The 103,088-nt window shown below is 47.4% G+C and overlaps 2 protein-coding genes, 12 non-coding genes and 2 pseudogenes across 18 annotated transcripts; 12 read left to right on the forward strand and 4 right to left on the reverse strand.

Annotated features, from left to right (window-relative positions):
- The first annotated feature begins 5,924 nt into the window (after positions 1-5,924).
- On the forward strand, positions 5,925-24,759 carry LOC101961186 (butyrophilin subfamily 1 member A1-like; annotated as a pseudogene). Its single transcript, XR_013425505.1, has 3 exons — positions 5,925-6,175; positions 7,286-7,567; positions 18,915-24,759. The product of XR_013425505.1 is annotated as a butyrophilin subfamily 1 member A1-like (transcript).
- Positions 18,961-40,705, forward strand: Btn1a1 (butyrophilin subfamily 1 member A1). Of its 4 annotated transcripts, none has more exons than XM_078020657.1 (9): positions 18,961-19,046; positions 32,166-32,277; positions 32,636-32,727; positions 34,415-35,108; positions 36,851-37,132; positions 37,847-37,996; positions 38,503-38,523; positions 38,606-38,632; positions 39,022-40,705. In XM_078020657.1, the coding sequence occupies exons 4-9, from the start codon at positions 34,628-34,630 to the stop codon at positions 39,693-39,695; spliced, it is 1,635 nt and encodes a 544-aa protein (XP_077876783.1). In that variant the 5' UTR covers positions 18,961-19,046; positions 32,166-32,277; positions 32,636-32,727; positions 34,415-34,627; the 3' UTR covers positions 39,696-40,705. The 4 variants fall into 4 exon arrangements, with proteins under 4 accessions (XP_077876783.1, XP_040139577.1, XP_005337130.2 ...); XM_040283643.2 differs by lacking the exon at positions 18,961-19,046 and having other exon boundaries at positions 29,412-32,277; positions 34,415-34,541; positions 34,749-35,108; XM_005337073.5 differs by lacking the exons at positions 18,961-19,046; positions 32,636-32,727 and having other exon boundaries at positions 29,412-32,277; positions 34,415-34,541; positions 34,749-35,108.
- A 7,280-nt stretch (positions 40,706-47,985) lies between these two features.
- Positions 47,986-48,068, forward strand: Trnal-cag (transfer RNA leucine (anticodon CAG)). The gene has a single exon. It is a non-coding gene; the product is annotated as a tRNA-Leu (tRNA).
- An 872-nt stretch (positions 48,069-48,940) lies between these two features.
- On the reverse strand, positions 48,941-51,616 carry LOC106145252 (lymphoid-specific helicase pseudogene; annotated as a pseudogene).
- Positions 50,970-51,043, reverse strand: Trnat-agu (transfer RNA threonine (anticodon AGU)). Its single transcript has one exon. It is a non-coding gene; the product is annotated as a tRNA-Thr (tRNA).
- A 2,908-nt stretch (positions 51,617-54,524) lies between the features above and the next one.
- On the forward strand, positions 54,525-54,597 carry Trnar-acg (transfer RNA arginine (anticodon ACG)). The gene has a single exon. It is a non-coding gene; the product is annotated as a tRNA-Arg (tRNA).
- A 461-nt stretch (positions 54,598-55,058) lies between these two features.
- Trnav-cac (transfer RNA valine (anticodon CAC)) lies at positions 55,059-55,131 on the forward strand. The gene has a single exon. It is a non-coding gene; the product is annotated as a tRNA-Val (tRNA).
- Positions 55,132-65,934: 10,803 nt separating this feature from the next.
- Positions 65,935-66,006, forward strand: Trnaa-cgc (transfer RNA alanine (anticodon CGC)). The gene has a single exon. It is a non-coding gene; the product is annotated as a tRNA-Ala (tRNA).
- Positions 66,007-66,443: 437 nt separating this feature from the next.
- Trnai-aau (transfer RNA isoleucine (anticodon AAU)) lies at positions 66,444-66,517 on the forward strand. Its single transcript has one exon. It is a non-coding gene; the product is annotated as a tRNA-Ile (tRNA).
- A 967-nt stretch (positions 66,518-67,484) lies between these two features.
- Positions 67,485-67,556, forward strand: Trnap-agg (transfer RNA proline (anticodon AGG)). Its single transcript has one exon. It is a non-coding gene; the product is annotated as a tRNA-Pro (tRNA).
- A 1,277-nt stretch (positions 67,557-68,833) lies between these two features.
- On the reverse strand, positions 68,834-68,906 carry Trnak-cuu (transfer RNA lysine (anticodon CUU)). The gene has a single exon. It is a non-coding gene; the product is annotated as a tRNA-Lys (tRNA).
- A 4,203-nt stretch (positions 68,907-73,109) lies between these two features.
- Positions 73,110-73,198, forward strand: Trnay-gua (transfer RNA tyrosine (anticodon GUA)). Its single transcript is given in 2 exon segments — positions 73,110-73,146; positions 73,163-73,198. It is a non-coding gene; the product is annotated as a tRNA-Tyr (tRNA).
- A 4,954-nt stretch (positions 73,199-78,152) lies between these two features.
- Trnay-gua (transfer RNA tyrosine (anticodon GUA)) lies at positions 78,153-78,242 on the forward strand. Its single transcript is given in 2 exon segments — positions 78,153-78,189; positions 78,207-78,242. It is a non-coding gene; the product is annotated as a tRNA-Tyr (tRNA).
- Positions 78,243-79,930: 1,688 nt separating this feature from the next.
- Trnay-gua (transfer RNA tyrosine (anticodon GUA)) lies at positions 79,931-80,019 on the forward strand. Its single transcript is given in 2 exon segments — positions 79,931-79,967; positions 79,984-80,019. It is a non-coding gene; the product is annotated as a tRNA-Tyr (tRNA).
- Positions 80,020-80,821: 802 nt separating this feature from the next.
- On the forward strand, positions 80,822-83,399 carry Abt1 (activator of basal transcription 1). The gene is made up of 3 exons (XM_005337072.5): positions 80,822-81,106; positions 81,392-81,591; positions 81,684-83,399. The coding sequence occupies exons 1-3, from the start codon at positions 80,872-80,874 to the stop codon at positions 82,062-82,064; spliced, it is 816 nt and encodes a 271-aa protein (XP_005337129.1). The 5' UTR covers positions 80,822-80,871; the 3' UTR covers positions 82,065-83,399.
- Positions 83,400-87,943: 4,544 nt separating this feature from the next.
- Positions 87,944-88,017, reverse strand: Trnan-guu (transfer RNA asparagine (anticodon GUU)). The gene has a single exon. It is a non-coding gene; the product is annotated as a tRNA-Asn (tRNA).
- Positions 88,018-103,088: the final 15,071 nt, after the last annotated feature.

Below are 103,088 nucleotides of genomic sequence, written 5' to 3' on the forward strand. Positions count from 1 at the left end.
GCTAGAGTTTGAAGAAATAGGTTAAATAGAAGTGGTGAAAGAGGGTATACCTGTCTTGTTCCAGTTTTTAGAGGGAATGCTTTCGATTTTTCTCCACTTAGAATGATGTTGGCCTGGGGCTTAGCATAGATAGCCTTTATAATGTTGAGGTATGTTCCTGATATCCCTAGTTTTTCTAGCATTTTTGAACATGAAGAGATCCTGTATTTTATCAAATGCTTTCTCTGCATACATTAAGATAATCATATGATTTTTATCTTTGAGTCTATTGATGTGATTAATTACATTTATTGATTTCTGTATGTTGAACCAAGCTTGCATCCCTGAGATGAACCCTACTTGATCAGGGTGCACTATCTTTTTGATATGTTTTTGTATTCGATTTGCCAGAATCTTATTGCGTCTACATTCATTAGAGATATTGGTCTGAGGTAGTTCTTTGATGTGTCTTTGCCTGGATTCAGAAACCCAGTGATATTGGCCTCACAGAATGTATTGGAAGTGCTCCCTCTTTTTCTGTTTCATGAAATAGTTTGAGAAGTATTGGTGTTAGTTCTTCTTTAAAGCTGATGAATACACATCACCTGTGTATCCATCTGGTCCTGGGCTTTTCTTGGTTGGTAGGCTTCTGATGTCATCCTTATTTTCTTGCTTGAAATTGATCTGTTTAAGTTGTATATGTCATCCTGATTCAAGTTGGGCAAATTCAATTTGGGCCTCTAGAAATTTGTCGATGCCTTCGATATTTTCTATTTTTATTAGAATACAAAGTATCTTTCTCTTTTTTTTTTTAAGAAAGAGAGAATTTTTTGATATTTATTTATTTATTTTTTACTTTTCGGCGGACACAACATCTTTGTTTGTATGTGGTGCTGAGGATCAAACCCAGGCTGCACGCATGCCAGGTGAGCATGCTACCGCTTGAGCCACATCCACAGCCCCTAGAGTACAAAGTTTCAAAATAATTTCTAATTATCTTCTGTATTTGTGTAGTGTCCGTCATAATATTTCCTTTTTCAATCATGGATGTTAGGAATTTGAATTTTCTCTTTCCTTCTCTTTGTTAGCGTGGCTAATGGTCTATCAATTTTATTTATTTTTTCAAAGTACCAATTTTGTTTTATTAATTATTTTCATTTGTTTCTTTTGTCAATTTCATTGATTTCAACTCTGATTTTAATTATTTCCTGCCTTCTACTGTTTTTGGTGTTGATTCATTTTTCTTTTTCTTTTTATTTGAGATGTAATGTTAGGTCATTTATTTGTTGACTTTTTCTTCTTTGAAGGAATGAACTCCATTGTGGGAGACCAATCTCATGCTAAATGATGTGGCGTCAGCCACCCATGCTGCTAGACTGTCCCGTTCTTCTAGGGTTTGAGTGACTGTGTCTTGCTACAGCCCCATGGGTGAAGCTATGCTCACCTGTTCCTATGTAATATAACCCCTTGCCCTGTTTAGGGGAGAATGTTCCATGGAAGTGCCTTGTGTGTGTCCCCTCTTCTTACTGTGCCCTTGGGTGTGGCCTACCCAGGTGTCAGTCAACAGAAAGTGTATTCTGTCATTGATGGATAATATACTCTATGTATGTCAGTTAAGTCTAAGTTACTGACTATATTATTGAGTTCTTTAGTTTCTTTGTTCAGCTTTTGTTTTGAAGATCTGTCCAGTGGTGAAAGAGGAGTGTTAAAGTCACCCAGAATTATTGTGTTGTGGTCTATTTGACTATTGAACTTGAGAAGAGTTTTGTTTTTTTTTTTTTGATGGACTTAGATGCTCCATTATCTGGGGCATATATATTTATAACTGTTATATCTTGTTGATGGTTGGTTCCCTTGAGCACTATAAAATGTGCATCTTTATCCCTTTTGATTAACTTTGGGTTGAAGGCTACTTTATTTGATAGGAGGATGGAAACACCTGCTTGCTTACGTAGGCCATGTGAATGGTAGTGCTGCGCCCCTCCCCTGACTCAGGCAAAAGCAAGGCCCTACTGAGGTGGATGGTGCAAGGTGTCCATCCTCTGGAGGAGCGCAGCATGTTTCTGGGAATGGGATGGTTTGTTTCTGCACTTCTGTTCATAAGTATAATTGTAACTTCTCATAGACCATTAAGCATGAAGGAAAAAACATGATTTTCCCAATTGATGCAACTACTTCTAAGAATAAATCTGTTTGCTCTAAATGCAATGATTCAGCTGTGAAACGTAAATTGTTAATGTTTAATTTAAAAAAAACCTGTAGGAAAAACAGTCAAGGAAGTTTTTGAGAAATTAAATTAAAATCTAGAGAAGAAAAATTAATTAAGAAGACAGATTAGTGTTTGGTACTGGGCAACTTGTTCTTGTTCCTGTGCACAATGGTTTGATGCTCTTACGCTTATTTTATTAAAATTAGTAGCCTTTCTTTTCAAGTTAACCACTTGCCATAACCGAGGCGCCGGTTCTAGTCAGTAAGTCAAGAAAGAATAGTCAAGGTATAGGCCAATAGTCTGGGACATTTCTAACTATTATTAAAAGTTAACTAAGTGGAAACAGCTCAAAGCAAAACACGAACTGAAAGTAAAAATGCTTGCTTATACATAAGCCAAGATACATTTTTTAATCTAATTGTAAATATGTAAAATTTTGTTTCCTTGAGTAATGTTTCCTATTTTGTAACCACAAAATACCGTGAGCCTGCCAAAATGAAAAGTATATATGTTTAACTTCACAAGTAAAGAATCAGATTCAGCACCTTCACTTTTGTGCCTGTGTTATTTTTCCGCTGCCTTTTGCCGACCCCTCACCATTCTTTGGTCTCCTGAGACCTCCTGCTGGAGCTGGACTCCAACAGGTATGTTTTATCCCAACCTTTCACCTTTGGTCTGTGGGTGTCTCTTCCTATGAGATGCGTTTCTTGAAGGCAGCATATTGTTGGATCTTTTTTAATCCAATCTACCAGTCTATATGTCTTTTGGTTTTTTATTTTATTTTTTACATGTACTTTGTTATCTTTTCTTTTCTTTGCATTACAATTCTTATTACACATATATACCGCAGTTTTTCATATCTCTGTTTGTGTATAAAATATGTTGACACCCAGTTCGGTTTTCATACATGTACTTTGGATAATGATGTCCATCACATTCCTCCGTCCCTGCTAGTCCCCTGCCCCCTCCCTTTTCCTCCCACCCCTCTGCCCTATCTAGAATTCATCTATTCCTCCCATGCTCCCCCTCCCTACCCCACTATGAGTCAGCCTCCTTATATCAGAGAAAACATTCAGCATTTTTTCGGGGGGGGGGGGGATTGGCTAACTTCACTTAGCATTGTCTTCTCCAACACCATCCATTTACCTGCAAATGCCATGATTTTATTCTCTTCAGTCTGTCTTTTGATTGATGAGTTTAGGCCATTAACATTCAGGGTTATTGTTGAGACATGATATGTATTACCAGTCATTTTTGTTTATTTCTGGTAATTAGCTTGACTTGGTTTCTCATTTGATTGGCTTTTCTTTTACTCTAGTTCTTCCCTTTGCAGATTTTCATTGTTGTTTTTCATTTCCTATTGTGGCGTATTTTGCCAAGAATGTTCTGTAGTGCAGGCTTTATTGCTGCAAATTATTTTAGCTTTTGTTTATCATGGAAGGTTTTTATTTTATATTCTTGGTTGGTATCCATTGTCTTTTAGAGCTTGATATATGTTGTTCCAGGATCCCCTGGCTTTGAGAGTCTGGGTTAAAAAATCTGCTGAGATCTGAATTGGTCTTCCCTTATAGGTAAACTATTTTTTTTCTCTTGCAGCCTTTAAAATTCTGTCCTTGGGCTGTATACTGGGCATTTTGATTATAACATGTCTTGGTGTAGATCTGTTGTAATTGTGTACATTTGGTGTCCTCTAGGCCTCTTGTATTTGATTTCCTAATTCATTCTTCACGATTAGGAAATTTTCTTATATTATTTCTTTTTTTAATATTTCTTTTTTAGTTTTCGGTGGATACAACATCTTTATTTTACTTTTTTTTTTTATGTGGTGCTGAGGATCAAACCCAGTGCCCCGCGCATGCCAGGCGAGCGTGCTACCCCACTACCACTTGAGCCACATCCCCACCCTTCTTATATTATTTCATTGACGAGATTGTGCAGTCCTTTGGTTTGAATCTATCCTAATAAATCTTAAATTTGTTTCAAGATTGTATATTTTGTCTTCATTGTGTGAGGTCCTATCTTCCAAGTGATCTAATCTGTTGGTGATGCTATCTATTAAATTTTTTAATTGGTTTATTGTTTCTTTCATTTTGAGGATTCCTGTTTGGCTTTTTTTCAGAATCTTTCTCTCCTTCTTGAAGTAATCTCTTGCAACCTGTATTTGCTCTCTTGTCTCTTTGTTGGAGTGATCTATTTTTGTCTGTATCTGCCCACATAGGTCATTCTTTAATTCCCAAATCTGAACTCCTTGTCTGACATTTCACCTACTGTGCTATCTATGGATTCTATTGTTGAGGTGTCTTGTTTGTTGGGGGCACTTTCCTCCCTTGTTTTTTCATGATGTCTTTGAGTCTTTGTCTCTTGCAGTGTAGATCTGAGGTATTATAGCTTCTGCCCTATTGTCTTCTAGTGTGCCTACAGGTTACCAATTCCTCACTTTTAAGGGAGAGATCAATATTACAGTTGCATGCCCAACATGCAACCATATATCAGTTAGCTTCTGTTTTTACATTTACAGTTTTGTTACCATAATCAGAAATGATGAGTTTGTTATCTTCTACCATGTAGTCAATAGGTTTGTGAAATGCTTTACAGTTTCTGATGGCAGAAGGGGTGTGGAGGGTTGACTGAGATGTTTATGAGGTAGGATGTGGAATATGGAGGTATTAGATTATATGACTAGTGAGAGGGTCATCATAGGAAGTTGGCTGTTAGGAGGAGAAATGAGAGAGGCAACCCCATGCAAGACTCCCTGTTACCTCAGCAACAGGATAGCTGTTAGTACCCCTGGTAGAGAAACCTCTGGTGCGGCCATGCCCACGGGGACCTTGGTGACGTCTTACTGGGTCCTTATTATTGTCCCTTGATAGAAGCAGCGATATCCTAGTTTCGTGGTGGTGGTAGCCTCAAGCCTATATGTACCCTGATATTGGGCTGTGGAGCCACACTTTGGTGAATAAGGAACCCTAGTGTGAGGTGGCTCTCTTCCCGGGCAGGGTGGGAGGGTGGGGGGGGGGCTCTCCAGATCTCCAGGCCACGATGTCTGGAAGGTTTTTTTGTTTGTTTGTTTGTTTTTTTAAGTATACTGATTCCAAGTTTGGTTCATTTATATGCAACCCACCAAGGTGTATGATGCCTACCTTCTATGTTTTATGGTTTGGGGATCCAATTTTTTGTTTTGTCCATTCATGATCAAACTTAGGGTACATCTGGGCAGGTGCTGAGGTGGTGTGCATTGAAAATCCCCATTGAGAGGAGGCACAAGAGCTTCGCATGCAAATGACCAGCACATCTGGATTGGAAGGACTGTGACTGTGGAGGACAGAGTGTCAGTGGAGCCCATATTTTCTCCTGACCATTCATCTCTAAGCCGTCCTGCTATTCCAGAAAGGACACAGATGGCAGTGCTCCCAAACTCCCTCCCCAGGTGTCTGCTCACCATCGTGCTCCTGCTGCTGACCTGCTGACTCAGGTAGGTCTTCCTTCCATACCTGCTCTCCCTTGCACCTCTGGCCTGCTGGGTTGAAATGTTTGTACAGATGTCAACGATCCCAGAGGTTCTTCCCAGTTACCCCCCACTGGGACGCAGCCAGAGGAATGGTAAGAGGGAGTCGGTCCTTTCAGTCTGTGATTTCCACCTCTCATATCCCGCAGGTCCTGCTCATTCTCTAGCAGGTCACTTTGAAGTGCTTGGACCTCAGGAGCCCATCCTGGTTTTCGTAGGTGAGGACTCTGAGCTTCGTTGTCACCTGACCTCTGGCTGAATGCCGAGCACATGGAGCTGTGGTGGTTCCGGAACACCTTCTCACTTGCCATGTTGGTGCTCCAGGATGGGCGGGAGCAGGAGGGAGAGCAGAGGTCCGAGTACCGTGGGACACATGGCCCTGCAGATACACCGCATCAGGACCTCTGATGAAGGGGTGTATGAGTGCTCCTTCAGAGACAAGCAAGCCCAGGGAGAAGCCTTCATGAATCTGAAAGTAGCTGGTGAGTAGACAGGCTCTGAGTGCTTCGGTGACGCCACTCTGTAAATAATTTAAACTATCTTAATGAGATCTGGGTCTCATTGTCCATGCTAGCAACAGTGTGTGTCGCCCATGTGCTTAATGTGTAGTGAAGAAGGATCATCTTGACAACTGCTTCTAAAACCTACAGGATGAAACTGTTCTTTTTTAAGTCACAGGCCTAATTTTATCTTTTTGTTGTTGCCAGGGATTGAGCCCAGGAGCACTTAACCATTGAGCCACACCCCCAGCCCTTTTCATTTTTATTTTGAGACAAGGCCTCCTAAATTGTTGAGGCTGGCTTTGAACTTGCTATCCTCCTGCCTTAGTTTCCCAGGTTGCTGGTGTTGACTCTCTTGACAGAGAAATACACATTCTTACATATACTTTACATTTGAGTAAGTGCCTCTTGAATGGCTTTGCTGTTAACTCTGTAGTGTTTTCTCTGCCCTCTAGAGAATCAGAGAAGCCCTGGAACATCACAGCAAAGGGAGTCTCCTGCCCGGTTCCCAGTTCTTCTCCCACAGACATCCAGAGAAGAGCTCAGGAAGCGGTTTTCCCTTCCCCACCAGGCCGCCCTCGGGAGCAGCCCTGTTCTGCCTCCTCTCAGCTTTCTCTTCCAGCAGCAAAACTCCCTTCTCTCCGCCAGAACTGCCCGATTAGGCCACTTGCCCACCTTGGGCTGTTCTTGCTGCTCCCTCTGCCTGGAAGAGCTGTTCTGGTGTTTTTCCGTCCAGCTGTCCACGTTTCAGCAGCTGCCTCAAATGACCATCATCCCCAGGGGCAGACTTGTGTCTGATTCCAAGGTGGCCTCTTTCTTAAGAGGTTTGTGAAATGATCTTTGTTTGTTTTTCAGCACTGGGGATCAAACCAGCTGTGTGCCTTTGAGGCAAGTGCTTTGCCACTGAGCTACTTTCCAAGCCCTGAAGTGCCATTTTATATTGATACCTCAGGCCCTTTGAAATGATGAGTTGTGCTGTACCCACTTCTGGATTTCTCGGGTAACTGTTTCTCCTTATAAACACTGGAGTCCTGGGATTGTGAGTTTGCAGCAGGTACCACTGAGAGATTAAGCCCACTTCTCCCTCCTCAGCTCTGAACTCCAAGCCTCACATCACCATGGAAGTTCAGGAGAGTGGAGAGGTCCAGCTGGAGTGCACCTCCGTGGGGTGGTACCCAGAGCCCCAGGTGCAGTGGAGATCTACCAAGGGAGAGGAGTTCCTGGCCACGTCAGAGTCCAGGAGTCCTGACGAGGAAGGCCTGTTCACTGTGGCAGCCTCAGTGACCGTCAGGGACAACTCCATGGCCAGTGTGTCCTGCTGCATCCGGAACCTCCTTCTTGGCCAGGAGAAGGAAGTAGGGATTTCCATTCCAGGTGAGTGGAACCAGTGCTGACTCCTGTGTGGACACAGCCTCAGGGCTCCCTGACCTGGAACCTGCCAGGTGCAATTTTATGGCAGATGTGTCCACTTTCCCACCCTGGGTTGTTCAAAGTCTGCTGCCCAAATATGTGAGGACTTAAGGTATAAATTATATAGATCTGAAGAGATTCCAGCTTTTTACACATAGAAATAGAGTTGGCCCACTATCCGCGGTCTCTGCATCTATGAATTCAATAGATAAGGATAGAAAATGTACAGGAAAATACCTCTGTGTGATCACATACAAACTTTTTCTGTTTTCATCATACAATATAGTACAACATGCTATTTACACAGCATTTACATTCTATTTGGTATTGTAAGTAATCTAGAGATAAAGCATACAGGAGGGTGTGCGTGATCATGTACAAATATTATGCACTTTTCTATAAGGGACTTGAGCTGAGCACCTATGGACCTTGGACTCCACAAGGGATCCTGAAACCAGTCCCTCAAGGACACTGAGGGAGGACATCTTAATTATTTTTAAGCCTTGCAAATGGATGTTGTTCAGTTTTGATGCATAGACCTTTCTTTGGGTAGTCAGAAATCTCACATTATTTTTCTGGTTTTCCAAATGATCCTTGACTCTCACTCTGTTGGGCTTCTGTCAGGGTCCTCAGGGAGGGCAGCCTCATTTATCCCTTAGATACCGTCTCCCGCATAGGCCACGGCTTCTCTTATCTAGGTCACCAGTGCATTCAGTATCTCTCTCTCCGTTTCCCCATTGGTCTTATTTATTTATTTAGGTACTGAGGATTTGACCAGGAGCACTTTACCACTGAGCTACACTTCCTAGCCCTTTTAATTTTTTATTTTGAGACAGAATCTTGAAGTTGCTAAGGCTGGCCTTAAATTTGTTTTTTGTTTTGTTTTGTTTTGTTTAAGAGAGAGAGAGAGAATTTATTTTTTAGTTTTTCGGCAGACACAACATCTTTTGTTTGTATGTGGTTTTGAGGATCAAATCTGGGCTGCATGCATGCCAGGCAAGCGCGCTACTGCTTGAGCCACATCCCCAGCCCTGGCCTTAAATTTGTGACCCTCCTGCCTTGGGCTCCCAAGTCACTGGGATTACAGGTGTGTGCCACCACATCTGAGTTCCTTTGGTTTTTAGCTTGTCTTATTCCTTCATTTCTCCTCCATCCTAGGAATTGGTATTCATCTTCAAAAAGGCTTTATTTATTTTGTGTGTGCATGTGTATGCGCACATGCATATGCACTCCTGGGGAATCCTACCCAGGGCCTCACACAACTGCAAGACACGTGTTCTTCCACCCAGCACACCCCAGCCCAAGAGTGTTTTTTGTATGCTACTTATGCCTTGGCTTGGGGTTCCTAGAGAGCTTCAGGGTGGATTGCTGGTCAAGTTTCGACTTTCAGCCCCACCTCCCACCTCCTGGGAGAGGAGAGGAGCTGAAAGATAAGTTGAGCAGAAGACAAACCTAAAGTTATATAAAGTAGATCCTTGAATAATCTGCATGTAAGGGTAGAGAACAATCAATTATAAAAGCTACAGGAAAATGTGTTCAGGAAAGTGGAATGTTTTAGATGGTATATTTGGAGACATTTCCAGGAGGAGAGGATACTTATCAGGGTCAGAATCACCAAGATTAGTAGTCATCAAGAAAGATGAGAGACAAGGTGCCACTGAACTGAATTAGGAAGGTTATGGAAGAGACAATCCAGGGCAGTTTCAGAGGAAGGGTGGGGAGTCGGCGAGCGCTTGTCATTCATCGGTACTAGGGGCATCTGTCAGTGGTAGGGGCATTTGATCCCCAGCATGCCAAAAGCAAAAGCCAGCACTCTTCCACTCCCAGGATCCCAAGGTTTTATGTCAGGAAACAGACACGGGGCCCGAGGGGGCATTTCACAGTCTCACCCTCTGGCCCCCTTACCTTGGAGAGCCGTCCTGAAGACGTAAATGACTCCTATATGAAGGTGGGTCTTAAAACTGTGCCTGGTTCAGTCTCTGCTGAGGCCCAGTACCATGTCCAGCTTCCTGTTGGCCATCTCACCCCATATCTCCCAGCGTAGCTTGTTTGGTTTGGTTTGGTTTTGGATTGAACTCAGGGTGCTTGTACCCCTGAGCTATGTCTCCATCTATTTTTATTTTGAGATAGGGTTTCGCTAAGTTGCTGAGGCTGTCCTGAAATTTGCCGTCCTCCTGTCTCGGATTCCCTAGCGATTGGGATGACAGGTGTGTGCCAACACCTACTTTTAACTAGTTTTGTTCCACATCTAATTCAGATATACTCCTCCCCTCCTCCCCCTCCCCCTTTTTTAAACATATAAAACTATATGAAAGGAATAGCATTACTCTTAGGTATACAACTTGATGAGTTTTTACATATCACATCTGGTTTTCACTAACTGGAGTTGAACTTTGGCCATTCTCTCATGATTGGAAAGCGTGCCTAATAGTACGTATGTTTTGTTTTGTCTTGTTTTGTTTTGGTCCTGGGGATTGAACTCAGGGGCACTGGACCACTGAGCCACATTCCCAGCCCTATTTTGTATTTTATTTTGAGACAGGGTTTCTCTGAGTTGCTTAGCACCTCACCATTGCTGAGGCTGGTTTGGAACTTGTGATCATCCTGCTGGGATTACAGGCATGTGCTACCCGGCTCTTATGTATGTATGTTTGTTTGTTTTTTAGTTGTAGATGGCACAATTCTTTTATTTTGTTTATTTATTTATTTTTATTGTGGTGCTGAGGATTGAACCCGGGGCCTCACACGTGCCAGACAAGACTTTACCACTGAGCCACCACCCCAGCCCCTATGTATTTTTTTTAAATAAATGTTTTATTGTGAGATCACTTTAGATTCACATTTACATGTAAGAAATAAGACAGACATTTCGTGTACTCTTCACTTAGTTTCTTCCAATAATAACATCTTGTAAAGCTACATACAGTTATCACAGCCAGGATACAGCCATAGGGTGGGTGTTGACAGCACTCCAGGGACCCTGGGTTGTCCTTTGAGAGCCACACCCGCCTCCCTCCCCCAGCACTCCCTTGTGGTCCCCAGCAGCCCCTGACCTCCATTTTCATAACTTGGTCGATTACAAGTGCTGTCTAAGTGGAATCGCTGTGTGTCACCTTTTGAGATTGGCTCTTGCCCTGAGTCTGGTTCCCTGGAGGCCTGGCCAGGTTGCTCCCTGGGTAGTTTGTACCTGTCCATTGGTGGTTTCAGTGTGCCACCATTTGTTCATCAATCTGTCTGTCAAAGCATACCTTGGTTGTTTCTTGCTTTTGGCTAATATTACATACAGCTATAAACATTTGTGTGCAAGGTTTTGAACCCAAGTCTTAATTTCTTTGGGATAAATGCCAAGGTGTGTAATTGCTGGGTTGTTAATTAGTTGGTGTTTAGGTTTTTTTTTTAATAAGAAATGACTGTCATTTCTAGTGTTTTGCCTTTCTGTCAGCAATGTGTCCGTGATCTGTCTCTGCATCTTCACTGATATTTGGAGTTTCCTGTTGTTGTTGTTGTTGTTATTTGTTTGTTTGTTTTTAATATTCTTTAGTTGTTGAGAGACCTTTATGCTGCAGTCTGGCTAGGCACAAATCATGAGCCACTCAAGCAGGAACAAACTTTATTTCTGAACTCCACCAGCACACTCCACACACGCTCCCAGGAACTCTCCCTAATGCCACCCACGTGGCTCTTCCAGGGACACTACACACCCCAACCGGAACTCCCTCCCCGGGCTGCTAGCGCACTAACTCTGGGAACCCCTCGAGAACTCAACGGGAACTCCAAAGTAGCGGGCGCCAGCCCAATGCAGCAAGAGCCATCCTACTACCGGACAGTAAAGGTCTAATATACAATTGAATCAATCCAGCATCATCTTAATGGCTCGCCTCTCAACCATTACTTCTGGCAAAATTCCAGGAGCCATTCCAACTGGGCTGTGGCTCTCAACACCTTTATTTATACACAGTGCCAAGAACCGAACCCATTGCCTCACACATGCCAGGCAAGTGCCTGCGCTACTCTTGAGCCCCAGCCCCGCCCCTCCATGTTTTTTATGTTAGTCATTCTGATACGTGTGTAGTGAAAGCTTGTTGTGCTTTTTAATTTTCATTTTCCTGACTAATGATGCTGAACATCTTTATGTACTTATTTGCCTTATGAATTATCATTTTAGTAATATTTGTTCACATGTTTTCTAATTGGATTGTTCCCTCGCTTGGTTTTTCTGTTAAATTCTGTTATATATTCAACGTGAGCAATTTATCAGATGTGGCTTGCAAATATTTTTTTTAGTCTGTACTTTGCCTTTTCCTTCTTTTACTTTTTTATTTATTCCATCCCTAGTTTTTGAGGAACCTCTAAACTGCTTTGCAGAGTGGCTGCACTAGTCTGCAGTCCCACCAAGAGTGTACAGGAGGACCTTCTTCTGCACCACGGTGCCAGCACTTATTGTAGTTGTGTTCTCGATCATTGCCGTTCTGCCTGGAGTGAGGTGAAATCTTAGTGTAATTTTGATTTGATTTCCCTGATGGCTAGAAGTGTTGAACACCTTTGCATGTATTTGTTGGCCATTTGTGTTTCTTCTTTTGAAAGAAGATTTTCTCTTTAGTTCTTTTGCCCATTTGTGCATTGGGAAATTTGAGAGCGGTTTTGGTGTTAAGTTTTTGAGATCTTTATATATTCTGGATACTAATCCCCTGTGGGAGGAGTAGCTAGCAAAGATTTTTCCCCATCTGTAGACTCTCTATGCTCTTAATGGTTTCTTTAGCTGCGCAGAAGCTTTTTAGTTCAATGGCATCCCACTTATTGATGCTTGGTTTGATTTCTTGTGCTTTCGGGGTCTTTTCTTTCTTCTTGACAAGATATTTCAAAGAATGTAAGTTTTTAGTTTTGAAGTCCAATGTGTATGTATCAATTCATCTTTATATGGATTGTACATCTGGTGTCAAGCTTGTGGATATTCAAGTGCTTGTGTACTTTTGTTATACGTGGTTCTTTCCACCACCAAATTGCTTTTGCATATTTTTCAAAATCAGTTGGGTATAGTTTTGGGGATGCATTCCAAGTTTTTTTCTCTTCCATTGGTCGTGTGTCTGTCCCTCCATGGTTCTGATCACTGTAGCTTTGTGTTAAGGCTTGAGATCAGGTAGCCTGATTACTCCTGCTTTATTCTTATTTTTCAAAACTGTTTAGCTATGATAGTACTTTTACCCTTCCATATAATCTTAAAATAATCTACAAATTTTTTTTTTTTAGGGGATTGGGGGTACCAGGGATTGAACCCAGGGGCACTGAACCACTGAGCAACATCCTCAGCCCTTTTTTTTATTTTGAGATAGGATCTTGCTGAGTTGCTGAGACTGGCTTTGAACTTTCAGTCCTCCTGCCTCATCCTCCTGAGTCACTATTAGGAGCATGGGCCACTGTGCCTGATTTCTACAAAACTCAATATTTATTTACTTATGTATCTTTAGTTTTAGGTGGATACATTAGTTTGTTTTTATGTGGTGCTGAGGATCGAACCAGTGCCTCATGCATGCTAGGCGAGCGCTCTACCACTGAGCCACCACCCGAGCCCCTGTACAAAACTTTGGATGACACTTTGTTCAGAATTGAACTAAGTCTGTATATCAACTTAAGGAGGACTGACACCTTTACCTGGTGGATCTTCCAACCCATGAATGGGCTGTTGAGTCAGCTATTTATTGAGCTCTTCTTTGATTTTTTCATCAGCATTATATAGTTTTATGCTTACAAATCCTAGATGTGTTTGGCCAGCTTGACATTTGAGCTTTTCATTATTTTTTGAACAATTATAAATGAACAAAAAAAAATATGATTTTAATGTCAGTGTCCACATGTGTATTGCAAGTATATAGAAATCAAATTAATTTTTAAATGTTTATTTTGTATTCTGTAACCTTATTGAATTAATTTATTAATTATAGGATGTTTCTTGTCAGTTCCTTGGGAATGTCCATGTAGCTAATTATGTCATCTACAACTAGGGACAGATTGGTGTGTTGTTTTATGTTGCTGGGGATCAAACCCCGGCCTCACCCATGTTGGGCAAGTGCTGCTTCACTGAACTGCACCCCCAGCCCCTGAGACAGTTTTAGTTCTTCCTCTCTCCACTCTGTTGGCCTTTATGTCCACAGGTGATTGGTAACACCTGACCCTTTATCATTACACAGTGAATTTCTCTAGAGACTTATTAATTTTATACGTTTTTTTCCATTCTTTTATTTTTAAATTACCTATATTGTGAGATTTAAAGTTTCTTTATAGTGTATAATTATTTTTTTAATGTGCTCTACCAATTTCTGTATTAATTAATGTATTTAGACTGTTTGCATTTAATGTGATCATTATGTTAGGGTTAAGCCTGCCGTTTCGTATTTTCCTTCTATACATGTTCTCTAGTTTTCATGTTGTCTTTTAGCCCGTGGGTTACATGAACATTTTTTAGAATTCCATTTTGATTTATCTTTGGTGTTTTGGGGTGTATCTCTTTTTTGTTTAGAGAATTTCTTGTAGGTATTCTTTCAGGGTAGTTCTCCTGTATTTTGCCAAGTTTGAGAAGTTTTCATCGTCATTTCTTGTAGTATTTCTCCAGGTCTCCTGTTTCTTTTCCTGTAAAAACAGTCCTTGGATGTATAAGTGTTCAGCACTCAGTTCAGCTCGGAGAGGTCCCAGCGCCCTGCTCTGTCCCCTCAGTGTCTTCTCTCTCTTGCTGGGTGATTTCTGTTGCTCTCTGTTCCAGGCCACCTGTCTTTAGTTCCATTCTATTGTTGCCTCTATTGATTATTTAGCTTAAGTTATTGTGTTTTTCAGGTGTAACATTTCCATTCGGCTCTTCTTTACCTCTTCAGTTTCTCTGTGGAGATTTTCTATATCTTTGTTGACATATTCAGATTTTTCGCTTGTTTCAAACATATTTATGTTTGCTCTTTAATCATCTTTTTGACGGAGGCTTAAAATATTTGCCTGACCTCTAGTATCTTAATATTGGCATTTACCTCTTGTTTTTCCTTCCATATCTTATTAGTTCCTAGTGTGGTGAATGAATTTTAGTTAAAAGATAGAGATCGTGTTACAAGGCTCTGGATCTTACTTCAGCATCCTCCTCTTTAGAGCGCAGCAGAGATAGGAGACCCAATCCCCACCCCCAGGCTCCAGGAGGCCTCCTGGCTGAGCAGGGCTGGTGACAGCAGTGACTCTCCATAAGCCCACCCTAGTGGGGAGGGAGAGGGCCGGTGCCTGTGGAAGCCTGGACTCCCTGCATTGTCTCCACTGCCTCCTGGGTTGGGGTCCTCGCCAGTCCATTGGGATGAAACCCAGATTCCCTACTCTGCATTCTCTGATGTAACAAGGTAAGGGTGGAAGTCTGGTCCTCTCTGAGCCTTTTCTTCCTGTGTGTGGGTGCACATGGCTCTCGTTCTGTGCTGTTTGGCTGGAGGAGAGGACGCGGTCTACCAAACAGGCAGCTCTTTTGATGGTTTCCTGGCTAAAAGACAGCTTTGTTCAGACTTCCTTTGTTCTTGTTGGTATTTCCAGGTTTCCACGATCTTTGACTCAGATTTTTGGTTAATAGGACAAAAAGAAAGCCCAGGAACCTCGTCACTGTGCCACCCTTGGGTCCTGGTGTTCCCAGCCAGTCCCTCTTCAGAGTGTCCGTGTGTGTGTGTGTGTGTGTGTGTGTGTGTGTGTGTGTGTGTGTGTGTGTGTGTAACGTCTAGGATTCTCAGTGCGCCTAACAGGAGCAAAAGGAAAAGTGCATCTCACAGGGGAGAATGTTCCCCTGAATTCACAGCATTTCATTACGCTTTGGCTCACCAGATTATGTGGCTTCTTCCCACATCAAGCAATTTTTCATTCCTCTGCAGATACCAGAGTTTAGTTCTGACCGTTTACCTGGAGTGAGCATGAGGTCCACAGGTAAAGGGCTCTATTCCATGAGATGCCCCACTTGCAGTGACAGTCGCAGTTCCCCCTTGTCACCTGTGCTTCTCCCTGACCCACCTTATTCAGGAATTTCCACAATCCTCTCCTTGGGCTCAGTAATTGCTAAAGTGACTCAAACAAAAAAATCAGTTTGGAACTGGGGTTGTGGCTCAGCTGTAGAGCACTTGCCCAGCATGTCTGAGGCCCCGGGTTCCATCCTCAGCACCACATAAAAATAAATAAATAAAATAAAGGTACTGTGCCCAACTACAACTAAAAAATAAATATTAAAAAGAAAGTTTATTTATCAGATTGCTGGTTTGTTTAAAAAGGATACAAACAAAAAAGATACAAATCAGGAACAACTAAATGGAAGAGAAACAGGGCAAACTATGAAGGAAGGGGCGCAGAGCATCAGCACCCTCTCAGATGCCACACCCTCAGGCCTTCAAGTGGCTGCCTCTGGCCTCCAGGGGTCTTACGGAGTCTTGGCCTTGGTGACCGCTCCACCTCAGTCCCTCTCCCTTCACAGGAGGAGGGCTGAAGGTTCCAACCCTCTAAGCAAGAGGTTGGCTCCCCTGGCTCCAGCCCCCACACTGAGCTCTGCAGGAGCCCCCACCACCACCACCACCAAACAGGTCCTTGGCGTGCAAAGGACTCTCCACCTCTGATCCTAAGGGACTTATGGAAGCCAGATTATGTTACATGCATCTACTCCACTTTCCTGGAAACCATCATTCTATTTTAAATTTGCATTTCCATAAAAACAAATGTTCCACACCTTTCAGATATTTTTTGAATATTTTATTTCTGTTAAATGCCTATTTGAATTTTTGACAATTTTTTAAAATTGAATTGTGTTTTTTTGTTTTGTTTAGTTGTTTTTTTCTTCATTTAATGATTTGTAATTTTTCATATAGTCTGGGCACATTCTTTATTATGTACTAGTAGTTTTCTCTCAGCAACTTCCCTTTTCAGTCGACCTTTTGATGAATACAAGGTCATAATTTTAATGAATTCCAATTTTCCTATATAAACTATTTTCAGCAAATAAAAGTTTGACTTTTTTTTTCTCTTCAATCTTTTTTCTTTTTTTGTTGTTTATTTATACAAAAGCTGAGATGTTTCATACAAGGTTAAATGTGAATGATAGTTAAAATCTTTACCTCTTCCTTCCTTCAAAGGGGAATTGTTTAAAATTTCACCATTAAAACAACAATAACTATAGAATTATTATGAATACTCATCAAAATAAGGAAGGTCCTGGCCGTGCATGGTGGTGCACACCTATAATCATAGCTACTGGCAAGGCTGAAGCAGGAGAATCACAACTTCAAGGCCAGCCGCAGCAACTCAGCAAGCCCTTTTTCAGAATTTAAAAATGAAAAAGAGTGCTGGGGTGTAGCTCAGAGGTAGACTGTCCCTGTTTTCAGTCCCCAGTACCAAAGTCAAAGAATGAATGAATATTTTCCTTCTACTCCTATTTTGATGAATATGTCACATTTGTCACTTGGGACTTTATTTCAAAGAAGAGAAGGAGGGTCTAAGTTAGCTAATGTAACCAGAAGCAGTATTTACCCTGGCGTTTCCAAGTTCCTACTTTCAACTCAGTTTTCTGGCTGCAGATTCGACAGCCCTTGCTTCCCCCTAATGTGGTTAATGCCTCTGTTCCATTTCATGATGCTCTCCACATAATATTCCACCTTGCACCTCAGAACAGAGCTGGAATCCTGGACACATCTGGCCTTTAACCAGTAGCAACTTAAGTTTTCAACTTCACTTAATATTCCCTGTCATCAAAATTTCTCTTTCACACATAGATTCTTTTGGGGTGGGGAAGTACTGGGGATTGAACCCAAGAGCACCTAGCCCTTTTGACTTTTTCTATTGAGACAAGGTCTCACTAATTTTCTTAGGGCCATGCTAAGTTGCTGAGGCTGCCTTTGAACTTGGAATCCTCCTGCCTCAGCCTCTAGAGTCACTGGTATTACAGGTGTGCATCACTGCACCCAGCTCACATATAACTTCTTAAAAAAAAAAAAAGTCAAAAGAAGGGATAGGGATATAACTCAGTTAGTATTCTGAGTGCTTGCCTTGCTTGTACAAGGCCCTGGGTTTGATCCCCAGCACCAAATTTTTCTTTTCTTTTCTTTTTTTTTTAAACATACACAAAACCTCATTCCAAGATCTGACATGCCCAGGTATGACCATCTAGTTCTGTCGATTGCCAGTCAAGTGACTCAGAGGACCTGAAGTTACTTTATTAAGCCTCATTTTCTAGGGCATAAAATATAAAATAAAAATTTGATATCCCAAAACTGTATCGAGGGTTAGGTAGGATGATTTGTGGGAGAATGTCTAACTCAGTGTTGGCAAATCACACTAATCTTCCCTGATATTCTGATTGTTCTCCTGGACAAACCAGCTATGATGGTTAGGGTAGGGAGCTACAAAAAGACACAGCAACTCAGTAACATAGAACGAATTTTACACAAATAACAAATGATTTCATGTCCTGCGTATGTATTTGCAGAGCTCTCTCCCAGCCCTCAGAGGAAATGGGTGAAAAGTCACCTGTGTGGGGAGTGAGGGAGGGTGTGGGTGCCAGGAAAGCCGGAGCTGTTGTAATGGACATTTACTGCCTTGTTCTGGGGCTCCACAGCGCCGGCCACACAGTGCGAGTTGAAGCAAGAAACCACCAAATGTCAAGGTGACCCCACGACTCAGAGTTCTTCTGGGCTGACAGGTAGAGAGTAGCCCAAAAGATCGGGCCCTGTCAGCCAAAGATCCTTGGCTGTGTTTCCATAACCCCTGCATGAACATTTTGGCCCCTATTTTAGTCCAACACAAAAAGTTTTCCCCGGCCTGCTCCGGTCCTTGTCTGAGGGAAGCTCTCTCTGGCCCTCTGTCCAGGAAACAGTGTCTCTGTAGCTCTCAGGAACGGAGGAGAGTGTTTTCAAACAGCACCAGTTCCAAAAAATCATCCCCGTAAAAGACAAAGCCAACCTTGCAGTTGAGGTCACCAAGCAGTGTGGGCACTGGGGTGTTGTGGGGGACCCCTGGGAGGCAGGCGTCTTTCCCTAGTCAAGGTCGTCTCTTGAGCCATTCTGGGGCCTGCACAGGTGCTCTGTCCCTCCACACCCACCTGGACTCGGGCACTGAACACAGTGAGGATTCCTCTAGGATCACACAGGTCCTAACCTGAATGACTTCTCTTTTCCTGCTTCCTCCCACCTGGAGTGGAACCATTTCTGAAAGTGCTGAGGTCGGAGCACAGCCACTGTCCCCAACCCAGGCAGGTTTGGTGGGCGTGGGGACTGCACTCAGGAGCGGGGCTGAGGGCCCTCTCAGCAAACCTGTTATGGGGTTGTTTCAGCTCCCTCCTGGCCATTTTGGAAAACCTTCCTGTGTCCTGCAGTGCTCCTGGGACTTGTCATCGCTGCAACAGTTTTTGCTTGGAAACTATAAGAAAGAAGGAGAAAGAGAAATGACAAAACTGGCTCCATAGGTAAGTCACAGAACATCAGATTATTATGGACATTTGTCAAATGAGGAATCTGTTTTCGACAGGTGGTTGGATAGGATGTCTTGTAAGAAGAATTGTTGTCCCTGGAACCTGTCATTTCAGAATTTTCAAAGCTGAAATCATAAACACACAAACCAGGAGTTTGAAGAAGAAGGAGGGTTTTCATCAGAGCTGGAACCCAGCTCCTTAATTAAATCATGAGAACAAGTAATGTCCTCACAGGGCCACAGACCAGGAGGTGTGAGGCGGACGGTGGGTTAACTGCCCTCCTGAACCCAGCTGGCCTGCAGTGGGTGCTGGGCTGGCTGCGTTGCCTTCGCTCGCCCTCTAGGTGGAGCTGTGGTCTTAATAGCTGAAGGCCGATCCCGAACCACCAAGAACTTGGGTTACTTCTGCAAGAGCAAAAAACACTTCCTGCTCTTGACTGAGGATCCCAGGTGGACCAGGCCTCCACACTGTGTCCCCCACACCCATTTTCCTCCTTACCTCTCAGGCCTCAGGAAGCATTTGAGGTACTTCTTATCTTACAGAGAAACTCATAAAAATTTGACTTTTTTTTTCCTTTCCTTGTTATGAAATACAGAAAATATTCTCCCTCTAACCTGGCACTGACTCACACTTCTGCTTTTTCAGAATGGGAACTGGCTCGTTCACATGCAGGTAGATGCACTCCGGGCTTTGAGATATAACCTCCCAGGAACTCAAAGACCTAGAATAGGAGAGGCTGATACACTATGGTCACAAGCACTGGAAATTCTAAGTTGTGGGGAAATCCTGAGGACACAGAGGGCTTTTGGGCCCAGAGACAAGTCCCCTGTGAAGGGCCACGTTAGGCACTGTGTGCCCTGGGCGGTCAGTTCCTGCATCACAGGAGACCCAAACTGCACAGCAGCCAGGCAGCTCCCACTGAGACCACCAAGTCAGCCCACTGCTGTTTCTTTGGAGAAGGGAGGACAGGTCCTGTGACTGACTGCCACTGACGGTCACACTCTCTGTTTCCAGTTGATGTGACCTGGATCCAGACACAACCCACCCTTACCTTTTTCTGTATGAGGACACAAAATCTGTTTGACTGGAGGATTCACGCCAGAAGCCTGAAAATCCAGAGAGATTTTTTTTTATCGGTTATTCAAAACATTACAAAACTCTTGACATATCATTTTTCATACATTCGATTCAAGTGGGTTATGAACTCCCATTTTTACCCCAAATACAGATTGCAGAATCCCATCATCCAGAGAGATTTGACTGGTGGCCTTGTGTGCTGGGCTGAGAGGCCTTCACCGAGGGGCAGCATTACTGGGAGGTGGAGGTGGGGGACAGGACCGACTGGCTGGTTGGGGTGTGTTGGGAGAATGTGAAGAAGAAGGGGTTCATCCTCATGTCTCCCAAGGCTGGCTTCTGGGTCCTGGAATTATCTGGAAAGGGTACTGGGTGCTCACTCCACTCTGGACCCTTCTCCAGTTGGCAAGAACCCCTCGCAGGGTTGGGATTTCCCTGAACTATGAGTCAGGAACTGTCTCCTTTACAATGTGAACGACAGGTCCCACACCTACACCTTCTCCAAGCCCTCTTTCCCTGGCCCCGATGGTCCTTTATTCTGCCTGTGGTCTTGTGATAAGAAGCCCCTGACTATGTATCCAGTGGTCAGGCCTCAGTTCACCATGCGGCCAGCGCAATGGTTTCATTAATGAAGTTCTTGGCATAAAAGTTAGCTAGCAGAGATCGAAATAAAACACACTGACTCAGTTACCTTATTTCTATTGCCAGGTCCGAGACGGCTCCCCTCTCTGGTTCCCATCTCTAATCGCCCAGCAGGGCAGCAAGGACTACTCAGGGCTAGCAGGAGAGAGAGTGAACAGCCAGGGAGTAGCCTTTTATTGGGGAACAAGAGATTCAGGGGAGAATTCCATCCAATGAAGGTTGAGGGGGGACCGCACTCCAAGGTCAGGGTCAGTGATTGGGCCCCCGGTGTCAGTGGTCAGTCACACTCTTACACGGACTGGTTCTCTCATCAGGAGAGGGCCGGGAAAGTTCCGACACAGCCAGAACGCCTCAGACCCCAACCGGGAGTCGCCCAGTGAGAATGGCTCCCCACACCTCAGGAAGTCACCATCATTGCTGATTTTCTAGGCCCTTTATGGAGATTCTGTTGCATGGGAGCTGCCCTGAATGACCACGCCTTCCAGACCTGAAGCACGAGGCTCTAACCAATCACTTCCTGGTGACTTGGACATTGTCCCAGCGGGGGTAGCAAGGCAGGTCTCTTGTGCAGGCATCGCCCCCTGGGGTTGAGCTAACCCTACCCCTAGCCTCATTTGAATGGCTTCTTCCCAATAAAAGGGTTCAGTGCATGCTCCTGTCTCTCTCCATGGACCCCCAAGGTCAGAGGAGCCGTCACAGGATCTAAAGGGAAAGGTACTTCTCTGTCTCTGTGGTTATTTTGTGCAGCCCAGCTCACCTGGAGTGACCCTCAGTGTTTAGTCATGGTGGGATAGAGATCATCTTTCCAGACAAGTGACCGCACAGTCCAGACCCAGGCCCTTCGCAGCCACCTCTGATCAACCTGTGGTCATGGCTCTCCAACCCCTCTCCCCCGGATCTGTCCCCTTTCCTGAGGCTGAGCAGTACTGTCACCACACCTCAGTTACTTCTCTTGGGCAGGGATCAGGTCTAAGACGGTTGAGATGCAGCTGGGCTGGCAGATTACAGTCTGTTAGGTCAGGTGGGTTTCAGGTAGAGAGTCTGAGGGCACACGGACTATTGAGACGCCAGAGTGCCGCTGGAAACGCCCTGGTGTCCAGGTGGTGTGAAGGGACATGCTCTGCCTTGTGTGTATGGAAAAGAAAAAGGGAGGAGTGGAAGTTAAGGGAGGCAGATATGATCAGAGCATATTCTATTCATGTACAGAAATGCCACAGTGAAAGTGTTTTGTGTAATTAAAGTGTATTAAAAATGATTCAGTCTTAGAAAAGAAGAGGAGCAGAAAGATTGTGGGAAGAGAAGACCCCAAGCTGTAGCCACTGAGGTCTGCAGAGGGAAGGGAGAGGTCAGGTGGAGCCAGGCCAGTGTCAGGATCAGGCTTTGGGATTCTCAGGGTTTTGTCTCTGAATTTGACAGGGCAACAGAATCCAGCCCTTCTTCTGGGGCATGGTAGCAAGTGAGGGGTGGGGAGGACCTCTGATGTGGCAGTGCAGGGAGACTGCGCAGCCCTCAGAAATGACCTGCATGGTGAATCTGGCCCTGATGCTCCTTCCCCCTCCTCCCTGGCCTGCCTCCAGGCCTGACCTTGCTGCTCTTATGCTCGAATTCGGGACCCCCAGAGACCCAAGATCGATGTAAGCAGCAAAGAGGTGTTTATTGCGAGCTAGCTTGGTCCTCCGCACGCACACACAGCAACTGGTGATGTTGAGAGGCCCCAAGCCCAGGGTTTGCAGCATTTTTATACATTTTTTTTTGAGAAGGCAGGGACTTCACATACATCATAGCAAATCATCACACACCGCGGGAAAATCAAATAACAACTCTGAAACATGATTAACACATTCACTGGCGGGAACAAGTTGGGTAGGGGTGATTGGTCAGTACAAAAGGGGTATTCCTTTGAACTGATTGGTTTAAGCCAAGAGAGTGTAGGTGCTGAACTACATGGTTTCCCAATACGTTATCAACCACCATAAACTACTGGGGGGTCATCTGGCATCCCAGGTATTTCCCTGTCTCATGCTGATTGGTGGCTGCTAGGGGGTTGCTATGGGTCCCCACCTAGCCTGACTGAGTCAGGGACACCTGGGGCAGCAGATCTCTCCTGTTATTTGTAGATAAACAACTTAGCAGGGTGGGAATGTGCCTAGGAGTGCTCTGTGGGATTTTCCAAGGACAAAGGCCATGTCCCTTCCTTGGACAGCTTTGCTCTGAGATAGAGGCTGATTTTTCACTGCCTGGGTTTGGGAAGTCCTGTCAGTTCTCACCATGTGGTGTGCCTGCCATCACCCCTGGCCTTAGCTTCCAGTCCCCTGACCCACCACTATCCACAGATGCACTTCCACGTTGGTCTCCCAGCCACCCTTCCCAGATGACCTTCTGTGATGGGACCCAGCTCCCACGCTGTCTGGTAGCCCTGGAGCTCTGTCACCTTCCCTTTGACTCCGTTTCCCTGTCTCAGTGGGGTCTGCTGTGGAGGAAGAGGTCCTTGCGGGGCTGGGCTTGTGGCTCAGTTGCACATGTGTGAGCCACTGGGTTTGATCCTCAGCACCACATAAAAAAATAAAGGCAGTGGCCCATCCACAACTACAAAAGAATTGAAAAGGTCGTTGAGTGCATCACAGGCCACGAGTGGAGCTCGGCCACCTGCAGAGATGTGCACCAGTGCACCCAGCTCCTTTCCACCCCAGGCTTCCTTCTGGCTCAGTTTCACAGTCCAAAAGAAACCCCAGGGCAAGAAGCAAAGCCATAGCTTTGTACAGAGGTTGTGACTTCCCTGGCCAGCCGCGGCCCAGCCCTGTCCCCTGGTGTGCTGAGCTGGCTTGTGCGGCCTGGCAGATATTCTGCTTGGGATCTGGAGTGTATCCCAGGGGGCCTGTGTCTCGATGGTTTAGTCCCCAGCTAGTGGCACTAGTGGGAGGGAGCAGGTCACCAGGGGTGTGCCCTCCAGGGGGATATTGGAACCTTGGCCCCTTCCTCTCTTTGCTTCTTGGTCACCATGAGGTTCTGCCCCACCCCAGCCTCAGGAGCAGCAGGGCCAAGCAAACTTGGACTGAAACTGTGAGTCAGACTCAATCTTCCTGCTTTTTTTTAATTTTAGTTTAGTTTAGTTTTAGGTGGACACAATATTTTATTTTTTTTTTACATGGTGCTGAGCGTGGAACCCAGTGCCTCATGCATGCCAGGCGAGCGCGCTACCACTTGAGCCACATCCCCAGCCCCAGTCTTCCTGCTTTTAAGTTGTTCACCTCAATTAGTCCCCCACATTAGTCACAGTAGCTGACTAATGTGGGGGGCTAATTGCTACATTTTCAGGAATATGATCAGCCAAAATTATGCCTAGTGGGAGTAGCCAAACAATATAAAACAAGACTGACTCTTTTCCCTCATGATTCATCAACCTGCCACTGCTTCATTCCTGTAACTCAGCAAACACACTTTTTGTTATATTTCTATCAAGCTATATTCACCTACTTTAAAGGAAAGCCCACACTGACTGTAAATGTCTTTTACTTATTAGCAGGCTAAGTGTGCCAAAGTTATTACTATTATTGGTGGTTTTATTAGTGTCCTAGGGAGAAGCCACTACGGGTTTTTGTCTGAGCTTACCTGTTTTTTCATAAGCTCTGGTGTTTGGGGGCATGATTTTATTGTTTACAGGAAGTCTACCTGCAGCCATCCTAGAAGAATTTTACTCAGGAAAAACAGCTGGACCTCAATAATATCAGAAGGTTTTGTGTTGTTTTAACATCTCTTTCCACCACTGCACAGCTCTGCCGTAGCCCTGAGCCCAGCAGCCCACCACCGGCGATACCCCCAATTGCAGGGGGTTAAGGGATCAGCACACCTCCCTGGAGTGCCATCTGCCCTCTGAGTGGATCCATGGTATCCAGCGGCAACATTCAGACTGTGCCCAAACCTGCGTTATGCCATCCTGTAAAGCGGGGAGTTTGCCACAAGCTACTCCATTTTTTAAAATTTATATATGACAGCGGAATGCATTACAATTCTTATTACACATGTAGAGCAGTTTTTCACATCTCTAGTTGTATACAAAGTATACTCACCAATTCGTGTCTTCATACTCGAACTTTGGATAATGATGTCCATCTCATTCCACCATCATTTCTAACCCCGTGTCCCCACCCTTTCCTCCCACCCCTCTGCCCTTTCTAGAGTTCCTCTATTCCTCCCGTGTTCTCCCTCCCTGCCCTGAGCTACTCCATTTTGAGCACAAGTGCTGATGTGGAATGACTTCACACCGTTTATACCAGTAAACAACCACCACCTGCCCAGCACGTCCATAAAGCACACACTGTCGAGTTAATTGTGCTGTAAGAGTGACTGCCCATGAACTTGTTGAATTAATCAAAAGCAAAGAATACACGAGTATATCAGATTCGTTGGAAAAACCAGGCCTGAAAGCTTAGTGAGCACACCAGACCACCAAAAGAAGCAACCCCCTTACTTGAGACCCATAAAAGGAGGGCCATCCCAAAATTGGCCCTGTCACCTGGTTACCAGTCACTCATCACGAGTCTTGCCCCAGAAAAATGGCCACATTGAAGAACCTCTGGACCTCTGTCCTCGGGCTTCAGCAGAGGGTGGCTTCGCCCATGATAACCACACAAGTCCCACTCCAGGTGCTGTCTTGGAACCTCTTCCTGGAGTAGATTTCTGGGCTCTGACAGCTCTGCACCCTGAGCAAGCTCCGGCAGGTTTGTGATCTCACCTGACCACCTACAGGGCTCCTTCACATCCGCTTCTGCCTTTGCTCTCTGCAGCTTCCTGGACCCAGCTGCCTCAGCCCTTTCCTAGCCCTTCTGGAACCTGGAAGTCTAATTGTATGAAGTGTGGTGTGACTTGAGTGTTACAGGTACTAGGAACTGAGATCGGGATAAAAGACCAGTGATCGCCTAGCTTATGACGACCAAGTGACCACAGTACCCAGTGAACTGCACTGAGGAATGTGGGGTCTCCCGGGGCCTTTATTGGTGTTCTGTGAATTCTGACATTGTGCAAAGTCATGTTATTGACAGTGTTCACCCACCACAACCTTTCAAATCCCTTTGCTGAGCTGGGTGTAGCTCAGTGATAGGGTGCTTCCTAGAGCACACCTAAGGCCCTGGGTCCCCAGCACTGCCAAAAACCCTGACCCTAACTGTCACTGGGCCTGCCTGGTGGTTCTTTGTGTAGGGCAGGGGGATTTTTGCTTCCCTCTACCCCTCTAGGTTATTTGGCTGGGTTATGCGTTAAGATGACAGAGCAGATTAACAGTGGGAAAACCATATATATATATACACTAGGGAGTCCCACAAAATAAACGATTGGAGGAAGGGCCAGGTGATGGAAGCTGTCACCACCCCCCACAATACAGAAGGGGGGGACGGACCCTGGACAGTCGAGGAGGAGACGGCTGGCCTCATTCTGCCTATGGGGTCTCAGGTGGGAGATTGGTCTCAGCAGCTTTTCCTGGCCCAGATACCTTTACCAGGGAGAATTTCCCCTGGGATGTAAACTTCTCTTTACAAAAGGGGCATTTTGCTCTTTGGACAGTTGATGGGGAGGGGAAGATCCTGTCCTGTGTTGGATAGTTCTCAGTTTCTTTAACTCAAAGTAGGGCCAGCGTGGTGCATTTTGAAATAGGGTGTTCTGTCCTCCTGTGGTGGTTTTGGGGGGTGTATCCTGAGCCCCAACACCTGGAAGACCTGACAGCACTCAGCACCCCCACATCAACAGCCTTTTCTGTGGGAACACTTGAACATCACAGCTGCCTGAGCTGATGCCACCCGCCAGGCTGAGTGAGCCGAGGGAAGGGTGGGTGCTAGGAACCATGTACAGCGTAAGTGGTGCCCAGCTCTGGAAAGGCCTGAGGAGGCCCTGAGCCCTCACTGGCTGATCCTTGGCAGGATGGGGACCTAGCCACCACCAGGACCAGTTCCCCAGGCTCAGCCCCAGAGTAGTCATGGCCTCTCAGCCAACAGAGCACAAGCCCCCCACCCACCCCACCCCCGCCCGGTGAGCTCTTCCCTCTCCATGTGAAAGGCCCTCTCCCAGCTGTTTCCAGGACACCTGCCCAGGGCCCAGCCCACCACCCCTCCTGGAGCTCTTGCTTTAGTGGTACAGTGGTGTGTGTCCACAGGGCAGTGTCCAGTCTCAGGGAGGCCATTGCTGCCACAGGACTCCACCAAGGAGGCAAGTACGAGAAAGTGACGTGGAAAACTTACTGCTTTAACATCAGGTGATACTTCGGCTGACATTGGATGCCATGGACTTAGGGTGAAGAAAATAGGACATATTGGGTGTGAGAAAACCACAGCACCTCCTCAGGGAAGGAGAGACTACTAGTGGAGACCAGGGCTGGGCCAGGCGAGGCTGTGGTTAAGCCCCACCATGACAGCCACGGGGTGCCTGAGGCCGATGGCACATTTCTGCCCAATGCCAAAGATGTCCAGCCTACACAGTAAGGCCTTCAGGTCTTGCACTGAGAGGAGGAAGTACTGTACCCTAACCTCCCAGGAGGGCAGGCCATGACTAGCTGACATGTTCCTGTAGTATATAAGGCTCTACAGGCCCCGGGACATGGCTGGAGCCTAGGTCTGGAGAGTTGTAGGTTAGACCAGGCAGTGTGAGGTTCACATTCAGGGGCCAGAGGGGCTGGGAGGGGGCCAGGCATCTAAAACTTTGACCTAAAGAGTAATGTTTTAGATTTAAAGCGATTCAATCATTTTTTGTAATATGCTGGAAAAAATATTATAAAGCACATTCATTATTGTAGATCAAAACCCCTATCTTGGGAGACTGAGGCAAGAGGATTGAGTGTTAGACCTTAGTGTTAGACCAGGACGAAAAGAAAAGACCACTGACTCCAATTAAAGTCAAATTAAAGCAAGCTAATCATTTCGACTGGCCGGGCTGCCTCTCCCGACAAAAACCACGGGAACAAGACAGCACCGCAGCTTTCCTGCAGCCCAGCTTTATAGCCCAGAAAGTTACACAAAGGGGGGGTTACAGATAGCAAAACTCTGACGAGCACAACACAAAGGCTAGTTTATATTTTTGCTGGCCCTGACATCAGAATTTATGAAGGTCATTAGAGCCTCAAAGAGGGCTGCTGTCTGGTCAGGGAAAGCCAGGCATGGGTGAGTTCAAGGCACGGGCAGGCATTCCAAGCAAGTTCAGAATTCACAGTAATTTATAGTAAAGCAGAAATTAGCTTTTTATGTCTTTGCGGTGAGATGGCTCCAATTTTAAGAGGGAATCAGACTGGGTTTATCATTAGCAACCTAGTAAGACCCTGTCTCAAAATAAAAAGGGCTGGGGATTGTACGTAGCTCAGTGGTGGAGCACTCGTCTCTCACATGTGGGGCACTGGATTCGGATTCGCTCCTTAGTACCACATAAAAATAAGGGTAGTATGTCCATCTACAACCAAAGGAAATTACAATAATGAAGGGCTGGGATGTGGCTCAGTGTTTAAGAGCCCTGGGTTCAATCTCTGGTGCTAAAAATAAAATAAAATTGGCGATTTTCAAAGTCAACTAAATGCAAATGAAACAGGCTGAGTCTAGAGGGTTATTCAGGCTTTCCCCTGTTTCACCTTGTCCTCTTTCCTAGACCAGACAGCTTTCAGGGCAGTGCTTAAGTGTAAGAGGGAGGGTGGGTGGAGACAGGCAAGATCTCTCAAGGGGTCCCTGATCTGGCATTGTTCACCTCCACCCACCTGCCCTTCACCAGGGCAAACCGCTAGGCCAGGTGCAATGTGGCAGAGAGGGGAACTACCTCAGCCCTGGTGAAACCACATGGAGGCCCGGGTGCCGGGAGCTGTGGGGACTGAGGCCTGCAGTCCAACCTATCACATCATCTGTTGAGACCCACCTGTCCACCTTCCAAAAGCCTTCTAGTAACACTGCTGGCCAGGGCTCCTCCTCTAATCCATGTTGGCGCTCAGAAACAAGACCCCCACATATATGACTTCTGACCTCAAACCAACAGCGCCTGGGGGACAGAACATGCAAGGAAGGGCCATCTCCTGTGTCCCCGCCGACCTGAAACCCAGAGTCTTAAGGGAATCCCTTGTCCGTGGAGCTCTTCAACTGCAGGGACTGGTCAACTCCCGTTAAGCTGACCTCATGGACATTTAAACTTAAGGCAGTGTCACCAAAAGCTCGGTTCTTGTCCCCAAAACCATTCAAATAGTAAGGACACAGTTTGGAGAAAAAAGGAAAAAGACTATTTATTGCTTTGCCCCCAAGGCTATGATTCTGCCATCAGCAGGAATAGGGGGCTTTTATAGAGATGATTCAGAGAAAATCAAATTAAGGAGGAGAGATCAGGAAGGAGAAGAAGGTTGGAAAAAAGAAAACAAAACATGTAAGATTCAACGCCGCAAGGGATATAGTCAAAGCATCAAAACGAACCCTGTTACAGCAGGTGCTTGGATTATAATGATTTTATAATCCCTTCATGCTGGCTTCCAATAAAAAAATCATCTAAATCTAAAAACCTGTAGTCTAGAAGTGTAATTTTAGCTCTTTCAGAATTGAAAGGGACAATAAAGGGAATAAATAGGAGCTGGTGATGGAGCTGGCTGGTGGAGCACATGCTCACACATGTGAGGCCCCAGGTCAATCCCCAGCACCACACACGCACACGCACACGCCTGTGGGTCTGAAAGGCAGCTCAGGCTCTGCTGGAGAAGGGAAGGCAGCCCTGGCCAGTCACTCAGTGGAACTGGGGTTCCCCACTTTCCACCTACATGGCTTCATGGCTTCACACACCACCATGCACAAAGACTGTTCTGTGAGTGACGAAGGTGACAGACCACCTGTAACCCCTGCAGTGACCACCTGGACCCTCAGCCGTCCCCACAACCAGCCAGAGCAGCTGCGGCCCCTCCAGCTACGCCTTCTCTGCTGTTCCTCTGGCTTCCTCCTGTTTTTCCCCCTCCTCTTCCTTCTCCTACCCCCCCCCACATCTTTCTGTTAGTTATGGGGATTTCTTGCTTGTTTTTTTTTTCTTTTCTTGTATTATGGGTTGAAACCTGGGTGTTCTATCACTGAGCTACCCCATCCACACACACTTTTTGAGAAAGGCTCAAATAAAAACCTGTGGCCCAGGCAGACCTTGAACACAGGATCCTCCTGCCTCCACCTCCTGAGTAGCTGGATTACCAAGGGCAACGCTGTGCCCAGCTGCTCCTCCTGCTTCCTAATAAAAAGCACTGGGACACCGAGTCCTAGAATTTACCCCTAGTTCTTGACAGCATTCATGCAGAGCAAAGCCCTTGCTTCCTTAACTATCCCCTAAATCACCAGCTACAAGCCTTCCTCTTATAAGAAATTCTTCCCTGTTCTCTGAGTCAGACTCTTGCTTCCAGTTCTGAGGACCCCTCCACAGGGTATGGGATTCATGCAGCTCCCAGGACTCCCAGGAGCCCACCTGAAGGGGCAGCAGTCAGAACCCCACTGCCAGCCTGCGGGCACTCACGCTACCTGCCCCAAAGTTGGCCCTGGACTTCCATTTCCCAGGGCTTCCATTTCTGAAGCCAAAAGGAACTTCCTGCAGCATTCTAAGAAAAAGAAGAAAAAAAACTGAAACAAAAAGCATGTTCATGATTTTTTGATCATTTTTTGACAATCAGCTATTCACAGAAGGGAACAGTTGCTTCATTGTCTGTTTTATGAACACAGCCATCTTCCTTCCCACATCGTAACACAAACCATTATTAGTTCAGTTTCATTCATTGGAAGTTGGAGCTTTTCTCCCAATTATCATAAACAATAAGCATTTTAGGAAGCCTCTGCCGTTGTGTGAAGGCTACCTCTTCTTCACACTCCCACAGGTTCTGAGCCTCAGGACACGTGAAAGTGAGAAGCCTTTGACAGCTTTTCCAACCTTGAAGAGCACACAAAGAAAAGGCACCAGGCTAGTTGTTTCAACCTCTTCCTGGGAACCAGCAGTTCTCTTGGAAGAGACATTTCTGTTTCCTCAAGTGGCCTGAGGGCATATTGTGGCTGATAATTTGGAGGGAGGGAATGTGTTTGGGTGGACAGCAAGGGAACAGGCCTGGAGCTGGTATTTGAGACCAGTGAGAGTCCTTCTCACTCTTCTCACTCTCTCACATTGCTCAGCCTCCTCCCTCTCTGTCTCCTCTCTCTCCTTCCCTGCAGGCCATTCCCATGCACACTGATGGCTCCCTGCACCTCTAGAATGTCCCCAGTGAGTGGCGAGATTTCAGTTCTCTTCCCCCTCTATGACAATTCTGACTTGGGGGTTTACTAGTCCTACCCAGTCACTTAGGATCTGCAGCAAAACGGAGCCCATGATACTAGCCCAAGTGTGCCCACGCCCTTTACTGGCTCTTCCCTGACCCTGTAATGCCAGATTCGTGGGACCCCAATAGACTTCCAGGAGCCGAATCCGATGCAATCACAAAAGAGTCTATTTCAAGCTGGAGCCTGGACTCTCAACCGTTCCCCATGCATCAGTCCCAGGGAGTGAGTCCCCGGTCATTTGTCCAGTGAGATTTTATAGGTTTTGGGTGGATACTCTATGTGTCACAACATCACACAGCAAATCATTCCACTCTGTGGGAAAGTCAAACAACAACTCTTAACATTGATTAGCACATTCACTGGCGGGAACAAGTTGGGTAGGGGTGACTGGTTAGTACAAGAAGGGGTGCCTTTGAACTGATTGGTTTAGGCCACGAGAAGAGTACGTGCTGAACTACATGGTTTCCCAACATGTTATCAACCACCATAAACTACTGGGGGGTCATCTGGCATCCCAGGTATTTCCCTGTCTCATGCTGATTGGAGGTTACTAGGGGGTTGCTATGGGTCCTCACTTAGCCTGAGTCAGGGACACCTGCTGCAGCAGACCTCTCCTATTATTTGTAGATAAACAACTCAGCAGGTGGGTATGTGCCTAGGAGTGCTCCATGGGTTTTTCCAAGCCCTTTCCTTGGACAGGCTTTGCTCTGAGGTAGAGGCTGATTTCTCAAAAATGGAGTCACAACAGTTTCTCAACCCGTTTCTTCAGTTCCTCACAGTGTTCTGGGTGATCACCCCCCCACACAAGATTAACTGCACCAGAATCTTTGTCTCAGGGTCTACTTTTAGGGGAAGCCAAACAACGACAGACATGCCAAGGAAACGCAGTGGCAGCTGTGGTGCTGGGGACTGGGGCCTTGTGCATAAGGCACGCACTCTACAAAGAGCGATATCCTGAGCCCCCAAGCGACTGTGATTCTGGTGGTCAGGGGAAACAGAGAGTTTTATTGTTTTGTTTTGGATTTGGTCTTTTTTTGGGGGAGGGGTACCAGAATTGAACCCAGGTACACTTAACCACTGAGTCGCATCTCCAGACCTTTTTATTTTTATTTTGAGACAGGGTCTTCCTAAGTTGCTTACGCCCTTGCTAAGTTGCTGAGATTGGCATCAAACTTGTGATCCTCCTGCCTCAGCCTCCTGACTATAATCCCTCCAACTGTCTAGGATTACAGGTGAGCACCACCACACCCAGCATACAAATTATTCTTAAACATAAATTGACCAAAATTGACAATACATGCATGAATTCAGATTTAAAGACCCCAAATATTTTATGATGATATCCATTTCCCCTAAATGTGAATAAGAAGAGCACTTCCTTTCTGATTGACATTCATATGTGCCGGATTTTCAAGCAAAAAGTGACACAGATTTGTGTTTGGGACCCTCATTCTCCTAGAAGTGTGGTGGGTACACTGAAGAAATCACCTTTTGTCTGAATCATAACCCTAATAAAAGGCAAACAGTGAAACTGGGAAGGACTTCTATCATAAACAAAATACAGTGTTGTAAACTTTAATTTCTAAACAGATGACACAGATTGGTAAGAAACAGCACCAAGATCAGTCTTTAAAATCGTGGGCAACTGGCCTGAAAAGCTCATTTCTGGGAAATATTTAATGGTAAGTTAGCACATGAAAAATGACCAGCCTCACTACCATATGAAGGCATAGCATAATAAAAAAATGATCTGATAAAATTGCCCATCCCCATGCTGGGACTCTGGGATAACTGCCCTTGACGCTGGCCAGGATCAGGCGAGGACACTCTGTTGAAGTGTGATATGATGGCTCCACATTTTAGAAGGGTTTTGGCAACAGACCCACACTGTGTGACCCAGTGACTCTATTTCTGGAAATTTACCAGGTGGTTTATCAGGAAGTTAACAACATTGTGAGCAAAGGCTTATGTATAAAGTACACTATTTTAATGGGAGAAAAAGAACAATCTTGACAATCATGCAACTATTAATGATGTTTCAAATTGTGCAGAAAACCTTTTTGATTATTTTTACCATCTCTATAAGGACACAATAAATACTGGAAGGAAATACACCAACATAAAGCTATCTTTAGTTTGTGGATTAAGGGTGATTTTCACTTTATAAAAACATTTTTCTATATTTTTCAATGTTTCCATAACATTAACAGGTTTAGTCCAAAATAAGGGCTTGCTGGCAGGAGGCGACTTTGGGCTGGGGGCTGAGTGACCCCTCCCCAACTGGCACCTTTCTGCCTTCCGTCAAGGTTGGCTCCCAGGATTGTGCCACCAGCCCAGTGGGTTCAGTGGGCACCCAGGAAGGAGAGGGCTGCCAAGCACCTTGGCTTCTGCCCTTCACTTATCAACTCACAGAATAATAACAGGGGAGCAGTTTGCCTTGTGCTGAGCCGGGATAGTGTGCTAAGCCCTTGGCCTGCTTGATCTCAGGTGCTCTGAAGGCCTCCAGCAGCCAGGGGACACAATCCACTAGGCATAGGAGGAGGATTAGCTGGAGAAGGTTTCATGTCTCTTTTCATGTTTCCTTGGCCCTCTTCCTTTTGCTTCCACCCGCTTTATTGAGTCCAACTCAACATGTCTATCCCGCTCTCTAAGGGAAGGGTGGCAGATCCATGGCTCCCCTCTCTGGAAACCCTTTTTTTCCAAAGCAAATTCAGCAGGCCAGCTGGCAGCAGGCTTCCCGAGGGCCCGCCCCCTTCCTTCTGCCAGGGCTTTTAACTTTTGCACCCGGGGCCATGACCAGCTTCTTCAGTTGGCAGCAGTGGCTCCCTGTGCCTTGTCCTCCAGGACCATCGGGTTGGTAGGTGTCCCCTGGTGTGAGCTGGGAGGGCACAGTTCTCTCCCTCCTGCTCCTTCCTCTGTCCCTGGCCGTAGGCCTTCCGAACTTCCAGAATCACCCCTTTCTTGCTCCATCTCCTCCCATCTTTTTCTTTGTTCTCCATTCCATTTCCTTTGTCTCCATGGCTTTATGTGTGTCATCATTTCTAAAAGCAAATAGCAAATTGTTGTATTGTGAGGAAGACTTTTCCTTCTTAATGCAGTGGTTCCAAGATTTGTTCCTTTATAATCAACTTATTGAAGGGCTCTATGAATCACGAGTCCCTTCTTAATACTAGGTGAGTTGGGGACCAAGGACCCAGATTGTTGTCCCTGCAGTGCTTGACCAAGCTTAGGGAGGTGTGCAGGCAGGTGCTGATGGCGAGAGGGGGCACAGCGGGCTTCAGCTGCGACCACTCCAGCCTTGGTTTGGGGGGGGCTGAGGAGCACGCGGTCTGCCCACCCATAGTTTTTTTCCTGAACATTCTTCTCCAGGCCGAAGCTCCTGGATGAGCGCATCAGCACCCTGCAGTCGCAGAAAGGTCAGCGATGGTCCGGAAATCCTGCCTCCCCAGGTGTCTGCTCACCCTCGTGCTCCTGCAGCTGCCCAAGCTGGATTCAGGTAGGTCTCCCTGCCCCTCGCTCTGTGTCCTGCAGGGTTGAAACGTCCCAGTACATGTAAAAGACACCATTTGGTTCCCCCAAGCCATGTCCAGCGGGCTGGATGGACCTGCTCAGCTTGTCGAGGGCATGGAGGCCCTGCAGGGGCCTGTGATCCTGGGCTGCATCGCCCCCAGTCTCATCGCTCTGACTCCGCTCACTCTGACAGCTCACTTTGATGTGATGGGGCCCCCGGAGCCCATCCTGGCCATGGTGGGAGCAGACGCCGAGCTGCCCTGTCACCTCTCCCCAAACGTGAGCGCCGAGCACATGGAGCTGCGGTGGTTCCGACGGACGCCGTCGCCCGCCGTGTTCCTGTACCAGGCGCCGCAGGAGCAGGAGCGGGAGCCGGAGCGGGAGCTGCTGCCAGAGTACCGCGGCCGGGTGGCGCTGCGGCGCGACGACATCGCCGCGGGGCGCGCGGCCCTGCGGATCTGCGGCGTCCGCGCCTCGGACGAGGGCGAGTACCGCTGCTTGTTCAGGGACAACGCCAGCTACGACGAGGCCATAGTGCACCTCCGAGTGGCAGGTGAGAGGCAGCGGGGTGACGGCCCGGGACCCCCGTGGTGAGCGGGTTACTTCGGGAACCACGCGGTTCCTTCCAGGTGCGGGGTCGGCACGCCTGGGGGGCCGGGCGCCAGCTGTAGGGGACAGCAAGCGGAATGCCCTCCCCTGTATTCAGCCGCCTGCTGCCCCCTCCCTCAGCGACAGGATAAGCACCTAGGATGTAATGGCCGTAGCATTCTGTCATATGAGGCCACCGTCATTACTCGACCAGCTCCCAGAATCAGATTTTGAAGATGTGTCTATTTTTCATCATTATCTAAGGCTGCAGTGAGCATCCCATATACTTGAGGCTCCTTTGTGGATTAGTCTCCGAGGACTGGTTTCCTAAGATCCTCGACCATGGCCTTTTCCTAACACTTTTCACATACCTGCACAAGTTTCTTTTTTTTCTTCAAGCCTAAATTCTGGGTGAAATACCAAGGAGAGTGGTTAGCTTTCTGGAGGACAGTAAGCACTGAGGTCTGACTTTCCACTCACCAGTGGTGATTGCATCAAGGAAATCTTCCTGATCTACTGTAAAACCCAGGAAGCATTTATTCCACATGATTTTGCAAAAATGAAATAAAATTAGACAACACATGAAAAACTGCTTTGTCAACTATAAGGCAAAATTAGGATATCCTCGTAAGATATTATGACCATGTCTTGAACTAATCTAAATGCATAATACACAAATATATTCTCATATGTAACATGTATAACTCTTTTTTTTTTTTTTTTGTACTAGGGATTGAACCTGGGACACTAAGCCACTTAAACACATCCCCAGCCCTTTTCAAGTTTTTATTTGTTGAGACTGGCCTTCAACTTGCAATCCTCCTGCCTCAGGCTCCCCAGTCCATGGGATTACAGGCTCCAGCCACCACACCCAGCTCTCATTTCACTTTTAGGGAAGACTATCTTAAAGTTTAAGGATGGTGATAAAAGCCTACACATTTGATGCCATAAAACTGTTGTTATCTTTTATGAGGGTCAGATATCTGTGAGAATCTGATGCTAGTGGTAGTCCCTTTCAAGACAAAAATACACATTCTTACTAAACACACAAATTCAGAATATAGACAATCATGGACATGTATTTCAGGTTACTTCTTTGGAGCTCTGTTTTTTTTTTTTCTGTACCCTGTGGAATTTTTTTTTTTTAAGAATTAAGCTAGATAGGTAGGAAAAACAACTTTATATTGGTTTCTGTGAAGCATAATTGTGTGGGGAAAGGTGAGGTTGGAGCAATTTAAGAAAATTCCTGAATCAGCATCATGGGTAAAGAAGCTTAAGCTTTGATCCACAGTCAACTGCGAGCCTCCTTTCTCCTGCAGAACACCACTTCCATCCATCTTTAAATATTCCAGTGCTAGTTCTCCTCCTTCCCAGACCCTTCTTGTAATACTGCTAACCAAGGAGCTCTTTTGCAGATCTGGAGCTCCCAGTCCAGGCCAACTGTGAGGCAGTTCCTGCTGGCTGAAAAGCTCCCCCAGGTCTGCCCATTGAGCTCCTTCCTGCTCACACTTCAAAAACTAGGTGCTAATAAGATACCCTCCTCTGATAAGGTGAATGAAATTCCTTTCACTGACACCTCAGTCTCCTGGTGTAGTGAAATGTGGAGAGGAACTCCCAATCCACTTTGCCTCTCTCTCTTTCTCAAACTGGAATTGTGAGTCTGCAGCAGGCACCACTGAGAGATTAAGCCCGCTTCTCCCTCCTCAGCTCTGGGCTCCGAGCCTCACATCACCATGGAAGTTCAGGAGAGTGGAGAGGTCCGGCTGGAGTGCACCTCCGTGGGGTGGTACCCAGAGCCCCAGGTGCAGTGGAGATCTGCCAAGGAAGAGAAGTTCCTGTCCACAACAGAGTCCAGAAGTCCTGACGAGGAAGGCCTGTTCACTGTGGCAGCCTCAGTGACCCTCAGGGACAACTCCATGGACAGTATGTCCTGCTGCATCCGGAACCTCCTTCTTGGCCAGGAGAAGGAAGTAGGGATTTCCATTCCAGGTGAGTAGAACCAGTGCTGACTCCTGTGTGGACACAACCTCAGGGTTCCCTGACCTGGAACCTGCCCCAATGTGACTTCCTGGTGGAGCTGCCCTCTTTCCCATCTGAGCCCCACCAGCCTCTTCAGAAGAATAAAAATTCAGAAGTCACAAATTCTACCTCTCTTTCATGTAGTCTCAGGCTTTCCATTTTAGGAGATCTACTTGAGATGGAGAAGCTCTGGGCCTGTGGCCTTCCTGACCGAGGTCCTTCTTGCCTTGAGTAAATAAGGAGACTACTTTTCTGGTCTTACCCTTTCCACCCTTGCCCTCCCATCCAGGGCTCCTCAAGGCTCCCACTCGTCCCTGGATGCCAGCTCTGCCTCAGGCAATGAGTCTCGCTCTGTCACACACAGAAGTGACCCTTCTCCTTCCTTGTTGACCTCCCACATCCCCCTGAAGTAGGAATTCTGTAGGAACACAACTTGGTCCATACAATCCTTTAGTCCACGTGTCCTGACCCCAAATGACTCGGTTCTTCTTCTCCTTCTCTGCTCTTTCTTGCCCAAGATCAAAACTTCCTGAAAAGCTTAGAGAGGCATTGGAGGGATTGTTTGTGCCATGGCAGGGATGGAAGGGACCCACTCTGTCTCCTCTTCCGCCTCCATCTGGCATCAGGAGACGAGTGGGACCTGCTCTGCTTTCGGCCAATGTTCCTCTGGGGACTTTGTTTCAGCTCCCATCTCCCCCAGGCTGACTCCCTGGATGGTGTCTGTGGCGGTCATCCTTGTGGTCTTAGGGCTGCTCACCATTGGATCCATATTTTTCATCTGGAGACTGTACAAGGAGAGATCCAGAGAGAGGAGGAGCAAATTCAGCTCTACAGGCAAGTCCTAGATCCTAAATGGGCTGCTCACCAGGGGTGCTTCAGAGGAAGGTTGGGTCCATGCCCACCCATTAGGACGACTTCCAACAGGAAGACCCTCGATTCTAGAATTCCCAAAGTCAGAAGAAATGTTAAGGCTTCTGAAATCATAGATACTTACAATGAAGAGAAGTCTGGGCCACAGGCAGAGTCAAACCGTTCCAACTGGCATTTGAGACCTGAATTTACTTACCACCCTTTCTCAGCCCAACCCCACCTCTAACTCAATTTCCCAGTAAGGATCTTATCATGGAAGATCTGATCTCAAGCCAGTAGGAACTTCCTGATTACTTCTCAGAAAACAAGACAGAACAAAGCCCTGTTGTAGGTTGCTGGTGGTATTTCAGTAGTCAGGTAGTCAGTTGTAAGTTAAACAGCTCCTTCTTTATGGGTCCCCTGTACCAGTCCCATCCCCTCCCTCAAGTCCATTATAAAAAGCCACTGAGGTGATTTTGTTTGTTTTCCAGAGAAACTCCTGGAAGAGCTCAGTAAGTTCTGCCTCTTGTTATTTCATCCAGTTTTTTCACTCTTGTTCAAAACCAATTGCTGATAGTCTCTCTTTCTTTGCAGATTGGAAAAAGGTGGCATTGCATGCAGGTCAGTGACTCAGGACTTCTCCAGGTCCCACTCCAGGAATTCAGTGTCCTGTGAGACGTGGACTTGAGAACATTAACATTAACATTCACTTAGTGAGGAGGCTAGGAAGGGGACCTTGATGGCACATGGCCGTGACACTTTCCTTGAGCCCCTAGCAGAACCCTGGAAGATGGCTAGGATGCCAGTCCCTTCCTACAGTGTCTCTTTGGGGACAATCAGCTCTTAACCATACTGTGGCTGCTGATCAGAGGGAGCAGACACCTGGGAGGCCAGACAGGTCTCCAGACCTGCACAGGAGACCACCAAGTCAGCCCACTGCTGTTTCTTTGGAGAAGGGAGGACAGGTCCTGTGACTGACTGCCACTGACGGTCACACTCTCTGTCTCTAGTTGATGTGACTCTGGATCCAGACACAGCCCACCCTCACCTTTTTCTGTACGAAGACGCAAAATCTGTTCGACTGGAGGATTCACGCCAGAAGCTGCCTGAGAATCCAGAGAGATTTGACTCGTGGCCGTGTGTGCTGGGCCGAGAGGCCTTCACGGAGGGGCGGCATTACTGGGAGGTGGAGGTGGGGGACAGGACCGACTGGGCCATCGGCGTGTGCAGGGAGAATGTGATGAAGAAGGGGTTTGACCCCATGACCCCTGAAAACGGGTTCTGGGCTGTGGAGCTCTATGGGAATGGATACTGGGCCCTCACCCCTCTTCGGACCCCTCTCCCATTAGCAGGCCCCCCTCGCCGGGTTGGGATTTTCCTGGACTACGAATCGGGAGACATCTCCTTCTACAACATGACTGACGGGTCGCACATCTACACCTTCCCTGGCATCTCCTTCTCTGGCCCCCTCAGGCCCTTCTTTTGCCTGTGGTCCTGCGGGAAAAAGCCCCTGACCATCTGCCCAGTGTCTGAAGGGCCTGAGGGGGTTACAGTCATCCCTGAAGCCCAGAACCTTTCCCAGGACATCCCACTGTCCCGTGTGGGGCAGGACTCTGCCTCTGGGGACACACACACTCTCCGTTCTAAACTCATCTCTTCCCAGCCCAGCCGAGGGGCACCTTAGGAAATGACCGGCTCAGCCACCTTCCCGAGCCCCTCCCCCACCTGGCAGCCCTTTGGTGGGAGCAGGGAGCAGGGCCTTCCCAGTCTGCTTCGGCACCAGGACTGGGGGGTGAAGAGCTGACTCCTACGCGCTCCAGTGCTCTCCTGTCGCTGGAGACGGGAACCTGTGGGGAGGAGGACAGCTCAGGGAGGGACAGGTCCACACGGGGGTGTGGCAGAAACACTTGGCGTCCAGAATACAGGTTTGAAGCAAGCAGAAAGCTCAGGGGGTTCGGGAAAGAAAGATCTTAGGCTAACATCCATAAAGAAGGCTGGAGGGGACATGATGGTGGAAGGAAAGAGGCCCCTGGATTTGCAGGTATGTATCTCACCTTCCAAGCTCTGCCCCACAGGATAGAGGACCTACTTTTATGGGGGTGGAGCTGTGGGAAAGGAGGAAGGGGAGGAGCTTAGAGGAGCAGGGGTGAGGGGTTGGACAGAAGGTGCGACGGGAGAGAACGGTTGGACCAAACTCAGGCCTGTGCATAGCCTCGGGCCCTGCTCCTCTCTGGGCACCCTCCTGACTGGCCCTGGCCTGGGTCAGACCTGACTCTCCTTGTTGACTGCACACGTTTCCCGTGCTCTTCTTTTTGATGTAGACCCTTCTTCTGTGACATCGCCACATTATAGACACTTTTCAGCCTCGTGCCCCCTCAGTCCTCACCTGTGTCCAAGCCCCACACACGCCTTTGGTCAGCGCCAGTCACCACCCATTTCCAGCCGAGCCAGTTCCCACAGGCTGCCTGTCCTGGGGGTGCCCCGAAGGCTGCACCGTGGTGCTCGGTGCAGCTGGGATAACCATGCCTCTCCTGGTCTCCTGGTCCCCTGAGCAGGCTCCTGCGAGTGGCTTGTCTTGCCAAAGGCCTGCAATTGTGTCCAGGTGCCGCCTTCCATTTCCACTGTGTCTCTAGCTCCCAGCGAGAGCCTTGCCCAGGGTCCTTGCCTAATAAAGAAGTCTGTGTAATTGCTGAAGGCAGCCTCTTACCTTTCTTTATCACAATTACTGAGAGTGAAACCAAACAGGAAAGAAACCTGGGTGGGGATGCAGCAGGCCAGAGCAGAGCCATTGTATGGGATCCCAGGACAGCAGCGGGCGGGGGCTGCTCCCGAGGGTCCAACTGCCTACCAAAGCCACAGTGCCCAGTGCTGCCTCCTCTGGTTCCTGTTCGGGTGGTGGCTCCACTTCTACTACCATAAGAGTAAGGGCCCTGATGCTGGGGAGGGAAGCCACCTCTCCAAGTAAATCAGCATTTTCCAGAGAGGAAGAAAGCTTGGGGAATTTTTATGGCTTGTGCCTTGTTGTTATTATTATTTTAAAGCATGGTGATCTGTGGAAACTTGCCCCAGGGAGGCTCCAACCGTGAAGCCCTGGTGGTTCCAGGAGGTGCTCACCTTCCTCCCTGCCCCAGGGAGGACCAGGAACAGAGGCTCTGATCTGAATGTCACTCACCCGGCCAAAGGGGCAGATGTGAAGCTCTGAAGGTTCACCAAATGCGGGACATCATCTCATTCCATTTGCACCACATTCCATTTCTTTTTCTTTTTTTTTCACATTCCATTTCTCATGGTTAATCTAAAACCCAGCTTTTCTAAATTTTCAATACCTGTGAACCTCAACGAGGATCGTGCCCAAGAGCCAGTCATTGTCGCACAGGCAGAGATTCTGAAAACCAGACAGAATTTCACCACACTCACTGAACTTCAAGCTAAATGCAATCTGGTCTACCCCTTTACCCACCTTGTCACTTTCCTGGCCCCACTCCATTTGTTTTCCTCCTGGCTTTAACATTCTCCTGCTGATTTGGGAGTAAACACCCGAGGAACAATATATACATAATCACATTTCCACACAGGCATGACTCGATTATTTTTAAAAGAAACTACATGGGCTTATAAACCTGGAGACCACAGAAGTTTTGCTCTGGGAATTGTTCAAGAGGAAAATACAGTCGAAGTTTAGGATTGGAAGAGACTGTTTACTCCAATCCCTCCTTTGAAGAGGTGAGGACAGTAAGACAGAAGGAATGAAGCGTTTTGGTTAAATCACACAGTAGGTGCCAGCCAGGCCAGCATCCAAAGGCAGGTGTCCTTGCTATCGCTGTGCAAGACAAACTGCACTGAGGGTCCTGCAGGGCACAGAGGACAGAAAAGTTAATGCAGGCTCTGGGGCTCCAGGAACCTCCTTGGACACACAGCCAAGGCAGTACACATTGGCTCAGGAGACTCTTAGGCCCAGCGAGGGACCCGAGAAGCAGAGGAACCCATGCTTCCTTTGACCTACACCAGGGTCTGCACCTGGGGAACCAGAAAAAAATGGGCTCTGCTTGAGTCCATTTTCTTTTGGGGACTGGGGGTTAGGAATTGAACTCTGGGGCACGCAATCACCGAGCCACATCCCCAGCCTTTTTTTTTTTTTTTTTGTATTTTTAAAATTTAGAGACAGGGTCTCCCCAAGTTGCCTAACACTTTGCTGTTGCTGCTGCTGGCTTTGAACTCTCGATCCTCTTGCCAAGCTGCTGGGATTACAGGTGTGTGCCACCACGCCTGGCTTTGAGTCCATTTTCTGCTACTATAATGAACACCTGAAACCAAGCAACTTATAAAGAATAGCAGTTTACCTGGCTGTTGGTTCTGGAGCCTGGGAAGTCCCAGAGATGGCTCCAGTATCTGGTGAGGGCGACGTGCTGTATGAAATGAGGGTGAGGCAGAGCGCTTGATTTTTTAGCAAAATCACTCCCCATGAGGGCTGATCCATTAATCCCTGAATGCATTAATCCACTCATAAGGGCAGACTATTTATGTCCTGATCTCCTCTCGAATTCCATTAACACATGACTTTGGGACTAGGGAATGTGGCTTAGAGGCAGAGTGCTTGTCTAGCATGTATGAGGCCCTGGGCTCCATCCTCAGCACGGCCTCCCAGAAATACAGCTTTGTGGACCTTAAGGGTCACTAAGGGTCAAGTTCAAACCATGGCAGGCTCCTCCCTCCATCGATCCCAGCCCTGGAGCACCCAGAGTTTTCCTTTGTTGGTCCCATACTCAAACACTACTTCAGCCGCTTGCCCCACACGTTCTCCTCCCAGGAGAACATTCATCTCTGTTTTAAAAGCATTCATTCATGTTGAACTTGAACTTTTAAATTCAGAGAAAAACACAGTCCAAATGTCTTTTAAACACTTAGGAAACTCAAGCAATTGCACTGCTGGTTTAATAAGAATGAACATCCCAAAATGTATCTGTAAAATTTACCCGGAGTAGGAGCTCGGGTTGTGGCTCAGCGGTAGGGAACTTGCCTAGCATGTGTGAGGCCCTGGGTTTGATCCTCACACCACGTAAAATAAAGGTTCAACTACAACCAAATATATACATACACACACACACACACACACACTATATTTGTATATATATACTACATATACTAGATATAATATATATTCTGTAAATATATATTATATATATACTATACTATATATATTATACTAAATATATATACTATACTAAATATATATATATATATGTTTATTTTTTTATTTTTTTGTAAAAATATTTATTTATTTATTAGCGGACACAACATCTTTGTTTGTATGTGGTGCTGGAGGATCGAACCCAGGCCGCACGCATGCCAGTGCTACCGCTTGAGCCACATCCCCAGCCCTATATATATGTTTATATCTTACCCAGAATAGACCAGGCTGCCACAGGAACCCCCCTCTGAGATAAAAAAGAAAAGGATCTTGGATTTTAATCAATCTCTGACTCCTTTTCCTTCCCTTTCCCCTGGATGTTCAAGGAAAATGTCCCCAGGGCCCAGGACTGAGCTGGTGGTGGATTCTTAGGGGACACCATGTCCTTGGTCCCCGTGATGCACTCCCATCCTCTCTGTGTGCCTCCCCCTCAGGAAGAACTTATGTGATAAGCTGAGACCTGCCAGTCTTTCCTCTTCAGGGGCACATCTGTCAGAAATGCTGCTCTGGACAGGAACAGGAAGATGACCAGTCTCACAGCTGTGACCCTTCTGAAGCGGGGAATTGTCCTCACCAGTGTGGGCCTTAGTCACCTGAGGCTGCCAGTGATACTAGGATTCAGCAGTAGCCCGGAGCCCTCTTCCACCTCCACAGGTTACTGACCCAAGGATGACAAGACTTGATTTTCCTTTTAAAACAGAAACAGTTGTTCCATGGCACCACTGAAGATCAGGCTAAGGGTGAAATACACTAAAATGATAACTGACTTCATTTCACACGACCAGGTGCCAGCTCTGACCACATGTTGGGGCAGGTGTCTGCCTCCGTGTAACCGTCTCTGGGAGTGAACTGAGCCCAGACTTCAGTTCAAAAGAGAAGAGGACTTAGGACCTCCCTCTCCGGGCCAACAGCAGTTCCTCCTGGCTCCAGGCACAGCTCAGCTCAGTCTCTTCTGCTCCCATGCAGCACATTGGCTCCTTCCATTCGCCCTTGTGAGAGCACAGTTGCCAACCCCCTCCTGCTTCATTCACTCCTCCCCTCATTTTATCATCTAACAATGAAAATAATGTGTTTTCCTGAAAACACATGAAAATTTATCCCCAAATAATTTAATTTTATAAAATTAAAAATATCCCCAAATCTCATCACATGAATATGAACATTGCCAAGATTTGGATTTATCCTCCTTTAAAAAAAAAAAAATCTAAGCCAGGCACAGTGGTGCATACCTGTAATGCCAGGGATTCGGAAGACTAAAGCAGGAGGATAGCAGGTTTGAGGCCAGCCTCAGAAACTTAGCAAGGCCCTAAGCAATTTAGAGACCCTGTCTCATAATAAAAAATAAAAAGGGCTGGGGATGTGGCTCCACAATTAAGCACTCTTGAGTTAAATCCCAGGTACAAAAAAAAAAAAAAAAAAAACCTCTTCTATATTTCAACGGACTTTAATTGCCTATTGGGGAATGAATTTCACTGCAGTGTGAATGCTTCCTGGTGTAGATGTGGTAGCTATGCGAGACACAGAAGGAGACTTAAGAAGGCCATGTGAATTGGTGGAAGGTGAGTGACATGCACTCGGAAACTGAAAGACAGACTGGCCCAGTTTGATGCCTCCTTTTAAGATTGAGGGTCCTTATTTTTATGCCATGTGACATAGAGGTAGATGTCACTCAAGTCTGTTGTTGCCTTCTCCCCTCTGGCGAGGTCTCCCAGATTTTGGATGGAAGCATGGTCATTGGGAATACAGCCAACATGTCCCCACGACCCTAGCATCTAGGTATGCCCACAGACTGTGGGCTGGTGAGTGGAATGTGAAAGGCAAGAGAGCCAGGCTGCCTCAGGGTCATGCCTTCAAAGGCAGACACCTGGGCTCCCTTCTGTGCATTCTGGGCTGGCCCTGTGGACTCATCTTAGATATGGCCATGTGAGCAACTGGCCAACACTGAGATGGCCCCTGACAGTTTCACCAGCAGAGTCTTCTTGGTATTTCCAGAAGAGAAATATGTTTCTTTTTGCCTCACTCAAGCCACAGTTATTTTGAAACTTTCTTAAATGTATCTGGAGCCGTATTCTAACTAGTGCATCCCCAGTGATTCGGTGCCCAGGTGAGAGAAGGAGAATGGCCCGGCTGGCCCGTTTGGATGCATCTGTTTAAAACAGTGTTTCTTATTGACTGAAATACTTATGACCCTTTGCCAAGTTTTCCTGCTTCATGAGAGTAACTGAACTTGTCCCAAAAGCCTCCGAGGGAGTCAGATGTGGGAACTGAGCAACAATAATCTGTCCCAGAAGTCCGGCTGGCTGACGCAGACAACACTTTAGGGTATTGCTATTCATGTTGGCTCTGGGCCTGCCTGCTAGATTCTTGAGCCCCACCCCAGGTCTCCTGAGTCAGAAACCCTATTTAAACTATATCCCCCAGGTGATTCATGGGCATTTTGAAGTTTGAGGATAGAGAAGTGTGCTTCAAAATGTTTAGCATTTACTTGGGGTAGAAGATCTCAGCGAAAATAGTAACTATCATTAGGGTTTTCAAGCATAGGATTAAGGACTTGGCATATACTATCCCATATACCTAAAAAATAGCCTACATTTTTACAAATGCAGCACCTGGAGTTCAAAGAAATTAACTTGGTCAATGTCACATAGTAATTGGCAGAGGTTTACACATGGATCTGTCTGAAGTCAAATCCCTCCATATTTTAGCCATAATGCTTCTTCATTAAAAACTGTATATATACATATGTGTATGTAAATATATGTGTGAATGAATATATATTCATTCTCATGTATCTCAAATTCCCATTCTTTCTCTCTCATGCAAAACAACTTCGTGAATACAAAGGGGAAAGGCAGAGTACCTCCAGGTCAATGAATCTTTCCATGAAGCTGCCTGTATTAGTCAGGGTTCTCTAGAGGACAGAATCAGCAGGAAATGTAATTATGAAAGGGGGACTTATTAGGTTGGTTTATGTGGCCAGAAGCTGGATAGTCCACAATGGCCATCTGCAGGCTGGAGAGCTGGAAGAACCAGTAGCTGTGCTGTCCAAAGGCTGAAGCCCCAGAACAAGAGAAATACATGGTGCTACCCTAGTTCAAGATCAAAGGCTTCTGGAGAATCCGCCTTGGAGAGTGAAAGAATTGAGAGTCGGATATCCTCTGACCATGGCAGCAGCAATCAAGAACCTGTGCAATAATGGAGCTTGTGTCTGCTGCTGCTTCCTTTTTCCTACAACTTTATTCCATTCAAGCCATCATCCTTTTGCACAGTGCTGCCCACACTTAGGGGGGCTCTCCATTTCAGTTGGCTATCGCACATGCCAATCATTCCTAGACACACCCTCATAGATGCATCAAAATCCCCTTAACCCTAGGCATCTCTTAATCCAATCGAGTTGACAATTCAAATTAACCATTACGCTGCCATTTCTTCCTCTTCTGGGGATTTCACTTTTTTTTTTTTTAACTCTTAAAATTACCTTGGCTCATTCTTTGCCCCATGATGACATTAAGTGTTGCTGGATGCCTGGAACCCAGAAAGGTTACTACATCCTTGAGATGAGGGTTTATTTTCACAAAGTGCTCACAAGCTCTTCCCATAGGGTCACTCTAATGATCAGGTTTGAACACTCTCTGGGGACTATTGCCATCCTCTCTCTGCCTCTTCAGGCTCCAGGGAAGACCTTCCTTTGGCTGTGGTCATCTCTGAGCGTCTCCAGGCTTCACAGTCTGACGCCTCGGGTGGGTGCCTGCACACCCTCGTCTTGCACGTCCATGGTAAACTGTTTTCACTGCTCTGCTCCCGGTCTCACACAGATTTCCGACTGGAGCCCCGCGTCACTGTAGGCTTGGATCCTATTTTCAATGTGAATTCACCTTCATTCCCAAGGGAAATGGTCAGACTTTCCCTGAAGCAATGACCTCTAACCTGGGTCCCAGGCACCTGGGGGGAGTGCCGGGCCCTGGGAAATGCAGTTGCCAGGTGTGCGCCCGCATATTGGATTTTCAAACCTCCGCAGGGGAAAGCCGCCGTCCTAGAGGGCCACAGGACGCCCGGCCTGGGAGCAGTGGCAGGTCACGTCTCCGATTAGCGCCGAGCTGTAAGTCACCGGTTTTCACGTCGGCCAGCCTCAGGGCCACGCCGAGGGCAAACGCCACTGGGTAGCGGGTGGCCTGAGGACTGGCGTCTAAGCGGCCCCCTGGAAACCCGAGCGTGACTTGAGGGACTGAGCGTGGCGTTCCGCCGTGGGGACTCGGGTGACTCTGGAAGGTGGCCTCAGACCCTGCGGCCCCGGGTGAGTGGGTCTCCCGCTGTCTGAAGCTGCAGCGCCGTTCCCGGGCCAGCGCTCGGCGACCTCCCAGCCTCCCGCCCTGACCGCCGCCGCCGCCCCCACGGTGCTCAGGAGCCGGCGGCGGTGGAGGCTGTGGCGGGCGCCCCTGCCGCGGCTCAGGACGCACAGAGCTGCTCGCCGTTTCTGCGGCGTCGTGTTTGCGTTTTAAACTTTTAAACGTCCACACCCGGAAGCGCGGGTCCGCGGCCGCACTCCCAGCCTGAGAAGCCGCCTCGTCCCGCGACCCTCGCCCGGCGGGCACCGCGGGGGCGCCGACGCGGGGCGGCACCGGGGCCATTCGGCACCGCCGGCCCGGTTCAGGTCGGTCTGGGAAGTAGCGGTTTTGCTTCTAATGGAAGCATTACAGAATTTTAAGAAAAGGAGGAAAAGTGAGTTTTAGGAATGAGTTCGTTTCGGCAGAGACAGAAGTAAGTCGCGAGGAGCGGCTGCAGCAGCGTCAGGATGGCCGAGCGGTCTAAGGCGCTGCGTTCAGGTCGCAGTCTCCCCTGGAGGCGTGGGTTCGAATCCCACTCCTGACAACTTGCCTTTTCCTCCTTGCTCTACTTAAAATAGAATTACAATCTTTTTTCCCCATTTGTTTCTTTGTTTTTAATTATTCAAGCTCTGGAATTAAAGTACCCTGAGCTTGGAAGAGAGCTCGACAACTAGTTTAAATCTCATCTTTGTTCCCCTTAGTCTCTCCTCTTCAGTTCCAGGCCTATTACCAACACTGCGGTCCTGGGGCCCTTTTGCTTTATTTACAGCATCCTCTCTGGGTCACCCCCCACCCACCCCACTTCCCCAGGCCGATGAGTGATCACTGGAAAAGCCATCGCTTTCTTTCCAAAGCTTTTGCAGAAGATGTATTAATTGGTTTGGATACGAGCACTTTTTTTTTTTCTTATAATGAACATTTATTTGACCAACTATTTATAGACTCTAAAATCAAACAATGTGTTACTTAAAGAACAGAAAGAATAATCCCCCCCACCCCCCATCAAAGCCTACTCCATAACGGAAGTACCCTAAACCTATGAACCATGTTGCTAAAAGAAAGGGGGGAAAGAGATGTTTAGCAAACTTCACAGGAAGACTCTATAAATCTGGCAATGGTTGAGTACACATCAAACCACACTCAAGAGTACTAACCAGTCTCAAATTTTAACTGAGAATTTAAACTTAATATGCATTTCCCTCTTAGAAAGGCTCAGAAAATTATGATCTATTAACTATGCAATGATGCTAGTTACATTATGTAAAATGATATAATGAAGAAAAAATAGTAGACAATAGTAGACAATAGTGTCCTAACCAATAAGTAAATTACTAGCTGTAAACAAGAACTTTTATTTATTTCTTATTAATTTTATTTTTTTGTAAACAAGAACTTTTAAAAGTCATTCTTTAGCTTTCATTTACAACATTTAGGACTGGAATCTTCAGAATTTTCTAGTATCTTGAACATCCCTGTCTTCTCTTTAATGGGTCCTGAGGCCTTCATTTGATTAATGAGATCACTTGGATCTAACAACAACTCAAGATCTTTATCACTAATGATCTTTTCTCTTGATCCTTTGACTTCCCTTTCATAATCTCTAAATTTTAATAACTCCTTTAATTCCTTGGGATCTAAGAAATTCTTAGATTGATTTAATTCAGATTGACTACCTTTGAAATGTTTTTTGTGAACGATCAACTTTTCCAGTTTTCTTTTAGCAGCTGCTCTTTCCACAATTTTCTGATCAATAGTATTTGCTGTAAAAAGCGATATACAACAACTGGCTTTGTCTAACCAATTCTATGACATTGATCCTGGGCCTGAATATCAGACTGGGGTTTCCAATCACTATCATAAATGATAACTGTACCTGCTGCAGTCAAATTAATGCCCAGGCCACCAGCTGGTGTACTCACTACGAAGCTAACCACATCTGGACTTGTGTTGAAATTGTGCAAATTTTCCCCTCTCTCAGAATAAGACATGGACCCATCAACCTGCTAAAGTTGAAATTTCTAAGTTGGCAGTAATCCATCCAAATGTCCAACATTCTTGTCATTTGTGAAAAAAGCAGCACCTTGTGACTTTTTTTTTTTTTTTTTTTTTAGTTCTGGCACATTGTATTCAACATTAAGAATTCAATCTACTACCAGGTTTCATAGGCAAAATATACAGCGAATCTGTTTTATGATCATTAATATTCAAAATTGGCCTGTCCTCTCCTTTTTTTTTTTTTTTTCTGGAATTCCTCAAAATTCAGATCCATACACTGAAAGAAAAGTGAATTGGTATGTTTTAGATTGTCATCAACCAGACAGGAAAAGAACAAAGGAATGGAGATTTCCCCTTGTCATGGGACTGGACACCAGTCACTCCATTTCTGCCCACACCAACATTCTGGTTGAAGGAATGGGATTCTGAGTCTCCACTTTGGCCTTGTCAGCATAAGAGAAAGGAGGAAATGAACCCTCAGGGTGATAGCGGATGAGGGCAGCCCCTGGGTCCAGTCCAATTCAGGCTGCTGGGCTCAGCCAGAGGCTGTGCCACTTCACAGTCTCCAGGCAGGTGACTCTTTACCCTTGCGTTAGGGGCCCTCCTCTCTTCATGGAGAACATGATCGAACCTTGCCTCATCAATGTGCTGAGAGGATTGACTTGGCACATGTAAAGTGCTTGTACAAATGCCAGCCGAGAAACGGTGATGTTATTTTGTCATAAACGAAGTACTCTTTTACATTAGAACCTGCCAAAGAAACAGAACCAATATCTGTCATCTGTCGAGGGACGGAGATGGGGAGAGATGTCCTATGAAGGGACACGGGTGTGGGGGAGTGAGAGGGTCCAGGATTCGGCCTCTGCAAGCTGGGACTGAGAAGGCAGGTGGCGGAAGGCCTGAGAACCGGGGAAGAGAGGCGGAAGGGATGGAGACGGGCGGGTGCGGGCACGGAGAGGGGTTTTATTCTGCTCAGGCTCCCCAGAGGTTGGGTGAAGCCCGGAACAGCGGGGGTTGCGGGAGGCCACCGATTCAAGTGCTAATCCCATCTGGAAACCCTCACCGACGGAATTAGCGACCTCAGCAGTAGACAGACCGGTCATTGCAAAGGTTGACTTTTCTAAATAACAGTCTGGGAATTCCCCAGGAATGCAACTAGAGTAATCAGAGGTTACCATGTCGCTCGTAGATTAAATTTGGTGACTGACTTTCCTTTCTGCTTTCCCTGCTTCCTTTTGTATTTGCTAAATAGAAATCATATGTCGTAAAGCCAGAAACGGAGAAAACGGTTCTAAAACAACAATAACAACCACAACAACAAATTCACTTTGCCGCTTTTGGTGAAAACTAGAGACCATCCCCAGATCCACACAAAACACCTGGGTGGGTGGGAACAGGTGCAGGAACTTACAGCCGTCCATCGCCCTGGTTTCTGAAGGCGCAAAAGGAGAGGCCCCGCTGGGATTCGAACCCAGGATCTCCTGTTTACTAGACAGGCGCTTTAACCAGCTAAGCCACGGAGCCAGCACGCCCTCCGCGCTCCAGATTGGAAGGGAAAAGGGAGGCTCTCGCTCCTGCAGCGTTTCCCGCTTCCGAGGTCCCGGAGCCGCCCAGACCCGCCGGACCCAGCGTGGACTGGCCTCCGCCGCACCGGGGCGCGGCCTTCGTCCCTGGGCTGAAGACTCTGCCTCCCCTCGCGCCATCTGCGAGGTCAGGAGCCGGCCAGGTCCACTTACCCAGCGCGGAGCCCACAACTGACCCGACCCGGCGGGAGCTGAGGACCCGCGACGACTCCCCGTGGCCACGGTCGTGGGCGCTAAGCGCTGCTGCCCGCCCGCGTCCTCCCGGCTCTGCGTCCACGGAAGGCCTCCCGGGCGTCCGGCTCGGGCCGCTCCGCGAGGCGCCCACAGCTCGGCCCTCGCCGCGGCCCCGGGGTGGCTTCCCAAGGGGAGGCCGCGCTCGGCCGGCGGTGAGTGGGAGCGGACGCTGGGCGCGGCGTCCACGCCCGAGGCTCCCGGCCCTTCCCGATTCCTTGTCTTCATTGAAGGACTGAAGGTCCACTGACTTCACGGAAGGATTAAGGTCCACCAACTTCATGGAAGGGCTGAGGGTCCACCGACAGCATGGAAGGACTGAGGGTCCACCGACAGCATGGAAGGACTGAGGGTCCACCGACAGCATGGAAGGACTGAGGGTCCACCGACCGCATGGAAGAACTGAAGGTCCACCTACTTCATCGTAGGACTGAGGGTCCACCGACCGCATGGAAGAACTTAAGGTCCACCTACTTCATCGTAGGACTGAGGGTCCACCGACAGAATGGAAGGACTGAGGGTCCACCGACAGCATGGAAGGGCTGAGGGTCCACCGACTTCATGGAAGGGCTGAGGGTCCACCGACAGCATGGAAGGACTGAGGGTCCACCGACTTCATGGAAGGGCTGAGAGTCCACCGACCGCATGGAAAAACTGAAGGTCCACCTACTTCATCGTAGGACTGAGGGTCCACCGACACCTTGGAAGGCTGAGGGTCCACTAACAGCATGGTAAAGAGAGGCGCACCTAGGTGTTTAGCAGTCTGTGATGACCATCGGACATTAGGGGGCTTGCATTCTATGCGCTCAGGAACAGGGCAATGACAGCACAGCCACACCTTTGACCAGCCGGGGCAGGCCACCAGACACCACCGGCAAATAGAACGTGGTTTGGGTTTTCCTCTGACCGACAGCTGAAGACTTCAAGGAGCCAAATTAAGTTGTTTAAACTCCAGAGCTAAGTCTTTGAAGAAAACTGAGTCCGAGTGATCCTTTTACAAAAATCTGGGTGTGAGCCCGACCTTCCATTCAGGTTCCACTGACCAGAAAGGACCATGAAAACCTCACATAGGCTCTGCTCCACCCATGACACTGGATAGGTGCAGGCCCTGTGTCACAGGTTGCCCACAGTGAGGTCAAGAAACAGCAGGGGCAGACAGTGCTGCCTGCTGAACACTTGGAAGCAAATCAGAAATAACAGGAGCATAGAGGAGAATCCACCACTGTGCTAGTTTATGTGTCAACTTGATTAGGCCATAAACACTGATCCAGATGTTTCTCTGAAGGTGTTTTGTGAATGTGGTTAACAATTACAATCAAGTACCTTAAATAAAGGGGATTATTCTCAGTAATGTAGGTAGGCCTCATCTATTTAGTTGAAAGACTTTAAGAACAAAGTAGGCTTTTCTGAGGAAAAAGAAATTCTGTTTCAAGGCTACAGCATCAGCTTCTGTCTGGGTGTTTCCAGCCTGTTGACCTTCTGTTTGTCAGACTGGCCGAGCATGTAAGCCAATTCCTACCATGCCGTGTATGTACTTAATACAGTATATTGTGTTCGTGGATTTAATCTCCTACTGGTTGTTTTCTTCCGGGTTGTTTTTCTGACTTACACAATCACTAAAGAAAAGACTGAAAGTCTGAAATTTGGAGTTGGAACTGTCAAAAAAGAATACGCAGGAGAAGAACAAGGTGAAACCATACCTTGCTGTGGATCTGGCTGGGAAATTTGAGAAAGACCCTCAAAATCTGCAAAACAAAAGGAGGTTTCCATGGACAAACACTGAGAAAAGTGTGGACAGAACCTCCAGCCAGCTGGAGTAAGGCCATTTTGGAGATACAGGATGGGACCTCTGACTTTCAGAGATGTCCTGGACCCTGCCTCCCCATGTTAGGTCCCTGAGGGGGTAAAAGAGGACCCCGGGCAACCAGTTAGCTGTGTTTGGAGCACTGTTCTCCATGTTCCCAAGTCCCTCTTCAGATTAAAAATCTCTTGATTTTAAAGGGGAGACCACTGTGAAGCTGGATAAGAAAATAAATGTTTATTTTGAATAACTCGTTACTGAAATTGCATGTTTTCTTCCATTAGGGATGTAGAAAACAAACCATAGGGGTGTTTCAGCCTTCATGGAAAACACAAGCATTTTCACATCAAAATACAGTTGTTGCAAGCTTCTTAAAATATCACTTATAGTCAACACTGCTTTTAAATTAAGTATTTATCAGAGCTCCCGCACTTGGGCTAGATATTTTCATCTACTACCTCAATAAAGGAGCACAGCGTCATGGAGTAACCTAAAACATGTTGATGACATTTCAACATAGCTGGTTCCTCCTGAAACGGTGTATGTGTACCCTTTTTTCCTTTAGGTTTTAAAGGTATTATTCCAAGCTGCAGTCCCACGTCACCGAACTGCCCCGGGGTCTGCGAACAGAACCAGCCGAGCGGCGGGTGCACGAGCAGGTCCACCCCGAGCTGATGCGGAGAGGGCGCCCAAGGCGTTTCCGGGGGTGGCTGAGACGCAGGGACTGGAGGCAGAGCCTGTCCTGCTTGGTGGCCTCCGCTCCCCTACGGCGCTCCCTGGGCCGGGGATGGATCCTTCTCAGACCCACCCACGGGAGGACTGGACCCTGCACCGGAGGCGCTGTCCGCTGAAGGCCTCTGCGCGGGCAGAGGTGGCGGCGACGTTCCTTGAAGGTGACGGCCCCGAGCACTGCGCAGGGACAGGGCGCAGCTCAGTTCTGCTTAGGGAACTTTGGAAAAGAAAACTTTAAAGACCTATAAAGAGATTAAAAAAAAAAAAAAGAAAGAAAGAAAGGTCGAATCAGGCCGCCGACGCGGACTCGGGTTTCCCGGCCCCGTCGTGTTCCCGGGTCTCCGCAGGCTCCGCGCTCCCTTCCCGCCTGGCGCTGTGCGGTCCGTGCCCCCGCACCGTTTCCCCAGGGCGCAGGTGGCACGTTTTCCTCTAGGCTCCACCTGAGGCCCGGAGCCGCCGCGTCGGTTGAACGCACGGATGGAAGCACGGTGGGCAGAGTGGACGCGACTTGGGTCTCGCGGCCCCTCAGGGGTGGCGGCAAGAGGGGCCGGCGACTCAGCGCTGAGAGCCTGGACCGTTGGCGGGTGCAGCCCTCGGCAGCAGCCAGACCGCGGCCTTGCTTTTAGGAAGGGGCGCGGCCGAGGGAGCCAGCACGTGCGGGCCAGTGGCGCAATGGATAACGCGTCTGACTACGGATCAGAAGATTCCAGGTTCGACTCCTGGCTGGCTCGGGGTGTACGAGTTCCTTTTGCTCCTCCCTTCTCCGCACCCCCAGGGGGCGCCGAGGAGCAAAAGACCAAGGCCAGGTCTACTCCGCCCGAACGTCCCAGCAGCCCCCGGGCCGCGCTTCGCAGGGACGCGCGGCCAGTTCGTGGCCCCCTCGCTGGTAGGAACCTGACCTGGCCTACGAAGCGCGGGGGGCGAGCGTCCAAGACCAGTCGCTAAAATATGAGGCCACATCCCCATCCTTAAAAAATGTTTTATTTATATGACAGAGAGGGAGGGAGAGAAACTGGGAGCCAGACTACGCCCTACTCGCTGGCGTTGGGGTCTTTTTGTGGAGCGAGAGAAGAACTGGGCTTCTTCTGCTTCCATCGCCATCCTGCCCTACTCCCCTACGCGGGTCGCCCGCTGGCTCCGTCGGTGACCGGAGCACGGCAGAACACGGGCGCGGAGGCAGGTCGGGCAGCGCGTTTCCGTAGTGTAGTGGTTATCACGTTCGCCTCACACGCGAAAGGTCCCCGGTTCGAAACCGGGCGGAAACAGTTGCTCGCCTTTTGGCGCACTCTTTTAACGTGTGCCTCTCACCCCACGCCCGAGGCGGGAGGGCGCGGGCGAGCCGGAGTGGCCGCAGGTGGGCGCCTGGCGGTCCCGCAGCTCCTACCCCGCGTAGTGATGCCTCCAGCGCCACTTGACTTTTGAGCGGGGAAAAGGTTCACATTTACGTGAACCTGGGGAGAGTGCGCGTGTACCGGAACTGGGGGAGGGGAGTGCATGTGTACCCGAGCAGGGGGAGCAGTGCATGTGTACCCGAACTGGGGGGGGGGGCAGTGCACCTGTGCCCGAAATGGGGGGGGGGCAATGCATGTGTACCCGAGCTGGGGGGGCAGTGCACAGGTACTTGAACTGGGGGGAGTGCGTGTGTACCTGAACTGGGGGAGGGGGAGAGTGCAAGTTTACCTGAACATGGGGGGATGTGCAAGTGTACCTGAACTGGGGAATACACGTTTACCTGAAGGTGGGGGGAGAGTGCACGTGCACCTGAACTGGGGAAAAAAATAATGCACCTGAAAAATGGAGGGCCGGGTTACTTCATATGAGGCTTTTATTAAAGCCCAGTAGCAGATATCTCAAAATTGGAGTTACAAGATTACTAACTATATTTTCCTTTCTAATTGTGAATTGATAAAGATGTTAGTTTGTCATTTTATGTTGTCACTTTCCTTTATTAACTATTCTTGATCCATTCTATTTAGCAAACCACACTGACCCTGCCTTCTCTGCCACACAGGTCAGGACCTAAGAGGCTGTGCTCGGGAAGCTCAGAGTGGGTCAACATTCCTGTCCTAAGTTGGACTGCAGAGCCCAAAGGTTAACTTGGCTCTGCAGCCAGGTGGGAGAGAGCAGGAAGATGGTAAAGGGCCTCCGAAAGGTGCTGGGAGCTCTAGCTGTCAAATAAGCACCTGGAAGGTGGGCTTTGTATGTTAAAACCTGCCTCAGATTTAAGAAAACATACCCCTTCCTGACCAGGTCTCTGATTCTCTTGCAATCAAGTCTCCAAGATTCCTCCTGTGTCACCACTCCAATCACTGTGATAGGCCAACATCAAGACCCTCACAGAACCAGGTGAGGGCTATTCAAAGGGTAACCACTGATTAAGAAGTCAGGAAGTAGAGGCAAAACTGTCTCAATGTCCTTGAAGACACTGGAAAGGGTGGTGGGGGGTATGGGAGGTACTCCTAATAAAACTTGAGAACAGGAGGGGACAGCAGTCCCTGTCCCTTCTGAGAGGACCCCCTCTCTCCTTTGATAGGTATTCCCTTTCCCCCTTCTTATTCCTTCCAATAAACTAAGGCCGTTACATTCTCTCAGTTTCTTGGAAGCCCGGGCTGTGCACCATCAACACTGTTGCCACACATGAAGGGATGGGCTTCCTGGAGCCTGTTGACACCCGAATAGCAAGCAGAAAACAGGAGCTGGTCAGGCAAGAAGTAGGGAGAAGTCTGATGGTAAGAGTAAGGGCATTTGCAATGTGGTCGATGTTTAATGAATGAGGTGTGAATCAGAAAATAATTAAAACGCATACACAAACCAGTATGTTAGGGTATTTTACTTTAATAATCTTAAAAGTGCATATTGTTTACCAAATAACTTTGTGTCCAGTGTTTTCATGCATAATATTAATCCCACAACCCAATGTTGTGGAATATTATCCTCCCCGTTTAACTTGATCTTTAGTGAAAAAGAGGCAAACAGAAATTAAGTAACTTGCCTTGAGGTCAAAATAAGTTAGTAAAGTCCAGAATAAGTCCCAGATCTGTAATATCAGGACCTACAAGTCTCCTCATGTTGAAAAGTTTAAGGACTAGTGGTTTAAGTTCAGCTGTGACCCATCCAAAACAATAATGGGGTGTTTCTGAGTAAATGAAGGAATGTCCAAGATGCCATTAGGAAATCATCTAATGTAAGTATCCGCAGCCTTCTACAAGCTAAAGAGTTGTGCTTTCCAAGTAAGACAGGTAATGACAAAATGACACTATACATCCCAGGGGATTTAGGATCTTAGCTTATCTTTGGCAATGCAAATCTTGAAGAGATGTTGTTTCTGGACAAGGAAGTTAATAGGATTTTTTAGACAGAAATATTCCTGGAGAAGTTGGACTGCAGGAATGGTTTCCAATATTCTATAGCGCAGACACTATAGTTGACAATTAGTAGAAACTTTCAAATAGCCAGTAGAGAGAACTTTGAATGTTCCCAACACCAAGAAAGGACAAACATCTGAAATCAGCCATCAGCTACCCAGCTGATCACCAGGCATGCATGTTGACACGGACTGAAATGTCACACCCTACCATACCTGCACGCCTACTACGTGTCAGTTAAAAATTACAAACACTGTAAAAGACACATATTCCTGAAACAGCGAAGAGCAAATCACAGGTCGGCCTTCAAACCTCCTTGCTCTCCCTAAGGTCCACTCGACTTCATCACAATACTGGATCACGGCTACCCGGAAATCCGGGGCACTGACGTGGGCCGAGGGAGTGATTACGTCATGACGTTTCCGACCCTTCAACCTGAGCCCCAGCCCGGGGGGTGCTGAAAAGAGTGGGTCCTGTGTCCGCCCTCGGCCAATTGCCTCCCTTCCTCCCCGGGGCCAGCGACCCGCGGAGGCCCTCACGCCTCTAACTACCCTCCGCATCCCCTCGGATCGCGCTGCGATCTTCCAAAGCCTTCTCGCTGCCCAAGCGCGCAGCCAGAGCAGCCCAGAGGCGCCCGCCCGGACTTCCGGCCGCTCTAGGATGCGCGGAGGTCGGCGCTCTCGGTGTCAGCTCGCGGGTCGCCGGATTGCCTCAGCAGGGCAGGGCTGTCCTTTAGGTCCAGAGCCCGCTGGGCTGCACGTGGCATCTCGCGAGCAGAGGCCTGAGGGCTTGTTGGGCATCTTAAGTTTCAAGGGCTGGAGCCCTCCGACTGCAGAAGGAAGCCCATGGAGTCCTTTTAGAAATCATATTTTTAACAGTATCTAAAAAAATACCTAGGATTACAGAGAAAATCTAGTGTACTACAAGTTATCAATTAAAACAACTCCTGATCTAGTAACATGTGTGCGTCTTCCTTGATGCGTTATGTATCCAGCGCTGACCCGTCATGACTGTTAACTGTTGGCAACAACCGTTTTGGAATACAAAAAGGTGTGGTTTTGTTGGTGAGGAAATCTTGGTACGTCTTTGCACTGTGTTTACTGTGGCTTGCTGCCCCAGTCTGGCTGCAGCAAAATAACCCGGGGGTGAGGAGCAACTTGTGTACGTTTATGCAGCAGGAATGGAAGCCGTTTGTAGGACAACAGAGCTATTTATACATTTTGCACAGCTTATCTAATTAGCATAAACTAGATACATCAGTCAACCAATAAGGAATCTCCACACTTAATGGCTCGCTTTTGTTACTTTTCAAACACTCCCTCTGGCATTTTGCCAGGCACCATCCAGACTTGTTTACGAACTCTAACATTTCTCTGGCAAAATACCACGTGTTATTTTGACTTGTCTACAGACCTTAACAATTCCCCCTTTTGTTTAATTTAAATAAGGACCATAGTGGTTTTTACAGAAACACCATAAATAACCTGCTACAAACAGAAAGTGAGGATACAAAATGTAACAATACCAAGCCAATTAATGGCTCCATGCAAGAAGCCCTTGGAAAAATTATACCAGCAATGACACTGTTACAATTTGTTGTACATTAGTTTGTCTCAGTCCAGATAAAGCACTGTCTCAATAGATTAACTCACAGTCCAGGTAAATCATAGTCCAGGTAAGTTCTGCAGGCAGCTAGCTTAAATCACAGTCCAGGTAAGTTCTGCAGGCAGCTAGCTTAAATCACAGTCCAGGTAAGTTCTGCAGGCAGCTAGCTTGATCCGAAGTCTCATCCGTTTCTCAGCCAAAGTCTCCTCCGGTTTTCAGGTTTTCAGCAACACTGGAAATTCTTCCTCTTTCCTTTTCACTGGCACTGGGATGAAGGCAGGAACTCTGCAACGCTGGCAAAAGAAAATCTTGTAGCATTCTACTAGGAAAACAACCTTCTGAACAATTTAGTACATTATCTCAAGGTTTTTTACATTTGAAATAAGCCTTAATAGTGCTCATTACTCATTAGCTTCCAGGTGTGGGAAAGCCATTGTAGCTTAGTTATTGGCATTGAAAATGACCAAACATCAGGGACGCTGGTAGCGTCTTCTGCTGGCTGTAGTGTCCCAGGCATCCCCGGATGGCCCTGGGGAGTGTCCCGGACTCAAACTGTTACTGGACACAGGGAGCAAGAGCCTGGGAGACTGTGCCTCCAGGTCAGGTCTAGATTTGGGCTCCCGGCAGTGGAAGAGCCGGCTGCCCCTGCTTGGAAACTCCTTACTACACCATGATTTGCTCCTGCACATGGCAGCCGCTGCACCGATTCATGCACCCTCCGGTAACGAAAGTATTTAGTAATAGCCTTTTGCTGCAACTTTTTTTCTGATAATCTTTCTTCTTCTGAACTTTCTTTTTCTTTCTGACTAGAGTTTCTGGGCTCTTATCAACACATGCCCTAATTATTCTTCGTTCCATTGGGGTGCCTCTTTCCCTTATCAATTTACTTCTCACCCCTTCCATATTTTCATCATAAAGACAAAACAATACACTGAGACAAAACAAGACACAAACATACTGCATCAATCTTCTCCATTTTCTCGAAATGGCCATTTTTCCTCTCACCCTATCTGTCTAGGGATGAGCAGATTGCTCCCATCCTATCTATGGACGAGCAGCTTTTTTTCGTCACTTACCCCCGAGTGTCCCGGGGCTCCCCGTACAGGCCACCATCTGCGGGGGGGGGGGGGGGGGGGTGACGAATAAGTTGTGTACGTTAATGCAGCAGGAATGGAAGCCGTTTATTTTAGGGCAACAGAGCTATTTATACATTTTGCACAGCTTATCTTAATTAGCATAAACTAGATACATCAGTCAACCAATAAGGAATCTCCACACTTAATGGCTCACTTTTGTTACTTCTCAAACCACTCCCTCTGGCATTTTGCCAGGCACCATCCAGACTTGTTTACGAACTCTAACATTTCTCTGGCAAAATACCAGGTGTTATTTTGACTTGTCTACAGACCTTAACATCGTTGGACAGGAGGGGTATTTATACATTCCACACAGCTTATCTTAATTAACATAAACTAGATACAGCAGTCAACCAATAAGGAATCTCCACACTTAATGGCTCCCTGGCGTTACTTCACAAACCACTCCCTCTGCAAAATGCCAGGCGCCATCCTGACTTGTTTACAGACCCTAACAGCTTGCGGCAACAGTCATAAGTGATGGAATGTAAGTTTCCTTTGTAGGTTGGAGATGAATTCCCACGGGGGAGGGGGCGGGTGCCTGTTATCCAAGCACCTTGGGAGGCTGAGGCAGGAAGATGGCAAGTGGGAGGCCCTGTCTCAAAAAAAAAAAAGGTAATTCCTGCCTGCCTGCCTCCAACTTCACCAACCCCCAGATTAGGAAACCCTGAGGTGCTCACTTGCTTTTGGTTTCTTGTTGCTTGGGGTTGAACCCAGGGCCTGGGCCTTCTCAGCACTCACATTACCAATAAGCGATGCTCCAAGTCTCCATTTTTCTTTCTTATGTTTTTATTTTTTGTTGTTGTTTATTAAAGGTTTGTTTGGTTGGTTGTAGATGGACACAGTATCTTTATTTAGAATTTTGAGGTGCTGAGGATCAAACTCAGAACTTCACATGTGAGGGGCAAGTGCTATACCACTAAGATATACAGCCCCAGTCCTTCCAAAGTGCTTTCTTAGCACGCTGCCTAGCACATTAAAAGCCCTTCATAAATTTAGAGATTGGTCATTGTACTGTCGTTTCTCTTTCACCCAACCAGATTTCTTTTAGGTGACCACTGACACCAGGACAAAGGACAGGTGGCTGTGAGGAACTGCGGTGACTCCACTTTTGAAAATAAATAAATAACAGCAGCTTCTACCTCAAGGCCTGTCCTAAGGAAAGGGGCATGACCCTTGTCCTTGGAAAAACCCTCAGAGCCTTTCTAGGCAGACAGCCACCCTGCTGAGTTGCTTGTCTGTAAATAATGGGAGAGATCTGCAGCGCCAGGTGTCCCTGACTCAGTTAGACCAGAGACCTTGTGCCTAATAGAAGAAAAAGTGGGCCCAAATTGTCATCATATTGGCTTAGGACCTGACTTCCTTAACCAGACTCCTAAAGCCCAAGAAGTAAAATCAAGAATCAATAAATGGAATGGATTCAAACTAAAAAGCTTCTTCTCAGCAAAGGAAAAAATCAATAACGTGAAGAGAGAGCCTACAGAATGGGAGAAAATCTTTACCGCAAGCACCTCAGAAAAAGCACTAATATATCCAGGATATATAAAGAACTCAAAAAACTTAACACCGAAAAACCCCAATAATCCAACCAACAAATGGGCCAAAGAACTGAACAGACACTTCACAGAAGAAACAATCCATCAACAAAAAAATGTTCCAACATCTCTAGCAATTAGAGAAATGCAAATCAAAACTAATCTGAGATTTCATCTCACTCTAGTCAGAATGGCAATTATCAAAAATACAAACAATAAAAAAAGTGTTGGCAAGGATGGGGGAAGGTACAGTCGTACATTGCTGGTGGGACTCCAACTTGCTGCAACCACTAAGAAAGCAGTATGGAGAGTCCTCAGAAAACTTGGAATGGAACCACAATTTGAACCAGCTCTCCCACTTCTTGGTTTTTATAAAATTACTTAAAATGGGCAACTTCAGTGTTGCAGCCACATCTGTGTTTATAGTAGCTCAATTCACACTAGCTAAACTATGGAACCAACCAAGAAAATGTGGCACACATGGAGTCAGATTAAACAGTCAGTATAGATAGGTAAATTGAATCAGGTCAGATGGAGTCAGGCCAATTTTGAGTCCAGAAAGCAGGAGACTGTCCCCTGAGGGATTGAGATGGTAACTCCTTCAGAGCCCTTCCTCCATCCTTATCAAGAATCTGTCCCTGATCCAACCTGTTGCTAAGGTCACCTGTCCCAGGAGTTGCCCCTCCCTACAGGGAGCTAATTGTTAATTAATGTGTCCTGGGCTGCTCCATCCTGCCCTTCCCCCTTCAGCCCACCTGTTCCCCACCTTTGGACCATCCTAGCAAGCAGTCCTGGGACCTAGTCACTTACATAGGAAGGAGAAAGGTAAGGGGGAAAGGTCAGAGAAGAGAGGAAGCCTAGGACATACAAAAAGGGCAGAACACCTCCTTCTTGGGATACCAGGACACCAGCTATGGCCCCTTCTCCCTCCTGAGAGAAGTCTATGTTACCCCTTTTTGATAAACCCTGCTTTATATGCTTGCCTCAGCGTGCTTCTCTAATGTTCAAACTTCACGGTAACCGGTGGTATTACATATACACACTGGAATATTACTCAGCCTTAAAGAACAAAGAAATAATCCTTTCTTGCAGGTAAGTGAATGGAACTAGAGAATATTATGCTAAGTGAAATAAGCCTATTCCAAGAAACCTAAAGGCCGAATGTTTTCTCCGATAAGCAGATGCTGATCCATGGGGCGGGGGTGGGGGTTGGGGGGTGGTAGTACAGAATGAAGGAACTTTGGATTGTGCAGAGGGGACTGAAGGGAGGGGTGGGACTGTGGGGGTGGGAAGAACAGTGGAATGAGACAGGCTTTATTGAAGCCAGATTTAAAGGAAAATAGTTAGTGTAGCTAGGGAATTGGGTCTGATGGGGAAAATGGAGTCCGATTTGAGTCTGAGAAATCAGAAACCACACCTGAGAGACTGAAATGTTAATGTTCCCAAGGCCAGGCCTATACTGCCCATCCTAAAGAATTATTAATAAAGCAACGCCTGAGCAGCCAGGGAATTGTTAATTAATTTGCCCAGGGCTCTCTTCATAGATCCTCCTCTTGTCGTAGGACAATTAACGGAAGAAAAGATAACACTGTCTCTCTAATCTTGTTAGGGTGAGGGAGTGAGAAGACAGAGAAAAAACATGTTCTTTTAAAAATAAGCCTCAGAGCATATGTTCAGAGTTTCTATTCCAAAGGCGAAAGTGGACCACTGTTGTAAGAGTAGAAAGCATGAGTTTCCTGGAGGGTTAGGAAAGGGAAGAGGGGTCCCTGAGACACCCTCAAGGGAGAGTGGGTCCTCTCAGAAAAGGAAGGTGCACCCCAGCTGCTCTCCAGTTTTATTAGGGGTCCCAGGGAAGTTTCCAGAGAGTTTTGCCTAAATTCACCTCTTGACTCACCAGGGGTTAACCCAGGACTGCTTAGCTGCTGAGTCATATCCTCAGCTTTTATAATAACAATAATAATTATTATTTTTAAAAAAATTGAGACAGAGTCTCACTGAGTTGTTTGGGGTCTCACTGAATTTACTGAGGCTGGCTTCCAATTTAGGAAGCTCTGCATGGCTGGCATTATAGGCATACTCCACACCCCGCACTTCTTCACTTCTGATTGATAGCACAGAAACTGCAAGGACAACCTGGAAGAGAGAAGAGGATATGGTGGACTCAGAGTTGGAATCTTAAAGGAAATTGAATCTGCCTGTTTTTGCCTCAATTTCCTGCCGAACAGTTCTCAGCAAAGTTTCTTTGTGAGGGTCTTGATGTTTTAATTGCCAAGGCGATTGAGGGTTGTGACAGTTGGGTAATAAGGGAGGGCCCAGGCTGTCTGGGAAGGTGTGACATAATCTTGAAACAACAGTTTTACTTAAGTGCATGCAATCACCTCCTGGCTGAGGTTTTGCGTATCAGGCCCAATCTTCCACGGCCTGCCTGTCAGTCAGATAAGGCTCCCAGTGGCTTTCAGTCTCCTGTTGTCCTTTCCCTGCTTGCCCATTCATGGCTGAGTAACTACCCCACCATTCTCAGCACGATCTTTGCTGGGGAGAACTAGGAAAGACTCCTGTTTTCCCTCCCACAGGTCAGGAAGCCATAGATTAAGCTGTTTGATGGAGTTTAAGAAGCAAAGGGGGTGTGGGGAAATCACCATTAGAGGCAAAGCCAGTATAGCAAAGACTGTCTTTTCCTTATTAAAGGATAAAATTTTATCTTGTTTTGAAAATGTCAGACCTAGCTGGGGGTATGACATGTGCCTGTAATGCAGCTACTGGGTGGCTACTGGGGAGGCTGAGACAGGAGGCAATTTAGGCAGATCCTGTCTCCAAGCTAAAAGGGCTCCTGAGTTAAATTCACAGTACTAAAACACAGACAAAAACAAAAACAGAACTTTAGGGAAAAATCAGATAAGATTTGAATTTCACAAAAACTTCTATCAGTCTTTGAATAACTGAGTAGGAAGTGGGTGGGTGCTGGAAGTGGAGGTTTCCTGACAGTAAAATACATGGCTTTATTTTAGGCTTAGAAATCAGGTTTATCTAGGTTGAGCAGGAACAGCTGTCCGTTTTATTAAACAAATTTAAAAAGACAATTGCCATAATGCCTGCAACAGATTTTAAGAGCCATTGAGCAGTAGGATGGACATAGAAAGTAGAACATATTTCATATTTTCACAAAATTTCCTGCATGCCTCTCTCTTGAATATGAACAGGTAGACTGACAGTGGATTGCTTGTGAGGAATGGAGAGGTAACCAGGGAGGTCACTCTGGGTGTCTCTGTAGAGAGGCACCCAGATTTCTAGCTCTGGAATTTAGCTGGATGTTTGGGTTACTACTCACCAGTGTAAGGAAGCTAGGAGAAGGAAGAGGAGAGATTGACTGATGAGTGCCAAGAACTGAGAAGGGCCAGATTTTACCCAATGGGCAAGCTCTTAAATGAACCTGCTTCAGTTTTGTGGGTGTTGGCAGAATTCATGAGCCTCCAGGGCGAGAGACACGACAGTTTATTATTAACAGTGATTGCAATAGCCAAATAACTAGCATTTCTGATTGGGTTTTCTAGCTCAAATTCCCAGGAGGCAACATCTAGAGTGCTACATGATACCTGTGTCTGCAGTGGGTTGTGTTGCAGGAGAGGAATCCCAAATCTGGGGATCTCAATTCTTGTACAACGTGCAATAAGCATCCCTGACAAGGGAGCTGGAGACATATCTCTGTCTTCCAAAGGTGTTCGATACATTCTCAGCCTTGAAAAAGTAATCCAGAACAAATGGAAGGTGGTTCCTGATAGAAGGACGTGCAAAAATATGAGACCACAGAGAATGAGCTGTCAATGATGATTTCTATTTTCCGTAGCTGTGTTTAAGTATTTGAAGACTTTCAGGCTAATGGAAGCCAACGCACATTTTAGAGATTAGAATAGTGAAGAATAAAGATGTAATTCCAGTTAATTTAATCGAGTTTCATTTAATGGCTAAAACAAATTGTTTGCCTCCTGGAACTGGATAGTCTACGTGTATGGACATTTACTACACTATATTCAGCCTACTCAAGCGGAATGCCCACCTTCAGCTCCAAGACTGACCAGGTAAATGTCTCCAATAGTCCACGTTCCGGCCCAAATAAAACACTTTCAAAAGTGAGCCGGTCCCTTGCTGTGCTCGAGGCAGTAACTGAACCCCTTTGGAGAGGCACAGTGGGACCTGAAGGTGGACCGAGGGACAGAGGAACTGCTCTGGTTTCGGCTGCCTTCAGTTGGTTCTCTTCCTATTAGTTCACTTGAGGATTGACAGGGTCAGTGGAAGGTGGACGAAGGTTGCCTTGGTAACCAGATCAAGATGTTCCTGTCTCTAACGCTGTGCAACATCTTCGCTGCAGGGGAAGAGATAAGGATGGGATCTGAGAACTGGGGAGCGCGGCAGCGGGCCCACTCAGGGCTGGGGATGTAGCTCAGTGGTAGAGCGCATGCTTCGCATGTATGAGGCCCCGGGTTCGATCCCCGGCATCTCCAGGCTTCCTTCTTTTTTTTTTTTTGCGCCGGCCCTGCTCTGACAGGGAGAGCTTTGGACCGCGTCCCACCGCTAGACCTTAAAGCACCCTCCGCCTCGTCCATTTCCTATGGCGTTCTTTCAACCACTGCGAACACACGGTGTGGAGCGCGAGGGCCGGGATTGCAGCGAGGTATTTCTGAGCTCTGTGCCCTAAGCAAACGAATTGGAGACAGAACACCCACGCGGAGGTGCAGGCGGAGCGGAACGCACCAGCACTGGCGGTGCGTGCTGCCCCGTCGCAGGTGGTGTTGGCCAGAGAACAGGCCTGGGAGCGGCGCTGCAGCTCGTGTGGTGAGGGGCCGAGACTGCTGCGGAGCGGCCCGACGCGCCATGCCTTCGGTAGCGGGAGAAAGGACTAACCTCGGCATTACCCGTCCAAGAGGCGCGGGCTCCCAGCGGCCGGTTAGCTCAGTTGGTTAGAGCGTGGTGCTAATAACGCCAAGGTCGCGGGTTCGATCCCCGTACGGGCCAGCTCCCTTCTTTTCCTTTTCTTCCCTTTTGACATTTACATGTAAATTTTATTGCTTTTCTACGGAGAATCAAAGACCCGTTGTCCAGGGGCTACTGTTGGTTGACAGGCTGCCGCCGCCGCCACCAAGCCCTCGGTCCAGAACAGTCCGGAACCCATATTCGAAGTCAGGTTCCGAGTCGGCCCCTCCTAAGGAAGCAGGGCGCCCCGGCTCGGCCGTAGACTCACTGCCAGCAGAGGGTCCGAAGGCGCCGACGCAGCCCAAAGGAGAGACGCTCCCGCCACTCCGGTCGCCCTCGCGGGCACCACTGGCGAGGTGTCGCCCCCAGCTGCGGGCGGGACTCCCCTGCGGAGGGAGCTGCGCAGCGCCCGGCTGCCGGGAGCCGAGGGCCTGGCGCCTGCCCAGAGCCCGCTGCCCGCGCGGCCGCCGCCTGCCTGGCGCAGCTGCAGGCCGACCGCCCTCGGCTCGGGCCCCTGGGTTCCCTCGCAGCCGGCCTCGTCTCCCCAGCCCCAGGCAGGGCCCGAGGTAGACACCCGCCGCGTCGCGCATCCCCACTGCGGTGCCCCGAGTTTTCTCCGGTCTGGCGCCTTCCCGGGCAAGAGGCTCTCCTGTGGCCTCGCGGTCCCTGAGGGTCAGGTTGGCAGCGAGGCCACTGCGGCTCCTCGCACCTGGCGGACCCTGCTCTGTGGATCTGGGGCGGGCGACGACCCAACACACCACGCCCGACTCCGCGTTTTCTACGAGGCTGGGTCAGCGCCCCCGAGAAACCAGGATCCCCCGGTTCTCAGAGAGGCTGCGTGTTTCTGGGAGGCGCGAGGTTTCCTGGATACCGCGTCTCGGAGAGCTGCCGGGTCCTTCGCGGGCCTGGTTTTATTTAGAGAAGGAAGGAAGGAAGGACGGAGAATCGACGTTGCAGATAGTTGCCCAGGACTAGATTCATGGGCCGCTGAGGGGGCCCCCAGGCGTGCGGCTCGTTGGTCTAGGGGTATGATTCTCGCTTAGGGTGCGAGAGGTCCCGGGTTCAAATCCCGGACGAGCCCAAGTTTTCATCCCTGCTCTGGCTGGGCCGGAATAGTCCCTGGCCCCAAGCCCCACCCGACGTCCGATGGCAGCCGGCCAGAGAGCCCCACCTGTGTCATGCGGGACGAGCTTTTCTTTCCGTCCACCCCAAAGTGACCATTGGAACACACACATTCACTTTTGTGTGTGCCTCTAGTGTGGCGAAGGCAGCCAATGAGCAAGCACCAAGGTGGCTGAACAGGAAAAGAAAACCGCAGGCATTGTGTTCAGGGCTCCAGGAAGGGATGGAAGACCTGAAGACAGTTTATCTATTAAGAGGTTGGGTGGCGGGCGGCTGCAGAGAGGAAGATTGACAGGTCGGGGGGGTGCAGTTTGTTAGGAGAACACCCACAGCTACGCACAGCAGGGTAACCGCACAGCAGGGTAACCGTGGTTGACAGCCAGTGACGAGGATGTTGAACTTTCCCAGTGGGAAGGAAAGATAACTGTTGGATGTAATCGATTTGCCAATTGTCCTGATGGGATCATTTACATATTGATTATATATGTGTATTGAGATATCACCGTGCCTCCAAGCACAATTACTATTTGTCAAGTACATGTGTGCTTATTTGTATATATAAAAGATCCTGTCCATTTTTCTATTCTAGAAGAAATTTTTAAAAACCCATCAAACTTAAAAAAGAAAAAGTCCATCGTGCCCTTGACCTACGGTGGTAAGAAACTGAAAGCACGTCTGTGGTTGTGGTATCAGGAAACTTATCTCCCATTGGTTCATAATGACACCTGTTTGGGCTAGAAACTGGAGTCACCATTTCTCAAAACCGCAGGAAGCGCTATCACACTTGTTCCTTGCTTGGACTGTTGGCCCCATCTGCATCCTTCCAACATTTCTGCATGCCTCTCCTATATCATAACCCTTTCTGGAGGTGTTTGTGCTTCAGAAATACCCGAGGAACTCGTGCATTCAGAGCCCACGTCCTAGTGCAAACCTGCAGAAAGTGCACCGTGTGGAACTTGGACACTGGTTGAGTTTAACAGGTGTCTGGTGTTATGATCGCCAACAGGCCGGAGGCGCGTCTCCGCCAGGGGGCGCTGAGACAAAAATTCTGCAAAACTTGCAGAGCTGGCGGGAAAAGTCAGTCTGCTGTTACCGTTTCGGTGATTCCATCATTCCATGAGAATGAACTGCTCTTCAATTGGGACCTGCTTGACTGCAGCGACTTACGCTCTTCTGAATAGGCAGTAGGCAAACGGTAGTAATGATAAAGCGTGGGAGAGCGGACCAAAAGCCAGACGCCCAACGTGGGGCTCGAACCCACGACCCTGAGATTAAGAGTCTCATGCTCTACCGACTGAGCTAGCCGGGCACCTGCGGTGGTTCCTTTTCCCCAAAGTATTAGAAGAATACGTAGCTCTCTTTTGGGCGGGGATCAAATTGAGAATATTGGATTTTATCTGGTTGTTTATTTGAGCTTCTTAGATAAGAGGAAATGAACCACAAAGAACGCAAGCATTACCTTTGGTTATTAGCATACTACATTTTCCTTCTTTCCTCCCAATCTCACCAACTTGTGTTAGACCACAAAATGCCCCCAGGATCTAAGAATCTGCTCTGGGTGCTGCGAGAGTGACCCTAAAGATGGCATCCAGACAGGTGGCCAGCTTGGCTCTGAGCATAGTCTCCCGGAGCCCATTTCCTCAAGTGCTCACATGACCCAGGACCCTCTCTCTGACCCACTGAGGTTTTCTGTTCCAGTTCCCTCACCCATCCTGCCCCTTCTGGCTCTTGAGTTAAGAACAGACTTTAAGGCGATAATAATACAAACTCTGAGAACCAGTTGTTAGGCGACTCCTGGTGACAAAAAGGATCGAATCAGGTCACAGTGGTAGCAAGAGAAGAGGTAAGAAATGCCTGAATTTCTAGGTCTATCTGGAAGGCTGAGTCTGTGGGATTTCTGGCAGATTCGAATGGGAATGTGAAGGACAGTTAAAACTCTGAAGTCAAGCTGCAGGCTTGAAAAATGCATGCCAAGAGACAAAACTAAGCGGGCTAGTGCATTTTTCAACGGCCCTTAACTTTGGGAAGGCCAAATCCACCTAATATATGACCAAAGCAAAGGGAGTCAGATGAAAACAATAGTTATGTTGCTGTGAAAACTTGATTCTGCTGTCTCCACCCCATGGGATCTGCCAGAGCCCCAGAACATTAGTGTTGCCCTGAAAGAGTGCCCATCCCTGACAGTACAAATTACCTGCTCTCCATTCCCTTCCACACGAGCTTTACTTTTTTCTTTACACCAACACCAGAATATTATTAATATCTCACTTGCTCTGTGTGAGATGTTATATCCAGTTTAAAATCTATTTCCTAAAATAAAGACAAAACAAAAACTATTTCATATTTTATCTATTTAGATATATGGCATCTATAGTTAGGCAAAGGAAATTGTACATTTTAAATTGGGTGGAGGGACTCCCTAGAATTTGGAGGTGTAGCTGATATATATACCTTGAAATTGAGAATCATGTGTCCACCTAAAATGGATTAATTTGACCACAGAAGTAACTTTCTTAGACTACATTGAGATTTGACTGTTTCCCAAGACTCCTTTAAAGAAGAGCAGGGGTCTTCCAAATCAATTGAACACGTTTTTATTAAGGGCCTTTTCTGTAGATATTTAAAATGAAAACATGAATCCAGCATGATCCCAGCCTTCAAGAAAGCTGCCTGCCATGTGCAGCTTAGAGAGGCCCACAGTGTGCTAGGAATCCATGTCTCTCTTTGCATGTCTTTTGAAAGTACACGTTTTAGAAGTTGCTGGGTCTCCAGCTTTCCCTCATAAGATTGCATTCAAATAAATTTGAAAACATTTCCTTCTAAAGAAAGCCACTCAATTTGGAAAGGCCAGATGGAAACACATGTAGGTTACAAGGCTCTCACCTATTTTCTGAGTCATTTGCCTTCCCCTACCTTTCCCTTCCTCCCCCCTTCCTTTTTTCTTCTTTCTTAGACCTCTATCACCACCCCACTTTGCTGCTCCCAGCTTTGTGTAGAAGCCTTCTCACCTAGGACGATAGGACTCGTTGGATAGCAATTTCATTCGTTTTCCTGGCTGTGGCCATTATATGAGCACCATTGGCACCCGCACACATACAGTTCTTCTGAGTCACCCCACCTCCTCAAACCCCAGCAGAAGACCTGTGACTGAAATGAAACCAATATGTCCTTAACTTTGGAAAATTTGTCACTGTCTTGCTTATTGTACCATGTCAAAATTAAAAGAGTAAATGGAGGTCTACCCTACTCCCAATAAGAGGAAAAAATAAATAAAAGGAAAAGAAAATGAAAAAAGATAGAAAAAAGGTGTCATAAATGGGCTGATTTAACATAAATTAGATCTTCAGCTTTATTGTAACTCTATGGGGTTAGGGAATAAAGTAGGAGTGACAGTTTGAAAAAATAATGATGGTGATAGAATTGGGTTATCTAAAAGTCACCTGTGTTTTCCAGTAAAATCTAAGAAATAAAGACATTATATTTATTCCTTATGGATATTCTATTTACTATTGAAAAGACAGACAGACATGAAGGACTTGCAGACGCTTGTGTGGTTTTAATAAGCCTGGACGCCCATCCCCCCTGGTAACCTCGGCCTGATGCTTGTGACTTGTGCTTGAGCACTGTGAGAACAATACAGGGATGTCCTACATAGAACAATATTGCCAGTTTTAATTTGCCCTCGTGTCAATTAATTTACTGGGTTTGTGGTTCATAAAGGTTAGTCCCCTTGGCTGCACTGGTTTTTTTTTTAAGGACTGAAATACTTAAAAATGTAATTTCTTGCTGAATCCAAGACCCAAGGCAACATCTCCAAAACCAAGGCCTGGACTTGCCAGCCAACCTGATTTGCACTATGACACTTTTTTTTTTTTTAAATTGCAGAGGAGTCCTTGATTAGAGAGGTAAAAAGGCTTGGGAGTGTCTTAGAAGTCTTCTAAGGCTGTCATAATAGAAGGCCCAGACTGGGAGTCTTAAACAACAGAAATTAACTTACTCCTAGATCTAGAGGTTGGGAAGTCCAAGATCAAAGTGCTGAGTGGTTTGTTTTCTGACAAGGGCTTTCTTCCTGGCTTGCAGACACCTGCCTTCTTGCTATGTTCTCTAGTGGAGCGACAAAAAAAGCCTTCATGAACTCTGGTGTCTTTTAAGAACACAATTCTATTGGATCAGGTCTCCAGAGTTTTTATCTTATTTAATCTTAATTACTTCCTTGCTTCATGATACTGCCACACAGCAATCACCTTATCAAAGCACTTGGTCTTGAGAGGTGCAAGAAGGAGACAAGAATTCAGGGACTTAATCCTGCTTCTAGGGCAGACTTGGAAACCTGTCCCAGGCTGGGCCACAGATCAAAGAAGTAGGAAGTGTTCTGCCCAAGAGCAGTTACCTGAGCTTGCTGTCCCAAAGGGTAGCAGTCTATGCAGCTCAGAAACCCATAGCAGTATGCAACAAACTAACTCGGCCATCTTTAGAAAGTATTGTTCAAGAGATCTTCTGTACACACAACTAGATTTTGGGGTGTAACCTCTTGGAAAGTGACCTCAGTTGAAGCAAAGAGAAATTAACCTAATCTATTAATATTAGAATTTAAAGATAAAATTAATTTTCATTCAAGTCTATCACACAGGAGCCTCGTGAAAGATAAAGTATTACTCCTTTGCTTCTGTAAGCAATTCTAGGATTTGAGTGGAAGAAGTAGTATCATTTTCTCATTAATTAATTTTTACATTTGTACAAAACCCAATAGGGTTGGGGGTGGAGCTCAGTCATAGAAAACTTGCCAAGTCTGAGCAAGAGAGCAAAGACAGACTGTGAGCCTCAGACTGTTACAGAAACTGGAAACAAAATTAACTAGTTCCTATGTGTGTCAACCCATTGCTCTGTCATCCTAAATATCAGAAATCTATAAAACTGAAGAGAGCAGTTTTATGGTTGTTGTATTAAATTTTGTATGTTTTTATAAGTGTCCTATATGTAGGACGATGGGACATGTGTTAAGATCGTTACATTAAAAGTGTTTGTTTTCGCTCCACATTGATGGGGTCTGTCCGAGTTAAAAGTGTAACGATCTGGTTTATCTCCAGAGACAAACGCCAATGAAGGTACATTGTAGTATGCTATTAAGTTTCTTTTCTTCTTCTTCTTTTTTTCTATTGAGCTTTAACTTTTTTTTTCTCTTGCTCCTCCTCCTCCTCCAACTAATCATCTCGCTGAAACTGCAGATGGAAGTATTTCAAATCCAGTTTCTAAGTGGAATTCAAAATTGGCTGTTTAAATTTATCACAATGAAATGCCAGTGCTAAATTCTTCTCAATTCCTGGGCCTCCTTATTTTCTTTCCTTTGCAAACTCGTGAGCGGCGGACCCGGCTGGTTTTCGGATCCCGGGTCCACAGCTTAGAACCTCCCAGGCTTTGGAAAAGGTGCAGGAGCCCCAGGACACAAGGGCGTACGCAGTGAAGCCGCGCGGCACAGAGTTGGCACCCGCGGCGGCGCGGCCGCCAGCGTGGCCCTTCGATAGCTCAGTTGGTAGAGCGGAGGACTGTAGCGGGCGCTCCTCAGGCATCCTTAGGTCGCTGGTTCGAATCCGGCTCGAAGGAGTTCACCTTTTGCGATTCCCTAGCTCCTGTGCTCGCTGAACCCGTACAAAACGTTCTCGGTGTCCGGGAGTCTCCCCGGATTTAAAAAATTATGCTTTGCAGCAACTTTTAAACACCCCTCATCCGATATTGACCCCATCGTTAAAGTGATTCAGTCCCCGGAAAACCCTCCAGGTCTGATCAAGCTGGTCCGAGCGGCGGTGGGCGGAGTTCCCACGCGCGTCCGCCCCTCCGCCCGGCCACAGCGGGAACGCAGCGAGACCCGCGGAGCGGCCGCACGGCGGGCACGCGCGCCCCCTGGTGGCAGTAGCCCGCATGGCTCAGGCTCCCGGGCACCCTGCCGACCCCTTCACCCCAGCCCCCGCCTGGCGATTTAGGGGCCCGTTTGTCCTCAGCTAAATGACATCAGGGTGGTTTTCAGTTGCGGCTGAGGACAGTGTGGTGCATTTACGAATCTCCTGGAGAGATGTTTATGCCGCCTGCGACTCGGGTCCCAGTGGAGTTGACAGTCACTGCTTGCAGAGAAACCAGAATCACGGGAAGGAAGAATCACCAGGGAGACGGGCGCAGTGTCCTCCCCCTCGGGAATGAGCTCCAGAGCAGAGCTCTCACGTAACAGGACACACTTGATAATTTTGTGCCAATCTCATTAAAAGGTATTAATTCCTCTCTCAAAAATGTGATCTCAGAGACCCAGAGACCTGGACGACAGCAACGTTAGATCAACGCCATAGCAAAGGAATCTTGGGTCGCCGTACAAGAGTCGCACGAGGATGCAGCGCCTGGCCACGTCTCCTCCGTCCTCTGCCGCCCAGCTCTAGGCTTTAAGTGGAGGACACCTGGACGCGGTGTGTGCGGAACGGTGTGCGGGGCTCGTGAAGAACGTGGAGGCCGGGCCTTCTCGGGACGGCGGTCCGAGGTCACCGCCTGAAGCGCTCTACAAACCGCTCCCACCTGGGCGACAGCGGCAGGGGTAACGGGCAGCTGGGGTGAACTTGCTCATTTGAAAGCAAGTTGGGGTTGCTCTCTCTCTCGGCCCCCTTCCTCTTCTCTCTCTCTCTCTCTCTCTCTCTCTCTCTCTCTCTCTCTCTCTCTCTCTCTCTCTCCTCTCTGCCTCTCCTTTTCTTCTCCTTGGGGCAGCTCCCCAATAAACCTCTTGGTTAAAAAAAAAAAGAAAGCGAGTTGGGGGGCTTAAAAAAGACTCCGAGTTTCTTTCCAAAGGTGGCGCTCGGGCCTTGGGGGCCCTTTAGTAGATAGCCCCCGTCGAAGATCCCCGCGGAGGCCGCGGGTTCCACTGGGGCAGGCGCCCTCCGCAACCCTGTCCACACCCTGGGCAGCTTCGTGGTCCAGCACCTGCGGCAGCCCGAGGCCCCGGTGCCGGCTGACTCCAGGGCCGGGAGGGGTGGACGGTTGTGAGGACTCCGGCTGGTGCTCAGCGGGCCAGACGTGAGAGACCCGTCGGGTGGGGAGAAATCTGCAACCTGCTGGGGGAACCCGAGTTCGGGTCGGCAAGACAAGGGGAAAAGGAGATCCCCGAGAACGGAGGGGAAAAGGAGATCCCCGAGGACGGAGGGGAAGGAGATCCCGGAGGACGGAGGGGAAAGGAGATCCCGGAGGACGGAGGGAAATGAGATCCTCGAGGACGGAGGGAAAGGAGATCCTCGAGGACGGAGGGAAAGGAGATCCCGAGGACGGAGGGGAAAGGAGATCCAGGAGGACGGAGGGGAAAGGAGATCCCGAGGACGGAGGGGAAAGGAGATCCCGAGGACGGAGGGGAAAGGGAGATCCCGAGGACGGAGGGGAAAGGGAGATCCCGAGGACGGAGGGGAAAGGGAGATCCCCGAGGACGGAGGGGAAAGGGAGATCCCCGAGGACGGAGGGGAAAGGAGATCCCCGAGGACGGAGGGGAAAGGAGATCCCCGAGGACGGAGGGGAAAGGAGATCCGGGAGGACGGAGGGGAAAGGGAGATCCCGGAGGACGGACGGGAAAGGGAGATCCCGGAGGACGGACGGGAAAGGGAGATCCCGGAGGACGGAGGGAAAGGAGATCCCGAGGACGGAGGGGAAAGGAGATCCCGAGGACGGAGGGGAAAGGAGATCCCGGAGGACGGAGGGGAAAGGAGATCCACGAGGACAGAGGGGAAAGGGAGATCTCGGAGGACGGAGGGGAAAGGAGATCCCGAGGACGGAGGGGAAAGGAGATCCCGGAGGACGGAGGGAAAGGAGATCCCCGGGGACGGAGGGAAAGGAGATCCCCGGGGACGGAGGGAAAGGAGATCCCCGGGGACGGAGGGAAAGGAGATCCAGGAGGACGGAGGGGAAAGGAGATCCACGAGGACAGAGGGGAAAGGGAGATCCCGAGGACGGAGGGGAAAAAAGATCCCCGAGGACGGAGGGGAAAAGGAGATCCCGGAGGACGGAGGGAAAGGAGATCCCGAGGACGGAGGGGAAAGGAGATCCCGGAGGACGGAGGGGAAAGGAGATCCCCGGGGACGGAGGGAAAGGAGATCCCCGGGGACGGAGGGAAAGGAGATCCCCGGGGACGGAGGGAAAGGAGATCCCGGAGGACGGAGGGGAAAAGGAGATCCCCGAGGACGGAGGGGAAAGGAGATCCGGGAGGACGGAGGGAAAGGAGATCCAGGAGGACGGAGGGGAAAGGAGATCCCGGAGGACGGAGGGGAAAGGAGATCCCGAGGACGGAGGGGAAAGGGAGATCCCGAGGACGGAGGGGAAAGGAGATCCCGAGGACGGAGGGGAAAGGAGATCCCGAGGAGGGAGGGGAAAGGGAGATCTGGGAGGACAGAGGGGAAAGGAGATCCCGAGGACGGAGGAGAAAGGGAGATCCGGGAGGACAGAGGGGAAAGGAGATCCGGGAGAACAGAGTGGAAAAAGGCGATCACGGAGGGGAGGACGGAGGGGAAAGGGAGATCCGGGAGGACAGAGGGGAAAGAGAGATCTGGGAGGACAGAGGGGAAAGGAGATCCCGAGGACGGAGGGGAAAGGAGATCACCGAGGACGGAGGGGAAAGGAGATCCGGGAGAACAGAGTGGAAAAAGGCGATCCCGGAGGGGAGGACAGAGGGGAAAGGGAGATCCGGGAGGACAGAGGGGAAAGGAGATCCCGAGGACGGAGGGGAAAGGAGATCCCGGAGGACGGAGGGGAAAGGAGATCCGGGAGAACAGAGGGGAAAAAGGCGATCCCGGAAGGGAGGACGGAGGGGAAAGGGAGATCTGGGAGGACAGAGGGGAAAGGAGATCCCGAGGACGGAGGGGAAAGGGAGATGCCGGACGGAGCGGTGCTGCAGCCCGGCTGGCTGGGCGAAATAACCAGGGGGCGAGTGAGGAGGAACTTGTGAAGGTTGATACAGTGAGAGCCATTATTGCAAGACAGGAGGGGTATTTATACATTTTGCACAGCTTATCTTAATTAACATAAACTAGATACAGCAGTCAACCAATAAGGAATCTCCACACTTAATGATTACACACAGCTTAACTTAATTGACATAACTAGACACAGCAGTCAGTCATTAAGGAATCTCTATCATCTTAATGGCTCTCTGGCCTTACTTCTCAAACCACTCCCTCTGGCAAAATGCCAGGCGCCATCCTGACTTGTTTACGGACCCCGACAGAGAGGAAAGGAGATCCCGAGGACGGAGGGGAAAGATCCCGGAGGATGGAGGGGAAAGGGAGTCCCGGAGGACGGAGGGGAAAGGGAGATCCGGAGGACATAAGGGAAAGGGAGATCCCCCAGGACCAAGGGGAAAGGAGATCCCGAGGACGGAGGGGAAAGGGAGTCCCGGAGGACGGAGGGGAAAGGAGATCCGGAGGACGGAGGGGAAAGGAGATCCCGAGGACGGAGGGAAAGGAGATCCCCCAGGATGGAGGGAAAGGAGATCCCGAGGACGGAGGGGAAAGGAGATCCCCGAGGACGGAGGGAAAGGAGATCCCGAGGACGGAGGGGAAAGGAGATCCCCGAGGACGGAGGGAAAGGAGATCCCCCAGGATGGAGGGAAAGGAGATCCCTGTCTGTGGCAGGACTGTAGAGGACAGAAGCTGCGGTCCGTGTCCTCCACCGCGATGAGCGAACTCGCCAACGGGGATGTGGCTCTAGAGGGAGGGCTCCCCTCTGCGCGGGGCGAGGTAAGTAAGTCGCCGCAGGATGCGGGCTGGATCCTGCCGCGTCCCGCACGCCAAGCGCCAAGCGAGCGCCCTAGGGTCTGCGCCCGCCCGGCCCCTGCCCTTCTCGGTGTCCGGAGCCACCTGGGGTCTCCGCCCTCCGGGGACACCCGACGGCCTCAGCAGCCGGGCAGCAGGGCGCACAGAAGAGGAACAGGAGAGAAAACACACAACCCCTGGCCTTCTGAGTTGGCTCGTTCCAAACTCGAGCTCCATCCGTTTCCTGTGACGGTTTCGTGTTCTTTAGGGCCGCACGTCTCCGCAGTGAGAGGACCTTAGCGCTGGGGAGAACAGGGAGCAGAGGTGCAGGTGTCACACCGCGCTTTCAGGCCGGCAAACCCAGACTCACTGGGTGGTAAAGAAAAGAGGCACTCACTCAGGACGGTAGGATATGGGGAGAATTCGCCCCATATCAATTATAAACAGAAGAGGAGGACACGGGGCCTCATTAGGGTATTAGGGTATGTATTAGGGTATGTATCTAGTTTATGCTAATTAAGATAAGCTGTGCAAAATGTATAAACAGCTCTGTTGTCTACAATAAACGGCTCCCATTCCTGCTGTATCAAGCTACAGAAGTTTTTCGTCACCCCCCCCCCCATTCTGCTGCAGCCGGACTGCGGCACCATATCAGGATCATTATATGGACTATGGGCTATTTTCAGTGTCTGAGAATGATGTTTTTAAACGTGTTTATACTTTTTATATAGGAAAGCAGAAATCATCAGCGCACAAATTATTTTATGTACCCTAAACAACTGACGCTTGTGAGTCCTTCGATAGCTCAGTTGGTAGAGCGGAGGACTGTAGGGAGTCTGCTAATGGCCATCCTTAGGTCGCTGGTTCGAATCCGGCTCGAAGGACAAGAGTTTTGATCTAACACTGTTGTACAGTTGTGAGTAGGTTCTGCTGCTTACTGTTTAAGCCACGTCCAGAGTGGAAGCGGCAGGTGAGTAGGCCGAAGTAGCCCTCCTACCAAGTCCGCACTCACCTCCCCCCTCTGGAGAGTGCACTGACTGGTGGCCCCAGGACTTACTCCTTGTGGGAGGTTAGGTTTTATAATTTTTGGGTTCTCCGTCACCTTGGTACTTTCTGAAGAATTTTAAGGCGACATTTCGAACATTCACCGGAGCAAGACTTCATCCCCTCCGTTCAATCCCTTTGGCACACTCACCCACCGCCCCCACCGGATCCTTCCGCAAACCCGACACGTGTCCCCAGCTCCCCGCGTTCTGTTTGGGAAAGGTCGGTGTGCAGGGCAGCACCCCTCATTCCACCCGGATGCCCACGGCCCAGGAGTGGCGACAAGTGAGTGGCGCGTGCACCAGAGCTGTGTCTTGGGAGTGCGGCTGGCGCCTGTGCAGGGAGATGTCGCGCGAGCTCTGTGACCGCAGGCACTTGCTACCCGCCGTCACTCGGGGCTCACGCCCGGCCAGGCTCCGGGTGACCAAAGGCGTCAGCTCACAGCCCCTGGGGACCCGCGGCGGTTCAGGGCTGGCGCGGAGGGCGCCCCCTGGGGGACGGTCCGCGCCCGCCGGGAGCAGGCTGGGTGTGCGGCCGGATTCGCCCCGGGACTCGAGGGGACCCGGGCTGCCAGCGCCTCGTCCCTCTGCACCCGGCGACGTGCATTTCTAGAAGACCCTCACCAGGCCGGGTGCTCTTGCCTCCACGGAGAGGAGCCGGCTGGGAACTCATGAAATAACAGATGTGCGCTGCAGACTCACTGAACAGGATCTTTTGAAAATGTATTTTTCCCAGACGTTAGTTATGAAGAACTTCAATGAGTGAGGATCTTTTGTAGATAAATTAAGAATACAGTGTTTCCTAACTCATTAACTTCATGGGCTTCCTGTTTTCCCCGTCAGCGTTCAGGAGCCAGGAAGCTAAATGTCCCCCCTGGTGCCTGTTAGCAAGGCAAAGCTGACAGTCGTCCTCTAAAGGGGTATTTACACTTCTCTTATAGGTGAAGAGCGTGCTGTGTTTGCTGGTTTGCCCCATTACAACTGGGCGATATAGCATGAGATACCCAATTCCTAAACGACACAAAAAACACCTCTCATGTTTTGTGTCTATAACTTGCGTCGAACCCTAATTTTCCTGGTATTTCAGAAAGGTGCATCAATTTCCCAAATAAATTGGGAAGTACTGTGTTTCAAGATGGCGAGTCTTGAACCTAGCTGCCTACTTTTATGAAAACCTTACTATAATCATTCGGTTTCAGCAGCGGAAGGAGGCTGCTAAGCAGACGGAAGAGCAGGTGAAGTGCCAAGGATGGTCCAATCTATGACACTCAAGGGAGCGACTTGGACAATTGGTGGCAATTTAAGAGTTACATGAAACACTTGTGCAATAAAAAGCAGAAATCTTGAAGTTCGTGGGAATAAGTTTTTCGCGTACTTGTATAATCACTAGTGCTAGATCATTTTTAGAACATCTCTAATACCCTCAACAACTTCCTCCTGTTCACGTGTTTTCAAGGTGGATTTGAATAGTCAAAAAGTAGACCATGAATGCAATATTTAAACTATACTGCAGGAGGTTCCCAGCGTGCCCTTCGATAGCTCAGTTGGTAGAGCGGAGGACTGTAGGTGTGTACTTGTGGTCATCCTTAGGTCGCTGGTTCGAATCCGGCTCGAAGGAGTTGCCTTTTGGAAGGTTCCAGTCTCGCCCTGGGCTCTCTAGGATCCGTAGCTAGAGGATGCAAAAATCCAAAGCCCAAACAAACAAAGACACACCCACACGGGGTTCCCCAGGTACCCCCAGAGGAGACTGCTAATGCTTGACTGACAGACTGAATGAATCCTTGGAGGGAGGGAAAAAGCAAAGTTTGCTTGACTTGACTGAGATTCGACGGCCTTTTACGACCCTCTGTCACATTGGAACTTGTGAGAGAACATTTTAGATTCTTCTCTAAAGTACCAGTTTTAGAGAGCACTCTTGCGACTGTGGCTGTGGACATGTCTGACCACTGCGACCTCTGGGGAGTGTGGGTTTGCACTGATGGTCCCGAGGCACTCCCGAGGGCGAGGGCCAGGGTCGTGGGGGGGGGGTGGTTGCCAAGGCGCCAAGCAGGCAGTATTCAGGTGCGACCCAGTCCCGAGCGCAGGCAGCCAGCGCTGAGGCCCAAGTCGTGTGTGCATCCCGCACGAATTTGCAACATAGATAAATACGGATGGTATGTGTGGAGGATATATCATTGCACAATAGGGGTCAAGCAAGTTCTCTAATCGTCATACAAATTTTCAAAACATTCTCAACGCCTCGCCCTGAATCTGCTTCTCCCTTCCGCCCTCTAGGACCCAGCCCCCTGTGCTGACCCGTAGTCCCTCTTGTCGTCGCCGCCTCAGGCCGCAGGCCGTCGTGCACAATCGCGTCACGGCAGCGGTCGCTTTACGGCTGTCTTGTTACGTAACTTCCGGCTTGGAGCTCGGCTCTTGGTCGCGCCATCGGAAGCGACTGCTTTACGGCTGTCGTGCTTCACGTATCCTCGGCATGGAGGCTGAGGAGGCTGAGGCAACTTCGGAGGAAGGGCCGTTGGAAGCGCCAAACCCGAAATCAGAGGCGGAGGAGGAGCCGGAGGAAAGCGAAGAAGCAGCTTGCAGCAAGAAGCGGGTGGTGCCGGGCATCGTGTACTTGGGGCACGTTCCGCCGCGCTTCCGGCCCCTGCACGTCCGCAACCTGCTCAGCGCCTATGGGGAGGTCGGGCGCGTTTTCTTCCAGGCGGAGGGTGAGTGCCCAGGTCTGGGCGGCGGGGGTTCGGCTCCGAGTCCCGCCCTCGCGCCGACTCGCCCCTTACGGGCATTGACCAGAAGTCGCGGCGGGGACTTGGGCCAGTTGTGAGCCCGGAGGGAAGGGGCTGTGAGACGGGGAAGCGGGCGCGGGGCGGATGCGCCTCGAGTCCTCCCTCCTGGCCGGGCAGGGAGGCGGGACCCCGGCCGGCGGCGGGGCGGGAGGGCGCGGCCCCGAGCCTGCCCGAGAGGGCGCTGACCACTGCTCGGCCTTGGGTACGCAGACCAGTTCGTGAGACGCAAGAAGAAGGCGGCGGCAGCCTCCGGAGGGAAGAAGCGGTCCCGGTACAGCAAGGACTACACGGAGGGCTGGGTGGAGTTCCGCGACAAGCGCGTGGCCAAGCGGGTGGCGGCCAGCCTGCACAACACTCCCATGGGCACCCGCCGGCGCAGCCCCTTCCGCTACGACCTGTGGAACCTCAAGGTGAGGAGGGCCGCCGGGTCTGTGGCCCGCCCACACCCGCCCGCCCCCTCCGTCCGACCTGTCCCGAGCTTTCCTTGTCTTGTCGCCCACAGTACCTGCACCGGTTTACCTGGTCCCACCTCAGTGAACACCTGGCCTTTGAGCGCCAGGTGCGACGCCAGCGCCTGAGAGCAGAGGTGGCCCAGGCCAAGCGCGAGACGGACTTCTATCTCCGGAGTGTGGAGCGGGGACAGCGCTTCCTGGCCGCCGAGGGGGATCCTAGCCGCCCCGACGGCTCCTGGGCGTTTGCCCAGCGACCCACGGAACAGGAGCTGAGGGCCCGGAAGGCCGCGCGGCCGGGGGGGCGTGAACGGGCCCGCCTGGCCGCAGTGCAGGACCAGGCCCGCTCCAACCGAGGGCTCCTGGCCAGAATCTTTGGAGCCCCACCACCCTCGGACAGTACGGAGGGACCTTCCCGGGCCAGGGACTCGTGAGGCCGGGGAGGCCGGTCACCTCCCGTGGCCGCTCCGCTTCCTGTCGACCTGGTGCTGGAATGACACCGACACCCAGGCAAACGTCTCGGGTCAAGCCCAGACGTGGAAGTTTTGTGGGCCTCCCCTCCTCTTTTGCCCAACTGCTGTAACTGCCGGCCTCAGTGACCTTATTCGTATTATTAGGATGGTTTTGACTATTGCTGATGTCTGCTTGATTTGGTAGCCTTCCTCTTGTTTAGTAGGGTCCCATAAAATGCCACGTTCTTGGCCCAGGAATGGCCTTTATATGTAGCTACAGTGGAAATGGATGGTCCAGGCAGTCTTGTTCTGTTTACTGAATACAGATAAGGGAGCAGCATCATTTTATTTAGAAAAACAGATATGAATTACTGGGTTATGTTTGGATTAGGAACCTCCTCCCTAATGTATTTATAGGGAAAAAATGCTTTTATTTTTAAGAGTGAGAGTCATTTGGCAGATTTCAATTTTCATCTTGTGTTGCATTCACTGATCTTCATTCCACCTCCTTGTCTTAAAGCCTTCATCCAACCTAGATCCTTTTTTCTTTCTCTGTTTACTTCCTTAGCCTAGAACATTTATCTAGTACATTTATTAAACCACAGTGGGAGACAGTGACAATGGGAGATAATGACCTTGGTGGTAAGAGTCTGACAGATCACTGGAATAAGATAGATGAGCATCATGGTAGAAGCATATAAGGGATGGAGTGGGGCTAGGGCAGGACATGGAGTGCTCTCAGTGTGGAGCTGATTTCTGATAACGGGCAGCAGGAGGGTCAGTCTTCATGTCTCCCCAAGGTCAAATTGGGAAAATGGCAGAGCAGAATTCTGAACGAGTCTGGTTTGCTCCTATAGTTCAGACTGCTTCATAGATAGAGTGTTGGGGCAAACCATTGTAAAGGACAGAGCCTGGAGGGAAGTTGGGATCAAAGATCTCTCAAGTGCACTTACATGTGTGTTGAGGCTCTGAGGGATTCACAAATACATGCAGAGCAGCCCTGATTACTTCAAAGAATCAGGATGAATCATCAAAATGAACTGCAAACTTGGGTGTCACCATACACTGAAGTCTATACTCAGTCTCAGATTAAAATATTATTATCCAGCAGGAAGTCCTTGTCAAGTGTAATTATAATTTGGTTTTGCTTGTGCTTTTTCTTTAGTTCTTGGAACCCCACCCCCACCCCCCATTAATGTAATTATCCTTGTTTTTTGGAGTGAAGTGGATTCATCCACTTCTTTGATTGTAAAATGGACATTATGATCTTACTTGAAAGTATGCTTTATTGGGAAAGTAAAAATGACCCTATGGTGAGCTTGGTATGACATTTCTCATAGCTCATGTTCTGTCCTTTCAGACTTAGTACACAAACATCTGTGTGGTGTTAGTACCATAATGTTGGGAACTTTGTGTCCTTGCTTCTGTGTTCATTCTTTGTGAGTTTGTTCCATGTGGATTGTTTCTTCAGGTCATTGTGCCTTCCAAAGTACCAGAGAAGTCCAGCATCAGGATTTGATAAGCTGTTTTCCACATTTCTTTAGAATTACCAGTCCCTGTAGGCACCTGGGCTAGGTAAATAGATGTTAAGACAAGGAAGAAATTTCTTTCCCTCAAGTTGCCCACAGCTGAGAAAGTTAAAAAAAAAAAAAAAGGGTTTAGTGAGAGTTTCTTGAATGAGTGGATGTTTCCCAGGCTGGTGGCATCAGTATACTCAAGGGCCAGCATCTCAAGCTGCACTCCAAATCTCCAGCGAGCACAGCCCACCCTGTAGCCAGTCAAGCTGAGAGTCAGATGGAGGAAAATGGGTTACCCAGGAACTTTCATCTTGATTCCCTCTAGACTTGACACCCTTAGAGGCCAGGAAATAATTTTTTTAAGTGTCCAGGTGTGATGGCTTACCACTTCTTTTATTCCCCATATTTTTCCACATGGTTCTCTAGTGTGCATGTTTTGGGAGCTTATTGCATGAATTCCATGATAGAAGATGAAGGACACCTGCAAGTGTGAGTGGATTTACTGTCTAAGAAGAGCAAACTTTCTCAATCATGAACCCACCTGTGGTTTCCAGCTAAGAAGCTAGGACCCTACATTTCCTGGCATAAGAGTGGAGATCTTACTGAAGGGAGGGCTTATCTAGGCTAGGCCTGGACACCCTGTGAACTTACTCCTGCACCCACTCTTTCTCAGTGTGCTTTCCCACGATTCCTCTAACATTCTTTGAAGTTCTTATTATTGCAGTGGAGTGGGTGGGGGGCTCCTAGTGTAAGCCTTGGACGTGCTCATTCCCCACTAGAGTCAGTGTGAGTTTCAGCAGATAGAGACCCAGAATAAGATTTCTTGCCCCTTATGAGGAAGGCAAGTGTTGGATTTCTGTGGATGCATGATTTTCTTCCGCTTTGGGGCTATTGTCTTTCACTTCCAGACTCACTCTGAGACTGAGTAACTGGAAGCAAAAGAAGCGGGCTCTTTGCAACACATACTCTGAGTCCAGAACCTTGTACTAAGTCTGGTGAGTGCCCACGTGGTTTTCTTGGCCTGTCTCAGGCCAGCCAGGACCAGGCATGAGACCAAAAGAATCTTGGAGGCAGGGTTAACAGCGGAAGAGAGACCAGCACTTCTGGAGCCAAGGGCCGTGGAGAGGAGTGGCTGGCAGGCCATGTAGGTTGGCCCTTTTGCTTGGCACAGCAGCCCAGGCCATCCAAGCCACTCTTTAGCCCCTGCTTCCAGTCCAGAAGCGATGTGTGGTTCCTTCACCGTGAACCCCATCCATTTAGGAACAACTAATGTAGTCATAAGGCTCTCAGCTAGGGAAAACCTGATATCCACAATGAAACTAGACCCCTATGTCGCACCGCATTAAAAAATAATAATAAATTAGAATGGATCAAAGGCCTAGGTGTGAACCCTGAAACCATTAGAAAGCAGAGGACATCACAGTGGCACATGCCTGAAACTCCAGCTACTAAGAAGACTGAGGCAGAAGGATGCTAAGTTAGAAAATCATCTCAAAAATAAATTGGTCAGAGATATAATTCAGTCAGGAGAAATACTTCACAATGTGTTTAGGCAATATTTTTTTTTTTTTTGGGGGGGGGGGAGGGGGATTAGATCCTCAAAACAGGCAAAAGTGGTATTATGTCAAACTAAGATGCTTCTGCAAAGCAAAGGAAATGAGTGAAGAGAACCTGCAAAATGTGAGAAAATACTTTCAAACTACTTGAGAATTTAGTATCCAGAGTATATAAAGAATTCAAAATCACAACAGCAAATAACCCAGCAAAAAGATGAGCAAATGACCCGAACAGACATTTCACAAAAGCAGATTTACATATGGCGAACAAATATATGAAAAAAATGCTCAACATCTCTAATTATCAAGGCAATGTAAATCAAAACCATAGTGAGAATTCTCCCTCCAGTTAGAATGGTGATAATAAAAAAGAAAAAAGGTAAATGTTTTCAAGGATGTTGAGAAAGGAAAACTTACACTCTGTTGGTGGGAATGTAAATTAATACAACCATTATAGAAAATGACATGGGAGTCCCTCAAAGAGCTAAAAATAGAACTTCCATAAAATCCAGCAATCCCACTACAGGTATCCATCCAGAAGAAATCAGTATGTCACAGTGATAACACATCCTCATGTTTACTGCAGGATGATTCATGATAGCCAAGAAATGGAATCAGGAGTTGTCTAAGAACAGATGAATGCATAAGAAAAATGACATAAATACACAATTGTTATTCAGCCATAGAAAAGAATGAAATCTGTCCCAATGTGGATAGAACTGAAGGACATTACATTTGTGAAATAAGCCAGACACAGAAAGACAGAGACCACATGTTCTCATTCATGTGGAAACTAGAAAAATTGGCTTCGTGGAACAGAGCAGAATAGTGTCCATACAGACTAGGGTGGGGTAGGGAGAAGGGGAGCCAGAGGGAGGTCTGATAATAGGACCAAAATGCAGTTAGCTAGGCGGAATACATTCAAGTGCTCTACAATACAGTAGGTGACAATCGTTTACAACAATTTATTACATATTTTATAAAGAACTAGAAGAGAGGAGTTTGAGGATTCCCAATACAAATAAACAATAAATGTTTACGGAGATAAAAATGCCAATTACTCTGATTTGATCATTGCAAATAGTATTTGTGTATGTATTTATCACATTCCATAAATATGCATGATTATTGTTTCAATTAAAAATTTAAAAGGGGGAAGATGTTCTTTGTTGATGAAACTATTTTAGAACAGTTTGCTAAAACACATTTCTTAGAATAAATGGAATAAATACTATATTATCTATATACTATGTATGTAGATATAGTAATATAGTAATATAGATAGCAATATTATAACATTTTGCAGGGGGGCATGCAGTAGTACAATTTGATGATCTCCAATCTTTTAACCACTGTGTGGAATTTCATTGTTTGTATCATTAAAGTTCTAACCATTTGTTAACATAAATATTTAGGTTGTCTCTGATTATTTTCTATTTTAGAAATATTGTAATGAACATCCATGAGTATGTGTATTGAAGTATTTGGATTGAAATTGTTGACTCCAGTGTCATTTACATTGTAATTTTTTATAGGAAAATTTTAAATGGCTCTTCAAACTGATTGAGACAATAAATACTGTATGGCAAGGACCTTTCTCCAGTTTTGCCAACAGTGATAATCACTTTTCAATGAATGCTTTGGTGAATACAATGAATACAGTTTTACTTAACCATTAAATGTTCTATTTAGCACCAAAACTCTGTGTGTGTGTGTGTGTGTGTGTGTGTGTGTGTGTGTTTTGCTGGGGATTGGACCCAGGGCCTTGTGCATGCGAGGAAGGCCCTCTACCAACTGAACTATGTCCCCAGCCCACAAAAATGACTTCTTTGAGAATCCAGCACTTCTAATTGTATCAGGCACCTTGTGACACTCAATGTATCTGTCATGGTGCTGAGGCTGTGGCTCAGCAGGTAGCATGCTTGTCTGGAGTGCATGAGGCACTGGGTTTGATCCTCGGCACCACATATAAATAAATAAATGTCTATTGACAACTAAAAAATACATATATTTAAAAAAAAAACACGCTTGTCAATGTATCTGTCATGAATGATCCCTTAATGCTACATTGGTCTATTTATCTCTTTTTGCCCCCAGACCTCAATGTGTCCTTACTGTAAATTAATGCAAAAGTCCTCCACTGTTGTTCTTTTTCCTTCATCTTGACTTGGCTGTTTGCATTTCCATAGAATCATTGTCAATTTACACAGAAAATCTTGCTGTGGCTTTGCGATTGTATTTAATCTACAGATCAGTTTGGGGAGAATTGACATCTATGATACATTGAATTTTCCAATTACTGGCTTGATCTTTCATTTGTTTAGTCTTTCTTAAATTTCCCTCAAAAATATATATATTTTTCAGCATAGTGAAGTAGGCCTTTTCAAAAGGTGGAATCCCTAGAACCTGTGAATGTTACTTTGTGTAGGACTTTGCAGACAGACACGATAAAATCGAGGATCTTGAGGTGGGGAGTTTGGATTATCCGGGTGGAACCTAATTTTAATCACAAATACTCCCTTCAGAGGGTTGACTTGAGCGTGGCAATCAGTGGAACTGGCTGGGTGGGTTGTAGTGGTGGGAATACAGCCTGTCCAAAGGTGCAGTCGGACTGCAGTGGAAGGTAGCCCTGGCACTTGGCTGTGTCTTGGAGACCCTATTAGGAACCGAGGGAACTGGTCACTCCGGGAAGACAGACTTCAGATAAGGCCGGCTCCAGCCTGCGTGGTCCCCGGGTCCGACTGGGAAGTAAGAAAAGTGACCCCAGGAGCTGGCGCCCGCCACAGCACGTCCCTGGGTGGGCTCGAACCACCAACCTTTCGGTTAACAGCCGAACGCGCTAACCGATTGCGCCACAGAGACGCGGCTGCCGGCCGTCTTCCCCCGGTTCTATCTACAGGACTTGCCTCTCCCCTGCGGGCGGGAACTGGGGAGGCGTCGCCGGCTCCGCTCTGGTTTCCGCTGCTCACGTCCCGGCGCCGCTTCCCAGCAAACGAACGAGGGCTACTCCGTGTGGTCTGCGGCTGCCGCGCTGCCCAGGGCCCGCCGTGCTGTCACCGGGGAGCGCACGGCCCGACGGACGGAGGCGACGGGAAGCGCGGAGAGCAGTGGGGTGCTCGGAGGGGCAACGGGCGCGGCCGGGGGGCGAGGGTGGCTCTCCCCCTCCGGGGGTCCTGTGCGCTGCCGCCTCGGCCACACGATCCTCGGGCTCAGCCCCACCTCAGCCCCGGAAGGGCCTGCTGCTCCCGGCCCGGATCCCTGATGAACCGTCCGTGCCCCCCGCTGCGAGGGTCGGTCCTGGGTCACAGCCGCGGAGAGCGGGCGGCAGCGCACCGGAGTCCAGGTGGGACACTGCACACTCCCACACACACTCCCACTCTCTCTCTCTCACACACACACACACACTCCCACACTCACACTCCCCCCCCCCACACACACACTCCCCACACACACACACTCCCACACATACACACACACTCCCACACACACACTCACACACTCCCACACACTCCCACACACACACTCCCACACACACACACTCCCCCCCCACACTCCCACACACACACACTCACACACACACACTCACACACACTCCCACACACACTCCCACACACACACTCACACACACACACTCACACTCCCACACACATACTCCCACACACACACTCCCACACACTCCCACACACACACTCCCACACACACTCCCACACACACACACTCCCCCCCACACACTCCCACACACACACACTCACACACACTCCCACACACACACTCCCACACACACACACTCTCACACACACACACTCCTACACACACACCCCCCCCCACACACACACTCCCACACACACACTCCCACACACACACACACTCCCCCCCACACACACTCCCACACACACACACACTCCCCCCCACACACACTCCCACACACACACTCTCACACTCCCCCCCACACACACCCCCACACACACTGTCACACTCCCACACTCACACTCCCACACACACACACTCACACACACTTCCCCCCCACACACACACTCCCACACACACTCACACACACTCCCCCCACACACACTCACACACACACACTCACACTCCCACACACTCCCACACACACACACTCACACACACTTCCCCCCCACACACTCCCACACACACTCACACACACTCCCCCCCCACACACTCACACACACACACTCACACTCCCACACTCACACTTCCACACACACACACACACTCCCACACACACATTCACACTCCCACACACACACACTCCCACCCACACACTCACACTCCCACACACACACACACACTCCCACCCACACACTCACACTCCCACACACACACACACTCCCACCCACACACTCACACTCCCACACACACACACACACTCCCACACACACACACTCCCACACACACACACTCTCCCACACACACACACTCCCCCCCACACACACACTCCCACACACACACACTCCCACACACACACACTCCCCCACACACACTCACACACTCACACACACACACTCACACTCCCACACTCACACTTCCACACACACACACACTCCCACCCACACACTCACACTCCCACACACACACACACTCCCACCCACACACTCACACTCCCACACACACACACACTCCCACCCACACACTCACACTCCCACACACACACACACACTCCCACACACACACACTCTCCCACACACACACACTCCCCCCCCACACACACACTCCCACACACACACACTCCCACACACACTCCCACACTCACACACACACACACACACTCCCACTCCCCCCCCCACACACACACCCCACTTTGGAAGGAGGATGCACGCGGATGCCTTTTGTCCTCTTCCCAAGCGGAATCCTCGCCTGGGTTTGGGGGGACTCAGGGGTCCCTGGGCGGAGGGAGCGGGGGACACGTGGTCCCGGCGCCGGCACAGGCGCAGGGTCCTCCGAGGCGAGGCCGGCAGCGGGGGGACGGGCCCAGGGGAGAGGGGAGGCAGAGAAGGGGTCGCGGGGAGAGTGAGAGACGGCGCCGGGTGCAGCGAGCGGAGGGACTGGAGACCGTGGGGACCCCGAGGCCGGCGCCGTCCTGTGGGGGATGCCCACAACCCAACCCAACAGACCGCTTCCAACAGGGAGGCGTCCTCCATCCACCCCGCCTTCCCCGGACCCGGGGGGAGCGCGGCGCCGAGGCCCGGTCTGTCCGCACCCTGCGGAGGCCGTCCCAGGGGCTGCGCTGGGGTCGGGCGCTGGGCCTTCCCTGGCCTGGGCGAGGCGCTGGGCTCCATTCTCAGCACCGCGCAAAAGTGAATAAAATAAAATATTTCACCAACGACCAATAAAGATATTTTTTAAAAAGAGCTTTTTCAGACAGGGTTTGTGGAGGATACCGATAGGGTGACTTCAGCTTGGCAAGGACTCAAGGAGCCACGTAAAGAAGAGGTGTGGGACAGTGGTCAGGGACAGGAGGGAAGGGGGGAAAGGCCGAGTGGAGCGCACCAGAGTGGGGATCAGGGATGAATAGCAGACACAGGACCCTGTCCAAGAGAAGGACACCAAGGAGGAAAGGGCAGACAGGGGAGCTTAGGAGAAACGGCAAAGGAAACTGACAAAAAGGAGGAGAGAAATCCAGCCGTCAAATTACAGGGGAAGGAGCAGAAGAAAGAGAGGGGCGAGCTGGGGAGTCAGGACGAGGGCTTGCAATGCCAGGAGCACGGGTTTCCCTGGGGATTCGCCCGTTCAAGGATGTTTTCACTCCTTCCTGTGCACAAGGTTACTGGTAAAGGCCTAGAGATTTATTTAGGAAAAACACAATGCTGTTCTGTGAGTCACTTACCCAGGGGTCTGCCATCATAGCAGCGATGACCCACTGCTGAGCATCCTGTGACTTCATGAACCAGGCACAGAAAGCTGGCAAATGTGCTTGGGTGGGTTGCTTTAGAGTGAGAAAGGAACATTGAACAGATCGATGTAGGTGTCAGCACAATTTCCCAGATGTCTTAATTCACTCTTTAAAATCACATTGTTTAATATACACTATTCTGTGATCCATTATAACTCAGTATTTCAATAAGTAATTAAACATTGCAAAATGTTGCTTTAGGGTTATTTTAAACTGTGAAAAAGAGCCATATGAAAGGTCTGTTCATGGTTAAGCAACTGCTTTACATGAACCCTTTGCAAAGATATGAAGTCAAGACAGCATTTGAGGTAATAAATGCTTGGGAATTCACAACCCTAAATGCATCTACAGAATTGTGTGTTTTAGCCCATTCTGCTCACATTTGTTACTTGCATCTTCATATTTTCTTTGAGACACCGAATCAGTGTCTTTGCAGGAGACTTTAATGTCTATTAGTATAGCAACAAAACCCAGATACATCTTTCCCTAAGGAGACAGTTTTGGTGTCTGTGTTTTAGGAAGCATGTTAAAATAGATAACACAGAAACGATCTCAAGGTTGGTGATTTCTCTAGATGTTACCCACACCCACTCTACCACACAGGTCAGCTCTACATCATCATAAGTGAATGTGACTCGGCATGAACACTTCAGGACAGGCCAGTACTGTCTTAAGAGATAAGGCAATGCCCACCAGACTTCATTTGTAAGCTGCCCCCTTGTTCCTTAAAGATTACCTCCACTTATTTCAAAGGATTCTTGGTTACTTCAAGTATTAAATTTCATCATTTTGTTCAAATATCTTTCTTAGAATAAATAGACTAAGGATATTGAGTCCATCCAAAGTTTTGAAAATTCTCTTATTCAAGTGTGTTGAAGCTGTTTGAAACAGATTGAATGTAACTGAAATTATTTTACTTATGACAGTAATTTTTTAAGTGTTGCACTTATATCTTATGGCCAACTTCTTGAGAAAAAAAATGTTTTTCTTTTTTTTGAATGTAGTCACTACAATGTGCTGAGTTTTTAGTACACAGGTGTAGACGGCTGTCCAAGGTTCAGTGCTTGTCAGACGCTGCAGACACACTTGGTTCCTGTCTCCGGGACGTGCCCGAGCTCTAGAGTCTGTGAGGTCTGCTCATCTTCGTTTTTGGAGGTCCTTCTGCCCACCACTGCCTCTTGAATCCCTGTTCATCTTCAGAGGCACCTACAAAGCAGCAGCAATCTGATGGGAGGCCTTGACCATGCTTCTGCTCCCTCTGGAGCTCGGCTCCTGAGCCACGGCATGTTCCAGCGCTTCCTTCAGTCAAGCCCTGGATGACTAATTCCCCTCTGATTTTTATGAACTCCACCACCACCTTTCTTTTTCCTCTCTAGCTTCTTCATATGAGAGGAAACATACAAACTTTGGCCTTCTGAGTTGGACTTATTTTGGTTAATATAATGGTCCTGAATTCCATTCATTTTCCTACAAATGATATAATTTCATTTTTCTTGATGGCCAAATAAAATATACTCCATTGTATATAAACACCACATTTTCTTTATCCATTCATCCATTGATGGACACCTCGGCTGGTCCTTGCCTATTGTGAATTATGCTGCCATTCACATGCTGTCCTTTGAGAAAGTCACCAACCTATGCCTAGATGCTGGAGTGTTGATCCTGCTTTTTTTTTTTTTTCCCTAGGAGTTACATATTTTCTGCTCTACTTCCTGTCTTTGACCAGTTTTGAGTTGATTTTTGTGCAGGGTGAGAGATAGGGTCTAGTTTCATTCTACATATGGATAATCAGTCTTCCTGGCACCATATGTTAAAAAGGCTTCATATATATATATTTGGTATCTTTGCCAAGGATCAGATGACTGCATCTCTGTGTGTTTGTGTCTTTTATTCTGGACTCTTGGTCTATGTCTGTTTTTATGCTAGTACCAGTTTTTGTTACTATAGCACTGTAGTATATTTTGCATTCAGGGATTGTGATGGCTCTAGCATTGCTTTTTGTAGATTAGAATTGTTTTGACTATTCTGGGTCATTTATTAATTTTAGGACTTTAAAAAAACTAGTTATATGAAGAATATCAATGGTACTTTGATAGGGATTGCACTAAATCTGTATATTGCTCTTGGTAGTAAGGCTGTTTTCTTTTTTTTTTTTTTTTGAGAGAGAGAGAGAGAGAGAGAATTTTTTTTTAATATTTATTTTTCAGTACTTGGCGGACACAACATCTTTGTTTGTATGTGGTGCTGAGGATCCAACCCAGGCCGCACGCATGCCAGGCGAGCGCTACCACTTGAGCCACATCCCCAGCCCGGTAAGGCTGTTTTAACAATATTAATTCTTACTATTCATGAACATGGGAGATCTTTCCATTTTCTTGAGTTTTCTTCAATTTCTCTCTGTAATGTTCTACAGTTTTCATTGTAGAGATTTTTCACCTCCTTGATTATATTTATTTCTAGGTTTTTTTTTGAGGCTATTGTAAATGAGATTGTTTTCCTGATTTCCTTCTCAGCTGACTCATTATTGATATATAGGAATGCTATTAAATTTTTTATCTTGGGCTGGGGATGTGGCTCAAGCGGTAGCGCGCTCGCCTGGCATGCGTGCGGCCCGGGTTCGATCCCCAGCACCACATACCAACAAAGATGTTGTGTCCTCCGAGAACTAAAAAATAAATATTAAAAATTTAAAAAAAAAAATTTTTATCTTAATTTTTTTACCTAGTTTTCTGGGTTTGTAGCTCTAGCAATCTTCTAGTGGAGCTTTTTGAATCCTCTAAGTATAGTATTATATCATCTGCAAACAAGATAATTTGATTTCCCCCATAGTAATTTTTATCCCTTTAATTTCCTTTTCTTGCTTAATTGCTCTGGTTACAATTTTTAGAGTAGTGAGAGTGGACATATTTGTCTTTTTTTCAGATTTTTAAAGGAAATGTTTTCAGTTTTTCTCCATTCACTAAGATGTTAGTTTTGGGTTTGTCATATACAGTCTTTATGATGTTGAGGTAGGTTCCTTCTGTCCTTAGTTTCTTCCATGCTTTTGTCATAAATGGGTACTGAATTTTGTCAAAGGCATTCTCTATATCTATTGAGATGGCTAAGTGATTTTTGTTACAAATTCCATTTATGCTTTAAATTATATGTATTGATTTGTTATGTTAAGCCATCCTTGCATCCCTGGGATAAAACCAAATTGGTCACCCTAGACTATCTTCTTCATTTGTTGTTAAATATGATTTGCTAGTATTTTTTGCTTTTTGCATCTAAGTTCATCAGGGATATTGGTTTGTAGTTTCCTTTCCTTGATGTTTCCTTATCTAGTTTTGGTGTGTGTGTGTGTGTGTGTGTGTGTGTGTGTGAGATACTGGCTTCATGGAATAAAATTGGAAGTGTTCTAACACTTTATTTAAGGGAATGATTTGAGGAGCATTAGCTTTAGTTTTTCTTTAAAGGTCTTTAAAATTCTCCTTTAAAAGTAGAATTCAGTCAAGAATTCATCTGGTCCTGGAATTTTCTTGGTTGGAGAACATTTTATTACTGCATCTATCTCATTGGTAGTTAATGGTCTGCTTAGGTTTTCCGTGTCCGCTTGCTCCAATTTTTGGCAGATCAGGTGTGTCCAGAAATGTATCCATTTCTTCTAGGTTTTCCAATTTATTTGAGTATAAGTTTTGAAAATAGTCCCCAATGTTCCTCTGTGTTTTTGTGATGTCTGTAGTGATTTCTCTTTCATCATCTCTAATTTTATTAATTGGCTTTTAAAAGAATCAACTCTGTTTCATTGACCCTTTACATATATTTATTTTAATTCTCAATTTCATTGTTTTCAGCTCTGATCATATTTTCTTCCTTCTATTGGTTATGGAACTGGGTTATTCTTCTTTTATCAAGAACCTGGTGATGCATCATTAGGTTTTTTATTTGGGATCTTTCTGCTGTTTTAATGTAGGTACTCATATCTATAAACTTTCCTCTTTAGAACCAGGTTCTAGGCCCAGAGATGCTGGCAAGTTGTATCACTATTCAAATTTATTTTCTCATGATTTCTTTTCTTCCTTTTTTTAAAAAACACAGTGCCTTTATTTTTATGTGGTGCTGAAGATCAAACCCAGGTCCCGCACGTGCTAGGCGAGCGCTCTACCGCTGAGCCACAATCCCAGCCCCCCATGATTTCTTTTATTACCCAATTATCATTTAAAAGTGTATGATTCAATTATGTGTTTATATATTTTCTGTAGGGTGTTTTTGTGTTGATTTCTAATTTCATTGCATTATGTTCAGATAAAATACAATAAATTATATCTTTCTTTTTCTTTGATAAGAGTTGCTTTGTGACCTAAACTATGTTCTGCTTTTGAAAAGATTCCATAAGCCACTGAGAAGAATGTGTTATTCCCTTCTTGTTGCATCAAATATTCTATTGATCTTTTAAGTCTACTTGATTTATAATAGGTCCAAAAGAGTCTTTGCTTAGCTCCAAAGAATCTTTACTGAGTATATGTCTGGATGACCTATCTACTGGTGAGAGAAGAATGTTTAAATCACTCAGTATTATTGTACTAGGGTCTATCTGAGGCTTTAATTCTACTAGTGTCTCTTTTATGTAATTAGGTGTACCAATGGTTGGGGCATAAGTATTTACTATTGTTTTATCTTCTTGTTGGATTGTACTTTTTACCATATGACCTTATTAGTCTTTTCTGATTAACTTTGGTCTGAAGTCTGCTTTGTTGGATATGAGAATAGCCTTCCTGCTTATTTGGAGCTCTGTTTGCATATTATATCAATTTCTATTTTTTCACTTTCAATTTTAGGCCTGTCTTTGCCTAAAATGTGAGTCTCTTGAAAGCAACATATAGTTGGCTTTTGTTTTTAATTCATTCTGCCAGTTTGTATTTTCAATTGGAAAGTTGAGACCAGTTACAATCTATGTTATTATAGAGAGATATTTATTAATTTCTGCCATTCTGATTTATTTTTAATTTGGCCCTGTATCTCATTTGCTTAGCGATTTTTCAAATGAGATTTTTTTATTATTATTTGTGAGCTCTGGGACTTTTTAATTTCTCCTGTGTGGAGTACTTCTTTAAGTGTTTTCTGTGATACTGACTTAAGCAGAAACAAAAGAATTTTTGACTATTATCTGGAAGGTTTTATTCAATTTTGAAGGATAGGTTTGTTGGATATAGCAATCTTGGTTGCCAGTTATTTTTTAAAAATTATTATTATTATTTTCAAACAATACCTTTATTTTATTGTTTATTTATTTTTATGTGATGCTGAGGATAGAACCCAGGGCCTCGTACGTGCTGGGCGAACGTGCTACTACTGAGCCACAACCCCAGTCTGACAGTTATTTTCTATTAAGACTTAGAACATATCATGACAAGCCCTCCTGGGGTTTAGAGTTTGTGCTGAGAAATTTGAGGTATTTTGATTGCCTTTCCTCTAAATGTGACTTGATGTTTTTTCTTGAGCCTTTTATAATTCTATCTTTGTTTTGTATGTTAGTCACTTTAATTCTGTATGATGTGTCATAGAGAGGTTCTTTTTTGATCTTGTGTATTTGGGGTTCTGAATGCCTCCTGTTTTTGGATGTCCATCTTAGTATCAATGTCTTGAAATTTTCTGTTACTATTTCTCTAAAAACTTATCCATTCCATTAGCCTGCATCTCACTATCCTCCTCAATCTCAGTGATTCTTAAATTTGGTCTCTTAATGTTAGCCTCGAGTTCTTATATACTCTGATCATGGTTATTTATTTTCTTTTCGTTAATGCTGTCTAAATATTTGAGACTGGTCATTATGTCTTCTAGCTCTGAGATTTTGTCTTCAGAATTAGAGAGACTTTCAGGTGAACATTTTATTTGATTTATTGTGTCTTTCATTTCTAAGATTTGTTTTGTTCTTTTTCAAAATCTCCATCTCCTTATTGAATTTCTTATTCACATACTATACTCACTTCTGTAATTCATTCAGTTGTTTTTCTGTTCTCTTGGAATTCATCGGTCATTTTTATAATCATTGTTTTGGATTCTTTATCTGATCTTTCTATACTTCAGTATCTTTGCAGTCAATTGCTGGTGAACTTTAGGAGGCATCATGTTATCTTGTTTTTTCATATTTTTTGCATTGCTGTTTGAGTTGCAAGCATCTGTTAGAATGAATTTCTCTCCCATTTTTATCTGTGAATTTTTTAGGGCATGGCCTTCTGTTGCCAAAATGTCCTAGAGGGGTTTATATTGAGACCCCTTGTAGGGTCCAGACTTAATAACTCTGTATGTTAAGGGCATGGGAGCAATCTAGATTAAGACCCTTGGTTGGTGTGGTACCCATGCCTTTGTGTTGATTCTGTTTTTGCTGTGGTAGTGGATATCCCTGAGTGGGGCCTGAGGGCCCATCCGTAGCCAGTCCTGCTTGGTGCTTGTTCATTAGTTTGGGTTTTTATCTTTGAATTAATGTATAGCTGTAGATCAAGTGTCATTTGTGTGTAGAGTGAGGTGTGCTGTCTTTGCTGGGTTTAGTTCAGCAACAGTCTCTAACCTGTGACTTTGTAGCGTCCCTGTGAATTTCACACAGAAAGGGTGGGAAACAATATCTACAACTGACACAAATGATACATAACCTTAAAATAAAAACTTGGTGCCTACTCTGACATGTGTAACACTACCACAAAACAGGAGTGGTCATTTATACAGCAAAAATGTATAAATAACTGTGAGCTAGATCTGCATGAAAGTAAACAGCAGGTATTACCTGTGTCATCCAGAACAGCAATAATTGCAACACTATGAATGGTGGGGGACAGGAGTTATATAAACCAAATAGTTGTAAAAGATGGTAAAAATACAGTTCTGTTCAATAAAGAAAGTGTGCCAGGCAGGTGGCATGTCTGTAGTATCAGGGGCTTGGGAGGCAGAGGCAGGAGGATCACAAGTTTACAGCTGGCCTCAGCAACTCAGTGAGACCCAGTCATATGTGGCTCGGTGGCTGTGCGCCCCTGGGTTCAATCCCTGGTACAAAAGAAAGAAAGAAAAAAGAAAAAGTGACAAGAAGGTAGAAAATAGTTGAAAAGGTGAACAGAGAGAATGCAGAAGAGATGAAGCAAGTGATGCCGATAAAGGAGGAGGAGAAAAAATAGGATAAACAAAGTGAAGGGAGAAGGATGGAGAGAACAAGAGGATTTGGCTACTAGCAGAAGAAAGTGGGGGGGGAGAGGGAAACAAACTAAATACCCTGATCCTCAAAGGGTGCGGCAGGAACTATAACTTGTAAAAATGCTAAAAGCGAGAAGAAGGGAGAAATGTGTGTATGGACATGTGTCCGTGTCTGCACAGCCGGAACACCCAAGAGCTTCGGGGCTTTTCTGGGGGAGTCAGTGCTGGATTAAGTCAGCACACCAGAGGGCCTGACAGGTACTGGTCGCTTCGGGGAGTCTGTTACATGCAGATCATATTAGAATATATCTGCCAAGACTCTTAGAAGCTTGTTTGTGTCACCCTTATGGGATTATTATATCAGAATATTTTTAATTTTTGTAGTACTTCTCCTGAAAATATTTTTAATCTTTTCACAATATCTTTATTTATTTATTGACGAGAGAGAGAGAGAGAGAGAGAGAGAGAGAGAGAGAGAGAGAGAGAATTTTAATATTAATTTTTTTTTAGTTCTCGGCAGATACAACATGTTTGTTTGTATGTGGTGCTGAGGATCGAACCCGGGCCTGCATGCATGCCAGGTGAGCGCACTACAGCTTGAGCCACATCCCCAGCCCAATATTTTTATTCTTTTAATTAGAAGTGGTTACTACATTTTTAAAAGTTTTGCTCCTGTAATGGATATTCATTTCTTGGAAACACAACTGACACTACATAGAACATTTGTACTCATTAAAAAGCAGGCACTATTTCAGTGGGTATTTACCAGAATCTTTTTAAAAATGAGTTACAACTGTAATATTGAGCAATGAAGTTTGAACAGTAACCACCAAAAGTGACCTGTGTTCTCCTAGCGAACACAACAAAACTTGGACAAAGTTTGCTTCTGGAATTAAAACAAAAGGACTTCTGTTGTGAAAAAAGGGTCAGGTATACCGTCCAGAGAAAAAGGGGCAAAAAATGTTATAAATGGAGACAAAGGACAAAGTAACCCCAGAATTTTTCTGGTTGCTTGGATATCGTTTATGGGTCTGGAGGAAGACTGTTTCTGTGGACATCCAAGATGGTCACTGGCATATGGTCCAGAGGAAGGCTGTTTGTATTAATTTGCGGAATTGGCAGGTCGTTAACTATGCAGGGACAAGTAATAAAGAATTCAAGTTAAATCAAAGACTAGTGTTGAGTAGGATTGGTGACTGTGGGCATCCTGGATCTTGCTTCCCGCTGTTCCTGCTCACTGTCCCCTATAGCCTTGCCACATATGGCCTGTTAGAGTCTGTAAACAAGTCAAAATAACACCTGGTATTTTGCCAGAGAAATGTTAGAGTTCCTAAACAAGTCTGGATGGTGCCTGGCAAAATGCCAGAGGGAGTGGTTTGAGAAGTAACAAAAGCAAGCCATTAAGTGTGGAGATTCCTTATTGGTTGACTGATGTATCTAGTTTATGCTAATTAAGATAAGCTGTGTGGAATGTATAAATAGCTCTGTTGTCCTACAATAAATGGCTCCCTCTCCTGCTGTATCAACATACACAAGTTATTCGTCACCTCCCGGCACAGGTGAAACTCTCATCTGAGGCTGTGTTCCTTTTGCAACAGGGAAGCCTAGTTCCAGGCCAACAAAATACCTTGTCTGCTAGGGTAACATACCCAGAAAGACTGAAGCATCCCTTGTGACATAAACTAAGGGAGCTCGCATATTCACTGGTCCCGCGTAGTTCAAGAGAACTGGATGGGTTATACAGGTGTGTAGACCCCTGCATCCACTCAGAGTTCTAAGATGTAGCGTACAGCCAGTTGGCACATGTTAACTATCACAGTCATCTAGGCACACATCTGGGTGCTGACATACAGGAGCTGTCCACTCAGACTTGCTCTGCTTTCACTGAGTGTGCACTGTAGAGAGGTGGGCAGGAAGTGAATTTATCAAAATTTTTAAAACAAGAAACTTGATATTCTTAACTATGTCGAGACTCTTCTGTTTATTTCAATACAAAGGCTCTATGATTTCTAAAACTTCTTTAACACAGTAGACTTTTTCAGGTCACGAAACCCAGAAACATTGCTTTCCATTTCATACAATCTCTTCTGCTTTTGTTGGGTGGAATACTTCTATGCACGTTTTCCTTTCTCAACTGTATGGATTCTCACTGTGGTTGTGCAGATAGCGTAAGCCAAATGCTAGACTCTTTTCCTAAATTATCCATTCAAAGGATGTCTGGGTTCCCTAACGCCCCTCGCACGAGCCCAGTGGAGAAGTCCTGGCAGGGTGGCACACTCCTGTCCTCCCAGCTGCTCCAGAGGAAGAGGCAGGAGGATTACTTGAAGCCACAAGTCCAACAGCCGGCCTGGGAACACAGGAGACCCGTCTTACATAATAAAACAGGCCGGGCTCCTTGACTTCTCAGTGTGCACGCCTATTTGGGTGATTCAACCTACTCTATCACTGTCCTCACTGCTGCTTGACTGCTGCTTGACTCCCAGGAGCAGCCGGAAGGCTGCGATGTCCTCCCTGCCAGGTGGCATGAGGAGACTTGTTGTCAGTCACCCTGAACACCTCCTACCCCCAAATCCTATACTAGTTATTTCTCCCAAGGTCCCCGATTCTGTGATTCAGACATTTCAGTAACATAAGAAGTCATTACTCTTCTTGGTCATTTCATGTTGTCCCCATGGACTGACATGTGAGAAACTGGAAGTCTGAAGGAGAACTTTGAGAGGACTGTAACGTAGTTGGGCTGCAGCAGCACATCCTGCCTTGGTGGGCCAACCCAGCTCTTCAGCAATCTGGTGAACCCATAGCCTTTCCCCCTGAAAGCCTGGCATATGATTTCAGCCAATTCACTGATCAACGAATGCCCATTTATGAGTTCCACACAGCTTCATATTTTACACTGGTATTTATACTCATATATTTATAGCCGAGTAGATGGAAAGCAGCACTTAGCAGTGTCCAGGTACAGAAAGCAGAACAGAGAGGGAATGAAGGAAAACTGCCTACCTGGATGAGAGTTTGCACAGTGTCAAGGCAATTTCAGTCAGAAATAACAAACCCAACATGAGGAGGCACAGTGAAAAGGGATTTCCTCCGTTTGTGTCACTGGAAGGCCATGTCTCTTTAGGCACACTCCTTGGCCATCTCTCGCAATTCTTGGCTGTCTTCTGCCACTGCCCAGTCTGTGCCTGTGAAGTGTGGGGTGGTGGGGAGGGTAAGGGTTTATGTAAGTCTTCCCTTAGTCTAATTGGTTTAGCTTGCGTGTCTACCCCAGACCAGAATCACCAATCATGACAATGCTATGTCCTAAATTAGTTTAAGACTAATCTTCCAACTAAACTTGAAAAGGAAATGGCATTTCACATCTGGTGTTGGGTTCAATTAACCAATCCACATTCTACTACATAATGCATGAGGGCAAATATGTTCACTCTACATTAACTGTTCATGGTATAGTGTAAAAAGAAAAGTTTCAGATGCCTAAAAAGTTAGGTTAGAAAAAAAAAAAAGGTTGGAAACAGAATCAGTACCCAACTGTACTGTGCTGCTAAGTACAGAAGGGGAGGGGGGATTGGCAACTGGTCTGCAATGTTGGGCTTATTTTCTACTGTGCCTCAAAGGAGGCTAAGGCAGGAGGATTCCAAGTTTGAGATCAGCCTTAGCCACTTAGTGAGACCTGTCTTAAAATAAAAAATAAAGTTTATTTATTTATTTATTTTAAGTACTTATGTATTTTTATGTGGTGCTGAGGATCGAACCCAGGGCCTCACATGTGCTAGGCAAGCGTTCTACCGCTGAGCCATAACCCCAGCCCTAAAAAAATAGTTTCAAGCTGGTGAATTCTGAAAGGGGGCAAAAAGAAAAAACTGGCGATATTTAGGGAAACATTTTTGTTTTTCAACAGAGAATGAAAGGACACCTGTGCATATGTGAAGACAGGAAAAATCCTTTTTTTTTTTTTTTAAAGAGAGGAGACAGAGAATTTTTTTTTTAGAGAGAGAGACAGAGAGACAGAGAGAGAGAGAGAGAGAGAGAGAGAGAGAGAGAGAGAATTTTAATATTTATTTTTTAGTTTTCGGCGGACACACATCTTTGTCTGTATGTGGTGCTGAGGATTGAAGCCGGCCGCACGCATGCCAGGCAAGCGCGCTACCGCTTGAGCCACATCCCCAGCCCAAGACAGGAAAAATCTTAGTGAAGGAAATCATCAACAGAGGAGACCAAGACAGGTTCCAGAGGTCACTAAATACAACGTGACAGGAGAAGATGGAAGGCAGTGTGATGGTCAGAGATGACGCAGGTGCTTCACTGCAACGGTTTCTTTTCTCAAAGAGCAACGTGGAGAACCACCTGATGAGTGTGCACAATGGGAGCCACTCTCCCTCTCCACTTCCCAGGGGCTGGGACCCTTTCCTGTTCGGCTATTCTAGGGACATGACTAGTATTTTTGCTAGAAACATTTCTCACCTCAATGCTGGGATGTAGCATCAGTTTTTAAGCAAGGAAAAAAGCCTGAAGGCTGTAGGCCTGGTCTAGCAACACTGCTGTGTGAATGGCAGGAGGGAACACACTTGAAATTCACCCTCTTGCCTTCCCCTTTGTGTTCAGCCAGTGTTACCTTCTTCTCACAGTGAAAGCTGAGACCTATTCTGTTGGCAGAGTCAACAGATACAACCTGGGAAAGTGTCACAAAGGGCAAAAACCTGGCATACCATTTTGGCACCAGCTCCTCTACCCCACTCCAACTCAACTAGTGATAAAATACAAGCAGCAGTGGAGCAAAATGTGCATTCTGCCAGGAACTGCAAACTCAAAATGCTGCTGTAATTTTGAGGGTGACAATTACCCACACAAGTACATAGTT

Source organism: Ictidomys tridecemlineatus, chromosome 8, assembly GCF_052094955.1.
Source record: "Ictidomys tridecemlineatus isolate mIctTri1 chromosome 8, mIctTri1.hap1, whole genome shotgun sequence".
NCBI lineage: Eukaryota > Metazoa > Chordata > Mammalia > Rodentia > Sciuridae > Ictidomys > Ictidomys tridecemlineatus.

Bases quoted from the DNA above. Each gene is read 5' to 3' on its own strand.
- Btn1a1 (XM_078020657.1), top strand. From the start codon at position 34,628: ATGTCCAGCGGGCTGGATGGACCTGCTCAGCTTGTCGAGGGCATGGAG. The intron at 37,133-37,846 runs GTGAGTAGAACC...ACTTTGTTTCAG, and splicing joins AGTAGGGATTTCCATTCCAG to CTCCCATCTCCCCCAGGCTG. The intron at 38,633-39,021 runs GTCAGTGACTCA...CTCTGTCTCTAG, and splicing joins AAAGGTGGCATTGCATGCAG to TTGATGTGACTCTGGATCCA.
- Abt1 (XM_005337072.5), top strand. From the start codon at position 80,872: ATGGAGGCTGAGGAGGCTGAGGCAACTTCGGAGGAAGGGCCGTTGGAA. The intron at 81,107-81,391 runs GTGAGTGCCCAG...TTGGGTACGCAG, and splicing joins CGTTTTCTTCCAGGCGGAGG to ACCAGTTCGTGAGACGCAAG. The intron at 81,592-81,683 runs GTGAGGAGGGCC...TGTCGCCCACAG, and splicing joins ACGACCTGTGGAACCTCAAG to TACCTGCACCGGTTTACCTG.